A 144179-nucleotide genomic window follows, 5' to 3' on the forward strand; every position below is an offset into this window, starting at 1 on the left:
TCAGGTGGGCGACCTCTGGGTGAAGGACCAGGTGAAATCATTTGAGATGTTAAAGACGGAGTTTGAATTGGGTGACACAGAGTACTTTTGCTACGTCCAGGTTCACCATGCTTTAACGTCGGTCTTCCCTTTGGGTGAGGTGATTTCGGAGTCGTCCCACTTGAGGATAGGCTGTTGGATGGCCATGTCCCCGACAGCACCATCTCCCTTGTTTACAAGAAATTAATTAATAATAGGCCTGATCTCCTGCTACATCTCCGGGATTTGTGGACCCGTGACGGCCTGGAATTGGATGACGAGGACTGGCAATCTGCGATCTCCTCTCCCAAGGAGGTCGCGATTCCAGCTCGACTCCGACTGGTACAACTTAAGATCCTCCACAGAATTTACGTCACGGGCCCCCGTTTGGTCCAGATGGGCTTTTCTGAGGAGGGATTATGTAAGCGAGGATGTGGGCAGGTTGCTACCTTTCTTCATATTATTTGGGAATGTCGCGAGATTGCTGCTTTTTGGAGTCGGGTCCATGAGGTCATGAAGGAAGTGACTGGTGTTGCTCTCCTGCCGGAGGCCAGACGCTGCTTGTTGAACGTCTGGGAACCTACGGATTATAATGTAGCTCAGATTCAGTGGGCATCCCTGGGGGCCATGATTGCTAAGCAAGATACTGCTCAGTTGCGGGGGTCCCAGAGGCCTCCTACTGTGGACTTATGGAAGGAAAACATGGATTGGTGTATGTTCAGGGAAAAGACTGTGTACCTAGACAAGGGCCGTCCCCAGAAGTGGTGTAGAGTGTGGGGACCTTGGAATAGTTATTGTCGGAATATATGTATACCGCCTGCAGTTGATAACATTGATGCTCCACCTTCCCCCTGACCCATACATTTTGACCAGTATAATTTTTGGATTGTTTTTACATTTGACCCTTGTCCCCCCATCCCTTTTTCTTTATATCGAATGCTGTTCAGTGTATTTTTCCTCCCTTAATTGAACTGACACTTTTTATAACATGTTTCATGCCTTGCTTGTTTGCATATTTCAATAAAAAGAAACAAAAAAAGTGAGGAACAGAGGGGAAATGGTAGGCAGAGGACAAGGAAAGAGAGAATGAAATTGATAAAGATAGGCTAAGTGAGAGAGAGGAAAGGAATATGGGAAACCATAGATACACTCAGAATTACTCTACTGCACATGCTCAAAAGGAGTTAATTCCTGCTACTGTTCTGAGTTACTGTGTTGATGCAGCAGTGGCTGGGGATGAAGGTTGTTGGTGAGACTGGATGCTCTAAACTTCATCAAAAACACCAAGACTAAATAAGTTTCAACTACTTTGTCAAGACCTGCATGGATACGTTCATCCCCAGGCAAAACATGGAGTACCTCTAAGACCTGAACATTTTGGATTTCAGACTAAATGATGCCTAACTTGTGAGATTGTAAAATTTGCATAACCCAGGATAATAACTCTGCTATCCGAGCCAATTCAATCTATAACTTGAAGGATTGTTCTAAGCCCTGTTTAGATGTTCTCTGGAACATTGTGATTCCAATGTGGTACTCTGCCTGCAAGATCTGTACAGAGTGATGCATATCTCTGGTGTATCAGGCCGAAACCACAAGACGAGTGCAGCCTGGTGCACAACTATACTGCTAGGAAACCCATCCTGTAGGATCTGTTTAATGTAAGTACTGAATCCGCTGTCTGAAATCTGAGTATTTAGGACTGAGCCGCTTCTCTGCATTCTTGGGGAGTGCTGACATCCAAGCAACCTGAGGCATGGCTTCCATATCCGAAACCTGAGCTTGTAAGCTCTGCTTATCTTGAAGGATAGCTTTGCTGTCTAAAGCCTAGCCTAGTAAAATCTCTGTAACTCTAGTGATAGCAGTGAGACCTCAGCCAATAAATCTTTGTTAGTCTGAGGCACAGAGCTACAGTCTGAGGTCTCAGTCACAAGAGCCATGTAACATGAGGAATAGCTTTTCTGTTTGATGCCTAAGTCTTGATTAAGTTTTATGAAACTTTAGAGGTCTTCAACTTAATAAAGCTTGAGTAAGTATGGCTTGTGTGGTGGAGGAATAGCCCTGTTCTCTAAAGTTAAGAACGTGACATACGTGTTGTTTCGGACTTAAACTCTTTGAAAAATGTTCAGACTATTCTACATCTTCATGTATTCATCCAGTTCAACAAAAATGTTCTCTAAAAAGCTGTTGTAACAAACTTTTCTCTTCATCATAATCACTAGTGTATTTGAGTATGAAGGTGTGTGTTAGTGAGATTAACCCTGCACACTCTACTCACCTGTCCTTGACTCACAATTTGACTATAAGGTTAGTAGAATTAGGTTCTTCCCTCTGTCTCACTTTCCCTTAGTCTCTCCGCTGTATCTATACACTACCCCTTTTGCCCTCACCCCCTTTCCATTCCTCAACCCGTTTTCCTTTTCTTCTATGCTCCTAAAAAAGTTTTTTCTGGTATCTTTTGTGACTATTTTCCCCTCGTCTCGACGTCCTGTCTTCCTCCTACCCCTTTCCCCTATCCCCTTACCCTTCCTGCTCCATTCTCTTTGTTCCCCTATGTTCTGTTCTTTAAATGCTTTCGTTGATACTTATGTAACTTTTAACTGATGTAATTTGCAACATTATTGTCCCTCATGTGAAGCGCTCTGATTCCATCGGGTCTAGCCAGCGCTATATAATAACTCATTAATTAAATTTGTTCACATTTAGTACTCTTTCTCCCTTTGTCTACCTCTCTAGCTCCTAGCTCCTATTCTCTCTCCCCTGAATCTCTCACCTTGCCTGCTAGTCTGCCTAGCCCCCTGTCCTTTGTGCCATTTGACTAAGCACTCCTTCTCCCCTTGTTGGGGAAAAGATCCAATATTTATACTCTGGAGTCTCAGTGTACCCGCTGAGAGAGTCCACTGCGCCAAGGGATTCACTCGCAGCTGAGGTATGGTATGGCACCCCACCCCTTGCCAAAGCACTCCCTCCCCCGTTTTTGGGGAAGGATCAAGTATGTAGGCATTGGAGTCCCAGAGACCCCTCTGAGAGAGTCCACTGCAGAAAGGGAGCCTCCCGGAACAGAGATAGGGAAGTGATACCACTTCCCCTGGGATCACAGCTTACTGGACTTTGGACGTTGCTTTGACTCGTCTACCGGTTTGTGTCCCCATCGCCCATCCCCTCCTCTTCCATTGTGTTGTTCTTCACCCTCCCCTCCTCTTTCCCGCCTTTATTACCTATCTACTTCCCCAGCTCCTTCCACGTCCCCTGAATATTTCCCCTTGCTTGCTTTTCCCCTTTCGTATTTGTGCTTATTGTTTATCTTGTCTTTACAAGTAACTATGTTGCCATGCTCTAATAACTGTGTAACCTTTGTAACGATGTAACCTGTCTAGCCAGCGCTATGTATAACCTTTAAAATAAAAAAAATAAAAAAATGTTGCTTATAAAAAGAGTGAATATTTGCATGTGTGTCTCACAGGATCAATGCTGCATCTTCTGCGTTCTCCAATATACCTGGGGGTAGATTTACAAGCCCCTTGCGCCACTTTTGCATCACTTTTAATATGGGAAAAGTGACGCAAAAGTGGCTCAAGGGGCTTGTAAATAAGCCCCCTGGGATTTAAGAGCTAGTACCCCATCTGATGCAGGAGGCCAGCTCTTTCATCACTGGACCTGCACTGTGTAATACAGACTACTTTATTATATTGCTAACATGTCGCTCCGAGTACCCAAAAGCATATTCCGTACAATAGATGGGATGACGGAGGATTTAATTTGGAGCTATTGTGGTCACATGGTAGCACAATCCAAACTGCGGATCCTGACAGATTGTGGTGTCTTTGAGGCCCAGATTGTGAGCACTATTATCTAGCTGTGCAACTCCAATGGCCCTCCCGGTTGATTGCTGGGAAATTATAACGAGAGCTGGGTCCCTTAGCTCATCAAGGTACCATAGACATAGTCTACCCGTCTTTCCTTCCTAATACCACTCTGGCCAAATGCTTGAACAGCATAGCACATAATATCTATTGTAGGGCATTAACTTATTCTCCCACAATCATAGTCTATGCCTCTAGAATCCCACTATGCAGCCTCTGCTGCTTCCAATAGTGTTACTTCTTGCACAATAGATGTTTGGTATGACTCAGGCTTACACTTTGTGACATACTTATTTCAGGATTGAAACCTTGTCCCCTTTCACCTACTGGTGGAACAATACAGTCTCCCAGCTGGCCAGTTCCTGACACATAGACAACCTGTTTCACCCCACAACGAGCTCTGGATAGGTAAGGGCAAAAAACAGTGAGGCCACTCACAGACTTCTGAGAAATAACGCAAAAAGAACCATGATCAAACCTCTCACAAAAATGCTCTTTACCATAGGAGCGAGTAGATATCTAATTTCTTGGCTAGTCAAAGATATTCCAGTTGTTTTGCCACCCCTGTAATTACTTCGAGCAAAATAGGAAGCAGGTATAGAATGGCCACTTACTGAATCCAATATTCTCACACTTGTCACTGGCCGCCGAGATCTTGTGAAGCTAGACTACAGTAAACTGGAAATTAATCCTGGCCTAAAGCTGGGAAAGTGAACAATAGATTCCTGGGCCTGGCTTTTGTACTGGCTGGGTGCAAACTTCCTATGCATTGGAAAGCCACTCTCCTCCTGGTGTTTCCTATTGGCTTAACACAGTGACAAATAGAATCTGTCTCCTTGAAGAGAAAGACAGCCAGAGGATTAAGCAAATGACCTATAGCCATCCATGTGAGAAGTTGGCCTGATATATGATGTCTCCAATTCTGGGGGCACCTTGTATCAGTCCAAACAACCCTTATGGTGTCTGGTTGTAAGTCAACCTTATAGACAAGCTATCCTAATGGTAGCATGGACTAAGCAGCCTTAAAGGCTTAACTTAAGAGGTCGTGTTAAGCAAGCTGTTTTACCATTCACAATCCTGCAATATCAAATGAAAGGACACCACGCAAGTTATATATTAAAAATATATGTATTTATTACTAAAATAATCCTCTGAACTCTTTATGAGTGCAGAGGCACAAGCGTTTAAACAAAAGCACAGTCAAACATATGAAAGTTGCACAAGTATGGATGAGGCCCAGGGGCCACGCAAACCATATATTAAAAAAGTGGTATAAGAGATACCAATTGAACAGTGGTTAAGCCTAAGGCCTAGGGAATCGCTGGGAGCAGTCGGGACTAGCAATGCTGAAGTCGGGAAAAGCCCGCGGGATTCGGGTGCAGCGCTTAAAGCACACACATGCACCAATGCAATGTCAATGGTGCGTAAAAGTTATAGAGTTACTGTAAAAGGAGACTTCCACTCAACCTAGAAGGATGAAACTTTAGACACATACACTAGAGGTGTGTACCAGTGTAGGAACACCGGCGTTACTGAGTTACCTCACCCACAAGAAGCGGGTGCACAGGTGTGAAGTAGTGTCGGGTTTTGTCATGCAGGTTGCTGGTGCTTGGAGCTGAAGATGCTGCAGGCGCCGAGACGAGAAGTGTCCGGTGTGATCCAAGGGTGGATCGAAGATAAAGATGATCTGAAAGCAGAGGGGACAGAGTCTGGGTCACTCAGCAGTGACCAGGGTGGTACCAGGAAGGAACCAGGCAATGTCGGGCGCTTTCAGGTCGCTGTCGAGTAGCTTCTCTCCGCTGCCACTGGGACTCTGGGGCACCGAGGATGTCCAGGAGTGGATCACGAGCTGTCCCACGCAGGCTCTCGCTGTCAGCAGTGTTGGCTTCCGGATCGGAGCAAACAACCCTTGGCAAGCGCAACCCACGCAGGCATGGCTGGACTGGAAACCAAAACCGGCCCTGGCAAAGTGCTGGCCGGCCCCTCCCCCCGGGGGAAGAGGGGGCCGGCCGCGCTCTTTACCGGGGCCGGTTTTCGGTCGATTTTGTTACAGGGCCGTTTTTGTAGCTATGCTGCACAAACGGCCCTGTAACAAAAACGGCCCCCAGGGGCCCCAAACCAGCCTCCACCCGTGTGGCCCACCGGGGGATTGCCCGGTGCCCGCAACGGCCAGTCCGGGCCTGCACGCAGGATTCGAAGAAGGCTTAACATTTGGACCAAGCCAACGGGCAAGTGACCGGGCCAACGCGTTGAGCCAAAAGATGCAGAAGGGCCCCACGCAGCACTCAGTGAGTGTAGAGGGGTGAGCTTCGGTGCAAGAGAGGCTTAGGGCTGGGACTTCTCAAACCCCAATGCAGAGCTTCAAGGGTCACTCGTGGGCTGCAAGGTCAGCGTCTCGGGGTCTTTCCAAGATGGCGGGCCCCACGCTTCAGGTCGCCTCCACGGGTCTCAGCTCTGCAGGGACTGTGGATCGGGCTGTTAGAAGGCAGGCACGCTGGGTCTTGTTGAACTCTGTCGCTCGAGTTCCGGCAGGAACTGCAACAAAGCAAATGTCGAGGTGCTGGATGGTGCCTGTTTGCACAGGGTGGTCACTCCTTGACCACAAGGGAGATTTTTCAGTCTTCTACGTCGAGTAGGATGTCGAAGGGTCCAGAGTTTCGTTTCCTAAGTTTCAGTCAGGATAATCTGAGTGTGTTGGCACTGCTCCCATTCTTATACCAATCTAGGGGGCTGGATTACCTGCTAGGTCCCTCCTATGGGTGGGACCCAGGAAGGGGGTTGTTACACCCCTTTCCCTTTGTCCAGGGTCGCGCTGGGGCTGGTGTGCCCCCGAACCGGTTTGACCGGATTATGCAAGGGGAAGCCTTGTGCTCCCCAGGCACTGTCTGGTTTCTTTCAAACCTCCCTGCTACAATCCACTTTCTTCTGTCTAGGGTGGTGTGACACCTACCCGTGACAGGAAACCCTTTGTCCAGGCCTGCTCGGCTGAGTTTTGGTCAGCAGCAGGAGGTCCGACTCGTGTCTGTGGCAGACTTCCATTTTGTGATGCTGAGGCTCTTTTAAAAATCAACCGCGTTTCAGTAAAGTAACATGTCTTCTCCCTCTAGAGGGGTGGAATGCTATCCCCGTCGACAGGACTGTCGAGGGGATAGTATTCCAAATCGTATGACACCTTACACGACATGTTTTGATAAAGCCAAACCAAAGTTAACATATAACCGCAATGGATTATAATGCACTTAATAGTATATGGTATGGCATTATCCCGGAACAGCTTAGGGAGTGGTTCCCGACAGCTGCAGACAGGCTCAGCTCATGCTCGAGCACCATCTCACGTTAAACCACGCACTCTGCCTCCAGGATTGATAAGGCCTGCTATAGGAGTTTGAGTTTAAAACATTTATAGAGCGCGTGTTCACCTGGCGGTTTCATGGCGCTGTAGTGTACAGAACCCAGAGAACAAAGAGATCAGGGGAGAAACAGAACAAAACAATTACTGTGGAAAGGCTTGTGCAAAGAGAAAAGTTTTTAACGCCTTTCGTAAATGTAAATATTGAGTGGAAGATCTGAGATGGGCAGGGAGAGAGTTCCAGAAAGCGGGGGCAAGTGTAGAAAATTTTGTGCCCCCCCACTTTTTACGCCTAAAGCGGGGAACTGCCAACAGATAATGGGAGGAAGAGCGCAGCTCCCTGACAGGGTCATAGACTTTGATTTCCGAAGAAATGAAAGCAGGGGCTGCGCCAACCCGTGCCTGAAAAGTAATGCAGCCCATCTTGAACTGAGCTCGTTCTCGGATAGGGAGCCAATGCAAGGACTTAAGGAGAGGGGTGACATGGTGGGACTTGGCCAGATTGTAAAGCAGGCGAGCGGCCTGGTTTTGAACCAGCTGTAATTGCCGCAAACTGTAAGCGGGCATGCCCCAATATAGTGCATTGCCATAATCGAGGCGAGAAATTACCATCGCCAGGACTATGAGTTTTAAAACAGAAAATGAAAAAAAACGGGAAACTTTATGGATAGTGCGGAGTGAAAGAAAGGAGGAGGACACCACTTGACTGACCTGGGAGTGCAAAGTGAGTTGGTCGTTCAACTTAATCCCAAGGGTTTTCACAGAAGAGGATGGAGAAGGGGAGGGATCCAGGGAGGGGGGCCAAAAAAAGGAGGTCCAGGGACTGGAGCAACCACCTGTCAAAACCAGCTCAGTTTTGTCTGGGTTTAACTTCAGGTGGTTGTAATTCATCCAGTCCCGGATAAAAATCATAACAGACTGGAACTTAAGCATGGAGTCAGGGGATGGGGACAAATTAAAAATAAGCTGAATGTCGTCCGCATAATTGTAGACGGAGACCTCCATTTGATGAAGGGCAAAAATAAGAGGGGCAATATACAAGTTAAATAAAAGGGGGGAAAGGGAGGAGCCCTGAGGAACCCCGCATTGTACCTTCCGGAAGTCCGCCGAAAAGTCACCCAGGCGCACTGCCTGGGTGCGGTCCCTCAGGAAGGAGGACAGCTTGACCAGGGCCGAACCTCCAACCCCCGCCGCCCTGACACGGGAGAGTAAGATGGAATAATCAACCGTGTCAAAGGCGGCGGAGAGGTCAAGGAGGACCAGGGCCTGGGGATGGTTAGAGAGGTCAAGGAGGACCAGGGCCTGGGGATGGTTAGTGTCCATACCCTCCCTGAGGTTGTCGAGGACCGATAACACCACGGACTCCGTAGAGTGTGCGGGGCGAAAGCCAGCCTGACGGGAGGCTAAAACGCTGTTCTCCTCCACAAAAGTACTGAGCGCTCTCATCACATGGCGCTCCAGTACCTTCCCCAGAAAAGGCAACAAAGAAATGGGGCGGTAGTTGACAAGAGCGGAGGGGTCAGCGCCAGGCTTTTTAAGGATGGGGACAATGATGGCCGATTTAAGTGGTTGAATAACAATGCCTTGAGACAGTGAGCTGTTAAGAAAATTGAGAGGGGGCTGGCCACAAACCGAGTAAATGTGCTTGAGGATGTGGGCTGGGCAGGTGTCTAAAGGGGAACCTGATTTGACCATAGGGAGGAAGGAGAGAAAAGACTCTTCCGTCAAGAGGGGGAAAGAATCCAGGTGTGCCCCGACTGACGGACACTGGGGGTCAACAAAGGAAAGAGGGTGGGATATTGGCTTTAATGTTGGAAATTTTGTCCAGAAAATAAGTATTGAGGGAGTCACATAGGTCCTGGGAAGGGGAGGGTTTTAGGGTGACTGTCGGAAAAGGCGAGATTGTGTACAATAGAAAAAATTTCTCTAGGCTGATTTTCGGCTGCCAGGATTTTTGAGGAGTGAGTGACTTATAGGTTTATATGTGTCCAGATATAGGTTTAGATATAGGTATACTATACCTAAGCAAGGGGTGATTACACCAACTTGCCCCAGTTGAGTGATCAGCCAGTTGTGTCAATTTAAGAACCAGCCAGGGGTGGCAAAAGCTATGCTGCAGCCCCTGGTAGGCCTTGGTGGCACCTCTGCCCTGAGCACCTATAGTGCATGGTACAAGGGCTGACAAGCAGTCCAGTTCCAATTGGGTTATGTACCTATAGTACATGTATGTGAATTTAGAGAGAGAACAGCAGGCGTGGGTCTGATTAGCAGGCCCTCAGCCACATTAAGTCGAAAACCAGTGAAGCAAAAAGCAAAAATTGAGGTGACCATAGGATAGCATACTCTACTCTCCTACAATCCACGTGGGATGAATTACTGTTTGCCTACCAGGAATTCTCTATGGATGATACAAGCTCACTGTAAGAGGTACCCCACATTGTTAAATTGTATTTGACTCCCAGGGAGCATCCCCATTGTTTCATGTACTATATGGTTCAACATCTCCCGTAAGATGGCAAGAAGGTATGTAAACGTTAGTATTGCCCTTCCATTATCCCCGACCACTTGGCAGAATTGGTCACTAGTTCAGCTGCTTACAAGGTAATTTAGCATTATTAATGCATCATTGTTTTTCAATGTTGGAAATAGCATAGCTCCGGCTTTTAGACCAGACACATGTACACAGATCAATTACGTTTGATTTACTTTTTAGTTTTTAGACACTACTTTCCTACCTTCAAGTGCTTTGTAATAATTCAATGTATTCTGTATATACCTGATACAAAAGGGACTCTTGTATGTACTTTGTGTACTAACTATAATGTGTCTTTGCTGTTTGAGATGAAAAATCAAGAAGAAATGGTTAAAAAAAGAAATGGGAACAGTGGTATAGCAAGGCTGCCTTAACCTTTATGCAAGCGGTTAGAAATGGGATTTTTGGCAGGCTAGGGCATGTGTCACCACTCTAGTCAGGATAAGGGAGTTACACTCCTAAAATAACTGCTGCTCACCTCCTTGGTAGCTTTGCACGCGCAGTCAGACTTATCTTAGAGGCAGTGTGTAAAGCATTTGCTCATAACCAACAGTAATACAGCGTAAGCACTACAAAAGGACACCACACCAGTTTAGAAAAATATCCAATATTTTTATATACTTAAGACAAGACCAAAAATAAATAAATGATAAAAATCCACAATTATCAAAATACGCTATAAAAACAGTTCCTTGATGTCGATAGCTCCGTCTGGGGCTATCACGGTGTCGTGAGCAAACAAATCCAAACAGTTGTGGCTGACCGCGGCGTCGTGGGCCAGCTATGGTGTCTGCAAGACCCACAAACAGTACCGTTAGAAATGCAGGGCGTTGGCAACCTCTCGTTGAGCTTCCGAAAATGTGGCGACCGCAGGCGTCCATTCCGGAGGTCGGTACAGGAGTCGTCGGGCCCTCAACGTTACATGCGTTGCAGGTTGATCTCCTCTCTGTTTGAGTCAGAAGCGCTGGCGTCGGCAGGCGTCATGTGCTGCGGTGCGAAGTGCAGCGGTGCTGTGCCCTCAGGTCACAGTGCAAGCAGCGACTCAGTGGCGGCGTCAGATGGTGTCGGTGAGACCAGGGTTGCGGTGCGAGATGAAGGCGGTGCTCGTCACAGTGCTGGTAGGTCACGGTGCAAGCAGCGGCGGCATCATTGCTAAAGCGCTGTCGTTGGCTGACGAACTGGAGTCGATGGCGTCGTTAGGCCAAGGCTGTGGTGCGGGATGAGGACGGTGCGTCGTGTAACTTTACGAGTGGTACCCTTGCACCACAGTGCAAGCAGCAGCGTTGATTTTGTTGTGGAGCAGCATCGTCTGGGATACCAAGGCATTGTTGTGAAGTGAGGCGGTGCGGAGTGGGTTGCCCACAAGTCACGGTGCAAGCAACGGCTCGGTGGCGGCGTCAGCAGGCATAGTCGGTGAGACCAGGGTTGCGGTGTACTGTTGCGGCGGTGTACTCTGCAGTGCCAAGGAGTCGTTGTGAAGGGAGGCGGTGCGGAGTGTGGTGCACACAGGTCATGGTGCGAGCAGCGGCTAGGTGGCAGTGTCAGCAGGTGTCGTCAGTGAGACCAAGGTCACGGTGCGGCGGTGCCCTCTGCGGTGCCTTCAAGAAATGTAGTCGGCAGTGGCGTCGTAGATGTTGTCGAGTTGCTTTTCTTCTGTTGCAGCACAAAACACACAATCCCCAGTGCTGAGGGCAGAATAGCTTGAAGTCTTTGCTGTTCCTGAGACTTTCTGAACAAGGTGCAAGCTCTACCTCAAGCCTTTGGAGAAACTCACAAAAGTAGACGGCAGAAAATTCAGTCCAGTCCTTTCACTGCCCAAGACAGAAGCCACCACTGCAGGCCAACACAGCAAAGCACACAACAAAGTGGTAGGTCCTCCTCACAGCTTCTCCAGCTCTTCTTCTTGGCAGTCTTCTTGGTTCAAAAGAGTTCTAAAGTTCAGGGGTCTTGGCCCTAGTATTTTTATCCAAATATCCTTTGATCCTCTAGGCAGAGGGTGTCTTTGCACAGCCAGAATTAGCTCTGCCTTCTCTGGGGTGACTTCCTGGCAAGGGCTGGAGACAGCATTGTTAGAGGCAGACCAGGCCCTTTGAGGTGCAAGGAAATCTCCTCCCTCTTCCCCCCATCGCAGCCCAGGTCTATTCAGCCCTTTTCTGACCTACCTAGACTATCGGGAGCCACCCTTGATTCCTAGCCATTGGTCGTCCAAAACCCAGACAGGCAATCCATATTCCAGCAGAGGCACACGGGATGAATGAGCAAGAAAATACCTACTTCCTAAAAGTGGGATTTTCAAACACAGAATGTAAAAATCACCTTTACTAAAAGAGGCATCGTTTGATTCTGAGTTCAAGCATACTAAATTGTATTTTCTTTACTACTTCTCCGTGTCAGTTTTGTCTCTATGATGTTATAAACAAACCTCCCATTCTGTCCTATGGGGAACAGGTAGCCTTGCAATAGTGAAAAACGAAATTGGCTGTAATTCACTATCAGAACATGTGACACACACCAGAGTATGTCCTACCTTTCACATACACTGCTCCCTGCCCACAGGAGTACCTTGGGCCTACCTTAGGGGTGCTTGACATGTAGGAAAAGGGAAGGTTGGGGACTGGCAATTGTATGCACTGGCCAAGTCGACATGGCAGTTACCAACTGCGAGCAGACTCTGCAATGGCGGGACTGAGTTACCTTTTTAAGGCTACTCACGTGGGTGGCACAATCAGTGCTGCATGCCCAATAGTAGCATTTGATTTACAGGTCCTGGCACACTCAGTGCACTTTACTAGGGACTAACAAGTAAATCAAATATCCAATCATGGAAACACCAATCCATAACACAATTTACACAGAGAGCATATGCACTTTAGCAGTGATCAGCAGTGGTAAAGTGACCAGAATCCTAAAACCAACAACAGCAGGTCAGGAAAACATAAGAGGAAGAAGCAAAAGGTTTGGGGATAAAACTGCAAAAAGGGCCATTTCCAACACAAGCAAGGTAAATGGACCCCATGCCTTGGATTAGCAATTAAAAAAAAACAGCTATAGTTAGGATGCAATGGGTCCCTCTGAGTTCTGGGCCCGCTGCCACTGCGCCTGCTGCGCTATTGTCTTTTGTGTCAGAGATGATCTCGCGTGGCAGTTCTGGCTGGACTGTTCCTATTCTAGTAGGACCAGGACTGGTCTGCATATGGTTGGATCTAATATGAGGTGGCATAGTGGCCAAGAAACAGATGCACTGGGATACAGATCTGAGCAATTAGTAGTGGCTGATGTTAGTTTAGACATTTAATCCATCATATTGTTTTTAATTCTTTTCAATACCCTTCAAAGCACCACAGCCACGGGAATGATGGCGAAGAATGCCAAGCCTTGGAAGTGAGTTGCCTGGCTCTGAAGGACGCTGTGGGCACAGCAAATACCCAACTGGCAGAGCGGATTAAGGGTGCTTTGGATCAAAATGCACCGGTGGCTGATCATGCCATCAGAAGATTGAAATCTTCGGCAGAATGTTTTAGTGAAGAGCTATCTAAATTGTTAAAAAGCTGTAAATGTCTAGAACGCATTTGGGGTAAAAACTTTGATCCCATCGCCAAGGCCAACTACCATGTGACCTTGAAGAATTATCACAGGCATATTGGGATTACGTGTCGCGATTTCTATGCAGGCAAAGTAGAGATGGCACAGAATTCTTTTCGCAAACTTTTCTCGATAGTAAAATCACTTCTCTCTCTTGATCATGTCTCAGCGTTGATTCAACCGCCAGATAACTACTGTAATATTTTGGCTCTACATTTCTTGACAAGGTTGCCTCTTTTTAGTCCCCCTTCCCTGAGGCTGTCAGAAATTCTCCTTGACTTACGGTATGGTTTAAATCTGCCATAGAAAGTGTGGGGCTCCCTAGTTACAAATTGATGACTGAAAAATTGTGTCTTTTACTTGCAACTGTTAAATCAGGGTCCCCCTCCAATCCTGTTTCTCCCGCCATCCTAGAGCGAGGCCTGATGGTAATAGCACCCTTGTTATTTGATCCCCTTAACAGCTCTTTCAAGTCAGGACAGGTTCCTCAGTCTTGGGAACATGCCAGCATGGTGCCTCTTTTATAAAAGCTGCTACTTGCTACCTGATCCCGCAAAGCCAGAGAATGTCAGACCTACTTCACTGTACCTTTTCATCTCTAAGGTGGTGGAAAAATATATAAATCATCAACTCTCAACTTTCATTGAGGCAAGAGATCTTCTTAAGACTCAATCAGGCTTTCGTCCCCCATACGGCACAGAGTCAGCGTTATTGCTAGTCTCTGAATCCATTCACCAAGCTGCTGATAGAGGAGACACCACAGATTTGCTGTTAGTGGACCTCAACACAGCCTTTGAACAGCTGTGGAACTGTGGAATTAGTGACAAGGCTCTGCTTTGGCTCACCTTCTTGCAGAACCGCACCTTTCAGGTGGTACAAAAACCTTTTTCATCCAAGGCGTTTCCACTGCAGCAAGGGTTGCCTCAGTGCTCTTCATTTAGCCCTACCATTTTCAATCTATATATGAGCCCCCTGGCTGACACCATCGAGCGCAACCGCTTCAACATCATGTCGTAGGCTGACGATATGCAGTTGATAATCACTCTATCTCAGGATACATCCAATACAACAGCCCTGCTTAGATCCTGCTTGTTGGAGGTGGCTGAGTAGATGGACCTCAGTTGCCTCAAGCTAAATGGTGGTAAAACTGAGGTTCTGGTCCTTGGCAAGCAGCCTCCGATTTGGTCCACAGCCTGGTGGCCGTAATCACTTGGGCCTTTAACTGTACCCAATTCAAAAATTAAAAATGCCGGTATTTGCTTTGACTCAAAGCTGTTGTGGTCTCTTGCTATCTTATGCATTCTCCATACAGTCTTGATGTTCCCTGCCGCTAAGCCAGTGAGTGATGTCATGGTATGGTTGAAATGCTGAGAGTGTTTGTGCATGGATGAGTGGGCAGGTGGAGTGAGAAGGGCTGAGCAGCAGGATTCTGATCCTGGTGGGGCTTTATCCGTAACCTACATCTAAGCTAATAAATCTACTTATTTTATCACCTACAAGCATCCATCCTTGATTGTAACACCGTCCTTCTGGAAACATCTAAAGACATGGCACTTTAGATCAACGTAACTGTTCCTCTTTGGGGGTTCCTCTGTTCTGGACTCTGGGAGAGAAACCTTAGTGCTGGCACACTTCAGCTGAAGTAACTATGCGCTCTACGACTTACCTATTGAGGGGCCAGAGGAGAGTGAAATAGGAACAAAGATAAAGCAAGAGCCTAGGTGGAGGAATGGTGCTGGAGGTTTACTCTGAGGAGGTTATAAAGGCACATTTCTACTCAAGCCTGCATGAGGCTGGCCACATCCCTTTCCCCACCGTCCATCATTCATGAACGACAGATATTAAACAGACGTGATTTACTGCTGAAGTGAAGTCTGTCCAATCTGCAACATCATCAGGTTGTTTTCAGATAGGGGGAAATAATTGCTGTGAAGCTGCCATGGGTAACTGAGTTTCAAAAAATATGCCTAGACTCATTCACTGACACATCTGGCCTCTTTGTTTTTTGCCCCTGACCTGTCTAGACCTCATTGCGGGGTGGAGAAGGTCATGGTGCGTAGCTCTGGACCTACACTGAGCTCAACATGCTCTTCTTCAAACCAATTATTTACCTCAAAACCTTCGAAATGCCATTCCCTGGGAGTAGAAGTCTTCTGCACCCTACATTTATAAACCAATGAGATGCAACAGGTCAGGATGTGCAATTGTGGAGGGATGTGAGTAGGAGTTTACATTTTCCACGGCTGGGTTAATACACTCCTTTGTCTCCCTCTAAACTGGACCATGACAGAACTGGAATATTTCAAAAGTGCCCCTTCAGAGAATCTTTGTTGAGCGTATTGGTCTTCAGCAAAGTTAAGTGAACATTTCCCTCAAAGTTTGATCCATTTTTTTAAGATATTAACGGGTGAGGGAATCCCCTGACCTTCCCTTGAGGAAGGCAATCTTGTTTGCTGAAATCCAGCTCTAGCCATGGTCAATGTAGGCAGCGCCAGATGTGGCAGTGGGCAAAGCCAGTTGAGGAAGTGGGCAGATGTGGCCTTCTAAAATAACATATGGCCACATGCACTTATTTTTGTTTTATTATTTATTATTCTTTTTTTTTTTTACAAATTAAGTACTGGATTAGTTTGTTGGTAGGTGTGTGCATTTTATGTAGAATGTGGATTTCTCGCTGAGGGTTATGCGTGGTTATTCAGACCTGACTGACTGCAGGCACGGCCGGTGCAGGTAAAAGCGATGTGGCGTTGGGGGGGCGTATGGAGTCGACCTACGACGGTATAGGTAAAATAAAATAAATAAATAAAACCTCTTAGCTTGCGCTCGCCCCACTGTTCTTACCTGTCCTGGCCGTGCCTGACTGTGTCAGTTACTGACAGCCACCTGGCCTGTGTGGTGATCCCGTGTTGTCGCGGTGTAGTTTGGAATAAACAACTCCTTGATGTCTTTAGTAGGTGTCCGCTTGTACCTATTACCCTGGAAATTTGCAGTCACTTGTACATCCTATGCTCCTTACTTAGGACACGTGGAAAGACCGAAGACCTAGAATCTTGTAAGGGATTGAGCCACTATAGGTTTTACATATATTTGGTTCGAGAATAGAAGGGACACAGTCACATTTCAACCATTAATCACATAGTCTCCTGTGCAACTGCCAAGAACATTTCATTTGTGTAACCATCTCCTCAGTTTGAAAGTAAGATAATTCCTCTTTGAGCTACAGACCCCTTCAGCCTTGTAGACATGGGACACAGGGGGTAAAACATGGAAGGAAGATGGAACAAAAGCACATTTCATTTAAAAATAAGCTCTCACCAAAGTGTGTCTCCTTTATGGTTTACTCTGTTTGTCCCTCCAGCTAATAATCCAGGCTCCCCACCTCAAGTGACAAACGGCCTCATTTACACCTCCCTCCTATTATGAGTTGCATGGACGTAAAATATGAGGACATATATTATCACATTATCGAATAACCATAAAGCTTTGGTGCATGAGTCTGTAAGTTAATAAGTCGAGGCCTCGGTGTGATTGTGATGCAGCAGGTGCTCTGCAGAACATGTGACTCCAGGGCCCACAATGCAGCGGGACGCCTGAAAGAGAGGCATGGCTGTCCGGGTATTAAGGTCCGTGTGAGGGAGTGCATTGTGTTCTTCATACTTTTCTGTTACAACTATTCCTGCATCAGCCTCACTTTCTTTCCTTTGCAGAGGGAGTCTGTGCGTTAGGGGAGGATGTGTGCTGTGTATGTGGTGAGCACCGGGTGTTGTGCTTCTTGGGAGCACTGGTTAATGTGACTGACGGAGCACTGAGTGTTATGCATGAGGTCAGCATTGGCTTTTGCTTCTCACTAGAGCAGTGAGTGATGTTCAGTTCAAGGGTCAAGTCAAGTCAAGTCAGAGAATTTATATAGCGCACTACATACCCAGAGGGTCTCAAGGCGCTTAGGAAGGGGAGGAGGATTACTTGTCAAATATCCACGTTTTAAGTTGCTTTCTGAATGCTAGGTGGTTCTGGGTAAGGCGAAGGTAATTGGGAAGTGAGTTCCATGTTTTAGCAGCCAGGTATGAGAAGGATCTGCCTCCCATGGTGGTCTTGTTGATGCGAGGTACAGTGGCGAGGGCTTGGCTGGAAGAACGTAGTTGGCGGGAGGGGGTGTAGAAGGACAGTCGTGAGTTGAGGCATTCTGGTCCAATGTCGTAGAGTGATTTGTGTGCGTGGGTTAGCAGTCGGAAAGTGATTCTCTTATTGACGGGTAGCCAGTGGAGGTCTTTCAGGTGACCAGAGATGTGTTCGTTGCGTGGGATGTCTAATATGATTCTGGCTGAGGCGTTTTGGATTCGTTGGAGTTTCTTCTGGAGTTTAGCTGTCGTACCTGCGTAGAGGGTGTTTCCGTAGTCCAGTCGGCTCCTGACCAGAGCATGGGTGACTGTTTTCCTGGTTTCGGTGGGGATCCAGCGAAATGTTTTTTTGAGCATGCGAAGAATGTTGAAGCAGGATGAGGATACGGCGCTGACTTGTCTGTTCATTGAGAGTGAAGAATCCAGGATAACGCCTAGGTTCCGTGCGTGGTCTGTCGGGATGGGTCCTTTTCCAAGGGCTTCCGGCCACCAAGGGTCGTCCCATGCAGAGGGGGATGTACCTAGGATGAGGACTTCTGTTTTATCTGAGTTCAGTTTCAGACGGCTGTGTTTCATCCATTCAGCAACTTCTTTCATTCCTTCGTGTAGGTTAGTTTTGGCGGTGCTGGGGTCCTTGGTGAGAGAAAGGATTAGTTGAGTGTCGTCCGCGTAAGAGATGATGTTGAGGTTGTGTTGGCGGGCGATGGCCGCGAGGGGGCTCATGTATACGTTGAAGAGGGTGGGGCTGAGTGAGGATCCTTGTGGTACGCCACAGATGACTTCGGTGGCCTCGGACTTGAATGGTGGAAGGCGGACTCTTTGGGTTCTTCCGGTGAGGAACGAGGTGATCCATTCAAGTGCTTTTCCTTGTATTCCGATGTTGCTGAGGCGTTGTAAAAGGGTGCTGTGGCAGACTGTGTCGAATGCTGCAGAGAGGTCGAGGAGGATGAGGGCGACTGTGTCTCCATTGTCCAGTAGAGTTCGAATGTCGTCTGTTGCTGCGATGAGGGCGGTCTCAGTGCTGTGTTTTGCTCGGAAGCCAGATTGTGAGGAGTCGAGGGATTTGTTGGCTTCGAGGAAAGCGGCGAGCTGGTTGTTGACAGCTTTCTCGGTTACTTTGGCCGGGAATGGAAGGAGCGAAATGGGGCGGTAATTTTTGAGTTCGGTGGGGTCCGCTGTGGGTTTTTTCAGAAGGGCGGTGAGTTCAGCGTGTTTCCAGTTTTCCGGGAAGGTGGCGGAGTTGAAGGAGCAGTTGATGACGTCTCGGAGGTACGGTGCTATGACGGAGTCTGCTTTGTTGAAGATGTGGTGGGGACATGGGTCTGTGGGGGATCCTGAATGGATGGAGTTCATCAGGCGGATGGTGTCCTCAGTGGAGATTGGGTTCCAGTCATTGAGGGTGTTCGCGGGGGGAGAGTGTTCAGCATATGGTTGGGTGGGTTGGACTCCGGGTAGGTTGTCGAAGCTGTTGTGGATGTCTGCAATCTTGTTGTGGAAGAATGAGGCTAGGGAGTCGCAGAGGGCTTGAGAGGGGGTGATGTCGTTGGAGTTGGCCGGGGGATTGAAAAATTCCTTGACGATGTTGAAAAGTTCCTTGCTGTTGTGGGCGTTGTTGTCAAGTCGATCCTTGAATGCTGTTTTCTTGGCCTTTCGGATTAGTTGGTGGTGAGTGCGGGTGGCGTTTTTGAAGGCGTCCTTGGTGCTGGTGGTTGGGTCTTTTTTCCAAGCTTTTTCAAGGGTGTGGCAGAGTTTCTTGGACTTCTTAAGATCATCGTTGAACCATGAGGCCTTCTTGTTGCCAGGTTTGCTTTGACGTTTTTTCAGTGGTGCTAAGGTGTCGGCGGTGTTGGATAGCCATAGGGTGAAGTTGGCGGCGGCTTGGTCTGGGTTAGAAGAGTGGGCTGGGGTGTTTAGAAGGAGCGATGAGGAGATCTGGTCGATGGTGATTTTGTTCCAGTTTCGTTGCAGAGTTGGTTGGGGGTTGTTGATGGGTTTCGGCTTGTTGTAGGTGAAGTGAACGCAGCTGTGGTCAGTCCAGAGGAGATCCGTAGTGTGGCTGAAGGAGACATGATTGCTGGAGGTGAAGATGGGGTCGAGTGTGTGACCTGCGATGTGGGTGGGGGAAGTGACCAGTTGTTTAAGTCCGAGGTTGGCGAGGTTGTCCAAGAGGGTGGTGGTGTTGCGGTCGTTGATCTTTTCAAGGTGAAAGTTGAGGTCTCCCAGAAGGATGTATTCTTTGGAGGGGAGCGCGTGTGGAGTGATGAAGTCCGTGATGTCTTCACTGAATTTTGCGCGGGGTCCTGGTGGTCTGTAGAGGAGGGTGCCTCTGAGTGTGGTCTTGGGGTCGATGTGGATCTGGAAGTGAAGGTGTTCGGAGTTGGCGAGGTTGGCGTCAGAGCTGGTTGAGATGCGGATAGATTTCTTATGGACGATAGCGATTCCTCCTCCTGTGTGGTCGGTACGGTCTTTGCGAGTGATCTTATAGTCTTCAGGGATGGCAATGGTGATGTCTGGGGCGGAGGAAGCGTTCATCCATGTTTCCGTTAGGAAGGCGATGTCTGGAGAGATGGTGTCAAGTAGATTCCATAGGTCAATGGGGTGTCTATGGACCGAGCGGGTGTTGAGAAGGATGCATTGTAGGTGGTTGGGGTCGGGAATCTGAGGTGTGGTCGTAGCGGAGATGTAGTCGGTGCCGCTGAATTTGCAGGAGTAGCATGAGAAAGGTCCATGGGTGTGTCCAGGAGCGGCTTGGACGCATTTGGGGGCGCGACCGGGGTTAAGGGCTAGGAGGGTGGCGGCATCGTAGGTAATGCGAGAGGGATGGGCAGCGCAAGGGCAGGGGGTCTGGCGCTGGGCGCGGTCCAGGCGCGACCGGGCGTAGACGGGCTTACCTTTGGCGCACCTTCGGCGCGGGTTGGGCGCGAACGCTGCGCGTGAACGCTGCGCGTGAACGCTGCGCGCGGGAACTACTGTCATATATGGACAGTGAGGGGGGGAGGGGCGAGGGCGGCTCAGCTGGGAGGCGGGGCGCGCTGCGCACGACAACAACAAACAAAATGGAGGAGGGGGGAGCACAACAGAGCGCTTGGGGAGAACGCGCTAATGCAGCATAAAATATAATCACAATCAGATTAAAGCGCCTACCGAGCAAAGCGGCAGCCAGGCACAGCTGAAGGCTGAAATCACGAAGCAAATTCGGCCAGAGCGCTAATGCAGCATAAAATATAATCACAATCAGGTTAAAGCGCATACACAGCAAAGCGGCAGCCAGGCACAGCTGAAGGCTGAAATCACGAAGCAAATTCGGCAAGAGCGCTGCTAACGATACCAGTGAGGCGCTAGGGGCACTGGGAGCGACCACTCCGGCCAAAGCGTAGAGCGAGTCACAGCTCTTCCAGGTCGGGAAGCGCCGTTTGTAGTCTGTGGGAGGGCGGCTCAGCTGGGAGGCGGGGCGGGCTGCGCACGACAACAACAAACAAAATGGAGGAGGGGGGAGCACAACAGAGCGCTTGGGGAGAACGCGCTAATGCAGCATAAAATATAATCACAATCAGATTAAAGCGCCTACCGAGCAAAGCGGCAGCCAGGCACAGCTGAAGGCTGAAATCACGAAGCAAATTCGGCCAGAGCGCTAATGCAGCATAAAATATAATCACAATCAGGTTAAAGCGCATACACAGCAAAGCGGCAGCCAGGCACAGCTGAAGGCTGAAATCACGAAGCAAATTCGGCAAGAGCGCTGCTAACGATACCAGTGAGGCACTAGGGGCACTGGGAGCGACCACTCCGGCCAAAGCGTAGAGCGACCACTCCGGCCAAAGCGTAGAGCGAGTACAGTGCTGCAAGCATTAGTTGGAGTGCCAGGTCATGAGCACCAGGGGGCGCAGGATGGAGTACAGGATGACGTACAAATGGGGCAGATAATAATGTAAACAATGTAAACCAAGGACAATTCGATGTGCATTCGGTGAGCACAGGGTGACTAATGTCAGAGAGGTCTCGAGCAGTCTCATGTCACACATGAGCAGGGCATCCCACACTGCTGTTTCTATCTTTAAATTCTGGGGCGTTTACTATTATTCTTTTTTCAATGACGCCCTACAGGCACCAGAACACAATGGTCACATTTCAAGGTCAGATAAATTACTAAATCCCAATACTTTGGTAGACAGCAGAGGTCATTCTCAGCATTTATTTCCAGGGCATTTGAGTGGCTTGTTTAAAGGGGCTGCTATGTGTGAGTGGCTGCCATGTTGAATGCAGCCTAGTGCTTGCTACCACAAGGGTGCACAGATTACACACAGGGGCACACATGCAGAGAAACAAAACCCACATATAGCATCGAAAACACATCTGCATAGCCTCAAGAAGCCTCGTGGCATTTGTGACATCTTCAGTAAGTCTTAGGTCCTCGATCAACTGGCTTTGGCAAGCAGCGCGTTTTCCCACTGTACTGTTAAAAGCAAAACTCAATTATAGCATTTGCAGTATTTTGTACTAAAACCCATACCTCGCTGTACATGCACCACGACATGGGCCACTTGACAGCAAGGCATATGGATGGTTGCATGAATAATGAATAATAATTTTAAAAATACCATCACTCTTAATGATGTAGAACATTTGACCTGTTTTTAGCTTGATGCTTTAAAATATTTTTCGGTATCTACATTTTGAGCAAATGATGTGTCTTAAGCAACAGTTTCACTCCCTTTAATTTAGCACCTTTTCTCAAACTCTTTCGATGGCAGTGCTTACATGTCAACTTGGGAGCGAAGTTTCCAATACAATATATCAGTAGTTCTTAACCATTTTACTGCTGTGAACACCACCTTCAATCATTACTGGAATAAGGGGACCCACACTGAGTCATTATCGTAATCCAGGGATCAGGGCCGGCTTTGGCATGGACGAGCTGGGCCCCGGGCGACAATTTGCAGAAGGGTGCATTAAAGTCCCCCATACTTGACTTCCATTGTTCAGACTAAACCGCTTTAATCTTTAGGTCTCGCCTACGCAGCACGCAAGCGTTGCTTAGGAGGGGACCTTTAGCAATCGCTCAGGACTTTGCTTGAAACTTGTGTATGTTTTGCATTGGTTTCAATTGCCACACGTGCACGTATCATTGAAAACAATGGGGTAGACCCAAGAGATCAATAGGACCTGGGTAACTGTATATATATAAAGAAAGTGGTCCTAGATACAAATTTTAAACACAACTAATGATGTGAATATTGTTTCTTCACAGTCAACACATAGTCAGACTAAATCTGAACATACAAACACATGGAGATGTATTGTTAGCTTAATTCAGCTCAAGAATACAGGAGACCCAACACAACAGTGTATACAACAATTTCTACTGCAGTTTATTTACAAGTTCATAAAATTTCAGCAAAGAGAAAAAGGAAAGGAAAAAGAGTTGGTGCTCAAGTGAAGGAAGGTGTAAGTATAGATTTCGAAGTAATTTAGTGCAACAGAGAAATTATTTGTACATTGCACATGTAAAGCCTACCCATTCACAATCTATATACAATATTATACAAGGGGACAGGAAGGGGCAGGTGTAGGCTTTAAGGAAGTAACGGGGGGATCGTCGACGTTTCGACCCTGGCGCAATAAGGGAAAGTCACGACCTCTGCTGCGGGTCTTCTTCAGGGATCAGGGCCGGCTTTTGGCATGGACGAGCTGGGCCCAGGGCGCCAATTTTCAGAAGGGTACACAGAACTGTCTGCATTAAAGTCCCCCATACTTGACTTCCATTGTTCAGACTAAACGGCTTTTAATCTTTAGGTCTCGCCTACGCAGCGCGCAAGCGTTGCTTAGAAGGGGACCTTTAGCAATCGCTCAGGACTTTGCTTGAAACTCGTGTATGTTTTGCATTGGTTTCAATTGCCACACGTGCACGTATGGCATTTCCCTTGCGGGAGCAAGCAGCGGTGCCATCTGTTAGCAATTATCGCGCTCGCTCCCACAAGGTAAACGCTGCACTTGCCCGCCGCAGTCACGGACACGCCTTCCAGATTGCCAATCTGCCTGCCCCAGTCCCTGCTCTTTGCAGCAGTCCCCCACCCCTCCCACTTGTTCAAATTTGTTCTGTCTTGTTTCTGGGGTGAGGGGGAGGGAGAACTGACACTCAACGCCTGATTTAACACCCGCAGCGCTGAAGAGCATCGCGGGAAGCTCGCCACACACGCAGCCCAAGCGGGCGTGGAGCTAGAGGAGATGTATGAAGGGAGACGTGATGGAGGGAGTTGTAGCTATATCTTCGCGCTGCATTTTTGAGAGTCAACAAAACCACGAGTGCCTTGTAGCTTTCAAGTCCCTGATCCAGCCACACCCGCTCCAACCTCCTCTTATCAATCGCTGTATTTCCCCACAACCCCGTTGACCCACATCCTCCCCATCCTGCTCAATGTCCCTGCACCTGTCAACCTCCTCCGTTGCACCTTTTTTCTCTCTCACTGACTGTGACCCTCCCTTCATGCGTATTTTTCGGAGTCTGTCTCCCTCCGTTCCCATCTTCCTCACCACCCTAACAAATGCATCCCCTCTCTCTTCGCATCGCTAATTCTCTCCTGTGTTTTGATTCATTCTATTCTCCCTTTTAATTCTCGTCTCCTTCAGATCCAATTACAGTTTCTCTCCTTTCACCCGCTTGGTGTCCTCCCTCCACGGATTAAATGTTATCTATTGCCCAGTAACCCGGCATCTGCCTCACGCCATCACTTTCCATCACATGCCCTCTTCCACTCGGCTAGTTACATGCCCACCTTTCCCTCCCTATCCCCGTACTCTTTCCATGTCTTTAATCCTTGTTCTCTCCCGCCCTTCTCCTGTGTCCGCTTCCCTCCACCCTTTTCACCCATTACAGGCCCATTTACAGCCTTTCTCCTGGTTGTCTGACGTCCTTATTGCCTTCTTTAATTATTTATTTTACACGTCATCTAAAAAACATACGCACTTATCTTTCTCCCCGTTACCCTGTTGGGTGTCCTTACAGCCTCCCTACTCTCCACTCCTTTTTTACTCTTTTTATTTTTTCGTTGCTCGCTCTGGTTCTTCTTCTTTCATTCTTTCTTCGTACTCTCTCTCTTTCGCCACACTCCTCCCATGCTTCATATCCCACTTTTCACCTATTCCTCCTGTCTTCTACTTTACTAGAAGTTGGCCAAACCCATTCGCCAAGGTAATCATGCTATAAAATAGTAGTCATGCCTTCACTAACAACGTTGCTTACTAAACAAGCATTGGCATAGCCAATAGGTCTTGCTTTTGGGACCTTATAAGTATTTAGTTATGCTGCACAATATCCTTTTTGCAACAACATCCACTGTTGCGTGGCTAAAATCTTATAAGGTCCCAAAGGCGCGACCTATTGGCTATGCCAATGCTTGTTTTTACTTGCTGCAGGTTCCGTTTTACATTCTATCCTTCCCATATCCCTCTCATGCCCCTGCCGACACACACCAACACCAACATTCGCACCACCAACAACTTGGCACTAGCGGGATGGAGCTATGCTGTTAGTGAATCTGAATATTTGGAAGGAGTGCTGAGAAGTTTGTACTAAGAGGTCAGTTACTGCTTTGATATATGAATGACCTATAAACACAAAATGGATCCCTTGCTGCCTAATTTTATTCACAAGCTGCAGGGAGGGCGCCAAATTTATTTCAGCACAGGCTGTTATCCGAGCAAGGGCTGTGTCTGTCAGGGACACCCACTAAGTCACTATTGGGGTCCAGGGAACCATTCCCTAACCAATTTCGATGATTTGCACCACAGCATACAAAGAGAAGCATCCACCACAGAAATACACATAGGGTGAAATACTTTATGTACTTCAAAAACAAATATGACATTTTAATGGGAAGTTTGGATATTTTCTAAATTCAACTGAGGCTGCTTATTGTTCTTAATATATTCTGTTTGATGCACTTACACTGTTCCCACAAATCAATCTGAGGATAATAACTTAATTTTTAGTCTGCGATTTCAAATTCCTTCACATTTAGATAACATTTTGCTTCTTTTTTATGCACTCTTTATTAATCTGTTAATATTATTTAATTTTCTAAGCAGTTGTGCACCCCCAAGAGCCCCAGGACCACAAGTTAAGATACACTGCAATAAATCATTATAATGGGATGTGGAAAGTTAAGCTACTCACTTTATCCTATCTTGGCCTGGCCATGCACTGCCAGATTCATATGTTCCAATGATTTCTGTAAAGACTGAATCACAGGATGGTGCAATAATTAAAACATTACAGGATTCATTCCCGAAAACTACCTCTGGTAGCTCCACCAAAGACAAAACCATCAATTCCACCACTCGCTTCACAACCACTTGTACCTCAATTAGGGTTTTGAATGCTGCAAGCAACAATTCAAATCCAAATCTAAAATGGCTTACAGTAGGAAAAGTGAGTTGTGAAACAGGAGTTATTCCAGTCCCACAACTATTAAAAAAATATGTACATTGTGGCATTACATACATGTAAGAAAATAAAATTGACAAGGAATGTAACCCTTCTTAATGCATGGGAGAGTGTGAGAGCAGACGCAGAAATAAATGTCATGTAATATTGTTTTGAATGGCAGTTGCCCAATTGCTGAATCAATGACCCCTGAAGATATGATTTCTGTGCTTGTGCCCATTAAGAAATCCATTGTTTCTTTCCTTCTCCCAGGATTACATTGTTGCGGCTTACGTCCCTGTTAATCTTCCCTCTGTAATATTTGCCAATATTCTATTATATCACCAGAAATTATATCAAGTGACCTTAGGCCAAATAATAGAATCAACTAGAAATCATTTCTCATGACACAGGACCAAGATTAGTGAAAGTGACTGAGTGGATTTTGATCCAGATGATAAAATGAGAAATAAATGAAATTACATAGATGAGTGACTTTTGAGCATCGTGGCCATATATAACCACACAAAAACAATTATAATTTTTTATTAACTTTTAGTATGATGTGTTAACAACAAACAAGCATCGTCATCGCATAGCATGAAACAGTGCACAATAGTCGTCAGTGGCACTTGCATCGAATGCTAACGCTAATGTCTCCGTAGTTACAATTTAGGCAAACATATACTCCATCAGAGCTGCAAATAATATCATAGTGGACCAAAATGTGCCCCGTGCTCTCCCCTATCCCACATTTCAGGTCCCAGCCATGGCATCAGACTCGGCACAGTACGACAGCTCATGTGGCTCGTGTGGTGTAGATCACAAAGGGATCCAATCAGTGGCGGTTGGTGGCAAATCACATTGGATGGGTGCATAACATATATACACATAACAAATGCACAAAATAATAAACACAATAATATACACATTAATATAAATATACATATAAAAAAACACCTACCTTACACTGTTACTCGATGTTCTACAGTACGTTATTGTTGTTTTGCTGCACATCCTCAAAGCACGAAGCCCACAGCCAACTCTCTCATCCAATCAAGATGCTGTTCTCATGCTGTTAAGCAGTCAATAATTGGCAGCAGTGAAGCACTGACCCTTCCCTTGTACTCCATTTGCTAGCAGAAAGCATCAAAAATACCCATCCCTTTTGAACCCAGTTGCAATGAGATACATAAATATAAGCCATCTGAGGAAAGGTGATCCTTTTCACACACATGGGGCCTCATTAGGATTGCGGTTTTTCCGCATCCTCCGGGCCGGCGGAAGTGTCCATTGGCCCGAAGGATGCGGAAAAACCGCTGCGGAGCCTTCAAAGACCCTCCACCAGATTATGATGCCTGGCGGGTCAGGAAGACCGTCCGCGGTTTTTCCGCCGTGGTCGCCTTACGACCGCGGCGGAAAAGCTCTAATATGGAGGCGGTGTCTAACAGACACCGCCAGCCATATTAGGATGGGGGTAAAGAGATGCCTTTTCTGCGGCGGCTTCTCCGCCGTGGAAATGCATACGGAGATTTCTTTGGGGGCCCGTTGCGGGCCCCCAGGGTGACGGGGGGGGGTCGGGGGTACCTATGATACCCCCCTGCATTTGCATGCACAAAGAGGCAGGCACCACGCAGTGCCTGTTGCTTTGTGCATGCAAATGCGAAGCATGCATTTTTAACATTGCGGTGGGTGCTGCTTCAAGCAGCACCTGCCGCAATGTTAAACATACAGGATGTGACCGCCAAGGTGGCGGTCACATCCTAATCTGCACGGAGGGACCGCTGCTGCCCCTGAGGACGGTCCCTCCTACTCTGGGGTGGCGGACGGACGAAGGTCCGTCCGCCATCCTAATGAGGCCCTTGGTTCAGAGCCCTTCCGACCCGAATTGGAATCGGCCCCTAAATGCCTTCGACTGATGCATAAATGAAACTTTAAAATCTTAGGCTTTATCAATATTTCATATTGCTTGTGTATAGTATTTTTAAAATGCATTTAACTTGACATTCATTTCTATGCCTGTTCCTTCTCATGACATCTATACAACAGAATTTCATTGCAACTTTTTTTAAAGAAACTTTATTGCCTTTATTGTCAGTCAAAATTCTAAAAACCATAATACAAGTACTTGTAGATCTTATCACATTCCCTGCATTCCAGTTGACAGTTAAGTCCTTCTCAGGTCTAATAGTCAGTGTACAGCTTCATTACTCGATGTGCGTAGTGCTATTCTTGCTTTCTCCACCCTCCTCCCCCACTCCCACCTTTCGATTAAATCACTAATACCCTTCCACCCCTCCCGCCCCGCACTGCTGTCTCCCAATTACATCCCTTGCGCTCAGAAGGTAGAATTCCATTGCAAATTGCTCATGTGACATTCTTGTACTTTCCAATGAGAACTCAGACGAAGTTGAAACATATTGTACTCAAAATATTGATACTTTCTTATGGGCTAAATTGTTGCAACTGACAGCACAGAAAGTGTAAGTAATTAATAGCCTTTTGTGGATTAACCTGTGTGTTTTGCATTGGATGCTCGTTCCCATGATCTACTTGGGAAATTATTTTCATGTTTCTTTTAATAACTTGTGTGCAGAACACTACCTCATTAAAATCGTGCGATGATGATACAACAATGGTGTGACAATAATGGTGTGACACATGGAGTAATACATCCGGACTGATGAACTAAATTACCAGAATTCCTCCTTGGATGGGGCCCAGTCCTTTTTGCTCTTGGGTCTATGCCGAGCCCTTTATGCTGTTCTTTTCCTTACTCTTGCCTTTCCTGGAGCAGATTCTGTTTTGCTTCTTGTCTTGGGGACGTAGGAGGGACCTGACTCCCTGAGAAGACCTTGCAGATCTTTTCCCCTGCTTTGGTAATAGCAGGAACCTCTTGCTTAATGAACTTTTATTGGACTCCTTGACTGAACCATCATGTGGCAATACCAGGCTGAGTTTTCCTTTAAAAACCACCATGCTCACAAACATTTATTTCCCTTTGGATCTCAGTCCTATGGACTTTATGCACTCTTAGACTCTGTTTTAATGTGTGGTTTTACACAACACCACCACATTTGTAACTTACCGAATTGAGACTCTTTACTGTATATCTAAATGTTGATCAACAATTGCATTTAATTATACAGCGTATTATAAATATAAAAAATGAACTCCTATAATGTTTGAGTCTCTTATTAATGTTCTTTCCACAGGGACTGTGCATGGGATTTTTAGATTACTAATGCATAATAGAGATTACCATAGATTTTCCTCTGAGCACCAATTCCTTGTGTTATTGTTTTGCATAGCAATCGTGGAGTAATTAGTCAATGTTTAAACTTCTTTTGGAGGTTGGGACAGATTTAAAGTATTTTCAGAGTCACCTGGGAAGGCATCATATTTTTTCTGACCCAACCTATACCGCACTCGGTTAACCACAGCCTCTCGGATTTTGTGATTTGGGGAATCGTTACAGAATCACGAAACTGCAGTTTTGTAAAAAGTACACACTTTTAACAAAAGACTGAGATTTCCTAGACGACTGCTGCCCACCTTCTTTATTGGTCATTGTACTGCCGGTCTCTGCTGGGTGTGTGTAAAGTAAGGAGGAAAGTGGTTGCATTCCTGTCCTGCCTGCTGCATGTAAGGCTGTGTGTGGTGCTACAAAGATCAAAGACAGGTCTAAGCAATAGGGTTTCTGCCACCCTCCCACCTCCAAAAAGAGTAAGGGTTTGTATTAGAAGGATATCCTGAAGTACAAAATACTATTCTTAGACTAACTTTAAAACAGAGCAGCACACTACTTTGCTACTGCCTCGTGGAGGCATATTTTTAAGGCTGGGCGGTGAACTCTGCTCCGTTTGTGGAGTTTTCCACACTCCGCATTACTCAGAGTTCCGAAAAACTCAGCTCCACGCAGGGGCGTAGCTAGAGCTTCTGGCGCCCGGGGCTTTCCCTCAGATTGCCGCCCATGGCAGCTAGCTGGTGGGGGTGCTGGGTAAAAAAGACGGCGAGCACTTGAGAGGTCTGAAAGGTGCATCATGAAGTCCCACTGCCCTAGCTGTTGTCCAATACAGTACAGGCTGTGCTGCGCGCGTGCTGCACACTAAGTATATTCGTCAATTTCTACCAAGTTTTGCCTTAAAAAAGATGGAAACCATAAACCGAATGATAAGAAAGCAAAATGTAGTAGTTGAGAATTACTTTATCGTCGTTTGTTTTAGGACATTGACCAGGTTGTTTCTCAGCGTCCTTCCGGGTCTCAGTTTGCCCTTGGCGTCCAGGCAGTCGAGCCACTGCCTCTGTCCCAGCGCATATCTCAGTCACTGAGCGGACAGATGTCGGGCCACACTTAATGACGGACTGCCAGCAGCTGGACCCGCCCGGTCTTCCTTAGAGTTACTGGTTGCCCCTTTGGCTTCATCCAGACTGGAAAATATATCTCTAAGCAACAGCAATCAAAGCAGCTCAGCATGCTGTAGAGCTTCTCACAGGTTTGTAAGAGTTCTACCTGTCCGGACGCAACTCTGCAAGTGGGGGGTGCAGCTAGCTGCTGGCCTCCTCACTCAGCAATTTCAGCAAAGTGTTCAAAACTTCCAATAGCATCCTTATTTTAGTAGAGGGCACATTGGGGGGTCTCAATAGATCAAGGTGTTGTGAGCGGTCACCTCAGCCGACCACCATCCTGCTCCCCATGTGGTTGCTGCCTGAGTGTGGCGTCCACTCCCCTCAGTAACTAACCCAATTTCCCAAACTGGAGAATATAGCTCTCATTGTTCCTAAATGGGGTCTCTCTAGGTCGATATAGAGCTTTCGGCCCCAGACTGGAGACCCGTATAAGGTCGCCGGGCGAATATGGTTCAGAGTATGTCTCGGAAGTAGGCATCTTTTGAACTCTTTAGTTGTTAAGAAAGCTTTTGATGTCGGTGTGATTCATTTTACTTTCACGTGAACCATTTATAAAAATAAAATAGGGTTTGGGGGGGAAAAAAAGAAATTGCTTCTAATAATCATCCGCAGCCCAAAAAAATAAAAAATACACAACTGATCAATCAAAACTCATAGCCATATGATAGGAGTCTAGAGCAAAATATGCTACGGTGCCATGCAGATGGTAGATTGCACTATACAAATGCTGGTAACATAACATTTAGTAAAATAGCATAACAAAGCACAGTATAGAATCACATACCGTAGTGTTCACTGAAAAACATTGCAGATTAATTCCTCTACAAAAACATGTTGAAAGCTTTCATTTAATTATAATCACTTCTAATTATTACTCATTAATGTGCAGATGGAGAAATAGCTAAAATCACTGGCAATATCTCACTTATCCTTGTGAAACAAAATTGCTACATTGGGGATATACCTTCAAATTTATCAACAATCTCTACATGATAGTCCAAGCATTGCTACTGCATTGATGCTTTTCTTATATTTTTTCTCCTAGAATTCTTTTGGCTGCTGTGATTGATCTTTCAGTCCTGCTGCCTTAAGAAGCCGAATATTCAAGCTTATCAAATCAGAATGGAAAAGTAACATGGGGTGAAGTTGTGGCGAAACAGCAAGAGCGGTTGACTTGGAAGCTAGGCAATCGGGTTTGCATCGCAGCAGGAACAGCTCAACATCCGGCGATTCTAGGCAAATCATTTAACAAAATGAATGTAAAGTCTGTAACGCAACTGGTGCTCGTGTAACTCTTTGATACCTTTGGGTTAAGTTTGTGTTCGGGCAAGTCATCCATTTTCTTTTATCATCAATTGACAAATATGTTTTGTTCAATTACTTCATGAGCACAATCAATTAATATGTGTATTACATGTTAAATTATTCTGACACAATATACGTCCAGGGGCGCAGGCAGGGCGGCTTGCAATGAAAATGGGCCCCTACATTCTGCCAAGTTAATGAAATACAGCAATACTCAGTTTCGGTTGGGTCCATCAGGCTTTTGGATCTTGGTGTAAGCGCACCTGCTGCACACTTGATAGCTACACCCCTCTATACATACCCATGAAACGTCTTTCTGTTGGGAGGTATGAAGTTAAGCATAAGGAAAGTCAGGGGGCTTCTGTTTTTAATTTAAGATGCATACCTATTCCTGACTTTTTAACCAGAACGCTTTCAAGAGAGATCCCACTTTGAATTACGACATCTACATGGTTAGCAAAACAGAAGGAGGTTCGGCAACTCACAGAGGCTGCTCTCCGATAACCTATTAACTATTGCTTATTTATTTATTTAGTTATGTGTTTTTATATAGCGCTGACTTTACCCGAAGGCGTCAGAGCGCTTCAAAATAGGAACAGTACTGATACACGAGGAGAAAATTACAAGTGAACAAATTACAAAAGCAAACGTTAAGTTACATGAGGCAAAAGTGACAATCGTGAGCAAACAAATACAAGAGGTAGCAAACGGTACATTACAGGAGGAAAAAGTGACATGTGTGCAGGTTACAAGAGAAAACAAAGTACAGTTAGAGGTATACTACTGCAATATATGGCAGACACTCAAGAACAAACATTACGTAGGAAATGGTGGCACGTGTGCAAGTCAATAAAATGTGATTGCAGCGCGGGTGCAGGGAGCCACTCACAGCATTACAGCACACCACACGTTCACACATCATGCCCTCATTGACCCCGGGCCTACTGTGGCAGTTTGTATCTTTAAAGCGCATTAGGAATTGTAGTACATACCCTCGGTGTATTCCCCGGAGCTCATGCCAATCTACATCATCCATCAGTTCTGCTGTCCACATCACAGAGGAGGGCATAGTAATTGCTGCCACAGCTGCAGGCTCTGGGGTCACGAGCTGCAGGAAATCATCCCTCGCAGGGAGAAACCACTCTGACGTCGGTGGTGGCGCCTTCTGTGAGCAGAAGCACTTGCTCAAGAGCTGGGCCATTTCGAGGAGTGGGGAAGCGGCCTTGTGGCGCACGTGATGCGTCACTATGGAGTTTTCGGCGCGGGGGCTGGCCAAATATTTGTCCCAGGGCCGTCATTGGTAGCGGTTTCACGCTACAAGATTGATGGCCCTGGGACAACCCACAAACTACTCCGTACTTCACCGTGCTGGTGTGGGGCATGGGCGGTGTGCTGCGTACATCATTAACCTTCTGGACGGCGGCCTTGTGACACTGTTGGCCCGTGGTGGCGGCCGCCCTTTATGATATATTTGATTGATACTAGTGTCAGTGTGAGTGTCCCCAAATACTTTATAATGGCGGCCGCCGCAACGGGCCACCAGTGTTGCAAGGCCGCCGCCCCCAAACTTGTGCTGCCTGGGGCGGACCGCTCCCCCCCTACCCCCCTAGCTACGCAGAGTGTTTTCCCTTGCTCGCATTCATAAATGTCAAGTTGGCAAGCGCGAGCACGGAAATATACCTCCCCGCGAGATTTTTCCTCGTTCACGATCGTTAACATCAAGTTGGCGAGTGTGAGCATGGAAAATCAACCTCCTGGTGAGATTTCTCTACACGGGCGGTCAGATTTCTCATGGTGAGTGACTGCGTATGCTCACGATCGCTCGCGCTGAGAAGCTGTCCTTTTGCATTGAGAAAGCTGCCGCTGGAGTAAAAATCTACTCAAGCGGCAGAAAGGAAGCAGCGCCTGCTTGCATTGCGCATGGTGCCAATGACGATGATTGCACAGTGTGGACAAGCGCTGGCACTGAAAATCATTACGAATGGCATTTATCTAAAGAAACTCCGCCGCTTGCAGAGCTCCACATAGCGCAGCAGAGTTTTTTTGCACATTTTAGGATCCCCGCAAACTTTGCCAAGGCTAAATATTTTTGTTACAAAGCCCTGCTACAAATGTCAGTAGATAGGGCTTTGTGTTAATAACTAAAGGCGGTAGCATAGGAAGGCACATGCACCAGGAATGGAACTTTCCCACCTTGATAAAAAGTAGAACTTGCTTTACTTGTAGGCAACTTTCCAGTGCAAAGCAGGTTTTGTACTGGAAAGTAAATCCCAAATTAACACTTTGTGCCAATTTGCGTCACTCATGGTGACTGCACCTGTGCAAAATGTAGATAAATATGGCCCTTAGAGTTGCTTTTCTACACTGCCAATAGTCTGACCCTCGCCAAAGGAGGAACAAGCATTTACAATGCAATGGTTTTGCCTTTGTTAAAGTTTGAGCTTTTGGTATTGCTTTTGACAAATGGTCTTTTCTAACTTCTTTGAATTATGTGTAAAACGTGACTGGGAATAGGAATCGCTTGTACCGAAGCACCTCCGTGGCCCTCTGCAGTATGAACATATTCGGCATTGGATATATTGTATTATATAGTCTGCCGTCATCCCTGAAGATGCTAGGGACATTATAAGTGCCCGCAGTTTATTTTTGGTTCCTGTCTGCATTAGATGTGGCGAGTATCACCGTCCTGGAACTACACTCCTTTTTTCGGGGGGGGGGGGGGGTGTTGGAATGTCCCCCCCCTCCTCCCCCGGCCTCATCCAACGCCCTCCTTCTCCTTTCCCTGGGGGTAGGAGCGTTCCCGAGACCTCATTTTGTTTGCTTTAGATACTTACAATATACAGAGTATTTGGAGGGTCCGAGGGGAAATGGTTTATAGACAGAATAGGTACCTAGTCCCCCAACTTATATAGCGAAAAAACACAGGAGGTACTTTCAGTCTGGGTAAGGGAATGGACCCAAGTGGTGTCCAAAAATGCATGCAGACCACACAGTTGATCTTGAGAGAAGACAATATTATGTCATGTCAAAGAGAAGATGAAATGGAGAAGATACAGAGTCTTTGAGACTAGAAAACAGTACCCATCAGCCCACTCAAAAGCGGAGTATCGTCATCTGGGTAGTGGGAGAGAAGGTGTCCTATAGGCTCATCCTCAGCCGAAGTCTAAGGTTGCCTGATCATGGACCCTTTAGGTCGAAACATCCAACCCACAGAAGACAGGATGTGAGCAGACAGGGCAGAAAGAAAAAGTTGCAGTGCAGAAAATAAAGGAAAAGTGCTCCAAGTGTTTAAAAATGCCTAGTTTGATGACATAAGGTAACTTTATTGGGTTTGACTATCAAATTGGCATCATTAAAAGCAGTATGCCGATAGCATGGAAAAAATGTTTTGCTATCTGTCATGAGTGTTACTTGATCGACATGTTTCAGCCTTTAACGGCTTTCTTCAGGACCATGATAAGCTACCGCAACACATACTTATCGTGAATAACGACCAATGTCCCATGGATTCAAAGGAAAAAGGTGTATCTTCTCCCTAAATGCAGGGAGAGAAAACCTCACCTCGCCTGGCGACTGCTCAGGTAAGAAGGAGGCCACGCACTCTCCGTCGTTGCCTCGGGTCTGTAGACTGAGCCGAGGGAACGACGGAGAGTGCGTGGCCTCCTGACAGATAGCAAAACATTTTTTCCATGCTATCAGCATACTGCTTTTAATGATGCCAATTTGATGGTCAAACCCAATGGGTAACAAAATCAGCCCCTCTTCGGGCATAATGTTAGTTATGTCCAAGCCCACAGAAAGATTCTTACTTATTGTAAAATTATAGCAGTCACAAGCACCCCGGATAGACCGCAATACTTGCCCAATCCCTGCATTTGACTGCACAAAATACCACATTTGTCGTCATCCTCAGACCAAGACATATTGGCTAAGCATTCCCCTTCCAACTAAAAAGAAATGAGTGCCTCAGTGAAAAATAAGTAACGAGTCTTCAATACTTGAAATGTAGCTGCATTTGGGATCAAACCCACCTCTCTGCAGAAATCCCAATAGGATAAACGCCGTAGGTAGAAAAGAAGGTTTACTTTTGCAAAAACATTCTCTCAAGAAGTGCAGCAATATTACAAATGTGTGCATCACACTTTTCAGGGCAGCTCGGTGTCAAACAAGAGTGATTACCAAGCTTAAAGGGTTGGCAATCATAAAACATGAACAAATAAAACATGAACAGAGTCACACTCACTGCTCCTCATATTTACACTCACTCTACCTCAGAATCACACTCTTCAGAGTCACACTCACTGTCCCTCAGATTTACTCTCATTGCCCCAAAAATTCACATTCACTGCCCATCAGATTCACACTCACCACCCCTCAGATTCACACTCACTGCTCCCAAGAGTGACACTCACTTCACCTCAGGTTCACACATTAGACAAATGCATGCAAGCAATGCAACCTTGGAGGGTTCACTCATTGCACATTACACTCTCTCCACCTGACCGATGTCTGTACTCACTGCATCTCAGATTCTCAGAATGGTAGCCACACAACCTGCATTTTGTACTGCGAAGCCAAAAACTCTAACACCGGCTAGATCTAGGGTGTGAGGTACCACACGTCTGGAGTAAACACTAGAACTGACGGGAGTCCCAACCACCACACGCATAGAGGAAGCAACAAGAGAGGGAGTCCCAGCCACCTCACCGATTGAGGAAACCCAAGGGGAGCACCGGCAACCACAAGAAACCAAAGGAAGGAGGGTAGCTCGAGCCATTACATAGAGGAAACCACAGGAGATGTGGGGGGAGGAGGAACAGTCCCAGCCATCACTCACATTGATAAAACCACAGGAGAGAGGGGAGTCCAAGACCCCACAAGCATGGAGGAAACCACAGGAGAGGGAAGCTCCAGCCACCATGGGCATGGAGGAAACAGAGAAGAGAGAGAGGGTCCGAACCACCAGGGAATGGAGGAAACCCCATGAGGGACAGGCCGAGCTACCACACGCATGGGGGAAACGATAACAGACTAGGCTGGGAGGGAGGGGGGGGGGGAAGAGTACCAGACGGATAGCGCATCAGACACTGGGGGCTCCGGCAGCAGATGGAGCGGCTTCGGGGCACATCAGCCGAGGGAGGGGCAAAGGGTAGCCAGGCACAGGGAGGGTCAAGGACACGGCGACCCTCCCTCACTGTGCACACCAGGCCTCCAGACAGGAGCCGACGGCCGCCGTACACAAGGAATGCCCCTCCGCAAACGTTCACGGTCAAATTTTAAACACTACGTACCTACCAGGCAGCAATTCGCTCCGGAGCACCCATCCAGTTCACAGTCCTACTGGCCCGGTGCGCAGCAGCACCACCCCACCGGGCACCATCTGCATTTACCAACAGCCCAGCCGCCGCCATTGTGTGCAGCCATCTGGGGCAGGGGCAGATTAACCTAACAACCGGCACAGGGGAGGGGTCCTTCCCTCACTGTCAAATAAGCCCATTGTTGTCTGGGGCGAGTACTTTCGACACACCCCTCGAAGGAGGGCCTACTTACAACTTTACATCACAAGATCACTTCTGATTAGCTGGTGCCGAGGCACCGCTGGCAAAGGACTGAATAACAGAGGCTTCGATGCAGGAAAACAAGACGTGATGCACCCAACACCGCCCTACAAAGACATGCAAAAAGATTTACAGCAATCTACCCCCAAAGCCGAGCCCATGCGATCCCGTGGCCTCTTTGCAGGCACTGCCACGTGGCTTGCTCATTCTTTGAGCAAACATCCGGAGGTTCGCCCAACGGGGCAAAACAGGTCTGTGATTGATGATCGCCTGTGTAAGGGGTGAACCCTTCCTTACCAAATAATGCTTCCTTCATGGAAATCCTCAAAAAGAAAAAAATCCACTCCTATGGATTGCAGCAAGAAGAAACTAGGGTCGACTGTGATGTCGGAGCGCTCCTTCTGTAAAGGTGATCGCTGTTGGTCCTTCTTCGAGGCTGTAGCCAATGGATGCGCGGCTCCAGCGATGACGTGGGCGGCTCGAGAACCACTCCTAGCGCGGCGGCACTGAGGGGGCTCGACCGCCTCAGCCAATGGGAGGGCAGCTCCTTCGTTATTGCTCTCCTGTGCCCCGGCGAGGTCCTAAAGTTATTCACGTCCCCGGGCAGCGGCGTCAATCAGGGGGGCCGCCGTAGTAGGAGGCGGCAGAGCGCTCGGGGTGCCATTAGTGCCTTACCAGATTCGGGGGCGTTCCCGAGGGCTTTTGGCTGACGTAGCGTGACGTCGCCAAAAGCCAAAGAATGTCGGGAACGCCCCCGTGTCTGGTCCGGCATTGACGGACAGGCCCCTCATCCAATGGCTAGGCTCCATTTACGGAGCCAGCCAATGAATGATGAGGGCCGACCCAAAGCCACACTACAGTTCTCATTAGGTTTTTGCTGCGCAAAAAAGATGCGCAGAGCGCATCTTTTTGGCGAGGCAAAACCTAAAAAGGAAGGGCTTCATTATTAAAGGAATGTTTTGAACGCTGGAGCAAAGCTATGTAAAACGTCAACAATAAGCAGCTGTAAACTCTATTAGAGTCTTTGAGTTCATGGGTATATGTATTCCTCCTCACATTAACAGTGCATATGGTAATAGATAGTGTTGGGACAGAGAGGTCCACTGCATGGTAATGGACATGTACCTCTGCCCTGGTTGGCCAACTGTATTGTTGTGTGGATCCCTAATGCTGATTCTTGTTGTCATAGGCAAACACGGATCATGTTGTGCGCCACGACATAGGCCTGTCTCACGGATTGCAGTCTTATTGGACTCTCAGGGGCGCCCAAAGTGCTATCTTCATAGTGGTGGAAAGTTACTGCCATCACCAAGAGTTAAGGACAGAAGCGCGGTGGTGGCAGCATACTGTGTAGTGATCAGATGGAGTGAACAGGTTCTTTTTTAACCTGTCACTGGGGTATCACTGACAGAATATGGGAAACCGAAATATTGTGTGGACATAATATTGTGTCAAAAATATCGAGGAACAAAATATCGAGAAGGTGAGTACAAATAGGTAAGTAGCGAGTTACATATATGTGGAGTTATATATGGTAAACCTTTGCTCATGATATTTGTGCCCTTGACATTCTTGACATGATATTTTGGTCCACGATATTTCAGTTTCTGATATTCTGTCTAAATGCCGCACTGGAGTGAAGTCTACAGGCTCACTAATTTTTAGGTCTTGCGTGCGAACGCAGCGCATGCGCTACTTCGCTTGCGAGCTCTATTGCTGCCGCTTTCTGTCCCGAAGGGAAACAGGAGGTGGCACGCGCGGAGAGGAGCTGTGCACTCCGTACGCGTGCACATCTCCTGTCCGCGCGTGCCAACTCCTGTCTCCCTTCAGTTAAGGTACCGGCGGCACAGCGCACGTATGGGGCACTTTCACTTTCCCTCCCTCCCCTTTAAGCAGCCGGACATTCCACTGTGTACTGTGCCTCCTTAAAACATATTACCTTTTTTCAAGTTGCTTTGTAGCACAATGTTCTATACTTATTTTACTGCAAACGGGGAATATTGCTTCTCGACTATTGGATTAGAAATGAGCCCTGATTTCTGAAGGTATTTTGGTTTTGTCTGGTAAGGTGGCAGCTCTATGCAAGACTAGGCAGATAGAGAAGCAAAATGTATTGAGGAGACATTTGCATATTCATGATGAATTATTGACCGGGGATGAAAGTTTCTCATTTGAAGCTTGTCTAGGTTTGAAAACTCAGAGCTAGCTGGAAATTATGGAATTTAAAGACTTGGGTGATGGTTTGAGAGGCCGTTATAACATGATGTGTTCCGTTTGTCCCCACTGTAAGTGTTAAGATTTGTAACCTACATTTAATTTATACGAGGAAAATCGCCCCCGCCCACGCTCCCCCTACAGATCCATTGTGACACTTGGAATGTCCTGGAGTTTTCTGTGCTTCTGTTCTGCTAAGCGGGTGAATCCCAGTCTAATAATTTCCGTGCAGGACTCTGTCAATGTTTAATGCCTAAATATATTGCTTTCATTGTTGATTAAAACTGCTCAACTTTAATGGGACGTTTAAATCATCGCGAACGTTATTTGGTGCCTTGTATACTTAAATGTGACATTTTAATGTAGCAAATATCTCTGCTGTCAGTGCCAAGACGGCAGACAATCTTGCCAAAGAACAAGCCCCTCTTGTGCGCACCCATTGACATGGGCTTCCCCGGTAGAGTCAGGGCACCTGCCTCAAGGAAGTTAATGTTAGGTTGTAATCAGTCCCTCTAATCATTGTTTAAAGTGTGCCTCATTTTATTTGATGAGCTCCTTAGGGCCAGGGGCGTAACACAGGCCCACGCAGCCCCCGCGTTGCGGGGGGGCCTCGCCTTGCTCAAGGGCCCCCCTCACTTGGGAGCAAACAAGCCTGGCTCTTAGTTCATTTTAAATGGTGCGGCAGGTGCCCACGGCCAGGGGCATAACCCAGGGCCCGGGCCTCCGAGCCACGTTGCAAGGGTGGGGGGGGGGCGTGCTCCAGGGGCCCCCTCACGAGGCGGGAGGGAGCCAGCATGAACTAAATAGAATTGGTGCGCACCGCACGCCGGCATCTTAATAATTTTAAATGGTGCACAATTTTGTCCCCCGGACCCTGAGAAGGCCTCTCTGAGGCTCTTTAGTAATTGCGTGCCATGCGCGCTGATGTCTCTGCTTCTGCGCGGGTGAGGCATAGGGTGGGGCTGATGTCTGTGACCAAACCATTGTCATGCGCAGAATCACAAGTTAAAAGTGAGCGCGAGGAGTGAGGTGATGCATCCCACCCAGGACCCAGCCCAGCCAGTGTCAGAAAGAGACCGTCACTGTGCGGGCCCCCAGCCATAATTTAATTATTACCTGTCCCTGCTGCTTGGCTAGCCAGCCTTGCCCTGTCTTCGGCTGCCCGCTCGGCGCGCGAGCCTGCCTGCCTCTTAAGCTGCAGGCCGACCAGGCCTCGGGTGAGTCTGTCTGGAGAGTCTGTTTCAGTCAGGCTGGTGGTGGGGTGCGATCGATGATGAGATCATTGGAAAATGCAGCAGTTTTAAAAGAAATATACAGGTAGAGGCTTATTAGAGAAACTTAATTGCAGTTGAAAGACACAAGAAATGACAACTAATCATAAATGTTTCTAATTTCCTAACCTACGCATATGTAATTTAAAAAATGCCGTCCTGTGCACAGTTACCTCTATTTAACATCATTTGTAAAGTGCTTGCACATCCCAGCCAGTTTATGTGAGATTTCACGTGCTGCCCAAATGAGATACCTGCACATTTAGAACTCTGAAAACGAGAAAAAACACTTTACTTTTCATTAATATCATTCTCACGCTCTTGTTAACCACGACACACCTAAAACTCACTGGAATGTTTTTCAAATTCACTTAACCCGAGTAACTGCGAAATGTTTCCACGCAGCTGGCAGGACGTTTTTTTTTTTAATGGTCAGGTCTGTAGCTGGAGTGAGTAAATTCATAGCATTTAATATTGTTATAAAGATAATGTGTGTTGATGGGGTATGCACCCCAAGTCTGTACATCACAGAATATGCCTGGTCAGGAGTGACTGGAAACTGAGGAGGCGGGCGACCGGCCCGGTCAGACTCAGCCGCCTCCGCGGCAATTACAGCATCAGGGGCAGGCTCCAGACTCATCCTGCAGGTCCTGCCGGGCAGTATTAAAAGCAGGTGCTGACGGGTCCCTAATACCCCCTTTCAAATTAAAGAAGTGCCAGTTACCCAGTCCCGGTCCATTTAAAGCACTGCCTGGTGCCTCCGCTGATCAATATTCATTGCAGGCCTGACTTCAGGATTCGGGTTGTGGGAGGGTCAGGAAGATTAATGGGATTGCCACACTATACATTTTTTCCTCATATTGTTTTGAAGCAATGAACAAAGGCCCCAATGTGTAAGGGCAGGTTGCAAAGCAGTAGTGTTTTGAAACAACAACAGCTTTGCAACTCGCCACAGTTTTATTCTGTGACTGATACACAAATAAACTTCAGCTTAAAAGCACCACCTGTGAGGAATCACAAAAATCCGGACTCATTAATATTCACAAACAGGATTCTTTTTAAAACGCATTGTGATTGTTTGTGAATTTAGGGAGGAATACGTGCCAGACAGCATACGCACCATCCCTGCATTCTCATTCACTGAATGCCTACTTTAAATGTTATCCCAGTCTCTTAAAAGGTCAAGGACTTGTGTAAAAAATGCACATTAAATGGATTGGGGGTGGGGGGGCAGGTTAGACTCTGGCAAGACCAATGCCCCACTGCTCCCCATCCAAGTTCCCACCCAGACCATCTGTGATTCAGAGAGTAAAGCTTCCGCATTGCAAATCAATACCACTTGCTTTGAGAAAATGGTAACCTGAAAGTAGTTTGTGTCCTAAACTGGGGTGGTAAAGCATTGGCACACTACACTACAAATCGGAACGAGGAAGGGATGCTTCTCTCATGCCATTTTGGAAAACATGTAATTAACTGTGAAATATTTTATTTTTTTAATGTTCTAATCTCTGGTGTTTGAACCTTTGCAGTGCAGAAAGCCTCTCTAATGTAGTTCTAACCACAGCACGCTCTGTTAATGTTGGATTATAAACTGCTAGCTGTAGTACTTACCTTTTTAATATAAGGCCAACTGCCTGTGGACAGCTAGAGTAAGGGACTCTGGATAGATTGCAGGGAACATATGTAAAGAGTGCATTTGCACTATGCATGTGTGTGTGGGTTAGGGTTAGCATAGAGTGTGTCTGAAATGCTTTACTGTATGGGGACACAAAACCACTCTGCTTCTCCTATTTGTGGATGGAAGAATAGAGACAGCCTGCCAGATAGGGATGTAGACTGATCCTACCGGTGGATGATAGTGAATATTTCATCAAACACCTGGTCCCCAGCCCTGGCACTGGCTGTGTCACCATAAACTTTGACATCAAATGAGCAGTTCCAAGGGAAAATAACTTCAGTCATTCATTCTTATGTAGTGAGTAGCTCCCACGGGTGTGAAACAATCTGGACTGTGTTCCTCAGCCACCAGCTCCCAGGCATATGAACAATTAAAGAGGCATTTTATTTTCCATAACATATGTGTATATGACAGTTACATTCCAATTACAAAAGATGTGATGCAATATACACATATAAAAGACTAATCTCTTATTACATCTCTAGGCGCAATATTTAAACACAATTGTATGACGAACAAACACATCAATGAATTTGTGACAGACCATTTCCACAACACAATCCTCTTTCCACAGTTTTTCATCATGGTCAATTTCTTATGTTGACATTTCAACATTTCGACAAGTGGCACAGGTCTACCTGACCTTCATCAGGACAACAAGTACATTTTCATACACAGTGACAGGAACGAACATGAACAAATATCACTACATTCTACTACTGTAGTCAGTTGTATTGCATTGCCATTACATTTATAAAGCACATCATACCCCTGGCAAGCCTCCAAGTGCTTTCTGGTGGACAGGTAACAAACTACTCCCTTCAATGTTGTTGGTAGAATGTGAGTTTATAGTGATCATTTTGAAAATAATACTGGTGTTGTGCTCGAGGACTAGTGGGTGGCTCCAGTCAGTGCTTAATTTGTAAAAGAATAAGTCCAGGGGCCCAGAGTTTTGCTCAGAGACCAATGGCCAGTGCTACTGAATGCCGGAATGTGGAATACCAAGGTTGCATTGTCTTTAATCCACCACTGGACACTCTCTGCCCATTTATATCACTCTTGCACGTTCCTTCTCTCTCTCTTTGTCTTGTTTTTTTCTGTCTATCTCTTCATCCTTCCGATTTTCACTTTCTTGCTCTGATCCAAAACATGATTAGGAAGATTAAGTGCCTCTCCCCAAAAATGAGTGCTAGTGGGCCCCACCTGCAACCACCGGCTCAAATTAAGCATTATCTCCTGTTGGGCCTCAGTAAAAACATAGCTGTGTCTATGCTCAAGCATAGAGTGGCGTAAGGAGAAGTGAGAGACAGACCTGCTTATGATAATACATGCCATCATTATTGCTTCGTGGGTAGAGTGTGGGTTTATAGTGGGGCCAATGTTGTTAGAGTGTTGGTGTTCTGAGTGGAGGGAAGAGGGGTGAGAGATACAACTACATTTGCTCTTACTTACCATATTATGTGGGTGACTCATTCTTTCCCAGTGGGGCAGTCCGTGTCTGTCACTGAATTTTGCATTAGGGTGGCAACTGTTAGGGAACAGTCAGGTGTTTGGTAGTGAGTTCCAGAACACAGAATGTTCCACCAGTTTTACCCGCTTGAAGGGAAGGACGTGAGAAGGGCTGACAGTCATGTGTAAGGTGATTTTTCACAAGCATTACAAAGGTTTTACTTGGATGAAAGAGGATTCAGTGCTGTAGATTGTCCTAGGTGTAAGGCGGAGTGCCTTGATGGAGGAGCCTGTGGCTGGTTGAATGGCTGGAGTGATGTGGTCAAGCAGATGTAATTGTAGTAGTTTACTGGTTGCTGCATTCTATATCTCTGTTGTTTTTATAATAGGTGAAGTGGTGCTCTGGGATAAGGACCAAAATGGCATCAAGAAGCTGATGGCCTGGATTTTCTGTGGAAAACCTAGATGAGGGAATATGTGTGGGACACCACCATAATATTAGATAATGAATATACCATTGATCTGTCCTCTATGGAGGGATTGACCAATCTCCACACTTTAACCCAAAATAAATGAGAGACCTAACTCTCTATTTATTGGATCCTAAGGGGGCCATTTATAGTGGTCTATTTGTACCACTGAAGCCAATAATAAAAATAAAAACATGTCATAAGAAACATGGTGAGTTCAACAAATTAGTATTACTGGGCACAGATTTCACATTTATGCATGCCTTCTGTCAATATATCAAGATATGAGAAAATCGCGGATTCATTTTCAAACACGAGATCCTCCACCCCGGTGAAATCTTATTGAAACAGACTCAACTGTTTTTAGTTTCGTTTTTTTTATGCGTAGTTAATAAAAACCCTTACATGTACATAAAAGCATATTAAATTATTACAATGATAATACAATATTACCACTAAAACATCATGTTTAACAAAAATAGTAAGTCAGTGCATATTTTCACTTTTGACTTTGAATAGTTGAAACTCACACAATAAAAATTTAATACAAACAGTTTTTGAAACACTCTTTATTCAGCTCTAGAGTATATGAAAAAGGTTTTTCCAGACTCATAGTAAATTACTCAAAGCGTATACAAGTAGGTTAGGCTGGACGGTAAAATTCAATTTTTTTTCATATTTATAGAATTGCTATTCTCGTTGTTACGGCTGACGTTAGATGTTTAATGCTTGACTTATGTTAATCCATCACAAATGCACGAGGATGGCTTTGCAATGACTACCAAGTCATACACTTCCTCCACGTCAATATATTATACAACATACATGCAACATACATGCAACATACATCAACAACAGTCGCAAATGGCAATCCGAATGCTTGGCAGCTACGCCCCCAGCAGCCCCCGTTTTCTAGTCTCCAGGGGCACCATCAGGTATGTAGCGCACACAGACAGCACTACACTCTCTATCCAGCATTGGTTGCACCAGTCTTTCAAAGTTTCAAGTTATTGTCCATTAATGTAAATTCTGTATCAGATCCTTCATAATTGTTCTTTGTTCTTCAGCCATAGTGTTCCTGAGGGAATAGGATTGCTTCCTGGCATTGTTCTGCATGCTGACTCAGTTAAATAATCTGCTTTTGACAGTATTGTTACAAATGGTATAGCTTGTATGTTAAGAGTGTTTCCCACTTTCTCATTAGAACTTAGAGAAAGACAATATAGAGGCACTTCATTTAAATGATGGGGGTTTCAATTAAAAATATACTAGATTTCTGGGTGGTAGGTGGTGGGCCGGGCCGCTGTGGGGGGGCCCCTTCCAAGTGCTTTGCAGGGGGGCCCCCCTCAAGTTTCGTTACGCCACTGCTTAGGGCAGGCAGACTGAAAGAAAGCAGCCCTTCGCAGCAGGAAGCTTTTGTTGAAAAATTGCATGAACAAGGGAAGCGCCGCAGGGTTTCTTGCAGTACATGCAGGCAAAAGCAGCAAGAGGACCCAATCTGCAAATAAATACGAGCTGTGTTACCGAGCTTCTTTAAACAAGCATTTGCAATGCAATAGGTTTCGTATTTACGCGAGTTTGACCTATTGGCATTGTAAATGACAATGGCTTTTATTTAGGTTTCAAAAACCAAAACATAAATAAAAGGCAATGTCATTTACAATAAAAATAGCTCAAACTCACAAATGCGAGACCTATTGCATTGCAAATGCTTGTTTTAAGGCCTGCTTCTGTGGGCTTACTCACCATTGGCTTCCCTCAGGTAGATGTGCAGTGCAGAATGATGACTCTGCATTGGTTGTATGTGTGCCCAGGAAGGGTACAGTACAGAGTTGGAGCACTGCTGTGCAGTGTGTGTATTGTGAGTGCATATACTGAGTGTATGTATCTGCGAAAAGAACATTACATTAGAGAGGCTGTGCTATGCAGTGTGTGCATGCTGAACGCATTAACTGGGTGCAGGTGTACTTGCAAAGAGTACAATACATGGAGGGTGTAGTGTTATGGAGCAGGTACAAAGTAAATTGTGTGCTGGTTGGATGTGTGTCTGCTAGTGCCACAATATAGAAAGGCTATAGCACTGAGCAAAGTGTGTGCTGAATGTGCGTGTCTGGGGTAGCACAATACATGGAGGTAGCAGTGTTAGACTGTGTGTGTGCTATGGACATACATTGAGTGCAAGGGTGCCTGTAATAGTACATAACATGGAGGACCATGGGGTCCATTTTGGGAAGACATGAGGAGATGCAGAAATGTATGTATTTCCACATTCCTGTCAGCTGGGTGGGATCCCCTGGAGAACGGAGAGAGAGACTCCCCCTGGGCACTAGAAAGGTCCTGGACACATCTCATGAAGGAGATGGGGCAGATACGGTCATCATAAAGAGTAGGCCTGAGAGCCCGGGATAAACCTTTTGATGCACATTTCACATGGCTGACATCCACGTGTGAACTCTACTCACCTCAATGGCCTGTGTGTGGGACTATCAGCTTCAAAGTCGCTACTGCTGTGACCGACCGTATCAAAAGAGAAAGAGAGGAGAAGTGTACACTTCAAAAAAAGGAGAACCACAACATAACACTTCAAAGACGCAGACCCAAAATCACATTTGGTGGCTGGAAATGGACTATAAGAAGAGAGATTGAGAATCCAAACATGTGTCCGCCCTGAGCATTCCGTCTATGCAGCCACCAGTGAATGAAGTATAATCCCATCCACATTTAAAGGAGAGGGCTGACCGGGATTTGCCAGTGAAACACTAGAGCCCTGACCTCAAAGGGATTGTGTCATAATACTTCTTTGAATGTGTTGTTAGAAATAAAATACTTCTTTTTAAAATGAAAATAAGTATTTTACTGGACATTAATATATTTACATTGCTGTGTGCTCTTCAAGTAGGAGTCTTGTTCACTAGCCTGTATCTACACTACACCCTGACGGAGCCTTTTAGTGCTTATCAAGAGTTGCCACTGAGAATCAAGTGCAGAAAAGGAACTTGGCCCAGTTGCTGAGGATCCATAGTAGGCCGGGGCCCAGTACATCAGGAGTAAAAGGCCTCAACCACCACAGCTGGAATCAGTAATCCCTGTGTGCCCCGTGCCCCCTGAAAGGAGTTCCGATAGACAGCTTCACAAATAAGTCACGAGAACACTTTTGAGAAGACAAATGCATCCTTGTGGAGTGGCATGTGACATGGTGCAAAACTTTGTTTAAAACGATTGCAAAAATAAAATCAGAAAAAATATTTCTGCTATCTTAAATACAAAAGGAGTGAAAAGCAATGTCACAGAGGGCAGAATTAAAGTATCACAACCTTGCAATTGAGTACAAAGGAGTGCTACAAGCAGACACCCTTCTGTGCCATCTGCAAATTAGTGCAAACAGAGTATTTCCACTGTAACATTTTGTTATCTGAACCAAATACATGTGCCACACCTTTTCAGACAAATAAATCTCTCCTCTCTAGGATATTCTGGAGTGGATTCTAAACGAATGAGTCTTAATAAAAGAAAGTACTTCACAATTGCTGCATCATTTCAATTGTTGTGCTTCGAAATTTCCTAGTCCATGCTGCAATATCCTGAGGGGTCATTGTGAATGTGGGAGTACTCAAGGGTTGCCAATAATTTGGCAGTATTAAATATGCTGCACAGTAAGCTTTGCCTACTCGCCCTCCTTGCCCTCAGAGGGCTATGCGGCCAAAAAGGGTAAGTTAGTTATCAAATTAAGAGTGCATTAGTACTGTGGCCCTGTACACCAGTGACAGAATAACAGTACCCGCAAAGAATGCTACTCACTGAGGACCGCCAAAACAGCATCACAAGGATTTGCTGGCTAGGATAGCTACACCCCAAAATGTCCACTGGATATTTCAATGTGACATAAGAAAATAATGCAATGGAGCTTTGGGGAGGTGGGGCACCCGAGCGCAGGGAGGTTTGCACCCCGGGGTATTTGATCCAGTGGTGAAGCACAGGCCCAATTGGGCTCTTTTGGCCTTCAAATCCTTGGGCTTGTTTTCATTAGTATTTAGCCAGCCATTTTAGGTCCCGTGTCACCATTTTAGCAAGGTGACACTGCAGCCAGGACTAATTGGGAGATAAAAAAAAATCCCCCTCCTTCCCTTCCTGTTATTGTTTTTTGGGGGGTTACGTTGGTTTTGTTTGTGGTCACTTCATTTGAGCACAGGTACACAGGAGGGATATGTTTCTATAGTTACTGCTAGGAGCATGTGCAAGGCGGTTGGCAGCTAATTTTTGCATGGTTACAGGATAAGATTAGAGTTGTGAACAAGTTACACTGGTAGGAAAGAAACAAATGAAGGTTACAGGAGTTAAAGATCAACAGTTAAATACAGAGGAGGAGTTAAACAGTTGCAAGGAAAGAATGTAAAAGGGGTGGGATTGAACGGGGTGGGGAGCATGTGTAAGTAGGTGAATGCATGTTTAGTGAGGTTTAGTTTTGTAAGGCAAAGGCCTAGGTTTAATTTTGTGATGTGCACCTGTCTTCAATAAAGCAGCGTTTTTCACACATAAAGAGTGTGTTTGTGATCTGTGTTGCGCCCCTTTGGCTGAAAAGCACTCTGTGGTGTAATGCACAATCCAGGACTGAAAGAAACTAAAATTGTGTAGTCCAGCTGGTCATACAGCGTGAAACACATGCTGTGTGTTGGACTAAAGCATTCAGGAGAAACTAATTATACCAGCAGCTTAGTCTTGGCACATTTGATTCCGCAAACTGGTTATACTGGGTCTACTGCTCACAGTAGTAGTTATAGAGGGACATTCAAGAGTGAGACACACCCTGCCCAACCTACTCCTGATTTACTGGAATGATGCTTCAAGCTCCTACATGCAACACACACCCTTACATAAAGCATCAACCTGTGGGATTCCCGGTGTAATTCAAGATGACTGTCGTGGCTTATAATGCGCTGCACCGCCTGAGCCTCGACAAATTGAAGACTTATTGCCGGTGTGAGTCTCAGACATGTGAATGGTTAAGTGACACAAAGGAATATGACGATCAAGTTAGCCCCTCTGAAAACAGGGTCTAGTACGGAAGAATGTTATTGCACTGCTACACTGTGCTTAATATATTGAAGGCCTAATCCTACATCTTCTTCAGTTTAAATCTCCAATCATCCCTCTGAATATTACAACATTTGTCCTTATTTCAGATCTGTCATGTTAACCTCATATGTGCTCATGACGAGCTGAGCTTGTCATTACGGCCACGGAGCTCACACGCCAGGATAATTCCCCTGCTGTGCTGAGCGTTCTGAGGAAACGGGTGTGGCCGTGACCAGCTCAGCTCGTCATGAGCACAGCGCCACCATACTGCGTGACAAGCTGAGTTCGTCACGAGCACCGGGGCGCTGTGCGCACCCCTACTCCCCCCAGCACAGTGGGGGAATTACCCCTGCAGCGAAGGGGTTAAACTTAATTGCTGACAATGCAGTATTCATTGGAAAGGAAAAAAAAACATTACAAAATAAGCAACGCTCAAAAGGTGAAGACAAACCAGTCTCAAACAATCTAATTTATTAAATCTTTTTTATTATTAATCTCAGAGGAGGAAATGACACACTGCTGCTGTTTCCAAAACTCACAATCCCAAAATAAGCTGCCCTTTGCAGAAATACAGGACTCCTCCGGCATCCCCACAAGCAGGAATACTTTCGTATGAGAAAAGACATTTTAAGAATAACACACATGTATTTACACTACAGAGCAGGGAAACGAAGACAGGAGTTTCAGTGCACGTTTCTGCAGGGTACAGTCTCAGTAATTTATAGGCAATGTTGCTCTTTTTAATCCTCAAGCCTCCTATTCTTCCCATCCCTGCATCAAAGATCCCTCCCATGAATAACCCACGTCCACAAAGTTTTTTTTAACAGGAACAAAATGGCGGTAGCCTTAAAAGCCACTGTGGAATAATTAGTTAGGGATCAATTTCTTGATTATTTTGTCTTCTGTGGAAAAAAAACATACATTAAATAAGACAACACAAATATTCCAGTTTCAGTGCATGTCTAAAAGCCATTTGAAAAAGAACACTGTAAAAACAAACTGTCCCTCCATTGCATTACATTCAGATTATTCACCCCTTTCCTTACTTTTGGTAAGAGTACATATACATAGAGAGAGAGGGAGAATTTCAGTTTCTATTTTTGAACATCTAGCGGCCACCGAGAATGCATTTTGGGTTGGTTTACCTCAAATGTGCTTTTGTGAACACATCTATTCTTTAAATGTGGAATACAACCGTTTCTACGTATTTGAGTGGTTTCATTCCCTCATTCTAACTCCAGGATTTTGTATTTCTATCCACCACGGTGAAGCTTGGGCACTCTGGCTATCCGTGGTTAGGTTCTCCGTGAGAGGCCTTACCGTTGCATATACTAGGAGGTTGAATGTTTATAAGAGACAGCACTAGCATGACAAGAGGCTAACCTAGCCGTATTTTACTTTAGGTCTCATACACAGTGGCGGCTTCTCTGTTATGGTGGAAGAGCGTCGCCTCCCTGCTGGAGCCAGCAGATGAAAACATAAAATTAAAATAATAATAAAGCAATTAATAAAACTGCTTTATTATCCCTTTATTTTACATGACGAAGCTGGAGCCGAGTCTTGAGAGCGGGACCATCATCTCACAGTAGCAGGAAGAGTGGTGGAACTTGGCCGGCTGTCTTGGGACGACCAAACCGACATGCGCACTGAGATATTTTAGATATCTCCAGGCTGTTGCATGGAGAACAGTAGGCACGGCTCCCAGTTCCTGATAGAGCGTAAAACCAGCCTGCTCTGCCCAATCCCAGGGCTTCGCTCATGCTGGGTAATACCAACATGAGAGCAGCGTCAGGATTGGTGCTGGGGAGTCTGGGAGTCTGTGCATCGGGAGCCAAAAAGCATCTAGGTGGCGGCCTTCTGGGGAGTTTTCTTTTCTTTTTTAATTATTATTGCCGCACCACTTTTCGGTGCTAGCAGCTGCCATTGCTTATACAAGAGTCTGGCTGTGGGTGGGCTGCATAAAGAGAACCTGTCTCATGGACCCAAGGGCACAAGGCTCTGGTAAATATGTTTTTTAAACCGCAAGTTTTGCATCACTATTTTGTATGTACGTATGTATATGGTAGTTCTATTTACAAACCTAACCAAAAGGTACTGAAGCATGGAAAAGGTCATGGAGAGGTCACAAAACATCTCGGTGTCCCTTGCTCTTCCTTTAAACATGTCTGATATCGCACTGTGATCCCACTGCACAAAGTGCAATACACAAATACACATAAATTGCAACTGTTGATTAAAATAAATTTTTCGTTCAATAAAATGCCATACAGCTTCACCTGAACACAAGTAACCAAAACCCCAGGTCCCTAAAATAGCATAAACAAACCACAAAGAACTTACAATTATTCAGTCCTACCAGTTTTGTAAATACCACTGGTAATAGGGCATAGAGGACTACCTTCGACAGGAGGGATGCGCGGATTGCAGGGTGCTTCGCCGAAGCGAAGATACTGGGTCCTGTATGATAAGAAACCTATTCTTTCAGCCCATGCTAGATCAGAGGGAATTTCACCTAGGTAGAGCCAGCAGTACATCTTGAGATATTTGGGGAGACCATCAAAGAGTTGGGGGAGGTGCCGGATGCTGACCAATATCTGTGTAGCAGCCTAGGAAGGTTAGGACAAGATGCACTCTGCAACTGTTTATCATTACAAGTGTCTGCAATGCACGTAACCAGGATCGAGGTGACCTAGATATCCATCAGATAAAGTACCAAGAGCGCCAACACGCTACTTACATTATTGTGAGTTCTTCTAGACAAAATGAGAAACTGCTTAGCTTTGTGAAGGCCACATCAGGCACCAATTTCTCTTGGCATGGACATTATTTGGCATCCATATTAAAATGACGCCCATTATAACCCGCCACCCCAAGATTTCACTATTCCTACAAATGGAGTGCTCCAGTCTAAAGTCTACCCCAGATACATGACTTTGTGTGCGTTTATAGCTGTAGTCTGCAACATTACCAATCAGGCAGAACACATATAAAATGGATTTTCACAAGGCAAGCTGAGAAAGGGTCCTAGAGGGGACGCCTTTCTCCCACAATGCCATGAGGCGCATAGATAGGCAAACCCGCTTTTTGCACTATTGCATTCCTGTAGGGAACAATCCCGTCAGCAGTTACTTTGCACACTAATATCAAATAAACTCAGCACATGCAACAATGTGCAGCGTCACCTATGTGGTTTAAGGATGAGACTATAACCCTCTTAGCTGGTTGGTCGCTGTGGACACTTTACAGAATGTGGAAATTAATGAATACCAGTTTAGAAATCTATGCAAAATTGTGTTAACAAAATTAAAAGGATGACCACTTGAAGAATTAATAGTGCCGGACACAAGTGAAGTCTTCACTTTCAAAATTATCTGCAATATTTTTATGGGTCTATCACTCCTCGTAGCCTCCAGCCAGGCCAGTAAACCTTTGGACGAACCTATTGCATGCAAATGACGTCACAGAATACGACCCGCCCGTTACGCCAAACAGGCTGTCAATCAGCAAGCCGAAAGAACCAAAGAGTCCAGTGGCAATCTCTGCTGCCACGGTTGGGATTGCACAGATTGTGTAGTAAGGGAAGCTTCCAAGGTCAAGAATAAAGCGTAGCGGTATCCTGGCTATCATGCCTACCACACACAGCACATGGTCAAGGGTTCGGACACAGCCCATGAGGACGTTCCCAAGTACACGTAGGATATCATAAGGAATGTTGACCAGCACCTCGCCGATGGCCAGCAGGTAGTAGGTGACCCCATTCCAAAGGCAGCAGAGGCCCCCTGCTAGGATGCTAAAGATCTGCTTCACAATAAACCACACAATACAGAATATGGTTCTAAAAATTCCATATACAACACGGGCGATGAATCGGATGAACCGGAAGAAAGGCCCTATGGCTTCCTCTGCCTCTTCGGACCTCCTTTGACTGATTGTCTCCAATACTTGACTTTGTTGGGCATTTTCAGCGCCTTCTCCACAGTTGTTTACAAAAAGTTGGACGTCTCCAGGGAGCTGCTTCTTGAGCTCTTCCACTGTTAGGCTTTCAGGATGTGTGTCTGTGTTTTTCTGAATAAATCCCATGGACCAAGCCTCATCGGCGTTACAACAGGCAGCCAACCAAAGGAATTCAGGTATGGCTACATTGCTGGTCATTGTTTGGTCAGAAGGTACGGCTCCCGCAATAAAGTATAGATTTTCCCTGCTTTCACACTGAGGTACTAACGCTTCCTTGACAATACGCTCCACCTCCGTAGACCAACCCTTTCGGACGTGTGGAGTGACGGGTACCACATTGGTCAGTGTGTGTGTAGCTCGCTGGAAGTCCCCTTCATTGAGGAAATCCGGATTCAAAGAGATAGGCTGATAATCTGATGATGCGTAATCTTCATATACGCTCTGATGAGACCCCAGCTCAGCAATGCTTTCTTTGGCCTCTGCTTCATCCATCATTTCCTCAGCACCACTCTCCGGGTCGTCCAACTGTAAAGAAATGGAAAGAAATTAGTAAGCGTAACTTTTTTTCATATGGCCACCTATGGTCTAGAGTATCTGATGACACATGTTTTGCGAACACTAGCTATCCCCTCCACTACTTCATTTAGGGACATCTCCAATAGGTGGTCTCTGTAGCCCAGCCTTCCTTCCAGGTAGACCACCGCTTATTCTTTGATCAAGTATTTTATTTTTTAAAGCAGAACACAGACAACTGAATTGATTAACACAAGCACATTCTTCCCAATTCAGCATTTTTATCTGGGGGTGGGTCTGTTATTACCAGAATATCAAGAGTTAAATATTGGGACACCAAAATATCATAGCCAAAATATCAACTAACAAGATAACACAAAGGTAAGTATATATAGGTAAGTGTAGCTGTATTATACTAAACTCTGTGTGTACTCTGTCAGTATATATGTCTTCAAAGTACGTAGATGTGGAGTTCAGAATAGTAAATCTCTACTTACCTATGTATGCTTACCTTTCTAGTGATTTGGTAGTCTGTATTCTGGCTATGATATTTTTGTATTCGGTATTCTGACATACTACCTATTTTATTTCCTGTTGCTAAATTCCCACAACTACCTAGTGGGGGGGTGGGGGCTACAGGGGCAAATGAGGACCTCAGTAGCATCCTAGCCTCCCTCTGTGTAGCCTGGGCGGAGGTCAAGAATTACTCTTTGGAATTGTTTGGGGTGTAAGGGTACAAAAACAGAAACATCAATACAGGTGAAACAGTAAAGAATGTCCAAAACAAGTCCATACAAAGAACACATTTCAGCTATTAACTACTCATGAATTAGAAGAAAATCGAAAAGGAGAAAATGGAGAAAAAATATTTGTGGAGGAATAATAACAAATCAACCAATTTTGCTGCTAATGGGTTCAATGGAAAGTAAACATCTAAAAATAATACCTATAGGTATTTCTAGGATTAAAATCCTGTAACCATATGCCAGGCAGTTTGAAAGACTAAAAAAAGTATCACCAAAAATAAGGGCATATTTATGAGGAAGTGGCGGAACGCAGCGTTAGCCTCCTTGGCTTAACGCTGCGCTCTGACACTTCTGAAAAACAGGGCTGCAGGGTATTACAAGGATACGAGCAGCGCTGCATTTCCCCATGCGGTGCCTGCATTGCAGGGGAAGATTGTTTATGTGCAGGAAGGGACACCTTCCTGCAAATAAACAATCAATAGCCTTTTGCTGACTATGTGTGCTACACAACGCATTTCTCCTCGTTGCGCCAGGGTAATTCCAGGTTTTCCTTGGTCTTAATTTTGGCGCTGCCCCATTTTTACGCCACCCTTGTAGATATGGGGCAGTGTCAAAATCAATGGGTGTTGCGGTGGAACGCCCACGACAAAACCCATTGCCTGCCCCTTTCACGCTAAGTATAGCGTGAATGAGTGCCTTATTTATAAGGCAGTGTTAAGCCACATTGAGTGGCTTATCACTGCCTTGTAAATATGGCGAAGCCCCTTTCGCCACTACAACGTCAGTAAAAGTGACTTTGTGGTGGCGATAGGGGCTTTTCAATCTATATATATATATATATATATATATATATATATATATATAAAAACGAATGTATGTCTGTCTGTTTGTCGTTTAAGCATTACTACACCATTCATCCGATCGGCATGAAACTTTGGGAAGTTGTTGAGTACACTCCAGAGAAAATTTTTGGCAATAAATAAATAAATACATTTTAAAAAATGCGTTAAAAGTTGTTGAGTACACTCCTGCAAAGGTTTCTGGCCCTCACAATCTTTCCAAAACTGAACGTTTACAGTTTCCGGTGCGACTCGCTTTTGCAATGACCATCAACAAAGCACAAGGACAATCGCTGCAAGTGTGTGGACTAGATTTGGAGAATCCGTGCTTCTCACTTGGCTAACTGTATGTGGCCAGCTCACGTGTCAGAAAACCTTCTGATTTATTTGTGTACGCACCAGACGGAAAAACAAAAAATACCGTGTATCCACAAGCACTCTAATAAATACACAGAATTAAAACAACCCTTTAAAATGTTTTCCATATTAAAATGAATGTTTCAATGAAAAAATGACACAATGTAAATTGAATGTTATCATAACAAGTTTCCTTTTTTCTGAGATCGCAGCAAAGCGCGACGGGTAAGCTAGTAAGCCATATAGTCTTTTACAAAACGTGTGGCCTAGGTAGCGTTACATCACCAGGATTATTCACTGGAGGGCCTCTGGACGTTTGGGCACATAGCTCTCCCACAGCAGACAAGCAGGATAAAGCAATAGATAGAGTCTCCCACTGGTACCAGTGGAGTGATAGGAAGCTTATTTCATTCACGAGACCAACAGCGACTGTAGCATACTTGAGAACATGGCTCCCGCTAACACGCCAGTTGCCTCTAGTAGGGCTCCATACACGGGAAGCTGGATAACTAGGAGTCATCTCATGCATTCAATTGGAACATTTCTTAGTTTTACCTAAAGTGACCTATGTTTACGATTTATATCAAGTTGTTTGTTTCCAGCCACGTTATTGGTTTATAATTCAATTATTGAAAGAGGTCATATGATTATACACTGGTCGGTCGACATCATGTGTACACTTTGATTTGACAAGAGCCAATATGGCAGCCAAGAAAATAAGAGATCCCATTTAAATGTATCACACTGCTGTGCAGGAGTAGAAAGCTCATGTGCACCACTTACATTAAACAGGGCTGCGTTAATTAAAACATAATAAGAGCCAGTGAAAACCTTAAGGGACCCGGTGAGTGTTAGACCTCACTCTTGGTACCAGCAGGATGTCATAAAGAAAACAGATTAACAGGTATGTATTGGAAATAGGCTTGATAGGGGTGGTGGTAGATCATTGATAGGGGTGGTGGTAGGTCATTGGTGGAGTGGTGGTAGGTCACTGGTGGAGTGGTGGTAGGTCATTGGTGGAGTGGTGGTAGGTCATTGGTGGGGCTGTGGTAGGTCACTGATGGGGCTGTGGTAGGTCACTGATGGGGCTGTGGTCGGTCACTGATGGGGCTGTGGCCGGTCACTGATGGGGCTGTGGTCGGTCACTGATGGGGCTGTGGTCGGTCACTGATGGGGCTGTGGTCGGTCACTGATGGGGCTGTGGTAGGTCACTGATGGGGCTGTGGTAGGTCACTGATGGCTGTGGTAGGTCACTGATGGGGCTGTGGTAGGTCACTGATGGGGCTGTGGTAGGTCACTGATGGGGCTGTGGTAGGTCACTGATGGGGCTGTGGTAGGTCACTGATGGGGCTGTGGTAGGTCACTGATGGGGCTGTGGTAGGTCACTGATGGGGCTGTGGTAGGTCACTGATGGGGCTGTGGTAGGTCACTGATGGGGCTGTGGTAGGTCACTGATGGGGCTGTGGTAGGTCACTGATGGGGCTGTGGTAGGTCACTGATGGGGCTGTGGTAGGTCACTGATGGGGCTGTGGTAGGTCACTGATGGGGCCGTGGTAGGTCACTGATGGGGCTGTGGTAGGTCACTGATGGGGCTGTGGTAGGTCACTGATGGGGCTGTGGTAGGTCACTGATGGGGCTGGGGTAGGTCACTGATGGGGCTGTGGTAGGTCACTGATGGGGCTGTGGTAGGTCACTGATGGGGCTGTGGTAGGTCACTGATGGGGCTGTGGTAGGTCACTGATGGGGCGGTGGTAGGTCATTGATGGAGCGGTGGTAGGTCATTGATGGGGGTGGTGGTAGGTCATTGATGGGGTGGCGGTAGGTCATTGATGGGGGTGGCGGTAGGTCATTGATGGGGGTGGCGGTAGGTCATTGATGGGGGTGGCGGTAGGTCATTGATGGGGGTGGCAGTAGGTCATTGATAGGGGTGGCGGTAGGTCATTGATAGGGGTGGCGGTAGGTCATTGATAGGGGCGGTGGTAGGTCATTGATAGGGGTGGCGGTAGGTCATTGATACGGGGGTGATAGGTCATTGATACGGGGGTGATGGGTCATTGATACAGGGGGTGATAGGTCATTGATACAGGGGGTGATAGGTCATTGAAACGGGTGGTGGTAGGTCATTGTGGAGTGGTGTGGCTCACGGGTTAGAGGCTGCAGACCCGGAAGCAGAGGTCGGCCTGGGACCAGGATTCGATTCCCGACGCAGCAGGGTCTTAGGCCACGGTCAGCGGACTCGATAATTCTCGCCTCGGTGCCTACTCCAACCATGGGTCCCACTCAGCAACTCTGGGCAATAGCTTGCTTAATCTCTACTAACGGCCCCATCAGCGGCGGGGATGCTTGTCTTCACCTTGGAGATGCCCAGGAGGGACCATCTCACAGGGAAAGCCAGGATGGGTTCTCCAGCGGTATACAGCGCCGGGACGCCCCTTTGCTGGGGCAGCTGTGCGCTTTACAAGTATACGACATTTAACATTTAACATTGATAGGGCAGTGGTAGGTCATTGATAGGGGTGGTGATAGGTCATTGATAGGGGTGGTGATAGGTCATTGATAGGGGTGGTGATAGGTCATTGATAGGGGTGGTGATAGGTCATTGATAGGGGCGGTGATAGGTCCTTGATGGGGGCGGTGGTAGGTCATTGATGGGGGCGGTGGTAGGTCATTGATGGGGGCGGTGGTAGGTCATGGATGGGGGCGGTGGTAGGTCATGGATGGGGGCGGTGGTAGGTCATGGATGGGGGCGGTGGTAGGTCATGGATGGGGCGGTGGTAGGTCATGGATGGGGGCGGTGGTAGGTCATGGATGGGGGCGGTGGTAGGTCATGGATGGGGGCGGTGGTAGGTCATGGATGGGGGCGGTGGTAGGTCATGGATGGGGTGGTGGTAGGTCATGGATGGGGTGGTGGTAGATCATTGATGGGGTGGTGGTAGATCATTGATGGAGCGGTGGTAGATCATTGATGGAGCGGTGGTAGGTCATTGATGGAGCGGTGGTAGGTCACTGATGGAGCGGTGGTAGGTCACTGATGGAGCGGTGGTAGGTCACTGATGGAGCGGTGGTAGGTCATTGATGGAGCGGTGGTAGGTCATTGATGGAGCGGTGGTAGGTCATTCAAAGGGGTGGTGGTAGATCATTGATGGGGTGGTGGTAGATCATTGATAGGGGTGGGGTAGGTCATTGATAGGGGCGGTGGTAGGTCATTGATAGGGGCGGTGGTAGGTCATTGATAGGGGCGGTGGTAGGTCATTGATAGGGGCGGTGGTAGGTCATTGATAGGGGCGGTGGTAGGTCATTGATAGGGGCGGTGGTAGGTCATTGATAGGGGCGGTGGTAGGTCATTGATAGGGTTGGTGGTAATTCATTGATAGGGTTGGTGGTAGGTCATTGATAGGGGCGGTGGTTATTGATAGGGATGGTGGTAGATCATTGATGGAGCGGTGGTAGGTCATTGTTAGGGGCGGTGGTAGGTCATTGAAAGGGGCGGTGGTAGGTCATTGAAAGGGGTGGTGGTAGGTCATTGAAAGGGGTGGTGGTAGGTCATTGAAAGGGGTGGTGGTAGGTCATTGAAAGGGGTGGTGGTAGATCATTGATAGGGGTGGTGGTAGATCATTGATAGGGGTGGTGGTAGATCATTGATGGGGTGGTGTTAGGTCATTGATAGGGGCAGTGGTAGGTCATTGATAGGGGCAGTGGTAGATTATTGATAGGAGTGGTGGTAGGTCATTGATAGGGGTGGTGGTAGGTCATTGATAGGGGTGGTGGTAGGTCATTGATAGGAGTGGTGGTAGGTCATTGATAGGCGTTGTGGTAGGTCATTGATGGGGCTATGGTAGGTCATTGATGGGACTATGGTAGGTCATTGAAAGGGTGGTGGTAGGTCATTGATAGGGGTGGTGGTAGATCATTTATAGGGGTGTTGGTAGGTCATTGATAGGGGTGTTGGTAGGTCATTGATAGGGGTGGTGATAGGTCATTGATAGAGGCGGTGGTAGGGGTGGTGGTAGGCCATTGATAGGGGTGGTGGTAGGCCATTGATAGGGGTGGTGGTAGGCCATTGATAGGGGTAGTGGTAGGTCATTGATAGGAGCGGTGGTAGGTCATTGATAGGAGCGGTGGTAGGTCATTGATAGGAGCGGTGGTAGGGAGTTACATGTCATGTTTAGTCAACCCTAATTGACGTCCATGGGACAGCACAACCTACCACATTTTAGTGCTGAGTTAAATTACTTATAAAGTAACGAACAAAGCAGACTAAAGACAGAAATGCTTGTCCTCTAGTGAGTAAACACCACATGCTTCTGTCATTGACTAACCCCAACGTTACTTCTATCCAGATCCAGATCCAGTGTATTGTAGGTGTGTCCGTATTTGTATTTAGAATCATAAGCATGTGAAAATTTCAGTGCTTTTGTATACAGACATTTCTGTAGGATCTGGAGCCACATAGTGCCATACACCTGAATAAGCACTATTAAAGAATAACAGTGAGGCTATTTTCACTGCAAAGGACAGGCCAGAGCAGGAGCAAGATGGCAACATGACCCAGAATATTTCAGCCGCAATTGGCCAAAGTATTTTCATTCATCATGCACAATGAGGTAAGCACAGGGTCAAAGGGTCACATTTATTTTCTTTTGCAGACATCTTTATATAGCGAACGTCAGCAATAAGGGCAGTGGAAAACCTTGCAGGGAAACAAGAAATAGTACATGATAGCAATGCATATATAGGAACAATATTCATGATGAACATAAGCAGTGAGGAGGAGAGGAAATTACACAGAAGTCAGGGCTCCAGAAGGCAAGAAGAGAATGTCTTCCAAATCCTATATGAGCACAGGAGAATGGCTCAGTGTTCATGCACATCCAACCACTTGCTCATTCTTACATTCACCTCATAATCAGTCCATACAACCATTCAAACAAACTCGCCTTTCAATGTGAAAGCAATTTGACTTATAGGACTGCCTGCCCTTTTGACATTATTTATTTAAGAGGTTTTAATGGCGCTGGCAAGATCCGAGGGTATCAGAGTGCTTCGCATACATACATGTTAACGTCAGCATAACGATTGTAATCAGAATATTTACAACCACAACAACTCTAACACTGCCTCACTCCTAGAGCACGTTGCCAAAAAAGGACAGAAACAACTATTTACCGCCTCCACACACACACACACAGCAGAACACACACTCTACCACATCTTCACGGGAGAAAACAGCATCTCCTACAGCCACACCATGGAGCTCTTCTCGACAATTCACCACTGCACCCACTTCTACTTCTAAAACAAACCACCGTACACAAGCACGCCCACTGCAGAAGCTTGAACAAAGTCACCGAAGACCAGCTCACCTCAGCCCTCGTCAGCACCAAACAATCGACTACATCAGACGCAAACACTGCAGCACGCAAACCTCCACCGCTGGATCACATACTGCTCCGACACACTCGCTCCCTTCGAGAAAGGTGATTTTCTCTCTCACCAACGAACCCAACATCACCAAACACAACTTTCAAGAAGGGATGAAAGCCGTCGCCACCTAGATGAAGAACAGCTGCCTTAAACTCAATTCAGAAAAGACAGGAGTCCTCATCCTCAGATCCACCCCCTCTGCATGGAGCAACTTCTGGTGGCCCTCGGCCCACAGAAACACCCCACCCCGACAGACCAAGCACAAAACCTCGGAATCATACTAGACTAGTCGCTCACAATGAACGGCCAGATTAACACCATATCTTCGACCTGCTTCAACACCCTCTGCATGCCTAGAAACACTGTCAGATAGATCCCAACTAAATCCAGAAAAACTGTCACACATGGACTCATCCGTAGCAGACTGGACTATGGCAACGCTCTCTATGATGGAATCAACAAGAAACTCCTTCAAAAACTCCCGACCGTCCAGAACTCAACAGCCAGACTGATCCTTGGCATCCGCTGTCGCAGTCACATCACCCAACTCATCAGTGATCTCCACTGACTTCCAGTCATCAAAAGAAGAATAACCTTCAAACTCCTCACCCACGCATACAAGGCCCTTCACAATAATGGACCCGCATACCTGAACAGCCGCCTCTCCTTCCACGCACCCAAAAGACACCTCCGATCAGCCCAGTTCTCTCTGGCCACCACCCCGTGTATCTACAAGTCCAGAATGGAAGGAAAATTCTTCTCCTAACTCGCAGCCAAACCTTGGAACACCCTCCCCCTCCAGCTCCGGCAATCTCCCACATTGCCCAATTTTCAGGAAGAACAGCAAGACTTGGCTCTTCGGATGACCCCAGCACTCAACTGAGCTGCCCCACTACCCCTCCCAGTGCCTTGAGACCCTCACAGGTGAGTAGTTGCGCTTTACCAACTCCGACTGATTGATTGGATAATACGTCAAATCGGGTCACATCAGTGCTTGGGCTGGCGGGATGGGAAATAGCACAGAGTGGGTATAGGGAGAGCTGAGGGTCTAGATAGATGCTGTCTCGGGCGATCGATGTTCAGCTATGGTGGCAGATGAGGAGGAGATTCTTTAGTGGTCTCTTGAAGCTCAGGAAGGAGCCAATGCTTGTTTAGGTGCAGTGAATTTTGACTTGACTTTAGACAAGATGGAAAATAGCATTGGGTAAGGGTAATACTCATAGTTTTGAGAGGTAACAGAGCAGCCATTATCACACGTTTGTTGATGTGATTGCCATGAGATTTAGGAGGGACGTGGCCTGGAAAGTGAGATTACATGCGGCTATCTATAGTGATGACAGTGTGCCAACGGTCACCTGAGAGGCCTGTTATTCTGAGTTTTCAAGTGAAGACAGCCTTTTGAGAGTTATCCTTTCGATCTCACTGTGGACCTGATTACAAGTCTGGCAGTCAATGGACCGCTAGACTTGCGGGACACGGCAGTGGCGGTCTTCCGACAGCCCTATTTTATGTAGGGTGGTCGGACCGCCATTGCACCACCGCAACCGCTAGGGATCAGAGATCTCTGGTGGTGGCACAGCGGTCTTGAGGCCTCATTATTATTGGTGAGACCGTCGCGGTCCCGCAAGCATATCAAAAGTTTTCTCTCTGCCACGGTTTTCATGGTGGTTCCTCCTCCATGAAAACAGTGGCTAAGATGAAACAAAGGGCCACCTGTTACCTCCGGGCCATGGGGTGCATGCAGAGGAGCACATGCTGTGCACTCCTTTGTGCATGCACTCCAGTGCCTGCATGGCATGGACTGCCGTACCTGTACTGTCTTTGATGTTCCCATTGCACTGCCTATTGCATAGGCACCGCTGCAGGAACACCAAAGAACCGCCCGCCAGTGACTTAAAAAGTCATAATATGGCAGGCGGTGCACACACAGGTTTACCACAAAACTCGTAATCAAGCCCCAAGTGTTCTGTACAGTTTAATATCCCCAACGTCAGCAAATGGATACCAAGGATCACACAGGTCACCCACATACCAGCACAGGACCCAACACCCACCAACCACCTGGAAGGCAGCAGACCCTCCAATATATTCTTAGGGACATAAGCCACAAAACCACATCTGCCCCCGCCGCATTATAAAAGACATGTCTCTCAGTTCTGCCATCCAGGTCTTTCCTCTAGGCTTCCATTTTGGCACGCCCTTACCACTAAAGGATTGCTTACCCTAAAATGCACATCTCACCAGCTACAGACATGGGACCGATGCCTACCCTGCTCTAGCCCGTGCCTCTTTAGTATCAACCAAGGCAACTATCAAGAACCTAGGCATCACCCTTTACTCTCCCAGTATATGCTAGCGCTACGCACTGCTCACAAACCGTTCAACCAGCAATCATTTGTAGGAACATCCACACACTGCACAAAGCCATGTGCCACAGCCCGGTGTCCTCAACAGATGATGTGGTATTTCACAAAGTGACATAGGGAGGTTGAGATTTTTCTGTTCAAGCCATTCAGCATCTCTGCCTCTGACCACAGTGGAATAGGATAATATCCCAACCAACTAATCTGACACACCACAAAAATCTGCTTCTTTCCCAAACAATATTCTGACCTCACGTAGAAACATATTGATTGAAGGAATATTCAAGCTCCTTATTAGCTCCAAGAGGCCTAACCTGTATAATTAAGTAGCCCACTTAACAGGCTGTAGCTCCCAGTGACAAGTAAGGCCTTTGCAGACCACTCCCAACCATACAAAAAGGCCTGCGCTTCCCACATATACTCCTTTTTCCTGGGCACAGTCAAGAAGTGCGCCGCCCCATACACACTAAAAATGCCCCCTGTAACCCGGAGAGCCAACTAATTTTTATTTTTTCCTCCCCTACTAACCAAAGGCATTCTACCTCTGAAATCCTCCTGCCTATCAGCTTTACCCTGCCAACATTGTCAGATGAGGAATATTACTTGACACAACCCTCGACTGAATTGTGTCATCCTGTCCTGCTGACCCTCAGAAGTAGACACTCTCTACCAGCCCCATAAGGGGATTCTTGCTCTACTATCTGCATAGAAGGTCATACGCTCCTACTCACATCTCCACCTCTCCCATGCTGATACTTACAGGTCCTACACAGCCTGCAGTCTTTTCATGCAGTACAAGCAAACAAGGGAGGATAATAAAGGGTCGTGCAGCCATTTGACACCACACACTCTCCTGGGACTGTTGTGTAAGCCCTGTAGTCTAATCCGCCTGACCCGTGGCCTTTAAAGTATGAATGCATTCTGATTCTTTTAGTAGCTGGTTCTTTCAAGCTGGTATGAATCAATCTTTAAAGTGATCCTACTGTGTGTATTTCAAATATTGTTTCAAAAATTGTCCATCATCGCAGTCCAAAGGGCGAGTGATGTCACTTCCTGTGACGCAGTCAATGCTGAAGTGGCTTGTAACTTCACTTCTGCTACTCCTAAGATTTTGGTGACCTGACACCAGTGTTTGATTTGTAAAAGAAAGAGTACCTGTGTGTGAAGACAAAACACACCAAGCCTGTGTAGTGTTAAATCCACCTCATGCCCCTTCTACATCGCTGCCAAGACCTGGAACGACCTTCCCTCCAGCTCCTCCCAGCCCCCTCCCTGGGAGACTCAATGCCTGGCTCTTCGACGGAGACACAGCGCCCAGATACCCCTAGGGTGGCAGCGTTGTGCTTTACAAATCCTGTTTGATTGATTGTTTGATGCCACTTTAATCCACTTCCCCAGCCTGCCTGCTCTTTTATCCCATGCTTGCAGCCTCCTGCATGGGCGTCCGCAGAAATGTTTCCAGGGGGGGGCAAAATGTTAACGTCATCACCATCCTCTGACATGATGTGTGCAAGGTGGGGCACATGAAACACTGGGGCACAGAACTAGGATAGACTCAATTAAATGCCAGGAATCCAGGACATGTGACTGACCCTGCCATGGGCCAACACACACCACCTGTAGGGAAAACGCTAAACTTTCTAACAAGGTGCTTTATCTCTGTCTGCTAGGTGTGCAGACTTCCGGGCCCTCGATCCAACACCAATCAAGGCTGTCTTCAGCACGATTCGATTTTTATCAGAATACTTTAAAACAGCCTATGATTAAAGCACCAGATTAAATATACTGTATGCACAGTGTGTGTTAGGGATTATTTGTAGCACACATATTTACCAATATTGGCTTCTTGGTGCTAGAATTCATAATAACTTTTATCCAAAATTAAAGCACAACATCAAAGTTAGTAATAAATAATGCAGCAATCAAACACGCTAGTGATTTGACAGTGGGTGCTCCCTTTACTAGAATTGCTAAATTGCTAAATTTTACACACATTCAATTAATTTATACAAAATAAAATGTATAGGTCCAAATGTTAGCTATATTTTTTAAAAGAAACTTAGAGTCCCTCTACGTGTAGTCAATGTCAAAGTGACATCTTGCGCACGTTTAGGGATACAATAATGGCCAGCTCCCTTATGCGGAAGCCCGGCACCGTAAATGTGTGGCACATGCGGCGCCCGCAGCTGCGCCTCCTCACAGGTTCAGGGATGCTGAGTCTTACACAGTGGTCGAATGGGGGGAAAAAAGTAGACGAACAGTGGGCCGAGAATCAGAGGGGGGGAACTACCCAGGGATTGGATCTGTGGGTGGAGCCAGAGGTGTGGCTAGAATGCGCAGACATCCCAATTTTTAGTATTTGTTTGGCATTTCACTGCCCAGTTTAATCAACCAATAGATACACATGATTATTTAAGGTTATAATGAGTTATTGACATTAAAATATATTCACAATGTGGGATATGCTTCTAATCACAGAATGTACCAAATATGATAAAATGTGGAAACACAAGCACTTTGTCTCCGAGCCATGGAGTTTCTGTCATCAGCACTTCACCCTTTTTCAACAACAGCAGTTCAAACATGAATGGCAAAATATCCTTGTTTGCAAATGTTTTCTCTAAAATTATGGCTCTGCCATATTTGCCTCATAATGAAAGCTCTGCTGCATGATCTGACCATTTACACTAATAAATTGTTTGTAGCTCAAACATATCAAAAGTTAATATAAAATGTTACTTGTGTTGCTGCGGAGTGGATGGCCTATTGTAAAGGTTGACTGGTCACCTTTCGCACTGCTGCATTTGTATGTTACACTGGTACTAATAAGGCAAAATCTTTTCAGAGACTGTTAGCATTACACTGCAGCCTTTTTTTAATGCATAATTTAGTCAACACTACGGCATAATGTTGTCATCCTTTGCTGCATAATTAATTCCAGTGGCCCCACAGCAGGCAGCACATGCTAAAAGTGCTTTTAATTGAAGCAGGGAGACTGTGAAGTTTGAGAACTTAGTTTGGTGTGTGAAAATCCTGCATTGCCAATCCCTGGTGAATTGCAGATACTGCTGCTGAAACAAGGTCAATGGAGGTACCTTTGGGTGAGGCAGACTGGCCTCAAGGGCAGGGCCAGCCATATCACTGGTGGTGTCCTGTGCATTAATGTTTGATAGTGCCTCCCAATGACCACCTCTGCCCATGGATTCCCTCACTACCACCCTTTAACTGTGCCCCCTAAGTCTCCATAACCACTCTCTCTCAGATGCATTTAATTTGATTTACAGCACCACTCATACCATTGTAGGGTGTCAGAGCACTTTACATCACACACATTACACAGAGACAATCAATATGTGTGTAAATCACTGTATAGAAAATGTTACATAAGACTAAGGACTACAAGGTTTAAGAGTCACATGACAACCATACTAGTAGCCTGTATAGTGTTATAGTGATTGGTCTGGAGAAACACAATACCCTGAATTTAAAACATAATACCATGGTTGAGTGTTCTCCTTAATACTCAGAATTGATTTCTGTCCAAAAAACACTTTTTGGGACATTAGGATAATCAAAGACTGGGCGGTGGGGGGGGGGACATAACGCTCAAATGTATACCTTGCAGTTTGTATGCAGCTCTTAGAGGACAGTTAATAGCTCACTGTTCTAAGTTAGGATTTTAACTTATAAACTGCAAGTAACAAAAGGATCTCTGACAAAAGCAGTAGCCCACTGACCTATTTACATTATGTGCACTTTGTGATCTGCATGGCGCATGTTCTTTGCAGTGGGTACATTAACCATCTGAGCTACCTTTCCATGAGTCAAAACTTCCACTAGACAAAATTCTGATCTCTCTCTAGGATGAACATTAATCACCAGAGTCATCATGACATTTTTATTGTTGCCGAAAATTGCTGGAAGCCAGGAAGGAGGCAGCAAGCGTTTTTAAAACCATAATATACTTACAAACATGATGCCTTCAATTAAAGCCAGCCCCCGGTGTGGTCACACTGGTTGCACCGCCCTAGAGCTGGCCCTTCTCAAGGGTCCTGTGACCTCAGTGACTGTTGTTCTAGGGTGTGCTGCTTCATAGCCCTGCCCACAAGACTGGAGGTGAACTTCAGTATGGATAGTGGTGGACAAGCCTTGAAGGTTAACCTACACTTGTCATGCTAGGGTCCACCTGCTGGTACGAAGACACCAGGACTTCTTTATGTGTTGCGAAGCCTTCTAAGGTCTAGCATGTGATTGCGCTCTCACAGGAGAGTGGTCTGGTGGGCTGGTTATTAAGGCTGAACCTGGTTACCAGTTCCAAATTCAGCAGCTCTGACCATAGTGCCACATCCTCTTCCCCACTGAACACCGTACTGCCCCACTGAGAAAAACTCCCACAGTTTTCAACTACAACCCAATAGTTGTCAGCTATAAACACCTGGATGCACAATTTAAATTACACACTAGACAAGATCAATATGCGGACTACAAAAAAAAAAAGAAACAACATCCTGGAAGAAGCAAACACTTATAGGGAATGCAAAATGTAGCAAACCATGGGAAATGTAAGCAGGAACAACATGGTTACCTTAATGCTTTTATACTCACTATTCAGAAAATCAGTGAGTGCTTTTGCCTGAAAAGTTAAGGACACGACTACAGAGCCCTGAATGGACCCATTTCAATGGCCATTGCTTATATCCTTACAAAACGTAAGCAGTATGGTAAAAAAAACACCTCCCTGGACACAGAGCCGCAGCACACATTTTGTTTTCCAATCCACACATTTTGGTACCTCCAGGATTGGTGCACTAGTTCCAAGTCCAGGGAAAACAAAGACAAGAAAACAAAAATAGCGCTTCACTGGCAAACTCTGTAAAAGTGGCGCTAATGTGTTTCGGTGTGAATAAAATCAGTTTGGCCAGTTTGCTACCACTCTGTCTTACTTTATTTAGTTATTTATCTATTTTTCATATTTTTAGCCTTTTATTCCCAATGCTGCATTTTGGATTTAAAATGACAGAAAAATACTACATTTCCAGCAAAGCGTCTTTCTTTTTTGGATCCATTTCACAGGAAAGCAAATCAAAGAAAGGAGAGGAAAGAGAGTGAGAACCCGGTCTTGAAGTCACGGTTTTCATGGGCGTCCGCAGAGGGGGCAAGGAGGGTCGCTCCAGGGGGGGGGCAAGCGCCCCTCCTTTCCCCCCCACTCCGGACGCCCATGGCCTCCTGCTTTCTCTCTTTGTGACGGTTGTGCTGTCTTGCTCTTCTTCCGTCTTTCCAATCTTTGTGTTCTTCCCTCTCTTGCGCTTGGTCAATATCTGATGCGGAAAAATAAGTGACTGTCCCTAAATAGAAGCGCTTCTGGCCCCCACCTGCATCCACCGCCTCAAATTAAGTATTGACACCACTACGCTCCAATATTGTTTGTTGACAGTCTGCGGCTCAGTCAAGATCAGATGATACAGTGAAATGGACAAGGTGGTGAATATTTTCCATCAGTTTAAAACCCCCATATAAGATCCTTCCATCACCTTGAAGATCAGAATCATGCAGGTTACATTTGTTCCCTCAGGAGCATGTAGAGCAGGCTTCTGTAAGAAGCACAATTCTTAGTGCAGACCTCATTGGTTTGTCATTGTTTATCAGTACATTTCATGATGATGTATTTTTATCTACATTCTCAATTCCGCTCTCTCTCTCGCTAGAGGTTGTCTAGAAGAAACACTTGCAGCTGAACATACTTCCCAAATGATCACTCTAAGATTGATTACTTCACAAATGGTCCCTAGAATCAATACAAAAGCATTTCGAGCCCACTGATGTCATGAGCTATTTTTCCCAAACATGACCTCAGACGTTTCCCGGGCATATTGTTTTGTTGACAGATTGAAGAGGTTTTCAGTATACACATAGGCAGAGTACCCTCTGTCCTTACTATCTGGCCAATGGAAGCATGTTTTTAGGAGATATGCGTGTTTTATCTTTTAATAGTGGAACATGCGATAATTATTAAACGAATTCCCATCAAATGAAAGGAACTCTGAACGTATTTTCACAATTTTTAAAAGAGCATACAAATAGAGAAATAAATATATGAGAATGGGTGTAGCATGTTATAGTATATATAAAATGTGCATCTTTAAAATTAATAGAAATATAATTACAGAATATATTGCATGTCAAGACAACAAAGTATAATCCAATTTGCACATGTTTATCTAATAAGTGGTGAATTATATGTTCTTTTTTTTAAAAAAGGCTAATATATTTAACCTGAAAAGATGTTCCGAATTTCTGAAAGCACTCTTTTGAAAACATGGAATGAAAACTGCATTAATGTCCAATAGCGGCTGTTAATTCATGCCTGTAATGAAAACTGCATTAATGTCCAATAGCGGCTGTTAATTCATGCCTGTTATTGCGACTGACAGCCTGAAGAGAAGGCTATTTAGAACTACCTTTTCATTGGTGTGCCTTTGGACTCTCAACAGCAGTCATATTATTTTAATGTTAATCATTCCTTGCCATACAATTATTAACTAGAGAATGAAACATGGGTTGGAGAGAGGCCTAAAATAGTTTCTGTATTAAAACAATGTAGCCCTCGCTTTTTTTATTGCAGTATCAAAAAAACAAAAACCTTAAGGGTCCTTGGAATGAAACACTTGTTTGCAGCGACCTCACAGACACTTTATTTTGTAGCCCGTCGCCATTCCTATTGGCCGGCGCCCATAACAAACGCAGACCTCCCCACCCGCGGGTAATTACCTCCTTTGCTGAAAGGGTTCCGTCATGAAGAACCGGTTTAGGTTGGGCCATCTGCCTTCTCCTCTCTCTAAATTTTCTTACAGACATGTCACCTGAGACCGGACTTACTGGGAGAGCATCCATCCAAGCCGCCATGTATCAATAACAAAGGTTCGTTACTTCATTAGCAAACCTTTCCTGGCTTGCGGGGTCAGCGAAAGAGCATTACACGCCCTTGATCCCCCCACCACTCGAGGATACATTTATGACTTTATTGATTTGTCCACATTATTCGATTGAGAGTGTCTTAAGACTAATTGGGTCTCCCTTTTAGGAGAATCAGTATAGAAATGATCCATACACGAGGGCAATTCCAAGAGGTTAGCAGGACTGCTTTAAATAATGTATAGGTTACTTTAACTGTTTAGTTAGCAATTTCTATTCGTCCTATGTTTCGTTCCCACTATTCAGGTTTTCTACTCTGTGATACCAATCCGTTTTTACAACTATATATTTGAGTATTTCTTGTTCCTTCTCTCCCCAGGCCTAGTCTTTTGTGGATGAATGTAGACGATAAGAAACCCCCTTGTTCTGTGAATGCCTTTGTTACACATCTCTCCAGTAGGCCGGGCGCCAGCGCCTTGTTTCCTTTGTATAATTTTATGAAACCCCTATGCATCGGTACTCCTACAAAATGTCAGTAGTTTGGACATAAATACAAATAAGCATTTGCAATGCAATAGGTCTCGCATTAGGAAAGTGTGAGCTATTGGTATTGTACATGACATTTTTTTTAAATATGTGTTGGCTTGGAAAATATATAAATTAATAGCATTGTTATTCACAAAGCCAATAGCTTACACTTTCCAAATGTGAGTCCTATTGGCTATGGCAATACTTATTGGTAGCAAGCAAGGACAGTGCTGTTGTGGTGCTGAGTGATGATGTGGTTGGGCTGAGTGATGTGGTGGTGTCCCCGAGTGATGTGGTGGTGTCCCCGAGTGATGAGGTGGTGTCCCCGAGTGATGTGGTGGTGTCCCCGAGTGATGTGGTGGTGTCCCCGAGTGATGTGGTGGTGTCCCCGAGTGATGTGGTGGTGTCCCCGAGTGATGTGATGGTGTCCCTGAGTGATGTGGTGGTGCCTCTGAGTGGTGCCCCTGAGCGATGTGGTGGTGTTCCCGAGTGATGCGGTGGTGTCCCCGAGTGATGTGGTGGTGTCCCCGTGTGATGTGGTGGTGTCCCCCGAGTGATGTGGTGGTGTTCCCGAGTGATGTGGTGGTGTCCCCGAGTGATGTGGTGGTGTCCCCCGAGTGATGTGGTGGTGTCCCCCGAGTGATGTGGTGGTGTCCCCCGAGTGATGTGGTGGTGGTGTCCCCTAGTGATGTGGTGGTGGTGTCCCCGAGTGATGTGGTGGTGTCCCCGAGTGATGTGGTGGTGGTGTCCCCGAGGGATGTGGTGGTGTCCCCGAGGGATGTGGTGGTGTCCCCGAGGGATGTGGTGGTGTCCCCGAGGGATGCGGTGGTGTCCCCAAGGGATGTGGTGGTGCCCCTGAGTGATGTGGTGGTGTCCCTGAGTGATGTGGTGGTGTTCCTGAGTGATAAGTGGTGCCCCTGAGTGATGTCCATGAGTGATGTGTAACTAAGTGTAAGGCACTGGAGCGGAAATGGCGCAAACAATATGATCCTCTAAAAAAAGAAACATACCGTAAGGCCAGAAATCTTTATCACTCGGCCTGCACAAGAGCCAAAGCCTGTTATGTAACAGAGACTATTAACACTGCTGTGGTAAATATTTGATTTACCGTCTTAATTTCTATGCAGGTAAGTACTTAATCAATAATAACTCAATCGGAAAGAAAGAGGCAGAGTCCGTGGTGTTAGAGTTCTTAGGGGTTTTATTCCTTAAAAAGGAATGGTCAAGACCTGGATATCATGTTCCTGCAACCACAGGGGTTCAGGAAGGGATAGAGCAATATTTTATTGACAATACATAGCTTATATACTTAAGTTGCATTATGGAAACCAATACAGTAGGCGTAACAGCTGAGAGAAACAAGATAACAGCATCCACGTGGTAGTGAGACGTAATTAGAAGGCGTGAACTGGGCGTGAACATGGAGGTGTGTACTAGAAACGTCACAGATAGGTGTCACAAATGGGTGGCAACAAAGCAGAATTTTGTAATGTCAGCAGAAATCTGAGGCATGGATGCGCGCGCAGCTGCATGACGTATGATTGACGTGAAACAGACGGGTGCAGGGGATTTGACATTTACACTGGCGGAAAGAGACAGAAGTCTGGCATGTCAGATCAACTCGTACTCCTATCATATCTGATATCTGATGTTTGGGAACCATACTATCTAGAGGGAAAGGTCTCTGGGGCAGAAGCTATTCCATACTAACTGTGAGTGCGTGTATAAGCGCCTAAATGTCTGCATGAGATGCGAGGGGCATGGGCCTTCCATGGTAACAGAGGCTATGATTTACTTGCACGGAGACAGTGAGGCCGGGCCCTTTGCTCTGCAGCTGGGAGAATGTTTACTTAAACTAGTAGGCAGGAATGCATTTTCGAGGAGCGGAACAGATAATTCGAAGGTTGAATACAGTCTTGGCAGGCAACAGGCTGACCTACGCGCCCGTAGCCGTGCAGGGAGTAAGGCAGAGTTCAGAGATGCAGGTGGGGGCTGCAGCTTCGGAGCGTTTCAAGAGGCTTGAGGCCTGGACTTGCATCTGGGCCTTGCGGAGCCTTAGAAACGGGTGCAATTTGACCATACATGCACCATATAAAGACGTTGGCATGGCATACTTACGAACTGAATTATCGATCCATTCATGGCGGATCTGAAAGAGGACATGTTAACGTTGGACGCAAATGTATTTGCGTCTTCATAGCTGGCACAGGAGGGAAGTTACATGCACTTTAAGCTGGTACATGGAGACGGTGGGGTACACGTAAGGGAACATTACTTGACCATAAAATTTATATTTCCTCATTCCCTCCTTGTTCCCTACGGACCCTTCATGATATATCGATTCTCATAAACCGATCAGTCTGTTCTTGTAACATCATTTGCTCTTCTTTCTTCTTTTCGCGTTTTAAGTGAAAACTGGAATGTTCAATACATGAAGTGACGCACAGGCCACAAATCGCTGGCCCACACTGTAGGCACAGGCAGCAACTGAATACTATGACAAGGGCAATGCCCAGGAAGGATAGGAGCTTCCATCCCCAAGCTGTTAACGTTGTCCAGAACCAACCGGACCAAGTCCAGGTGCCTGGATTCTGATGTATCAAACTTGCAATTTTGTGAAGACGTGTAATAGCTTGGTATACCGTTGGCGCGTTTTCTGGAATGAAAACACAGCAACTTGACCCGATGACCTTACAAGCTCCGCCTCTGTCTGCCAAGATGACGTCAATAACAAGACGATTCTGAAGGACAACAACCCGCATGGCGGACTGCTCCTCTGTTAAGTTACCTAGGGCGGAGGCCATTTCATTCACTACTGCTTCGAGTGTTCTAGTTAATCTGCGTATTAGTTTACTGTTCTGGACAGGACCTATGAAGAAAAAGAATCCTCTATTGAAATCTGTGTATTGCTCCAATGCCGTTTCAGTGTAGTCGACAATCGGGAGACCTCTTCGAAGTCTACTCTTTACTAGGTTTATATTTCTGTGATAATCAGGAGGGGCTAGGAAAACAGGTGGCAGAAGGAATGCGATGTAACAGGTACCATCCCAGTCTGGAGGTAAACGTATGTATGCGGTATGACCACAAACAAAGTAAGAATGACGAGCGGCTCTGAAGGAAGATTTGCCTTGATCACTGAATTCGACCACAGTAGTGCATTTACTATGACCTAAGTGTACTGAACCCTTCTTTCTGACACATAAATCACCCGTGACTGGTAATACTGACATAGCAGGGAGGACTGGTGTAGCTTCAGACTCAACAGTAAGAATCATAAGGTTAATTGTATAATTACCTAATCCATATACTTCATTTTCTAGATCAGTTCCTATTCTTATGGGAAGTCCCTTCTTGTCAGGATAACAGGCGTTAAGCAGAACTAAGTTCAGGTTTCCCCAAACCCAATTTCCTTTGAAAACAGCAATATCAGAATCTAAGGAATTAATTATTCTAAACCATGCTCCACAGGAGCCATTGTGAGTAAACGGATACGGAAAGAGGGGCAGAACTCCCTTGTATTTCTGATAGGGAGGGAGTCGGCCACATATCCAACAGTTTGTAGCATTATTAGTCTGATGGGAGTGATGTAACATACTAATGAATGTATTGTTGCGCAGCGCAAGTCTGTAAGATAGTTCATGGGGGGGGTAACTCACTAAAAGAATGTTCAGCAGTGACATTGTAAGCAGATTGTTCACGCTTGAAGATAGGGTAGTACATGGGGAGCAATATACTAGTAACAATAATCAGAAGGCTTAGAAAAAACATAATCAATAATGTCACTATACAGTGACTGTGGAGTGATTTACAATATGTACGTTTCTTGAGTTGTCTCTCTCTCTCTCTATCTCGATCTAGGCGATACATGTCAGAAACTATTTAACCGATTCACCTAGGGGAGGACTTAAACAATTAAACTGTCTGACTTGCTAGATCGGAGCTTTAGTCTGTACTCCTCTTGGGGAGTTTTCTCTTGTTTCGGAACTTTAAAGTCACTAGGTTCGATACAGTCTTTGGAAGAAGTGGACGAGTCTTTCTCTGGCAATAGTTAGTTACATTTCTTAATATGACTCGTGTGGATCCACCCCTTTCGGCCTTCAATTTTGATAGCGGTCCTCGTGGTGAGAAGGACGGTCTTCGGTTCCTTCCAGCGGGGCTCCAGCGGACTTTTCCTGTCGAAGTTCCTAATCAGGACCAGATCACCTGGACGGACATCATGCGGCTTTACATCAGTGTTGTCGGGGAAGGCTGCGGCAACCTGTGAACGACATGATTGGAGTGCAGACATCAAGGAGGCAAGGTAATCTGTCAGCATATTACAATCAACATCGGTAATTTTCTTCGGTATGGGCGTCCCCCACATATTCGGTGGTCGTCCAAAGACCACTTCATACGGGGATAGTCCTGATCGCGAGTGGGCGACCATTCTCATGTAAAACAATGCAACTGGCAGGGCGACTATCCAGTCGACCCCTTTCTCTTTACATATCTTTGCAAGGCGGGTTTTCAGTGTCTGGTTATGCCTCTCTACAAGGCCTGCGGCTTCGGGATGTCGGACGCAATGGAATCTCCACTGATATCCTAGCAGAAGGGAAACCTGCTTCATTAGCTCGGATGAGAATGGCTGTCCGTTATCTGAGTACACGACACGGGGCAAGCCGTACCGTGGGAAGAATTCACGAACCAGCTGCCTGGCAGTGGTCGGAGCAGTGTAATCTGAGACTGGATATGCTTCGGTCCAACGGGAAAGTGCACAAACAACTACGAGGACGTACTTAAATCCTCGACAACGGTCCATCTGGATATAATCCATCTGGAGGACTTCAAACGGGTGATCAGGAGGATGAAATCCACCTTGCTCTACAGGGACGCTTTTACCTGGATTGAACTGACAACAGATCATGCAAGTACGCACTTTCTGTTTTGCTGCTGCTCGTAAGTGTTTGTTGTACCAGAGATTCTGTAAACTGTCTAACATAGCTTTCTCTCCTAGATGTGCTGGACTATGTGCTGTATTTATTATGACTTGAACCATAGAGTCGGGGAGAAACCATGTAGATTTTCCCTTTGTCATCCAACCTTGATCTGTCTGGATCCCTCCTAGTTCGGTCCATTTCTTTATTTCGTCTGTAGTAGCATGTGTCTGAATGTCGATTACATCTAGTGTGGGATCCCTAACTGTCATACACTGTGTCGGTACTATTGTCTTTGTCATATCAGTTGTCTGAGTATGAGTCAATGCTGTATGTTTTGCTGTTTGGTCTGCCAGGTCGTTACCCTGGGAAACGGAATCGGTAACTTTAGTATGTGCTTTACATTTCATGATGGATATGCCTGAAGGCAAATGTATTGCTTCTAACAGTGCTTGAATGAGGGGACCATGTTGGATCTTGGCACCATGAGAGGTCAGGAAACCTCGTTCTTGCCATAACACTCCGAAGTCGTGTACGACTCCGAAAGCATAACGTGAATCTGTGTATATGTTAACATTTCTGTTCTTGGCTAGTATACAGGCTCGGGTCAGAGCGATGAGCTCTGCTGCTTGAGCGGACAGTGTATCAATACGATATGTTTCCTTTACTTCAGTTTCAGTGGTCACTGCATAGGCGGCCACTAACTCTCCTGTATTTGTTCTCATACATGAACCATCCACATAAAGTGTCAGGTCTGGACTTGTCAATGGAACATCGGTTAAGTCTCGTCGGGGCTTTGTTACTGCATTAATGATCTCTATACAATCATGCGGGGCTGAATTAGTAATAATCGAAGGTAACAATGTTGCGGGATTCAGGATGTTACAGCGTCTGATTTCTATGTGTGGCTGGAATAGCGTTAATTCATAACCTGTCAGTCGTGCTATAGTCAAGTGTTGAGTCTGGGTTCGATTTAAAAGAACCTCTACAGAATGTGGAACTTGTACTGTTAATTGGTGTCCTAAAACAATTGAGTCGCTCTGTCTGATTGCTAGTGCTGTTGCTGCTACTGACTTCAAGCACGCAGGGAGTGCCTGGGCTACTGAATCCAATGTACTTGAAAAATAAGCGCAAGGCTTATGTGAACCTGCTTGATCTTGAGTGAGGACAGACAACGCTGTACCATCACGTTCTGTAACAAAAAGTGTAAAAGGTTTGCTGTAACATGGTGTTGCTAAAACTGGTGCTTGACATAAAGCTTTCTTTAATTCCTCAAAGGCTTGTGTATGTTCCTGAGTCCAAGGAAGGGCAGTCGAAGTCGCTGCCTCCTGTGTTGTCAACTGAATGAGTGGTTTAGCTAGAAATGCATACTGAGGAATCCATTGTCTGCAGTACGAGGTGAGGCCTATAAAGGCCCGCACTTCCTTTTGTGTCTGGGGCTGTGGCATATTTACAATTAACTGAATGCGATCAGGAGTGAGCTGTCTCCCCACTTTGGACAGCAAGTGACCCAAGTAAACAACTTGCTGAACACAGAATTGTAGCTTCGAAGGGGATACCTTGTGCCCCTTGTCGGCCAGAAAATGTAAAACTGTCAGTGATGCTTGTTCACATTCGGGTTCACTTCGTGCGGTGATCAGCAGATCATCGACATATTGCAGTAAAGCGGTGTTAACTGGCATATGAATACAATCGAGTTGTCTTTTCAGTGCTTGACTATAGATGCTGGGGCTTTCTGTGAATCCTTGAGGTGCGCGTGAAAATTTGAAACTTCGTCCATTTAAACTAAATCCGAAGAGGTATTGGCTCTCTGGGTCAATAGGCACGCTGAAGAAGGCGTTCTTGAGGTCAATTACAGTAAAGAACGTTGCTTCAGAATCGATAGCAGTCAATAGGGATGAGATGTCGGGAACCACAGGGAACTGTGGAACGATGCATTTATTCAGTTCTCGTAAATCAATCACCAGCCGATATACTGGCGGTGCATTGGGGTCAGTACGTTTAAGAATCGGAATGATAGGGGAATTACAAATATTAGAGTCGGTCTCTACGACCACTCCTTGGGCAATAAGCTCTTCAATGATTTCCAGTAAAGCCACTACAGCATCGGGTGGTAACTTGTATTGTCTGATGCGCGGCAAAACAACTCCTGGTCTGAGTGTAACACGGTATGGTGTAATGTGCATGCAGCCTACCTCGGTTGGGCCTTGTGCCCACAGGTGTTTCGGTACATTTTTCAATCTGACATCAAATTCTCGTAATACATAGTGACCTTTAAAGTCACGCAAGAAAAGTCTAACTCCTTCTGGAGAACAACATATCACTGCTCCTAGAGCCTTCAATGTCTTGATACCTAACAAGTTTTCTGGACATGATTTCGTAAGTAACAAGTCTGTAACACGTGATAATGGACCCACAGCCAAGGGAACTGGTTCTGATACCTCATTTACAATAGGCTGTCCTGAAAAACCAAGGGAAACATTCTGTGAGCCTGAGAGGGGTGCCCCTGGGACTTCGTCATGGCTGATTGTTGTGCGGCTTGCCCCTGTGTCAATTAAAAATTTTCTGTCTTTTCCCAATACTTGACTGTGTACATAAGGACCCTCTTGATCTACAGGAATCTCAATAAGAGGCAAGCCAACTTCCCTCTCTAGGCTGTTTCAAGTGTATCGCTGATAATCGGGATAATCAGATTGGGCATACTGGCACATCTGCCGTGAAACTTGCTGCGTTGCGGCTATGGGCTGTGGCTGTGATTGTGGTACCGCTGCCGTCTGTGCTGTATGTGGAGCATGCATAGGTTGGGAATTCGGTGAAGTCTGTTGCTGAACCTGGTCTTGTCTAGGCGGATGCGGTCTTTCCTTAGTTTTACCTGTTGCTATATTGTGTTGCAGGACTGGACATTCATGTACGTAGTGACCTGGCTTCTTGCAATAGTTGCATGTCCCTTTAACGGGAGCTGCTGAATTTCCTGTCTGTGTCGTACCCTTTCTCTGGCCGTCGGCTGGAACCGACTGGGCCACTAACATTTTCATTTTCGTGTCTTTCATACGTTTCTGTTCGTGATCCTGTTCTTCTCTAATTCTGTTCTGATGGTACTGTAACATTTGTAACATTTGCGATGGCGTATTTGCTTGCCATGTACTTTCAACTTTATATACACGATTCTTGACTGCGGTCAAGGAATTCTCAACTAACTTTGATACAAAAAGATGCGGGTATGACTCGCTACCTGGTTTTAGGCCACTATTAATAATAAAACATTTCTCAAATCTTGAATAGAAATCGCTGGTATCTTCATCGTGTTTCTGCTTACAGGCTGAGATTGCGTCCCAGTCTTCCTTTTTAGTTGTTAATAATCTTGGTAAGACCTGTACTATTAGACCTGGTAATGCTTTTGCTTTCTCCCCAAGGCCTAGCCCTGGGGTACGACCTTTTTCCTCGTCTTCTATTTCAGTCCATATAATCTTTTTATCTCCTACCTCCCATTCTTTTTCCTTAAGTTTCTCGTAGATGCCGGTAGGCAGCAGTACCTTTAACAATTTCATAATATCTGTATATGTGTAATCTCCCATGAGTAACATGTCTTTAAGTTCTCTGTGAAAACCTGTAGGGTCTTTATCATGACAAGGTACTAGTTTCTTCATTTCTAACAATTCTAACTTCGTTAAAGGTGTGTAAACATACACACGTTTCAGGGTATTATCGGTGCCCATAACTGGATGTACTTCTCGTAAGGGGTTCTGACTTTCAATGCCATGCAGACGCTCCATATGATACATTTTCCTTTCTGGGGGCGGAGCAGGAACATATTGTGAACCTAAAAAAGTGTTATATCTGTGTTGTTGTTCTAGAATTATTTGAATTAAACTGGTACTTAGGCCTCTCCATCTGTCCATGAGTAGTGCTTCTAATGTATCGTGTAAGGGACCTGGATCAGAATGTTGGTTTCTGTATAACGTGAGGAGGTGCTGAATCATGTATACACCTGCTAATTTCTGTTCGTCTGGAGATAGGTTCAGAAATGTCTGTGCTACTGTGTCATCATTATATATATTAGGATTGTCAGCCCATAATACTGCTGACCGGGCTAGTTCTTGTTCATCCATAGAATTGAGTACATGGTACCCCATTCGTTCTCGAAGCCTTCTATCAGTCTCTTGGAACTGATGTTCCGGAGAATTCGGTTTTGTTATGCCAGAGAGAAAAACTCTCTTGCTTTCCGGACGAATGCCTTTCCTAAGGTAAGTTCCCTTACCTACATATGCTATTGTGTCTGTAGTCTTTTCTTGTTCTTCAGGTTCTTCCTCCTCGGAGGAAGCTTTTTCTTTCTCTTTTTCGTGTATTTCTATCACTGCTTTCCTTATTCTCTTGTACATACTGGCTATACAACCCCCTTTATCATTGTTTCCTTCGGATATATTTTGACCCCACTTGTTTAGTGCTTCCATTTCATCCTGGTCTACCCCAGGCCTGTCTCGGTCTCTTATTAAGCAATTTATGAAAAAACGCAATATATGTGCTTGAGTGTCAACCTTCTGGTGTGCCAGGGCCTCCTTAATACTTTCGGGATTTTCCCCAGTCTGGACAAAATGGTATATTCTATCTAAGTGCTCTTTCATTCCTGGTAATAATATTAGGTAATCTGTAGCTTGTCGCAATCGTAGTGATGCTATCAACATCCTATCGTCTTTGCCGGGTACTGGATCGTATCTGCAAACTGGAAGCGGTTCTTTGAGTATGTCGAGACGGGGTGATTGGAACGTAAAAGGGTTCTGCATATCCCTAAGCTGTAATCTGTGTGTTGGTGGCGGGGTCCGGTAACCCCCAGTCGCACCTCCTGAGGCGGAAGTTTGGACATTATCTCTCTGTGGAGTCTGTATGTGTACTTGAACTTGTCTTTTAGTAGGATCAGGTAGAAGCGGCTTCGGTATATCAATTTTAGGTGCAGGAAGTGGTGGAGGTGGGGGAACGGCGGACTGTTGAACGGGGAAACCTGATTGCGGTAATGGCGGGGTAGGGTCTGGAGGCGGGTTGCCACCTCCGTCACCGTCAGTAGGCGGGGCGCGGGCACGTGGATTGGTGTAAGCGGGTGCTACATCCTCTAGATAGGAATTCAGGAATATGTCTTTAGTAGTCCTGTGATTTACTTTAGTCGGAACGAATGGTGGCGGCAGATTTTTCGGTATTTCTGAAGAGGCTTCAGGCGAACCCTCGGCCACAAGATACATACCATTTACGAGATTGTTTCGTGCGCGGTCTACTTGTTCTGCTTTTACTCGGATTCCTTCATTAACTAATTCATTCTCTCGGGCTCTATCTGATGCTTTAAGTCTGTCTTCTCTACGGAGTGCCTTTTCAGCACGTTTATGTGATTCCTTACGCCAAAATTCTATGGCGTCTTTCTGCGATTGTCTGGCTTTCTCTTTCCATAGTGCTTCTTCTACCTTCATGATGCACTCGGCATCCCATGTTCCTGTGACTGGCCATCTGTGTCTCTCGTCTAAGTGCTTAGTATAATCGGCCCATAAATCTAGATACAATATGGCGTCTATGCCATGTTTATGATACATGAAATTTCCAGGCTTGTCTCTAGGGGGAATAGGAATTTCTTCCTCTAGTATCCCTTTCCTAGTTCCTATCTGCTTTAACTTATCGAAGAACGGCATTTTGTTACTTAGTACTGAATACTCGATACGGAACACAGCTAGTTACACAAAAACACAATAATGTACATTAAACAATCACTCATACCACAACATTAATCACATAAAAACATTTGGAACATATATCTCTACCCTAGATAACTGATGTACTGCTAAACAGCACAGATACACTGTCTAAAACAGTGCAGACTTTGAATAACTGATGTACTGCTAAACAGCACAGATACACTGTCTAAAACAGTGCAGACCGCATTTGTGTACCCAAACACGTCTTTACCGGATACATAATAATGTACCCGTCTGGATACGACCCAGCAATGGTACTCACCGGGAAGCACGGAACGGAAGGCCTCGGAAAACTCGACTAGACTGGACCGGACTGGACTCGACACGTGGATACTTCGGAAAACTGGTGGGCCTCTTGACACCTCGGACCTTGCTTCTTTCGGCTAGGCTCTGGTCGGGATCCTCCGCACTCCTCACCGCCTCGTCTGGGTGCTGATCGCAGTCTTCGTCACCTCCGTGGGCCAGAGGGAGATACAGGAAATCCTGCCAGTACGCGTAGTTTCCGTCTAACTGATGGCAGGGGACAGAGCTTGCAACGCACCAACCGGCGCGTGGGGTGGGGGAGGGGTCCCTGTTCGGGCGCCAAAATAATGTGGTAAATATTTGATTTACCGTCTTAATTTCTATGCAGGTAAGTACTTAATCAATAATAACTCAATCGGAAAGAAAGAGGCAGAGTCCGTGGTGTTAGAGTTCTTAGGGGTTTTATTCCTTAAAAAGGAATGGTCAAGACCTGGATATCATGTTCCTGCAACCACAGGGGTTCAGGAAGGGATAGAGCAATATTTTATTGACAATACATAGCTTATATACTTAAGTTGCATTATGGAAACCAATACAGTAGGCGTAACAGCTGAGAGAAACAAGATAACAGCATCCACGTGGTAGTGAGACGTAATTAGAAGGCGTGAACTGGGCGTGAACATGGAGGTGTGTACTAGAAACGTCACAGATAGGTGTCACAAATGGGTGGCAACAAAGCAGAATTTTGTAATGTCAGCAGAAATCTGAGGCATGGTTGCGCGCGCAGCTGCATGACGTATGATTGACGTGAAACAGACGGGTGCAGGGGATTTGACATTTACACTGGCGGAAAGAGACAGAAGTCTGGCATGTCAGATCAACTCGTACTCCTATCATATCTGATATCTGATGTTTGGGAACCATACTATCTAGAGGGAAAGGTCTCTGGGGCAGAAGCTATTCCATACTAACTGTGAGTGCGTGTATAAGCGCCTAAATGTCTGCATGAGATGCGAGGGGCATGGGCCTTCCATGGTAACAGAGGCTATGAATTACTTGCACGGAGACAGTGAGGCCGGGCCCTTTGCTCTGCAGCTGGGAGAATGTTTACTTAAACTAGTAGGCAGGAATGCATTTTCGAGGAGCGGAACAGATAATTCGAAGGTTGAATACAGTCTTGGCAGGCAACAGGCTGACCTACGCGCCCGTAGCCGCGCAGGGAGTAAGGCAGAGTTCAGAGATGCAGGTGGGGGCTGCAGCTTCGGAGCGTTTCAAGAGGCTTGAGGCCTGGACTTGCATCTGGGCCTTGCGGAGCCTTAGAAACGGGTGCAATTTGACCATACATGCACCATATAAAGACGTTGGCATGGCATACTTAGGAACTGAATTATCGATCCATTCATGGCGGATCTGAAAGAGGACATGTTAACGTTGGACGCAAATGTATTTGCGTCTTCATAGCTGGCACAGGAGGGAAGTTACATGCACTTTAAGCTGGTACATGGAGACGGTGGGGTACACGTAAGGGAACATTACTTGACCATAAAATTTATATTTCCTCAGTGTGATGTGGTGGTGTCCCCCGAGTGATGTGGTGGTGTTCCCGAGTGATGTGGTGGTGTCCCCGAGTGATGTGGTGGTGTCCCCGAGTGATGTGGTGGTGTCCCCGAGTGATGTGGTGGTGTCCCCCGAGTGATGTGGTGGTGTCCCCCGAGTGATGTGGTGGTGTCCCCCGAGTGATGTGGTGGTGGTGTCCCCTAGTGATGTGGTGGTGGTGTCCCCGAGTGATGTGGTGGTGTCCCCGAGTGATGTGGTGGTGGTGTCCCCGAGGGATGTGGTGGTGTCCCCGAGGGATGTGGTGGTGTCCCCGAGGGATGTGGTGGTGTCCCCGAGGGATGTGGTGGTGTCCCCAAGGGATGTGGTGGTGTCCCCAAGGGATGTGGTGGTGTCCCTGAGTGATGTGGTGGTGTTCCTGAGTGATAAGTGGTGCCCCTGAGTGATGTCCATGAGTGATGTGTAACTAAGTGTAAGGCACTGGAGCGGAAATGGCGCAAACAATATGATCCTCTAAAAAAAGAAACATACCGTAAGGCCAGAAATCTTTATCACTCGGCCTGCACAAGAGCCAAAGCCTGTTATGTAACAGAGACTATTAACACTGCTGCCAATAAAGCACGGACTCTTTTCAATACAGTCAAAGAACTAGCTGGAGCAAATTCTATGGCGGCCGCACGCCCCCTTACCACTCAAAAATGTCAAGATCTTGCCACCTATTTTGTGGAAAAGATTGAGACTATTATTGCCAATATCAATCCCCCGGTGAGGGATGGCAGAGAAGTTCCGTCTCCAGTAAGTTCAATAGGTTCCCGGCTTGACTCTTGGCCATCCATTTCCTTGGACACTCTGAAATCCTTGGCTATTTCCATTAAGTCAGGCTCTCCCTGTGACCCTCTTCCTATTAGCATTCTGAGCCAACTTGATGACTCTGCTCTGGGGATCATTTCTGAGACATTAAATGCCTCTATTAATCTGGCAACAGTCCCATCGTCCTGGAAGCACGCCATGGTCAGCCCTCTGTTGAAGAAGCCGTCTGCGGATCCTGAGGTGCTGGCCAACTATCGCCCTATCTCCCTGTTGCCTGCTTTCTCAAAAATCTTGGAGAAGCACATTCACGGTGTACTTTCAACATACACGGAGAATAACAACTTACTCCATTTCTCCCAGTCAGGTTTCAGGTCAGGCTATTCCACCGAGTCTGCCCTCCTGGGAGTCACCAAGAAGATCAGGGGGCTCTTGGACGATGGGCAAACGGTTGCGCTTGTCCTGCTTGATCTAAGCGCGGCCTTCGACACCATCTCACACAACAGACTGCTTACCAGGCTGAGTGAGGATGGTGTCGGAGGGACAGCGCTGGACTGGATCGGGTCCTATTTGAGCAACCGGACGTTTCAGATCTCGTCCTCCCAGGCTCAGTCAGACACCTTTGTCTCATCCCATGGCGTGCCTCAGGGCTCAATTTTGAGTCCGCTATTTTTTAACCTGTATCTCCGCCCTCTCGCCGATCTAGCAGAGCGAGTAGGTCTAGAACTCATGACCTATGCGGATGATTCGCAGATTATTTTTTCTCTTACCAACTCAGAGCCTTCATCCCCCTCTGCGCTGAAACTAGGTCTTCATGAAATCTTCAGCTGGATGTCAACGAACCAGCTGAAGCTCAACGGGGAGAAGACGGAGATCCTTCTCCTAGGTAAAAACAGAGATCTGTGGCAGGATATCCATTGGCCGCCATCCTTGGGCGCTTTTCCTATCCCGGCTACCCAGGTCAGAAATTTAGGGGTGTGCATCGATGAGTCACTATCGATGAAACAGCAGGTCAATAAAGTGGCTGGCACTTGCTTCACTATCCTCAAGTGGCTGCGGAAGATTATTTGGATGCTGCCTGTGGATACCCAGAAGACCGTAGTCAATGCACTTATTACATCTAGGCTTGACTACGGTAACATCTTATACCTGGGTTCCAACTTAGCCGTGATCAGGCGGCTTCAGCTTGTCCAGAACTCCGCAGCCAGGCTGCTGTGCAAAATCCCCAGGACAGCAAGGATTTCGAAGCACCTCAAGGACCTGCACTGGCTCAGGGTTGAGAACCGGGTCCGGTTCAAAGCTTTGACCTATATGTTTAAGATCAAGGCAGGAACCGCACCAAAATATCTGCAAAAACTAGTTAGGCCCTATGCTCCTGCACGCAACCTCCGTTCTTCAAATGGAGCAAACTTTGTGGTTCCTAGATTTAAACTGGCCCGAGTGGGAGGGAAATCCTTTTCCCATCTGGGACCAGTCCTTTGGAATTCCCTTCCCTCAGCTCTACGAAAGGAGGAAAACGTTGCCAGTTTTAAGAAAAGCGTTAAAACCTGGCTTTTCAATAAATAATTGTGGTCTTTGATCGTGCTGCTTTCTGTGTTATCGGTCTCTTAGTCCTGGCGCCGGGAAACCCTTTGTGGGTATCTGCGCGCATTATAAATGCAAAAAATAAATAAATAATAAATAAATAAATAAATAAATAAATAAATAAATGTGGTGGGTCCCCTGAGTGATGTGGTGGTGTTCCAGAGTGATGTGGTGGTGTTCCAGAGTGATGTGGTGGTGTTCCAGAGTGATGCGGTGGTGTTCCAGAGTGATGCGGTGGTGTTCCAGAGTGATGCGGTGGTGTTCCAGAGTGATGCGGTGGTGTTCCAGAGTGATGCGGTGGTGTTCCAGAGTGATGCGGTGGTGTTCCAGAGTGATGCGGTGGTGTTCCAGAGTGATGCGGTGGTGTTCCAGAGTGATGCGGTGGTGTTCCAGAGTGATGCGGTGGTGTTCCAGAGTGATGCGGTGGTGTTCCAGAGTGATGCGGTGGTGTTCCCGAGTGATGCGGTGGTGTTCCCGAGTGATGCGGTGGTGTTCCCGAGTGATGCGGTGGTGTTCCCGAGTGATGCGGTGGTGTTCCCGAGTGATGCGGTGGTGTTCCCGAGTGATGCAGTGGTGTTCCCGAGTGATGCAGTGGTGTTCCCGAGTGATGCAGTGGTGTTCCCGAGTGATGCAGTGGTGTTCCCGAGTGATGCAGTGGTGTTCCCGAGTGATGCGGTGGTGTTCCCGAGTGATGTGGTGGTGTTCCCGAGTGATGTGGTGGTGTTCCCGAGCGATGCGGTGGTGTCCCCGAGCGATGCGGTGGTGTCCCCGAGTGATGCGGTGGTGCTCCCGAGTGATGCGGTGGTGCTCCCGAGTGATGCGGTGGTGTCTCCGAGTGATGCGGTGGTGTCCCCGAGTGATGTGGTGGTGTTCCCGAGTGATGTGGTGGTGTTCCCGAGTGATGTGGTGGTGTTCCCGAGTGATGTGGTGGTGTTCCCGAGTGATGTGGTGGTGTTCCCGAGTGATGTCACTGAGAGATGTGGGGGTGCCCCTGAGTGATGTGGTGGTGTCCCCGAGTGATGTGGTGGTGTCCCCGAGTGATGTGGTGGTGTCCCTGAGTGATGTGGTGGTGTCCCCGAGTGATGTGGTAGTGTCCCCGAGTGATGTGGTAGTGTCCCCGAGTGATGTGGTAGTGTCCCGGAGTGATGTGGTAGTGTCCCAGAGTGATGTGGTAGTGTCCCAGAGTGATGTGGTAGTGCCCCTGAGTGGTGCCCCTGAGTGATGTGGTGGTGTCCCTGAGTGATGTGGTGGTGTTCCTGAGTGATGTGGTGGTGCCCCTGAGTGGTGTCCCTGAGTGATGTGGTGGTGTCCCCGAGTGATGTGGTGGTGTCCCCGAGTCATGTGGTGGTGTCCCCGAGTCATGTGGTGGTGTCCCCGAGTCATGTGGTGGTGTCCCCGAGTGATGTGGTGGTGCCCCTGAGTGGTGCCCCTGAGTGATGTGGTGGTGTCCCTGAGTGATGTGGGGGTGTCCCCGAGTGATGTGGTAGTGTCCCCGAGTGATGTGGTAGTGTCCCCGAGTGATGTGGTAGTGTCCCAGAGTGATGTGATAGTGCCCCTGAGTGGTGCCCCTGAGTGATGTGGTGGTGTCCCTGAGTGATGTGGTGGTGTTCCTGAGTGATGTGGCGGTGCCCCTGAGTGGTGTCCCTGAGTGATGTGGTGGTGTCCCCGAGTGATGTGGTGGTGTCCCCGAGTCATGTGGTGGTGTCCCCGAGTCATGTGGTGGTGCCCCTGAGTGGTGCCCCTGAGTGATGTGGTGGTGTCCCTGAGTGATATGGTGGTGTCCCTGAGTGATATGGTGGTGTCCCCGAGTGATGTGGTGGTGCCCCTGAGTGGTGCCCCTGAGTGATGTGGTGGTTTCCCCGAGTGATGTGGTGGTGTCCCCGAGTGATGTGGTGGTGCCCCCGAGTGATGTGGTGGTGCCCCTGAGTGATGTGGTGGTGCCCCTGAGTGATGTGGTGGTGCCCCTGAGTGATGTGGTGGTGCCCCTGAGTGATGTGGTGGTGCCCCTGAGTGATGTGGTGGTGTATGTGAGTGATGTGGTGGTGTCTGTGAGTGATGTGGTGGTGTTCCTGAGTGATGTGGGGATGTCCCTGAGTGATGTGGTGGTGTTCCTGAGAGATGTGGGGATGTCCCCGAGTGATGTGGTGGTGTCCCCGAGTCATGTGGTGGTGTCCCCGAGTCATGTGGTGGTGTCCCTGAGTCATGTGGTGGTGTCCCTGAGTCATGTGGTGGTGCCCGTGAGTGGTGCCCCTGAGTCATGTGGTGGTGCCCGTGAGTGGTGCCCCTGAGTCATGTGGTGGTGCCCCTGAGTGATGTGGTGGTGTCCCCGAGTGAAGTGGTGGTGTCCCCGAGTGATGTGGTGGTGTCCCCGAGTGATGTGGTGGTGTCCCCGAGTCATGTGGTGGTGTCCCAGAGTCATGTGGTGGTGTCCCTGAGTCATGTGGTGGTGCCCGTGAGTGGTGCCCCTGAGTCATGTGGTGGTGCCCGTGAGTGGTGCCCCTGAGTCATGTGGTGGTGCCCCTGAGTGATGTGGTGGTGTCCCCGAGTCATGTGGTGGTGTCCCGGAGTCATGTGGTGGTGCCCGTGAGTGGTGCCCCTGAGTCATGTGGTGGTGCCCGTGAGTGGTGCCCCTGAGTCATGTGGTGGTGTCCCCGAGTGATGTGGTGGTGTCCCCGAGTGATGTGGTGGTGTCCCCGAGTGATGTGGTGGTGTCCCCGAGTGATGTGGTGGTGTCCCCGAGTGATGTGGTGGTGTCCCTGAGTGATATGGTGCAGCAGCACAGAGAATGAAGCTAAGAACACGCAGGGTTGAGTGCTACAAAGCGCGTTCAGTTTCAAAGCTCAGAATGATGGAGACGGGAAAAAGCAAGGGGAAACAGGAAAACACAGGGAGAGTGTATAATAATAGAGGCAGCGAGGGCTGGGGCTTGGACAGCAATCAAGTACGTGGTTGAGAAGGCACGGAATGGGAGAACACGGAAAACACACAGGGCCAAGGAAGGAAGATGCAAGCAGACAAGCAAAACAATCTCTGGGCATTGCTGTGGCGGGGGAGCGGGAGCACATTCCTTTGAAGTCTGATGCGGGGGACGGGGGAGCGGCAGCCTTTGAAGTCTGATTGGGGGGAGCGGCAGCCTTTGAAGTCGGATGCGAGGCACAGACAAATGGTGGTGTGTGACGTGGCTGGTTTGTGCACACACATAGATCACATGAACTGTGTCTAATCCGCCGTTTTGGTAGACTGCTCTTTTCCCTTTGCTATAATCTCGCCGAGGCAATGCGCAAGCGCATTGGCTCCGGCGAGACCTAAAAATAAATTAAGGGGAAAGCACATGAAATCCATTAGGCCTCCGCGGTGTGTCTGGAACACATTATGGGAATCATCAAAGATTCCTTTCCACTGGATGCCAACTTCTGAAAAATGTTTTTACTCAGAAAGGTTCTGCTTGAACTACTCTTATTGATGGACTGTGGTTGCACTGGTTGAGTTTTGGTCCCAGCAGAACATGATCTTTTGTTTTTTGGGGGGTGGCTTCCTCTTTAGGACTAATGCATTCTTGGAGTTTAGCTGAGGAGGGTCTGGGAATCAAAAGTAGCCCAGGCACACATGTCAAAGCAAACGAAGCAAAAGAAAGGTAGATAGAAGGTTATACGCTTGCGCTCAATTGTCAAAAGTATTTATGAAACTTTATAAGGCTGCTACTAGGGATAGAGATGATGTCTATCAAACCGTCACCATTGAATGTAGAGATCCACATCCACTAAGGTATACACGTTGTATCCCGAGCAAATTAGAACAATCGTATTATGCAAATGTATTAGTCCAAATGAAACATTATAATCCAAATTGGTGTCAATCTTCTTCTTTAATGTTCAAAACAGCATCCTTTTGAGTTCTAGCCAACACGTGTTTCGTCTAATTAGCAGTATATGCATACAGACTTCATCAGGGCTAGAATGTATAACACAGACAGTAATTACTAACTGACTTTGCAAATGCAGAACATATCTTAAAAAGTAAAGAAGAAAAACAAGGTTTACTTCAACCCAGTGACATCAATAGCAAAACAGTAGACAGGAGCACCTCATAGAGAAAATGCCTCTTGCATGAGAGGCACCAAAGTAAATCCAATCGTGAAAACCAATAATAAATAAGAAAAGAGTGCACCCTGCTGTCTGTGCGCCCCTCCAACTGTAGGGGGCCTAGGTCAGGTTGTCCCTGCCAAAAGTTAATAGATTTGTATGATCTAATCTGTAAGTGTTGCATACTGGCACACTTTGTTTAGTACTTGTGCTTCAAAATATCTCGCCATCTCCTAAGGCAGGACTTTAAGTGGGCCGGGTTTCACAGAAGTTACGGCATGACGTCATGCCAGGTGAGCGTTGTAAGGTGAAGTAAATCCTTTAGAGTCATTTTCTCTGGACTTCCCTTCGCTTTTTGAAACTCAGGAGCAGCAATATTGTGGTGGTGTCTGCAGGGCTTCAAATGTAAGCTTTTTCAATATTATTTACAAGCCATAGTTGATTCAAATTTATCCTATGCAACTAACAACCATTGACAAGGCCACTAGTCCAGACTTGTAGGTATGATACTTGTACTATATATCTTGATGTAATGACAGGAAAAACTACACTGAGTGAAGTACAGGTTCTCATACTGTAAAGTCAATACAGACTTCCGTATTTCTGAGCTTGATAAAACGATTCCCATTTTCGATTGGGTGATGGTAACTGTACATATAAAAGTTCCTCACAAAGCACTATAGAAAAATATGTTAATATTGCTTGAATTGACCACTAGTTCCTCAGCCAGGTCAGTTGCTGGTGTTAGCTAAATACTGGGTTGAAAAAACATTGGTTTCCATTTACTGTGCTCTTTGGGCAGCATGTGGAATGTCTGCAATTGTGGTAGCATCTGAACAGAGTTGAAGTGTGAGTTTTAAATTAGAATAATATCTGTCAAAGGGTAGATAAAGATGTAGCAACGTCATAAGTTCATACTTGGGTAAATTGGCTAAATATGACTGTAAATTTGCATTGCAAATATAAGCTGGGCTTAAAGCCCTATGACGTGCACGCTAATGTATTTTTAATGAGTGCACTGTGATTGCATAGCTATAGCTTCATTTCATTTAAGCTTTTAGTCCTGACTTACCTTTTGGAATCTATTCTGCTGAGGGCTTGCATGCACGAGTCTGCATGGACAAACATGGCTGCTCTTGCAATTTGTCCCTAGCAAACAGCATGCACGTGTCCGTAGTCCATAGGGACTGTGCAGAGCCCAACGCCATTTTGTATTTTGGTGTCTTAGCAACGAAAAGGCGGTTTCCTGTACGGCGTGGAAGGTGTCCTAGTAACAAAAATGGTTATTTATTCTTAACCTGCACATTTCTTAAAAATGCCGCTTACACTGAGTTTGTATTTATTTTGTTGAAAGGCCCGCCGTGTAACTTGGTGCGCATTTTTGTGCGTTTTTGTTGTTAAAAAGGCTGCTTTCAGTACACAGTTTGATTACTTTGAAAGTACGCAGCTTGCCGGGGTTTGATGACTTTGAAAGTACTCACTCTCTACTTCTCTGTACTACTCATTCTCTACTTCTCACTCTATTCTCTACTACTCACTCTCTACTGCTCTCTACTACTCACTCTCTGCTACTCACTCTCTACTCTCTACCACTCACTCTGCTACACTCTACTCACTCTCGACTATCTACTCACTTTACTACTCTTCTCTCTGCTTCTCTTCTCTCTGCATCTCTTCTCTCTGCTTCTCTCATCTCTGCTTCTCTCATCTCTGCTTCTCTCATCTCTGCTTCTCTCATCTCTGCTTCTCTCATCTCTGCTTCTCTCATCTCTGCTTCTCTCATCTCTGCTTCTCTCATCTCTGCTTCTCTCATCTCTGCTTCTCCTCGCTCTCGCTCTCTACTCCTCGCTCTCGCTCTCTACTCCTCGCTCTCGCTCTCTACTCCTCGCTCTCGCTCTCTACTCCTCGCTCTCGCTCTCTACTCCTCGCTCTCTACTCCTCGCTCTCGCTCTCTACTCCTCGCTCTCTACTCCTCGCTCTCTACTCCTCGCTCTCGCTCTCTACTCCACTCTACTTTCTGCTACTCTCTACTCTCTACTCTACCACACCTCCGAGACGTCATCAACTGCTCCCTCAACTCCGCCACCTTCCCGGAAAGCTGGAAACATGCCGAACTCAGCGCCCTTCTGAAAAAACCCACAGCTGACCCCACCAAACTCAAAAACTACCGCCCCATCTCGCTCCTACCATTCCCGGCCAAAGTCATCGAGAAAGCTGTCAACAACCAGCTCGCCGCCTTCCTCAAAACCAACAAATCCCTTGACTCCTCACATTCAGGCTTCCGAGCAAAACACAACACTGAGACCGCACTCATCGCAGCAACAGACGACATTCGAACTCTACTGGACAATGGAGACACAGTCGCCCTCATCCTCCTTGACCTCTCCGCAGCCTTCGACACAGTCTGTCATAGCACCCTCCTACAATGCCTCAGAAACATCGGAATCCAAGAAAAGCACTGGAATGGATCACCCCGTTCCTTACCGGAAGATCTCAGAGAGTCCGCCTTCCACCATTCAAGTCAGAGGCCACTGAAGTCATTTGCGGCGTGCCACAAGGATCTTCACTCAGCCCCACCCTCTTCAACGTATACATGAGCCCCCTCGCGACCATCGCACGCCAACACAACCTCAACATCCTCTCCTACGCTGATGACACTCAACTGATCCTCTCACTCACTGGACGGCTTCTATATTATTGTTTCTTGATTGTTATTAGTGTGCCTTCTCTTGTGCAACTCACTCACTTCCGAATTTTATACTGTTTTTTAACAGTTTGTGTATCCTACCTACTGTTTTCTGTAAAGCGCTCTGATATCTGCAAAGATCTAGTTCGCGCTATATAAAACTTTAAAAATAAATAAATAAAATAAATAAACGAAAAAGAGAAAAATAAAAGAGAAACCGTGAGCAGAAAGACCAGATAACGCACAACATTAAAGAAGAAGATTGACACCAATTTGGATTATAATGTTTAATTTGTACTAATAAATTTGCATACTACGATTATTCTAATTTCCTCGGGATACAACGTGAATATCACATGTCAAAGCAGCCCAGCACCCTTCCTCTCCCCGCTCTGCATCCATCCATCAATCTATCCATCAACCTAGCCATCCTCTCCCACGCTCTCCTTCTCTGATAGCCTTCTCTCTACTTTCCCCTTTTATCTCTTTCTCTTGAAGGGCTCCTGGGCCTGCTCCAATTAAGGTCTGGGAGAAGGGGGAAAGTGACAGAGGTCCCAGGAGTGGCCCTGGGCTTTCACAACCAGCCTCCAATGATGCCAGCCCACCAGGGTAATGACTGATAGGCTTAGAGGGCAGTCCGGTCCTGGGGTCTGGGACCAGGGCCGGACTAGGAACGCAAACCAGCCCTGACTTGAGTCAGGCCGGACGCAGGAGGCGGTCACGTGAAAAACATTGCATCTGCTTTTGTTACAGGGGGCCGATATTGCACCGCCTGACGGTAGGAATAAAATCCCCCAAGGGTCCAAAACCAGCCCCCACCCTAGCAGCCCACTGGGGTGCCTGCTACAGGCAGTCCGGCCCTGTTTAGGACTGGGTTGCCTAATCAGCATGGCCATACAGCTGAGACTGGTTTGGCATTGTGATATGAACTGGAAGGCCGAATAGGTGTTCTAACTGCTGAAGCTCCCCCACATGTGAGTCCGGAAGTAGCTATATTTGTATGTACATTCTGAACACTGAAGCAAAGACATAGATAAACGACCGAATGATTAACAAATTATAATCCCAAGGCTGAAATATTAGTGGAAAGTGCATTTTCACTTGCCTTGACATTGCTTCAGCAAGTAGAGAGGTAGAATAGAAACATGTTGATGCACATGTGTTTAGCTCATTTGCATACCTAGCAGAAGTGATAGCCATGTCCACACGGTCTCTTCAACATATGAAACACTTTTTAAAAAAGTGTGTATGTTTGGCTCCATTTAAATCACTCACCCATAGATTTTTAGGAGATTTAGGGCTTGATTTAGATCTTGGCAGACAGTTTACTTCGTCACTACGGGGACAGATATCGCGTCCACCGAAATATAAATCCCATAGGATATAAGGGGATTTATATTTTGGCCGATGGGATTTACGTCACAGGTGTGACAGAGTGACCAGGCAAGTAATAATATGGCCGTATTTTCATGCCATTGAAAACTATTGCTTCTGTGTGTAATGGGAACTTACATAGAACTGAAAATTATTTTTACAGAAGCAGTGAGATTTCTATATACCCAGAAGAATACTCCAAACCCTACAGCAGTGAGATGTCCCTTGTGAGTACCACATTTTCTTTCCTTGCAATAGCCTTTTTTTTTAACTCTTTTTGGAGTTAACTTTGCGTTTAACCAATAACTACCCCCCAGCAAGTTTGAGTGATGACAGAGAAAAATGGGTGGTTTGTGTAGAAAAGCAAGCAGTGCTTTCACAAGGTTAATGAAACATTGCTCTACTAACCTGGAATTGAAAAAACAGAAGATTGTTGCTCAATGCTACCCACACACCATGAACCCTTTCCTTGAACTTTCAGTATTTTTTTTATAGTTTTGGTGCGGTAGCTCAAAGTTCCCTTTCCACCCCCATTCCCAGCAATGTGCTTCAAGCACAAAACGAAATACCTTTACGCTGACTTGGGAAGGCAGGGCTGGTTCTGTGCCAGAAGCAACATAAGCGAATACAGAACTGGAAAACACACAAACCGAGAATACATGTACTTCAGGAAGTATCTACTTTATTTTTTAATATTTATTTACATTTAGTTTGGTGCTGTTCCTCAGTAAATATATATATAAATATCATTTTATACTCTTCAACCTGTGTTTTTTAAAGTTTAATATATTACCTCATTATTTTCCCACTTATCGAATTCTTAGTAGTAGGGGGCCTGTTCATTGCCTGCCACAGAAGGACAGAAAAGCCTAGTGCCCTTCACTGACCTCTCTTTGCCTATATTGATGGAACAGATCTCCCTTAGGAGAGTGTGTGGCAAGGCTATAATGATAATTTGATACAAACTGATCCTTTCCAGCAAAGGCGACCAGACACATCTAGAGCAGTTTCAGAGGTGCACCCTTTGCATGAGTTTGGGATGGGCGCTCCCAATATTAGAATGGAGCAAGGCGCTATGCCATGGGTCTGGTGCGGATACCAGGCAGTACACAGGCACTGTGGCCCTTAGGGGCCACATTTATGAACGTCCACATCAACAAAGGTGTGAGCAAGGAAGGTCTGTGAAAATTCAAGTGTCTTCTTCATGGGGGTGTTTCCCTTTAATGACCCTTTGATGTAGTTGTAGTGTGTGTGTGAATGTTTGTATGCAGTGGTATTTGTACAAAAATATGGAGAGGGGCACTTAAGGCGAATGCGAGGGGGTTGAAGGTGTGCCAAATAATCCCATTGTACGTTAATAGTGGGGTGGAGAGCCCTTGCCACCCTGTGGAGGGGGCTGATTGGGAACCATCCACCAGTTCTTTTCTTAAGGTGCGGTGCCTCCTCACCATTAGAAATAAGAAAATCTAAATTTTGTTCTCAGTTAAGGACACATTCAGCAGTCCCCTGCCTATCATCATGGAAACATCACTGCTGACATTTAACAATCTGGGACTTTCAAGCCCCCCTTAAAGTGACGGGTGTTCTCCCAAAAAAAACACAATAGTCACCCATTTCACTTATTACTCTTGCCTTTAAATTTCCAAACATTCCAAATAAACACATCTACAAACATCTTCCAAGTGCAGATATGTTTTGATAGGTCTCGTGTATCTCCTTGAGGATTGTAAAATGGTTAAGCATACTTTCCAAAATAAGCTTCTCACCAGGAGAGACCATGAGAAGAAACTGGAAGCGCAACACCGTAATGTCAAATGGAAATATATTAAATACAATAAAATCATCTTTCGAGTTCACAGCTGCATGCCACTGCATTTACCATTCCAGACTACCACTTTTAAAGATACATTCTATGCAAAGGCTCAGATTATGCTTCTCTTTAACACATTAGTAACAACAGTGTATTAAACAACAACTCCCATGATACTCAGAGGAAAAAGCACAAAGCAACGTAGCCAATCAGTTGCAACAATTCAATACACTGGAATTGCCTATAGGGGCTAGCGCATCTTCATCCCGCTACCCCCTAAGGTTAATACTCACCTGGGCAGCTCCCATGCATTGCCATTGTGGCCAGTGAACCCCATTTGTAATAAAGGGATGCGTTTTTCTGTATTGAGATATTCTAACCCAGTGAATGCTGGACCTCATCAAGTCAATCCGTTCCGCTAGGTGATCAGGAGGAAACATTTTAGGAGGTCTCCTCATTTTGCTACGTAGACCATCCCTTTCGGAGGCTATAGATAACACTCTGCAACTCTCAGTTCAAAAGGCTCTAGAAAGAGCCTTATAGCCGTTTAACAAACTAATGAAGAATGATATGCACTCAAAGGAAAGGACTGATCTCCAGAGTGTCCCACAGCTACAAGGCAAAGTGAAAGCCCGTGTACTGCCCTGGATGAAGTAAAATATGCATTCTTAGAAGACCTTAAATGTAGCACCTTCCACTCCTGGGGCAAGGGTGATTCATACATAGATTAGGACTCATCTGATCTATCAGACTCCTAGAAATTTTGCCACCCGCATAGAGAAGGAGAGCGTGATGCCGAAAGGTACATGTTGGAAAAGTACAGTTTCAACCTGCTCAATCATTGGCCAAAACTCGATCTGGGACACAATATAACCTAGGTCGGCTGACTGTTTCTGGGCACCAGCCATGGCCGTGTATGTCCAATCTTGCCCATGAAAGACTTTTGAAGAAGAGGTTTGCATCAAGCTCAAAGTGGGATGTCTAAGAGCCTCGCTACTGGACAAGTGGTGCTGGCACCTGATGTTGGCCGATATATGTTGACTTTCATAAAAAACGTTCACCACATACCCGAAAAAAGGCATCAACAGGTTGTGGAAATCTGTCAAGATAAATCACTCAACTTGTCAGGCTCAATAACAAAAACTCCTGAGATGGCCTACCAGGTGAAAAATTAAGGCAATCCCAAAAAAATCCCTGATACAATGGCTGGCTTGGCGTGGTGAGCTCTCTGTCTTCTAGGAAATGCTAACTGCACCATATCAACCAAGAGGCGCAGATCAACTCTACTCCAAGTTGACCCTAAATTATAGGAACTGGCCACGTCTGAGGCGAGCCCAGTGCTGGAAGGGCTGCTCTTCGCAGATCCTTCCATAAAAGATCAAGGCACATTTTCAACACTTTTCGTGTTAGAGAATACGCACCTATCTTTGATGAAGGGGTTTAATTCTGCTCTTTTTTAAATACATGGCTTGGCAGTTCGGGCTGGACTGTTCCCATGAGGCACAGGGTCAGACTGATTTGCATATAGCCATGTCTGAACTGGGGTGGCAGAGTGGGCTAAAGAACGGTGATGGATTAAACCCAGATCTTTTGACTGGGTGTGAGTGTTTGATTGATTCAGATGCTCCGTCCATCACCACCCCCTTTTGTACCGCTTTTTTAAAGGGGTCAGACAAGGCCGACAATCACTTGTTGAGTGGAAGAGTGGGGGTGGGTGCCAGGACCATCCTCATGGAACACTTTCTTCCTGTCCGCGGCTTGAGGAGGATGTGCTCGATAGGGCAGAGGCATTGCCAGGAACACATTGAACTATAGCCCAACCTCAGGATTACAGGTAACAACCATCTCTTTTTACCTAGGTAAAACTGGGGGGCAGACTAAAATTGTGTCTTCATAACTGTCGCATTCTGACTCAGGGTGCTTGGGTACTAGTAACAGTGCAAGGATTTCATTTGGAGTTTTGCAGAACTCCTGTGCAAGAATATCGGCCGTGACCCCTGTTTCAAGACATATTGTGGCTTACCAAGAACATAGAGGGGCCTGTAGTACACCCATTGCTTACCATTAGTTGGCTTTCTTATCACTCTCATGTGCCTGGTTCTTATTCATATGTAACAGAAGCAATTGATGGACGGAATGCTGGACAATGCGAACATTCACCCCCCAGTCACAATGATCTGGGTTTAATCCATCCTTCTTTTGCTCACCACACCACCCCAGTTTGGACCCAGACATATGCAAATCAGTCTTGACCCTGTTCCTTGTGGGAACAGTACAACCTTAATTGTCGAGCCAGGTCCTCTCTGGACCGGAAACAAGCATCCTGGGACCGGTTTCAGGGCATCACCCTTCATCAGCCAGGCTAGCTTGAATCCAGAGGTGTAGTGAGTCCGGGACCCACGTCTGGGCATACCCTTCAGACTTAGGGCGACAAATGCAGAAGAAACCATTGATGGACGGAATGCTGGACAATGGAAACCAGTCCTAGGATGCTTGTTTACAGTCCAGGGAGGTCCTGGCTTGGCAGTTCGGGCTGGACTGTTCCTATGAGGCACAGGGTCAAGACTGATTTGCATATGGCTGGGTTCAAACTGGAATGGCATGGTGAACAAAAAAACGATGGCTTTAGGCCCAGATCTCTGTACTGGGATGAATTTATGACATTGTTCTGCGTTCTGTCCATCAACTGTTCTTTTTGTATTTGTTACTCCGAGTGGGACGGGTATGCCCAGGCGGGGGTCCCGTGCTCTCCATGCCACTGGAATCAAGCTATCCTGGCTGATGAGGGGTGACACCCGAAAACCAGTCCTAGGATGCATGTTTCCAGTCCAGGGAGGACCTGGCTTGGCAGTTCGGGCTGGACTGTTTCCATGAGGCACAGGGTCAAGACTGATTTACATATGGTTGGGTTCAAACTGTAATGGCATGGTGAGCAAAATAATCTGTGGATTTAGGCCCTGATCTCTGTACTGGGGTGAATGTATGACATTGTTCTGCATTCTTCCATCAACTGTTCTTTTGCATGGTGAAGGGAGGCATCTCTTAATATCATTGGAGCGGGTCCATTCCAGTCAGACAGATATTCAGTCAATCAGATACTTTTTGAGCTTCAGTCCCTTTCTGCTAGAGCTGACCACAGTGGTGTGGATGGACACTCGGAAAATCTTTGTTCAGGTGTAAGCAGAGGACATACCTTAGGCCACGGTATCTGCAAGCTGATGCTTCTTTTATGGTCACAGACTAACCTGCCAAACAGTTCTTAACTAGCGAGGTAAGCACACAAACCCCCTGCTAACATCCTGGATACGCAAGAATCCACAGTCCAGGCAAACAATACATTTTAGCCATAGAGTACAAGGAAGCTGCATTTTCAGTTATTCGCTCATTAGGGGTAACTAACCTCTGTCAAAACATTCTATTCACATTTACCCCTAAAATACTAATCCCAAGAAATTGCTTGATTGTGGTTTGATGTACAAATGAACATCTGAGGACCACATGCCCTCATGGAAACATATTAGGCGTTGGCAGTCACTCACACAGCAAAACGTTTCAACCATAACTCCATCACTAAGCATCAGGACCACAAAGGAGGTATACAGCATGTTTGGGCATGGCATGGTCGGGAACACCAGCTAGAATGACCAAGTCACCACCTAAGAAGCATAATAAAAAACATACTTGAAGACTTCTACAGCCTTCGTCGCTTGCTCCATTTTCCCCACAAAACCAATATGAAGAATATAACATTACACAGAATGGAGGGATATCAAACAGGCCTACTAGAACACCAACATGAGTTTACTTTTTAGAACTAATAATGGTGTGCCTAAGGTTAGCCCCTACCTATAGCTCAGGAGAATTATATGCGCTCAAGTAAACATTCCTTCACACCAATTGTGCTTGTGTGCCTCGGGAAGTTGAGGACAGAATATCATCAGGAGTCCCACCAGAGTGGTCCAGAGGCTGGGGGCCTAATTCTTGAATCTTCAGTGCCTGAGGCCTTCTTGAATTTTTACTTTGATAGACCCATTATGGTGTGGTAACAAGTATATGTAATAAAAGTCTCACCGTTAATTGAAAAGATGATATTTTATTGTAGAATGGGATTCATTACCTAGTCATATCGTATGGATTTTACTCAGTGCTTAATTAGTAAAAAAACAATAAGTGCCAGGGCTCTCGTCAAGAGGCCACTGCATCTTGCACTACACATTGCCCCTGCCATGCTTCCAATGATAGTAACAGTACAACTACTAACCATCACACTCCTACAGGTGTGACAATTCGCACTATTTCAATCCCCCAAAGCTATAAAGATGTGGTAATAGTCATTGTTAACGTATATTGAATTAATAATCTGTTGTCGTGTTCATCTCTAAATTAGCCCGGCATCGTCACCTTGTGGCAGACTATCACTAGCGACTGTGTTGACAATTAAGTGCTGGTGCCGAGCACCGGAAACCACCGGTTCAAATTAAGCAATGGGTTTACTGTAGATTGTCAGCCGTCTATATGTAATCCTTTTTTCAAGTGTAACTTCTTAGGCTATTTTATCTCATCTCAGTCAGACAATCCACAAATCATCATATTTGGCTACTTTGACCTGCACTTAGAATACAGCCCACAAGTATACTAGGAGCAATTAAGCTTATTTTAGTGGATTATATGAATGGGACCCTACAATCCCTGTATAAAAGCCCTTCACTAATTTCCTTATTACATGGGACTTCTGACGTCCCTAGTCGCCTATAATTAGATATTTATGGCAACATGTTTATGTTTTCCACGCTGTAGGTGATTATACGAAAGGTAGAATCGCTCTTCACACTTCTACACATTTTGAACTACAGCATTTTTTTTTTATCTGACTTGTGTTAAACTAAGCCTAATATTTTTTGCAACAAATATCTAACTGCTTTTTAGTGTTTTCATTTTGCACTAGAGATTCTAATTGTATTCTTCATGTTTACAAACATCCAATCTCTTAATGTGAAGGGTACCACAGCAAGGATTTAAGTGGTTTGTGTGAAGAGTTATGGTGTTACCATGTATTATAAGGAATAAATTACTCCTGATGTACATTATAAGGATGGTGCAGGTAACCTAGTAATTCCATGACCTTATAATGGAACTAGATCTTCTGCTCGCTCTTGTTTTTGTTCAGAGAACTCATCAGTGACTTGCAATATCATTCGAATGTACAGCAGGGGGTACTTTATCTCATATATAAAAAGTACCATGACAACTAATTGCAAATTCTGTCCACTGTGTGGTCAGATCCTTATGCTCTCACTCTTTAGATTGCACCGTCAAGTTGGTAACAACCCACTAAGTCAAAGGTAGACCTTTGCAACAAGAGAGCTGGTAGAAGGACAGGTAAGAGGTACATTGCTACCATTGCTACGTGCAATCCAAACTCCAAACCCAGATAGAAGCATTGATCACCTCTATGCAGCGATCTGGTGAGAGTGAGCCAGAATTAAACAAGTGTAAAAGCAGGCACACTCCACGCAATGAGTGCAACTACTCGTTAGGAGCAAGACGGTGTGAGATGCCTCTGCCAATCACACATGTCACCCAAACATTCCCACATAGGTCACCTGCACACCCCGCCCTTCCATCCAAACACATCAGTACCTTACAGGTTCAAGCGTCCTTTTTCTATCTCGTTTTCACTCTACTACAGCCCAAAGTGGAGCATCAAATAACACAATAAGAGCATAACTGGTGTTGTCACAAATAGCACTACTACGCCTTTCACATAGGCGACTATGAGCCAACGCCCCTCCAGCCAAGTATGCCCAACAGGGTAACTTGCAGCCCACAACAAAGTGCTTCGCCCCTTCAGCAGGGGCATAAAGCGCTATGTACAATACTGTGCTGCCGAGGGCTCTGACGTCTCTAGTGGCCTACAATAAATGTCCACGTGTGGCTAATGACGTCATTATCTCATTAAGATTAAGGGACTTTAATGAGAGTACTGTCCCATGCGCCACAGTGTTTTACATTGCTGTGCTGCCTTTAGCGTGTTTTGTTTCTTCTTGCACTGGGTATCCATGTTGTTGGGTGTGTTGCCAACGGCGGACTGAGGCATGCTGGGTATCTTCTCCTCCAGCAGGATCTTTCATCAGGCCAGGGCTTGTTATCAGTGAGTCAGTGTTTGACCTGACTCTGACCTCTGCCTGTTCCCTGGCAGCCAGGAGTGGGCTCAGGAATGTGGGCACCGCTCACCAGCCTGGCCTGGCAGGCTAGCACCGAGTGCATCTGAGAGAGTGACATCCCAGGCGGTCAGTGTCCTTGGCGAAGGACCACAGGCCCCACCTCCGAGGCCCACTGGAGTCTACTAACCAGGACCCAGCACTGCAGGGGTGAGAGCCTCCTAAGTGAGAGAGCCCACACACAACACAACTGAGTCTCACTGATAAACTCTGAGTACACTGAAAAGCACCCTGAGTGTATGGGGAGGGGGTGCACTGAAAAGGGGCTGCTGGGAGGAGGGGATGGATTCGTTCAAGCAGAGTTCCTACACTGTGGACACAGGGGTACCTTAAACATGTGTGCCTGTGCAATAATTGATGAGTACACCTCCATATGTACACGTGCAGTAACCCTTCTGCAATGTATAGGCCTAACGTGTGTCTGGGATGATAAATAGCAAAGCACAATCAGCTTCTCAGAGTGACGTCTTGGATGGAGGGGCGGGCAGACTCCAGTTCTTGCCTTGTGAGCCTGGGTTTAAGGGCTGCTCCTGGAGTGGGGTTATATGGCTCAAAAATGGAGAGGAAATGGCTGCGCTGGGTTACAGCCGTGGCTTCACTTGCTGAACGTGAGGAGGGGCAACCCCCAAGCTGAGAATTGTGCCTGGTGTCATGCATGTGTCTTCTGTGTGTGTGCCTGAGGTGTGTGCTGCCCTGTTCACGTGTGCTCTGTCTTTGAACCATGTACAGGAGTTCTGTTAGCATGAGAAGGAGCATCATGGCAGCCAGGGGAGTTTGTGATCAGGTGTTAGCCACAAATCCCCCCTCTCTCCTCGCGCGCTCCAGGTGGAGTATGTGGCTTCTTTTTACATGTAACTGGATATACCGTCTATATACAGCTTAACATGCAGCGGTCTGAGTGCAGCCCATCTCTGCTTGAACAAAAGAAATGAGCAGAGGGGTCAGTACCTCTAGCCTTTAAATTAAGCCCTGGCAAAGTACCTATCTATAGGCAAGCGCATCATTTAATGCGTCTAGAGAGAATGCGTGCGTCTGACCCTGAAAAATTGGAAGTTCTCTGCAAACCCTACTATTTTGTATACAATGCACTTCGAAGATTGTGCTGTTTGGAGGAACAGTTTTAGGTCTCACCTGCCAATAAGGAAGGTTTTCTTGTTCTCTTCCTCGTGTGTGGTTTCTTTTCCCATAGTACACAACCCTATGCTCTGTGCAGTTACCCCCTCCCTCCAGGGTCGCACTGGCATATAGGGCAACCAGGCAGTGTCCGATGGGCTGGTCTGACAGGTCAGTGTGTGGGCTGTGTTTTGGCTTTTTGTGGTCTGATGGGCCGTTTTTACTGCAAGCTCAAATCCATGCAATCTCCCGCACTTTGCAAGCACTTTGCAAAACACTTACTCAGCTTGTCTTTGCAAATTAAAAACTGCTCCAATCTGCAAATATAGGCTACTTTTTTAGGTATCAAATCTACAAATCTTGGGCACATATTTTGGAGCGTGGGCCTATTTTCTGTCTCCCTCTACTTACTCTTACTCTCTCCCTTGTGAGCTGATTTACCGTTCAATGCTCACCCCCCCCCCCACCTGATCCATGTTGCTTCTATTTCCCCATACCCACCTTTTTCTTTATTTGTAATTCACCCCCTACCCATGGCCTTAAGAGCTCCTAATGCTCACCATTCCCACTCCTGGTTGCTTTTCCCACCTATTACCCCCACCCGCTCCTACGTCCCTCCTGGTCCTTAAAATGGGGTGTATCTTCGGTGGGGGGTGGAGGGGGGGGTGTAACAGTATTTTCCGATAACTCGTTGGCCACAGGTGTTTTCACTCAGGTATGGTGAGGTGTCCGTCGGATTTCACACACAGCCAAAACACATACACACTCTCCCTGTCTGTTTTGAAAGTCCTAAAAAATATTGCTTATTTTGCAGAATATTGTTTTCTGTCTTAGTATTCCAACCAACGAGCATTCGTCTTCCTTTCTACTGCCACTTAGGCCCCTCTCATACACCCTGATTGTCCTATAATGTATTTAAACATTATATGCTAGCCAGAGTGTCGGAAAATCTGAAGCCCGCACACCCCAATCTTACTGGCCCAAAAACGCCCCTGTCCTTAAAAGGCTTTTTTTCTTTACGTGTTTTGGAGGGCCTGGCAGCTCCGATTTGCTGCCGGGCCAGTTTGCTTATGTGCAAGTCGTTTTGTTTATTTTTATTTACTGCTTTAAGTGCAGTCCACCATCTTGGATCAGTCATTAAAAAAAATAATAAGGCCACACGTCATTCAATAGGTGTATGCATGTGCAGTGAAGCATGTGGGTGCCTACCGAATGACGGGCTGCAGCAGCATGACATCATGACGTCACGCGTTCTTAAGCGTGGCACATCATCGCGTCTTTTTTCGCTGATTGCGTACAGTATCGGCGAAAGATAATGGCAAAGCCAATAGCCCACAAGGGTGAAACCTGCTGCCTTTGCAAAGGCTTGTTAAAGACTTCCACCTCAAAGCAACAACCTCCCCTGGAGGGCTATTAAGCCAATTCCCAGGTCAGGGCTGTTCCCAGGTCAGGGCTGCTCTCAGCCAGGGTGGGAGGGGAGGTCGGCCCAGACAATGGGGCTTATCACAGGGAACAGAGCGCACACCAAAGAAAGGCCACCCCTTTCTCGAGCTCTTGTCTGCATCACTGTGCGGTCTATGCATACAATAAAGCTTTATTGAGAAGCCCAAACACAGGCGCATTGCCACAGCTCGCCGCACGCTGTATTTGTGTCACGTCCTCCGACGCTCCAGACGCGCCCCGTCCCAGCGCAGCCGAACAATGCCGGCTCTGTGCGGGTGCTGCAGCCTCGGAGCCTCGGTGCGGGCCCGGCGGGCCTGTCAGCTGCTCCTCGCTGCAGTGCCTTTGCAGCCAGCCCCACCCAGTGCAGGCTGCGGGGCTGAGTGATTACTCTGCTTTCTACAGACGCGAGTGGGAGGCAGGCTCGGGTTTAAAATTCCTGACATGACAAAAACATGCTTTTTCGACACTGTCACGTCACGCGAGCCAAGAAATGGCTGGCAGGGATGGGAGGGAGGTGGGGGCAGCCCGACGGGTCCTCCTCCCTTCACTGCACAGGGAAGAAACACAGCTGCTAAAATGGGGGCTTCGACTCGGGCATGCGTCTTTGCTCTGATCAGGGTTATCCCAAAAAATCAGCAGGTCCTTGCCTGGGAAAAAGAAGCAGCATGTGTATTTTGACCCATGCGTGTGTGATGGAACAAAACATCTGTAAAGAATGCAGCTATACGGACTTGAATGACTGACAGGTGCTCACTTACTTGGCAAAATGGCTTAACATGGTAACCCACGAAGCAGCACGTCACATTTCCAATTTGAGGGCGCTTAGAAGCCGGTTAACACGGAATGTAAGCACTGTTTAAGGAAGTGGATGTTAGAATGCCTTGGGCTGTGTGGAAGGGTAAATGGCCAATGATGTCACAGTCACAAATATGGGTTAGAGACCTGTAGGCCTTTGAGACCCATGGGAGATGGAACAGAGACAGCTGTGAGAGGGTGCCGGCTCCGTGTGTAGCAGTTTGCCTGTTATGCTAACTTCCTTTTGTAGACATATCGAGCCGCCACTGAAAATGCACTCTAAGGGATGCTTCAGGGCGCGTGGACCAAGCTCCCCTGCCAGTAACATGGCACAGCTAATGGGAAGAAATGCAGCACCTTCTATAGAAGTGGCTCAAGGGTCACTTCGTCGCAAAGTTTCATCGATGAACACCCGCCTTTCAAGTGCACACACCTAGTGTTGGGGTCTCAGGAGTGTAAGATCTCCACTGTACCCCATTTGTGACAGTCTTTTGCTACAGGAGGCAGTGAGGCCCACTGCCCTCGCTTGTATGGTGTCCCCCCGCCCCCCTCGTCGCCACTGTAGTCGGTGCAGTGAGTGGAATGAACCAGGTCGGGGTGTTCATCTGCAGCGCAGGTGCCTCTGGTAGATGCCTCGTGCGAACAGCTTCTGGGAAGTGCTAAATTCCCCCAGTTGTCACGCCCTGTGCGGGTTTGTGTGTTACAGCACAGTAGGGCGGAGCAGACGCAGACACTCGGGTCGAAGGCAGGCAGTGAAGGAAAAGACTTCGCAGCTGTATTGTGTGGCACTGGTAATTACATTTATATAGCGCTTGTTAACTTACATACGTGCCAGAAGAAATGTGCTCATCACACATAGCCTACGGGGCGAATGCACGTGCTACAGACGTTACTGGGCAATGCGGGTAACTGTTTGTAATCCAGATAATGTCGACGCCACCTTTCGCCCCTCTCAGGTCAAAAGGAGTAATATTTAGCAATTTAAATAACATCAACATAGGGCTACGAGAGGAAGAAACGCTGCAATGAAAGGTATAACTTTCCCAGTGCCCTTCAAGGCGCTATATCCATAAACGCCCTATCGCCGGGGGGCTGTTGCCAGGCAGGACGCAGTCTTACCTGGGGTTCGACGAGCCAGCCTTCATCCTTCCCGGGGGCCGCCTCGGTGTACCTGAAGGCGGAGTACAGGGGGGTCTTGTGCTCGATGCTGTACAGGGTGGCGAAGCGCGGCTCCCCGTTGTATTTCTGGCAGATCCTGACGGCGGAGGGGTCGGCGAAGCCCCCCGGCGGGCTCTGCTCCTTGAAGAAGACGCTGCACTCGGCGAAGCCGTCCTCGTCGGCCCGGAGCACCCTGGCCTGCAGAGGGTGCGGGAAGAAGGCGAGGGCGCAGAGCGCCAGCACGGCTGCCGCCTCCATCCTCCGCTCCGTGGTGAGGGCTGAGCCTGCTGCTGCTGTGCGCTCCGCGAGCTACCTGCGCGGGAGAAGAGGCGCTGCTGCACGGCCGGGCGGGGAGGAATGTGGGAGCAGCCCACGGGCGGAGTGAAACGTGACACCACAGACCTGCCCTGCTGCTGCTGCTGCTGGAGACGAGGCTCTCTGCATGACGGGAGAGCGAGCGGGGAGCTGCTGCAGGCACTGCCTACCCCTCCCACCCGGTGCGATACTATAGGCACAGACCAATTCATTCATCCTCTAGCATCATTTTGAGAGAGTGCCAGTGACGTAATGCAAAATGATGCACCATCGCAGGGCGCGACGAGGTGCCCCTAATTTTTTTTTTGAGTTTTATATAGTGCGAACTAGACCCGAGAAATCGGGTATGAGAGCGCTTTACATGAGCACCAGTTTCATTACAAAATTACACATTCATTTTTGTTAGGCATGGGGAGATTAAGTTATTTGCCCAGAATCACAGGATGTTGAGCGTCGTTCCTAAGCCTCGAACCCGGTTCTCCAGCTTTAAGGTCGACCGCTCTAGCCGAAAGGTTACATCCTCTATCTTACAACTATTTATTGGCCTTGGGGTTTAAATGTGAACCTCCTGAAAGTTTTGTCCCTCCCACCTGCCATGAAAGGGCATAACGTACTGCAAGGGCATAACATACGCCCCCTGGAAAGGATCGTATTAAGTACAACTGCAAGTAATAAACAAGCACAGGCAATCCAATCGGTCTGGGCTGTTTTAGCTGTATGCCAGGGCACAAGTCCAATACAATGAGTGGGGAGACTAATTACCACAGGTAATACACAAAGGCGTCACATGATGTGATGTCACAGGAAGTGATGTCACAATATTATCATATTCCTGACTTAAAAGGGAATGGGCCTTTTGTACAGTCAAAGCTGAGATAAAGCATTATAATTGTAAACTGTATTTATAGAGCCCTTACTACCCCTGACGAGGCATTGACGCATTTTGCGGCAAGTAGGACGCTACTCCGGAACACACAAGTTTAAATGTATATATGTGGTATATTAGTGATATGTGCTCCCTTTTCTCTTATGTTTGTCAAGTTTGAGCTCCTGTGATCTCGTGCATCTATTCTAGTATTCTGTATAGGGATAGATTAATTGAATATTTGAGACATTAAGGGGCAGATATAAAATTTGAAGGAAAAAAGTGCTCCATCGCAACAGTGATCAAGTAACCTTTCTGCCAAACTCTTGGTTCGGCCCCCCTGTTTAGAGGTGGGTAGACCACCAGGTCCACATCGATGGAGTACAGTTTACTATGCTGGCGTAAAACCTTTCTCTTACTGCCCGAGGGAGTAGCTTGATGTCACAGGTAAGCCATCCCACTGCTCATCCTATTTAGAGATGACAGTCAAAAGGCTTTTGTTTTTACTGTCCGTCGCGGTGAGGGGCAGTTAAAACAAGCATTGGCATAGCCAATAGGTCTTGCCTTTGGGACCTTATAAGTGTTTAGCCATGCAAGTTTCAATAGTTGTTGTTGCACCAAGGATATTGTGCTGCATAACTAAATACCTATAAGGTCCCAAAAGCGAGACCTATTGGCTATGCCAATGCTTGTTGAACATCTAATATGCTTAGACAAATTGAGCAGGCCTACTATGTCACAGTTGGCCAAACTATGCGTCGCATTGATATGAAACGTAGTCCGCTTAGAACATCACGCCCGTCGCCGTTCTGTCAAAATTCTCTTGGTGAGTATCCCACAACAGTTCTCAGGAAGGGAGAGCGCCTGCTGTGTTCCAGTATTTTTAAACACTCTTCAAAAAGGCAGACGATATAACTATGCAGATAGCTAAGCATTCTGCAACATTGCTCAGAAAAAAAAGAGAGACTGCTCTAATGCAGCGTGGGGACCTTCTACGAAACTCCAGAAAAGCAACAAGACTGCTGTGCTGGGCATTTACTACAGTGCTCGTGCTTTCCACGTCACAGCTCACAAAGCATTCTGCCACGCCACAGCTCGCCAAGCATTCTGCCATGTCACAACTCGCCAAGCATTCTGCCACGTCACAACTCGCCAAGCATTCTGCCACGTCACTGCTCACCAAGCATTCTGCCACGTCACTGCTAACCAAGCATTCTGCCACATCACAGCGCACCAAACATTCGGCCATGTCGCAACTCGCCAAGCATTCTACCACGTCACCGCTCGCCAAGCATTCTGCCACGTCACAACTCACCAAGCATTCTGCCACGTCACAACTCACCAAGCATTCTGCCACGTCACAGCTCGCTAAGCATTCTGCGATGTCACAGCTCGCTAAGCCTGGTCTGAGGACCACTCCTGAGCTTATAGGGCTGAAGCATTCATTGGAGAGCCACAACAGATTACAGAGCATAGAAGCCTACTTTTGAACTTCTACTGACGCAGGTATGGAAATCTACGTCATACACCCAGGAAGTCAAAGCTGAGAGCACTAGTTAACCCGGAATCCTGCAGGTTTTTAATCCCACTTAAAGCCTTGGTTCTAACTTTTTACCCTGGAGACTTCTGAACCAGGTCACCTAGGTTTGACCCTCCTCTTGACCACACTGTGTGATTCAGAGTAAATAATAGTTTTTACTTTGCTTTGGTTCCACAATGTACCAAAAATGGAGCGTCTTGAAGCCACTGAGTTGCAGTGGGCGCTTGGCATGATCACACATTCATTCAATAAGCAGCTGGAGGGATTGTGAATTCAATCACTGCTTGTCGAAGGTGTTCACGGAAGGCGTGCAGTTATTGGTGCGTTCTCCATAGCGGGCACAAGCCTTCTGTCAGAGGCTTTCAGGTTCTCTTCGAATTAATTGCCATGCCCAGATACAGAGATTGAGGGAATGTAAAGGTCAAGCATCAGGTAATGAAAGGGTGGCAGAGGTGGGTGGACGGAGTGCGGCGCGTACTTGTGGTAAGCACTGTGCTGTGCGGGATTGGCAGTTTGGGGGTTTTCTAAGGACAGTGTACACTCATACTTACCTCCTCGAACCTCGAGGTGCTGCCCCTGATGCTACCTCGGAGGAGGCCTGGTGAGATGGAACTGTGAGAGCAAGTGCTTCGAATCTACCTGACACTAAAGAGATCTGCTTTTAGAATGCACAAGGCGGTGCAATGCTTTAGTCTGGAGACCTCTCTATTTCAAGGAGCCTTGGTGGTTGCTAGAGCTCATGCCCTCGGGCTGTTGCTCCACTGAATGTGACGCTGCCATTAGCATGCAAAGCTCTGATTGGCAATGATTCAAGGGCAAGGGAGATTCTCGTGAGTCTGGAGACGAGCAGGGGAGGCTAAATCACAACCTACCTGCATATACTATCTATTTATGTCAAGGTGGATGTTTGTCCAGCGCCTAATTCACCCTAAAGGAAGCGTCAAAGCACAGAGAAGGAATAGTATTAGAAGCACAAGAGACTATAGGGTGTTGGATGTGGCTGCCCTGAGATGAGACTGGAGACCCTACCACTGAGGCTGTTGATAGCATAGTATGATGTCTTACCGAAGGCCACTTCAAAGAACCTAGGCGACAGAATGGACAACATGAGAGTCAAGACAGAGGCGGGTGGCAAAATGGAGGGTCTACAAAGTATGCAGCAGGCTCGACTAAATTATGCAGCAAGAGAAGGCAAATTATTCGGAAGAATGTAGAGAATTCTGTGGTAGTATTACTTGATTATCTTGAAATGCTTACACATATTAACATTTTCAGAGCGAAGGTTTCACCCATTAGTACACACCCAAATACAACAATAAGCAACAGACTGGTGACCACTCACCGGTCAACATTTACAAGCAGCCTTCCACTACGCTGCAACATATCACCCCGTTTCATAATAATGTTTGATCCGTTTGAGCTATAAACAAACTCTTTCTTGCAAAAATATGCAGATTATGGTCGGGCTGATGGATTATGTGGTAAATGCTTCAAATCATTAGTTATGTGGAAAAGGCCTACCTACAAAATCACAAGTCCAATGGCCTTGCTCTTAAGTCTTAACCCAGGGTCTCAGTTCCGTCTTCGATCTACTCGCCTGAGCATCATCCTATCATTCTCTGCTTCATAACTTGCATAGTCCTGGATAAAAGTCTTGCTCATGATTTTCAGTGTAAGATCAGAAATACTAACGGGACGATAGACAGCATGTAAAGCGGCGGCGTGTGTACTTCAGGCTCTCATCAGTGGGGGAAAAGTTGTGACTGACCACCTGGGCCCCATGTGAGGTCGACCCTCCCAGAAGTTCAAACTACACAGTGAGACTCATGCAGGCTGTGGTTTGAATAACCGCCAAGTACTTTTTTTGGGGGGGGGGGGAGGGCAACCTGAACATTATGGAGTGTCAATGCACATTACCTTGATCTTTTCTTTGCTCGGAAGCAGTCACTCTCCAATGTGCATGTGAGGTGCAGCGGCGTGTGTAGCAGCCACCGCAAAGTGTGCGGAAAGTGTGTCTCCCGGCGCGCGCCTCATCCCAGTGACGTTCAGTCTGGAGCCTGATGGAAGTCAGACCGCACTGATGCAGCTTGTCGTGCCCCCGCTGCTGCTGAGCCAAAGGGCCCCTCTAACCCCAACATAGGCCATGTAGGACGAGGTGGCACGTCCGGGGCCAGGAGAGGGACACCCAGGATGCCTTTTCCCGCCCACCGTTGGTGGGAGTCGGTGAGTACACGGGCCGGGCGGGAGACAGAGGGGCGTCTGGTTCAAACGCAGGGCTGCTCTGAGCTTGCTGGCACGCCTCAGTGCTGCACTTTTACCACTGTAGGCACTGGGGCGTCTGCTTCGTACTCGAGGGGCTCAGGGCTTCCGTCTGGCAGTGCCCGAGCTACAGAAAGTGAAAGGAGACGCTCTAACAAGTGAACAGCAGAGCAGACTTTCTCTGAGTAAAACTGTGAGGACGGCTGCGCGCTGCTACAGTGCTAACCTGTCTGCATGTTCGGTGCCTCCGCGGGTCCTGAAAGCGCACCCGCGGCAAAGAGGAGGCATTGAGAATCTGTGCCGAACCAAGTGGCTCGCAGCCTTGCTGACCAGGGCGTCGCTGGCGGTGTTGACAGAAACCGTAACAGCGACGTGCACTACAATTTCTAGTTGTGACGCTTCTCGATGGCGGCGGACTGTCCATGGCAAGCTGCATTTTCGTTTCTATGACAACTAAAGCATCGCAAGATGACGGACTGTCCACAGTCCCACGGACATGCGCATGCGGTTTGCTTTGGACAAATGGCAAAAGCTGCCATATGTGTCCATGCAAACGCGTGCATGAAGCCCTCAGCAGAATTGATTCCAAAAGGTATTTGCAATGGCGAGAGCAGCGCATGCGCTGCTTTCGCCAGGCGAGACCTAAAAAGAATAATGAAGCCCACACCGTGGTAGAAAATTCCCACAATTTGGGGGTTATTTTTCAATTATATTGGGAACACATCATGGTGGATTTAGGGAAGACATGAAGTCAAAGGCACTTATTTGTGGTACATTAAAATGTGTGGGATGGTGCATAAACTTTTTTTAACATTTGTAAATTTTATCAGCGCTCCAAAGTGGCTTCCAGATTGATTGTGTCCTCTACAAAAACATAATCACACTTGAAAAAGACCAAAACATTTTACATTTCCGCTTTTATTTCACATGTATTCTACTTGATCTTAGCGCGGCGTTTGACACGGTCAGTCATAACACCTTACTGAACCGCATATCAAACGTCGGCATCGTGGACAAGGCCTGGCTCTGGCTAAAATCTTTCCTAAGCAACAGGTCGTTCCAGGTGTTTGACGGACAAGCAGTCTCCTCCAGCATACCCCTGAAGTGTGGAGTCCCCCAGGGCTCCTCTCTAAGCCCTGCGCTTTTTAATATCTATATGAGGCCACTGGCTGAGGTAGTTCGTCCGTATGGAGTTAAGATCATATCCTATGCGGACGACACACAGCTGGTGGTCTCCTTAGCGCAGGAAGCCCAGCATCCTCCGTCAGGGGGTCTAACCAAATGTCTGGAGGAGGTGAAGTCCTGGATGACCCTGTCATCACTAAAGCTGAATGGGGATCAAACGGAGCTTATGCTCCTGGGCCCGGCTGACCCGACCCTCTTCAAGTCATTATGGCCCACCTGTCTAGGCCCCCCCCCGGTTCCGAAAGATAACATCAAAAGCCTGGGGGTATGGCTGGACAGGAATCTGTCTCTTAACACTCAGGCCAAAAAGCTTTCCGCCACCTGCTTTGGACTTCTCCGGAAATTGAAGAAGGTTCTTCCCTTGCTCCCAATGGAGGCAAAACAAACAGCCATACAGGGCATAATACAGTCACGCCTGGACTCGAACAGAGTACACATTGAATAAACTACAGCTGGTACAGAACTGTGCGGCCCGTACCTTACTGCAAATTCCCCGCAGAACCCCAGTTAGGGAGGCACTGACCAGCCTTCATTGGCTACCAGTACGAAAAAGAGTCACTTTCAAAGCAATGTGTATTGCCCACCAGGCCTTCTGGGACTCGGGCCCCAAAATCATGCGTAGCCTAGTTAGCCAATATCATCCAGGCAGAGACCTACGCTCTAGTCAGGCTTTCATGGCAACAGTCCCTAGAATTAAAAGGACTAGAGCAGGCGGAAGAATGTTCACCTTCAACGCCTCAAAAATCTGGAACTCCCTTCCCCTTCACCTGAGATCTAATCCTAACCTCGCCTCCTTCCGCAAACAACTAAAAAAACATCTGTTCAAATCCCCGTAAACAATTCAGCCCCTTCCCCTCCTCCCAGTTCTGTCATCCTCATTACACCTCCATCTGGTTCCTCTAGCGCTTGGACGCCCCAGGGCAGCAATCGCGCTGTATAAATCCATTTTCATTCATTCATTCATTCTTATCAATATGTTGTTGACCTTAGTGATGACACAAAGTGGCAACCTTTCATAAACAGTTTGACAGACACATAAATATACCCTATTACATTTAATGTAAGAGTTGATAGTTTGTAAATGTTAGCAACACCTTGGGAGGGTCACATTACAAATTAATGAGATGACATATAATGTTTAAAAATGCAAAACAGACGCACTTCTGGAGAACAAAGTGACACCACAAATACCTCCCAGCCTTCCTCTGACCCGGGTTACAGGAAATGGGAAGCTCCTTTAAAACCAGTTGATTGTGATCAAGGTGGCTGTGCCCACCGAAACGCGTCATCCGATGCCCACATCTGCCTAAATAAACATCGCCTGTTTAGATTTCTTGTTGCTGGTGCCTGCTTTCATGTCAAGGAGTGGCAGGACTGTCACTGATATATATTACCTACTGGTGGTCACCAGTAAGTAGTTATAGTTAGGACCTTGTTTCTATTAAAAATGCATTTTTTCTTTGGCAATGTCTTTGGCGCCGTATGATGAATCTTCGCAAAATTTTCAAAACTGATGGTTCACTCAGGTCAGCTCCTGTCTTGAAAGTTTCGCTGTGATTCGGTGAGCGGGGGCAGAGAAAAAAGGGGGCTCCCAAAATGTGTTTTCTCCATGTTAATTTCCGTGGGAAATATTAGACAAAGCTACAGCCCAAACTGCTGAACGGAATTACACCAAATTTGGCAAAAAGGTAGCTCTTGGTTCAGAAAGTAATCTTTTCTAAAATGGTGTAACTTCGTTCAGTAGTTCCTGAGAAAAGAAAAAAGAAAAAATATAAAAATCTGGTGACCGCAGTGGATCCGCGAACCCTTCTGAGCACGAGCTGACTTCTGATTGACAGGCCAACACTCCAAACCAAAAAGTGTTTGCAGCCATCTTGTGACTCAGTAGAAACTAGTCCCAAGAAAAAGGTGAAAAAAAAGAAAAGGGGGCAGGGTAGAAACACTCTGACCCCCTAGGCCAGGTCAGTGGCTCCCACAGGGACCCCGAAGGCCCCAAAAAGCATTAAATAAAAAATAAAATTGGCGGGATCTGCGAAACACGCTTCATTTTTTTAAAGCCCCCATGTGGGCCAGGTCCCAGGAACAATGTTTTATTATCGTGCAGAGGTTCGTGGGGACCCCCACAGCCTCAGGGACCGCCACCTTCCCGGGGCTTTATCAATAATGTGCGGGCTGCACAAGCCTCCCGCAGCTCTGGGGACCGCCACCTCCCCGGGGCTTTGATGGAAAATGTGTGGGGGGGCTCCTGCCTCCCCCACGCTGCCCGGGGACCGCCACCTCCCTGGGGAATTACTTTATTATGTGCGGGAGGGCCTCACAGGCCCCCCAAGCCCTGGGACTGCCACATTCCTGGGGCTTCAATTTAACCAAAGGAAGTTTGAGGGGGCTTCTACCCCTCCCCGCACTGCTCCGGAGAACACCCCCTCCCCGGGGCTCACTTTCATTAGGGGCGGCGGTCCGTTACTCACCCCCGGGGACCACCACCTTCCTGGGGCTTCAAACTTGATGGGAGGGGGGCCGCACGGCCCACCTCCTGGATCCATCCATAGCCCTGGGGAACGCCACCCAGAGGGCCGGCTCTTGCAATGTCCGAGGGTGCCTACCATGGGATATTGCAGCTTGCAGTGACAGGTGCTCCCACCCTGTAATTGTAAACTCTGCTTCACTTCATGGAAGCAAGATTAGAAAACATGCTCCTGTTTCCATGAAGTGAAGCAGGATTGCTTTTGGACAAGGGGAGCTGAATGTCAGCAGCTCCCCTTGTCCAAAAGCAATGCCGGCTTCCGCAGGAGGCGGGGAGCAGGCTGGGACCGCGGGGGCATTGGGACCCCCGTGGTCCACATCAAAGAGGCCAGGCCCCAGGGATGGGGTCCACGGGGCCAAAAGTGGCACAGTGAAGGAGGACATGAGGCCCCCTTCTGTATAAATAATAAAAAATAAGCATGGCCTTGTCCCGGGGCATGGGTTCCCCGGGGCCGAAATCGGCCTCGGGAGGGGGACCCACAGCCCCCTTCCCATTTTTTTTAGAAAATTCAAGCCCTTGTGGATGGGGTCCCCAGGGCCCCATAAAATACTAAAAGTAGGGGGCCACACAGCCCCCCTTCTAAAAATACCTAAAAATACCAAAAGAAAAGCCGGCGTCTCGCCGGAGGCCCGCCTCCTCCCTGTACCACTCTGCAAACGTGTCTACTGCCATGTTCCGGGTTGGGGGATTAAGTTCCCTTAAATGCTAAGGGTCCTTTGGGGCCAACTAGCCCACCAGGTACCTCCAGTAAGCTTCACACAGTGGGTTTGCTGAGAGGTGGTCCGAGGTAACGCCCCTTTATACACCACTCTGCAAACTCACCTCTTGGTGCACTGCTGGTGGGACGATGAGGTTCTCTTGTGTCCTGATTACCTCAGGACTAAAGCGGACTTCATCCCCTGAGCAGCAGTGCGCCAGGAGGCGCGTTAGCACAGTGGTGTAAAAAGGGGGCGTGACCTTTACCACTCTCTGTAATTCAGCTGTGTGGGACTTACTGGAGGTACTTGGTGTGCTAGTTGGCCCCCAGGGACCCTCAGGATTCATGGGGACGTAATCCCCCAAACCAGAATGCGCCAGGAGGCGCGTTTGCAAAGTGGTGGAGAAAAGGGGCATGGCTTGTGGCCACCTGTCAGCTATCCCACTATTTGGGGCATACGGGAAGTATCAGGTAGGCTAGTTGGCCCCTAAGGACCCCCAGCAGCGAAGAGGACTTTAATCCCTATCCAAGAGCGTGCCAGGAAGTGCATTTGCAGAGTGGTAGGGAAAGAGGGCATGGTCTGATATGAGAACTTAGTAATCCTGCTGTGTGGGACTTACTGGAGTAGTAGGAGGGGTATTTGGCACCCAAGGTTGACCTTGGGGGCTAACTACCCCTCCTGTTAACTCCAGTAAATTCCAAACAGTGGGATTGCTAAGAAGTCTTCGGAGGCCACGCTCACTTTTCTCCACCACTCTGCAAATGCGCCTCCTGGCACAGTATTGGTTGGGGAATGAGGTCCACTTTATGCCTGAGGCACTTTGGCGGCCAAGTAGCCCTCCTGGTAAGTCCTATGCAGCGGAATTCCTGAGCGCTGGTCGGGGGCCCAGGCCCCGTTTAACACCACTCTGCAAACGTGACTACTATTATATAGCTAGAAATCCGCATTTAAAAAAACCTTAGAAATTCACTGAAAAAAACATAGGTTTCAGAGATGTTATAGTTAGAAATTAGCACTTAAAAAAACGTAGAAATTCACTGAAAAAGAAACATAGCTTTCAGGGACGTTATAGTTAGAAATTAGCATTTAAAAAAAACCTTAGAAATTCACTGAAAAAACCATAGGTTTCAGGGATGTTATAGTTAGGAATTAGAATTAAAAAAACCTTTGAAATTCTCTGAAAAAAACACGTTTCAGGGACATTATAGTTAGTTGGACATTTCACTCATACAAAACCAGAGAAATTTGGCCATCATAACTAGTTGAGCTAACTGTAACTCACGCCCTGACATGGTCAGAGACATCACTGATGACATCTCAAATGACATTACTGATGACATCATGCAGAGGCTTGGTGATTTTTAAAAGTTTAAGAATGTTATATATAGATATGCAAAGGTGTATTGAAGAATGAGTCAGTGTAAGAGTGTCTGAATGGATGATTTAGTGGGTGCGTGACTGACTGTATAACTGAGTGGTTACATGTGTCTTAGTGAATGCATGGGTGAGTGACTAATCTGTGTGAACGTCTGTATCAGTCTGTCAGTTGGTATGTAAGTGGCTGCATGGGTTGGTGAGTAACTACACAAGTGTCTATATGGGTTAATGATTAGTAGTCTGAGTTCCTCTATGGGTGCCTGAGTATCTGTGTGCAAGTGTGGGGGGGTTTAACTCCCTGCACGGATGTGTGACTGGATGATTCGGTGGGTGTATGGGTTCATAAGTGCATCTGCGAGAGGCTATATGGGCGAGTGAGTGTGCATATGGCTGCATTGAGTAAATGGATGTCTCAGTGGTATATGTGTGAGTAACTACATATGTGAAAGGCAGTATATGTGAGTGTTGGAGTATATAACTGACTATATGTGAGACTGAGTGATTGTGAGAGTGGCTGTATGGTTGAGTGTGTGCTTGTGTCAGTGATTGTATAAGCGAGTAAGTATGTGTCAGTATCTGTATGAATAAGTGAGGTAGTGGTGTGTGTATAACTGTATTGTGAGTAAATGGCAGTGTGATTGAGTCTTTGGGTGACTGACTAGGTGTATGAGTATCTCTGTGGATAAGTGGCAGTATGTGAGTATCCGTATGGGTGTATGAGAGCATATATCAGAGGCTGTATTGATGAGTGACTACGTGTATGAGTGACTGTATCGGTGAGTGAGTGGATGTGTGTAGACCTATGAATCAGTCAGTGGGTATGTGCCAACTGGTATTGTGTGTAAATGGTTTTGAGAATGGTAGCCTGTATTTAGACTGGTGTATGAAAGGTTATATTAGGGTGTGAGGAATTGCATCAGATATTAAGTGGATAATGTCATCAGTGATGTCATTTGAGATGTCATCAGTAATATCATCAGTGATGTCACTGACCATGTCATGAGTGATGTCATATGTGATTTCATCAGCAGTGCATTGTGGGGGCGCAAATTATAGTTAGTTCAACTAACTATAACTGCCAAATTTCTCTGGTTTTTATACCGTTTATGCACTCACTTAGTCACATACACCCTTACAACCGACATTGGCTTTCTCAGTCATAAACACAGACATGCAAGCAGTATCTCTGTAACACTAGCTCAGACTGGCATATACACACTTCATCACACTCATACAATCACATTCAGTCACACACATGCACAACATCATTCATACTTACACTCACATATTCAAACACACATAGGCACTCTTGGTCTGTTCTCACTCACTCATACGCACACATGCTCAGCTATTAACTTTTTACTCCCACACTAACATGCATGTACTGACATACCCACAATATCCCACTTACACTCAGTCACACAGACGTACAATTGCACCCACACACACATACTCAGACACACCTACTGACATATATAGACTAACACTTATTCCATACATTCACACGCCATCCTTCCAGTCATACTGACACAGTCAAAGTTGCATACATTATCACACACACTATATTATGTGCATCTACTAAAGACAATCACATATTCTATCAAACACACATGCAGAGATGGACATCACAAGATAAACATATAAGAAATCAGTTGTTCTATTTTTTAACCAAGATATGCGTAATGGTTTTTTTTTGGGTTCAACAGCTGGGAAAAAAAAGTGAGGGTTTCACAGCTAGGATGAAGAAAAAACAATATATAAATTATGAACATTTGTGAGGAGAGTGTTCACATCTTGCTCCCCAATGCTAATAATTTTTATTGCATATAGTGCAACAAGTTGCAGTTTTCTACAGTTGTGGTAGGAGGGAATTGCTGTGTCAGATGTTCAAGAACTGGGTCACCTGGTGCTAAAGCTGCTACAGCAATAGAAATGGAGGCAAGTGGAGCATCTCTCTGCAGCTCACCTCTTTCAAGCTGACATGGATGGATGGGACATATATGTTTCATCATGCTTGAAGTGCCATTACTGTATTTCTTGCTGGTACCTCAGGAGAGCTATTTCAAATTACATTGCACATACTTTGCAATGACCTTCTTTTCCCCAGATGGTATGGAAGAGAACTCCCACACCAGTCACTGTTTCTTTCGAGACGGCTGTTCACATTCCTGATCTTCCTCTTTCTGCTCAAGCTCCTGCTCATGTTGCTTTTCTGAAGCCATAATATTAGTTTTTTGGAAAGCAAAATAAAACTCTTTAATAAAGAAAAACACACAGCCAGTAGCAGTGAACTGCAATAATGCTAGTGACACATCCAAAGAACAGAGCTAGGGTGCGAACTTCCTTTTGAGGAAGGTGGAGACTTCTTTAAACGAATGGGTTGTGCTCTTTGGGAGTGTGTCCGGTATCGCTGTGGGTTCGTGGTGGCTCTGTGAATCCCGAAAAAGTTTTAAAAGAACAGAAAAAAAGAAATGCAATACATGACAATGTACTTAAATGTCTACAGTAAACCTCTCCCTTAGTTTTTACTAATATGGTGATCTACCCAGCTATCACAGCTTAAAAAAGAAAACACGGGATCTGCAGATTCATCGTGGTGAACACATGGACCAGGCATGGTGAACACATGGACCAGGCATTTTGCAGCCCAAATTTTGCCACCCAAAAGATACACCACAACTTGTATTTTTTTTAACATATTTTGGCAAATGTATTTTTTTTTCTTTTTATAAAACTATACAAAATGTACATGACAAAATTTGCAATTACATACAATTCTAAAAAATACACTCTACATTTTTTAATTCCCATAGAATTGAAAGAGAAATGTACAGAAACTAACTGAAAGAATGAGATTAAAGTAACATTATAGTTAGGAGTTATAAAGAAAAAAAGATATTTTTATTTTTTACAGCCACAAAATTCACATACAGTACCAAAGATTAAAGTAACGTAATAGTTAGGAGAAAAACATGTCGGGGGCGCAAGTTATAGTTAGCACTGATAACTAACTGTGTAATTTCTGTGTCTTTTTAAGTTCAAAATATAAAGTTGTCTCAGAAAATCTCATCTAACTATAATGTTGCTTTAACCTTTGTTTTTTGTGTGAATTTCTTAGGTTTTTCTTTTAACATAAACTCATTTTTTTAATTTTCTAACTATAACGTTACTTTAACTTTTGTTTTTTTCTGTATATATATATATATTTATATATATATATTTCACAAATATTTTCTGTGTCTGTGTGTGTATATATATTTACACGGCTCGTTCTCTTTTCGTCTGGGGAGAGAGTGGAAATAATGGTTGCGGGCTTGGTTCTGCCCGGAGGATCGCACAGCCGGAAAGTGCGCCGCCAAATTGCCCGAAAGCGAACCAACCTGGAAACCTGTGAAAACGAATCGGGCAAGCAGGCGCTACCAAGAACCTCCCTGGTATGCCTTCCCTGCAACCTCGAAAGGAGGCATGCGATGGAACAACAGTGACTTGTGAAAGGTAAAATATTGCAATAATCACGGCATAACCCACCGGAGGGCTCGAACAAACACCACAAATCTCAGAATGCTTAGGAAGCACTAAAAATAAACGCCCACTGGAGGGCTGTAAAAAGTTTAAAGGGACATTACTTTGTTGGTGATAACGAGATGCCGAGGCAGACATCCTCTGAAGAAAGTCGAAGAACGACTGAAACGCGTCAGGACTGCCATAAAAATCAATACATTTTGAAATTCTACTGTTGGAGTGCGGCTCGTTCTATTTTCGTCTGGGGAGAGAGTGGAAATAATGTTTGCGGGCATGGTTCTGCCCGGAGGATCGCACAGCCAGAAAGTGCGCTGCCAAATTGCCCGAAAGCGAACCAACCTGGAAACCCGTGAAAACAAATAGGGCAAGCAGGCTCTACCAAGAACCTCCCTGGTATGGCTTCCCTGCAACCTCGAAAGGAGGCATGCGATGGAACAACAGTGAGTTGTGAAAGGTAAAATATTGCAATAATCACGGCATAACCCACCAGAGGGCTCGAACAAACACCACAAATCCCAGAATGCTTAGGAAGCACTAAAAATAAACGCCCACTGGGGGGCTGTAAAAAGTTTAAAAGGACATTACTTTGTTGGTGATAACGAGATGCTGAGGCAGACATCCTCTGAAGAAAGTCGAAGAAAGCCTAAAATGCGTTAGGACTGCCATAAAAATCAATACATTTTGAAATTCTACTGTTGGAGTGCGGCTCGTTCTCTTTTCGTCTGGGGAGAGAGTAGGAATAATATATATATATATTTTTTTTTTTCAAGCTTCAAGGTTACCCACGTAGCGGGAGTGCACTCGGGGGCCAACCAATGCCCAGTGAATGCCACCAGTTCAAGAGATGCAGCCTGACGCGTTTCGAGTAAAATATCTTTCTCAAAGCCTGTTGATCTGCATAACGCAGCATCTTGTGCCACACCTTAAGTTCATTATTGCTGCCTTCTAATAGGCTGTTGCTCAACTGAGCGTTCTCTGTCAGTTCCCACAGAATTGTGGTCCTTGTAGTGTGGCACTCTTTTACCCAGATGGGTGCCGAAAATGCAGGGTCACTGATGCTCACCCTGAATGGGCCCCGTGAGCCGGTGCATCTTGATTCCAGCGCTGCTTTCCTCGAGTAGCTGGGAGGATTCCCAGCCGCCGTCCCGCTTCTAATCTAGCGGTGGTGCACTCCCTGCGGCAGGGTCTGCCACGTACACATTCAAGCTCCATGGTTACCCACGTGGCGGGAGTGCACTCGGGGACCAGCCAATGCCCAGTAGATGCCATCAGTTCAAAAGATGCATCCTGACACGTTTCGAGTAAAATCTCTTTCTCATAGGCTGTTGATCTGCATAACCCGGCATCTTGTGATACACACCTTAAGTTCATTACTGCTGCCTTCTGATAGGCTGTTTCTCACCAGAGCGTTCTCTGTCAGTTCCTGCAGAATTGTGGCCTTGTAGTGTGGCACTCTTTTACCCAGCTGGAATCAAGATGCACCGGCTCACGGGGCCCATCCAAGGCGAGCATCAGTGACCCTGCACCAATCTGGGTAAAAGAGTTCATAATGGTGTAATTTGGAACAGTGCAAAATGTCATGATCGTAACTGATCCTTGGTGGCAGATGTTTCAGAAAGAGCTTCATTTGGGCAGGAGTACATGATTTCAAAAGTGTAATTGTGCAATTAGATAATTTAAAAGCCTTCATCAAGTTCTGGCTTAGAGTACATTTTGTAGATTCGGTTTCGAATGTCTCTTTTTTAGTAAGAATCTTAAAGTGCCTTGGTCTGCGTGTAGAAGATTGTACGCCCATCTTAGTAAATTTGTGATCGCTCTGGCAAAATAACTGACTAGGGAGATTTCTAAATGCAGAGCTTGTGCAGGGACAGTATTTTGCACCTTAGCCAGTTTACGGAGCATTTTCCCTTCTTTTGTTTGAATTTGATGCCACTGGGCAATTGGAATATATTCCAGAGCATAGATAAAATTGGGGGAATCTTAGAGCTGTAAACCTGTAGTAAGGAATGGAAGTGACGTTGCCCAAAAGAAGAGTATAATCGTTGGAGCACACACACATGAATATCTGATTTTCGATTTAAAAGATTTAAAAGCTGCAGGTGGTTAGAGTTTCCTAGTGATTGATTAAAGATCCGCCCCAAGTAGATATATTCTTTTTCCACTTCTAGCGTTTCTCCTCCTAGTGTCCAGTTGTAAGTTGTGTAAAGTTTTCTCTCTCTAAAAGGGGCTATTTTTGTTTTAGTTATGTTTGGAATCAGGAAATTTTCCTTTGTATATCTTGTTAGTAGATCCAGGTTCCTTTGTAATCCAAAAGGGGTAAGATAAAAAATTACAACGTCGTCGGCGTAAATCATGGAGTGTTTGTTAAATGATGCTATCTTAGGAGGGTAATTTATAACCTGTAGAAAACTGTCTGAAAGATCACTGAGGTATAATGAAAAAAGGAGGGGAGGCAGAAGGCAGCCTCGCCTGAGACAGTTTGATGTTGCAATTTAGCTGGTTAGTCCCTTTTCTTGTCCCAGTTGTACCTGGCACCACGTTTCAGAGTGTAATGAAATAATAAGATAAAGAAGAGTTTCCAGGATTCCCAGGTTTCTGAGTTTCTTCCAGAGTGTTGGTCGGTCCACTCTATCAAATGCGGTTGAAAAATCAACAAAGACCGCATAAACGACCTGCGATTTCAGGACTACATATTTGTCGATTATAGTCTGTAGAACCGCTATATTGTCCGTTACTGAATGTTTCTGCCTAAACCCTGCCTGATTTAGAGGGATCACTCCGGAAGAAAAAGCCCAATCTTTGAGATGGTCCAGGATGCTTGCTGCAAAGATCTTCCCTATTGCGTCCAAGAGAGCAATCTGTCAGTAGTTGCCTGGATACAGCCAGCATCCTTTCTCATAGATAGGGATAACTATACTCCCCTTCCATGATTTTTGAATTTTTCCGGTATCGTAGCAATTTGAAAATAATGGGACTAGGAATTTGCTCCATTCCACGGGATTACTTTGTAGTGCCTTCATCGGAATTTGATCTGGGCCCTTATTCCGCAGTTGATCTTGCTTTCTTTATATGGTACTCTATTTGACGGGCCACAGGAGAAGAAATATTATGTTTGTTTTCCGTCTACATACGTAGTGGATAATTCAGATTTTCTTGATTCCCGGTTGATTTGTATAGATTACGTAGAAATTTTCCCCATTCCTTCGGGGAACTGGAGATGCTTGCAAGAATTTCTTCATTCCTGTTTGTTTGGTTATTAAGCTCCAATACATACAAGTGTTATTTTGTTTTGCTGCATTTTGGATTTTAACCCAGTTTTTGTCCTGCTGCGAATTCCGCAATCTTTCTTTTTCCCTCCTCTGGTGGTTTTTTAGATGTTTGATTTCCAATTCTCTTGACTTAGAAGGGTTTTGAAATTGCATACAAATTAATGTTTTTAATGCGGTGGCTCTTATGTCTGAGATCTTTCTTGTTTGAGTTGTGGCTCTGTTACTCTGAAGTTTTAAATTTGCCTGTAGAGCTTGCATTATTTTATTGAGGACTATTTCGAAATTTACTATTGGGTCAAAGAAATGCGTATATTGTAGTACTTTTGCCTTGTCGATTGCATAGTTGAGTTTATTAAAAGCGGTGGGTGCCCATAGTATTCTCCTTTGGGTGTGATTCACGTGAACTGAACTTTGTACATGTTTAATAAGTCCCAGAGATGTGCGTTGCAATGTTATTTCGGTTTTGAATCTTAATATGGCGTGATCACTTCCTTGATAAAATGTTATACTTAATTTTATGACCCTGTCAAGCAAAACTAGACTGCAGATTATATAGTTCTAATATAGAAGTGGTGATGGTATCATTTCTTGTCAATGATGCCGGAATGTCTCCTTCTATACGTCCATTTAGGATGTAGCCATTTATTATGAGGAGGGAAGATAGTAGGATTTTTCCTTGTTTGTCTGCTTTAATACCAGATGGGAATAATGGAGTAGGGATTGATAGAGCTTCTGCTTGTTCTTTGTATTCCCATTTGTCTATAAGATCGCTGGATATTTTACCATTAAAGTATCCTATAAGGAAAGCGGGAGGGAAATCTATCTCTTCCACCACCCTTTCTATTTCTTCGAATATTTTTACCAAAAGAGCGTCATTCAAGGGACCTGGTGGAATGTAAGCGTTAAAAATTATTAGATCGGTTGGAGGGTCCTTGGCATCAAGCCAGCATTTGACCTTTAAGGATTGGATGTTTCTTTGGTCCATGGGATTTACTTCCTGATCCCAGAAGAAGTCCTCGTGGACCAAGTTTGCTAAACCTCCTTTGGCATGACCCCGAGCCACATGTTCTGCTGCTATTTAATAGACAAAGTAATCTTTTTGATCAAATGGCTTTGTTGCCCAAGTTTCTTGGAGAACGACCAATGCAGGGGAATCTTCCAGAATTGACGCCATTTTCTCTTTATTTTTTCCTGCTATATTCCACAATGCTATGGATAACCTGCGTTTAAAAGAGGAGTTTGATTTCCCTTCCCTGCTTGTGGCTATTTAGGGTCTCCGGTATCCAGGACCAGTGGTGATCCATTAAGGGTCTCTCCTGCTGGACTTTGTTTTTATTCCTGATAACTCTCTCTCCGTTCTCTAATGAAACGGTCAAGTTTTCATTAGGAATAGTTGTGGAACTTTTGGTGCTGCTGGTGTTCTTGTCAGGAAGCTGTATTTTTATAGTGTTCATTTCCTCTGGTTTGCCCTTTAGTTGGGTTCCCTATTGTTTACTATACAAATGTCGTATCCATTTTTGTGAAGGATCTCACTTTTGTTTACGAATATTTGTGGGATAACACACGACCTGAATTCCACAATAGTCACCGTGCTTTTAGGCTTTGACGGGAACACTATTCATTTTATTTCAGAACTTGTTATCGACTGTAACTGTGGGATCTTACGAATTAGATTCACTATTCTTCCTCGGTTTAATGGATCACTTCCTGAGGGAAATAAATCAGAGAATTCCAGAAAGCATGATTGACTCTGCTGTGCTATGGGACTTGTTATCTCCAAGGACTGTTCTTTGTTTTTGGCACAGAGTGTCACTGGATGCTCTATGTCGTGACTAGGCATAGAGAATTTTGCAGAGAAAGGATTTAGTTGTTTTTGACTTACTTTCACCTTGAGATCTTGGTCACGGTGTCCGACCTCGTGAAGTCTGTTATATGAACTTGGAGAATGTACCTTTTCTAAGGATTTGCTTTGCTGAGTTGAAAGCGTCGAAAATTTTAACTTCTGTGCTTTCTTTTGCGTCATTCTTCTTCTGGATCTTTTTTTAGAATCTTGTCGCAGAACTTTTTCTGTCCTTTTTTCCTTTTTAGATAAGATTGAGGATCAGTTGTTAAGGATGTTAAGGATTCACTCTTTGTTGTCAGTTTTTTTTTTTTCTCTCTAAGTTCCGACAAGGGACCCCTTCCAGTCACCTACCTTTTGATACCTACCTTCCCCCCCCCCCTTCCTTTTTTTGCCACTCCTTCCCTGGGGAACTTTGTACTTTACTGTTTGCTTTAGTTTTTTGTTTGTCTCAGTTTTTGTAGATTGGAGTGGGTCCTTTGTTCCGCATCGGTAAAAAATTGGATAGAAAGGAATCGCTTTGGTACAGACGTTTTCCTTGTTTGGCTCTTTAAATACCTTCCTAAGGTAATAGATTGCTCCCTTTTCTGATTTTTTTGTCTTTTGTTTTATTGAAATCCATTTGGTTTGGGTTGCTTTTCCTTTCCTTTCTTTAGTTGGATCGAAGTTTCTTTTGAAGAGTTCTCTTTTAGAGCGGCCGCTATTCCTTTCTTCTCTCCATAGGGTTTCAGAGGTGAGACTTGCTGGGCCGCTTGCTGGTGTTTCTTTTTCTTATTAACAAGGTATTGGAGCATTCCAATTTGGGTATCTAACATCTGATCAGAATTTTCCATCATATTCCCTAAGAGCTGTAGCACCGACTCCAAGATCTTTTGAAGAGTCGTTAATGATTCAGACACTGGGTTTTGGCCATTAGATGAGTACAAATTATTTAGGAAAGGTAATTCCGAGGGAGGCGAATATTTCTCTTCTGAGGCAAAAAATCTCTGTGGAGTACTGTTTAACGGTCCCTGGGACTCTTCTATTGTTGTAGCTTTATCGGCCCTTTGGAAAAATGATTTGTTGATTTTTATGTCTGGTAAGGAAAAGTCTGTCTCAGCAATTTGACAAGACTTTTGATCATTGAGACAAAGAGAATGGTCAACGCATCCTTGACGGTCCTCATCTTTTACAGATGTTAGAGTTGAAGATGTTAAAGTAGTGGTGTCATTGGCCGGGTTTCCGTCGCAAGATTTGACGTTTTGTAGTGAAGAGTTGCTTTTCTCAAATTTGTCTGTTCCTTTGTCCTGGGCTTCGCTCTGGTCGATTTGTGCATTTTGGGAAAACTCTTGGTCTGATTTGGCAGGATTGACTGATTTTATAAATATTTTTGAGATATCCGCGTTCCCAGAGAGGAGTCCGATATGGGCGGCCTTGCCTGGACGATTTTGTGAGGTCTGCTGAGTGCCCATTCTTTTCATATGGATTGCCTGTGAACACAATTTTTTATATGCCATAAAGAGGGGGAGAACAAAAACTGATAGTAGAAGTTATTCGTAGGTCTCCTAGGGCAGGTTACACTTTCTGCCTACTGATGGTGATTGCACTCTGCCTGAGGGCCTGCTCGGGCTAATATTAATGTTAATCTTTCTTTTTCTTCCGGTCGTGGGGTCTTGCAGAAGTATCAAAGGGAGACAAAGTTGTAGGGGGCCAGCGTAGGTTAAGTGGCCGGTTGTATTTTCGTAGTCCCGAGCTACCTCTCTGATCACTGACTCTTGGGACTCTGGACTCCAGTCCCTTCAGCTCCCTTCTGTTTCTGCCGTAGTGCGCTCTATAGCCACATTATGTCGCCTGAAGAATGTAACGCAAGACTCTCACATTTTGGAGGTTATTCTAAATACAAAAGCTTTATTGACAATTTTATTGACAAACATTTAAATGAAATGGAATTTAATGGAATTATTGATATAATTGGTTTTAATGATGGGTGTTAACATGTGGGTACTGCTAGTATTAATGTAGTGGTCCCTTGATGCCCATAGCCTGTCCTGTAAAATGATGGGCGACCCCTTGACAAAGCCAATATCCCTGCCTTTTATAAAAGTACACCCCTCTATATTGTGATGTATATGATATAGGTAAAGGATATTGTGATAATCGAGTTTAGGACTCACTAGGTGTCAAATGTGATTTAAGGGTGTCACCAAATGTATTTCCATCAACCGGGTGTACATGTGTGTAATTTAGTGTGTGGTATTTAGTTGTGCTTGTAGTAATTGTACTTTTCCTTTCTGTTCTGCAGGAGGTGTTGGTTTTCTCTCTGCAATGTGAAGGGAAGATGCATGTTTAACATTGTGTTCACATGTATGTTGATGCATTGTACATGTTTAAAATCAGACTGCATAACAGTGTACAGTGTGACTGTTTGGGAGAAGCTGCCTATTTGATGCAAGACAGTGGAAATTTTGCCAACATTATTGATGTGTTTTTGTACTTGTACATTGTCAACTCACATTTCCCTGCTATGCCACATGTGATTGGCCAGTGTTACACACAAGCAGCACCAGTTTTGTTCTCTGTTCTGTTGTGGACGTGTTGCGGTTTGTAGCACACCGTTGTCAATGTTGATGTGCTCTGCATGTTACGTGTGTGTGCTGCATTTTGGAGGAGTCGCCCCTGCAGCTCTGATTTTGCTGCCCGTATCCCTTTCATACAGTGTGCCTTTGACGTCTGTGCTTATACATTGCTGAGATGTTGCATACTTGGGTACATTTGTCTCTTGGTGGGAGTTGGGGTTCTGGGGCCAGGTATGTCTGTAGATGTGCTCTACTTAATTGTGCGCCATTGTGCCCATCTCCCCACGTCCCCCAGTCCCTGGTCGTTACTCACCCTGGTGCTGTTGTTTCAGGTCATGTTGAGCAGTGTCCAGTCCCCAAATTCCTGCCACCATCTCCCCACTGATGACTGTGGACACCATTTCCTCCATATCCTCCAGCTCCTCCTGTGGCCCTGGACTCCCACCTCCAGTCTGCATTGCTGCCTTCCGGTTGTTGGCGAGTTTCTGCTTGGTTTTACACTTCACATCATTCCAGCGCCTCTTGACATCTTCCATTGTCCTCTTCAGCACTCCGACTGCATTCACCCTGTCCACGATGGACTGCCATATTCCATTTATTGTTGCCAATGACACAGTGGAGGTGACGAACAGTAGTTGATGGTGTTCTACCACCTCCATTATCGGGATCTTGTTTTCCAGCGGACTGAACCGCTTCTTCCTACTCTTCTTGTCCTTGCCCTTCTCTGACTCCAAGGTCCCAGGCTGGTCCTCCGGGGGGATTGTGGGGTTCTGGTTGTCCTCTGTACTTGCTCCGGCTACCTCCATTGTGCTTCGCTGTTGTTTGGCTTTGGTTTGTATGTTTTTTTTCTACTTTTATAGCGCATTTTCCCGCATGACGCGTTGGAATTGCAGGCCTGTCGCTGGATATCGCAATTGGCCGCATCACTACTATTTTTACGTTTGTGTTTCTCGATTTTTCAGCAACGTATACATTTTTACACGGTCATTTGATGCGTTATCGTGGGACTATCGCATGGTACCGCTGTGTTGAGAATACCACGTTAGCACAGCGTTCGTTTCCTCGATAGACCGCGATGTGAAGAGTTGCTTTAAGCTAATTTTGCGATAATTACATTCTTGAGAAAATCCCCCATAGAAAGATACCACTTCTTAGACATTGAAGCTGTGTTTGTAGAAATAATAAAATGAACAGTATTCCTTTATACCCTTGAGAATAGTTTGAATTGCCAAGTTAATGGGGTAGGCAAATGCATAGTCACATAAATGTCTCAAATCTATTTACTTGTACCAAACAAAGGTAATAGCCATGTTCCACTGAAAGCGAAATACCAGTAATAGATAAGGAACTCTTTTCCCCTCAAGCAGAGCAAAAATTCAGAGATCCAAGTAGCGGTTACCCACGCAACAGCGCGTCATCCAATTACCCCAAGTACAGACAAAACTCTTGTTATGTCAAATGTCTCCCAGTGCCTGGGTAGATAGTGGCTATCACCACGCGGGAACCAAAACAGAACTCCAGACGCCCACTCAGTGCAAGAGAACACAGCGCGGGATTCCAATAAATCTTCAATACGGCAAACACACAAGCGAATCGGAAATTGGTGCAAGGAACCTTACAGTACTGAGAAAGTATTGTGATGAAATTCTGTAGCCACTCCAACGAACATCACAGCTTTAATATTCTGCAATGCCTTGATGTCAGGGGCCGGTTAAATCCTTCCTTGCTGAAGTCTGACCCGCAAAGAGGTTTCGCCATTAGCGGGTTGGCACGCGCTCTCTACGGTTAGCGCACTAGTTTTTGCACACCATCCCGCCGTTACCTCATATAATGGGCCGGGATCAGATGCGCAGCGGGTGCACCTTAGGCAAGCCCGTCTGCGCCCGTCTGCATCTGACCGGGGCCAGGGGCCACGATCCCTGCTCCGATATGGAGTCCATCCATAAGGTATTCTAAGGAGCAGCTGTTGAGCCTTAAAAGCATTATACTCCCAGAGTGCGAGCTTTTAAATTCTGAATCTTTGTCCTTTAACTGTCCCTGTTGCAGTGTCGCAGTTAACATAGTCCTATATAAAGGTTATAGCTCGCCTGTTGCACCCTTAAGGTCTAATAAGGCCCAGGTTAAGGCGGGTATGAATCAGAGCAATAATCATGGAAATGATTATGTATTCTATAACATAAACTATTGATCTCTCCCCAAACATAAATCAGATATTTTTGACCTTATGGTCAATGAACACCCTGACACAATTTTTCTCACGGAAACCTGGTTACAGGAGTGTTCAGGAACTGACATAGCATTCGCTTTACCTCCCAACTATTTAATAGTCAGAAGAGATAGGACTTTAAAAGTGGGTGGCGGTATTGCAATTATTTACAAAGATTGCTACACTTGCAAATTTGAAGACTTACCTTTTCCTGTCTGCATTATTTAAATTGATCATTAGTCCTCAGGTTACTTTTTCTGGTATCCTGCTCTACTGCCCCCCCGGGACCTGCTGGGGTATGGGCGGACTCTTTTCCTGATTTAGTTGCTCCATATCTTCTAGACACCGCTAATTTCACCATTTTGGGGGATTTTAACATGCATTTTGACGATCCAGCATGCTCCATCAGTGCTACACTCATTTTAGATTTAGCTGGCATGAATACTTTGCTATGTAATTCGGATCCTACTCATGTAGCGGGTCATTTACTGGACCCCATTTTCTCTAACCTGCTGAACAATAGCTGTCTTCCAGCACTTCGTGTTCTCTGGTCGGATCACTTTCTGCTGAGTTTTCGAGTTAGTAAAGTTTCTCCGAGCCCTGCCTCCAATATGTTTAGTGACAAGGGAAATTTTAGAAACTGGGGTAAACTAAACATGGATACCTTTAATAAGATATTAACTGAAAATACCCCCATTTCCAGTCTAATTTTGGTAGCTAATGTGAATGTGGAACATAATTGGCTACTAAACTCCATTGATGTTTGTCTACCATTTTCGGATATAAAGATGAAGTACCACGGGACACCGGCCCCCTGGTTCTCGGAGAGTCTAAAAGAAGAAAAAAGCAAATGTAAATCATCTGAAAGACACTGGAGAAAGAACTACGTCCCTGATTCTAAATTAGCCTATAAATTGGCCAAGATAAACTATCATGCACTCTGCAACGCTGTACGAGCTGAGTATGTGACATCCACTATTACTAAAGCTCAAAACAATGCCAAAATACTATTCAAACTTGTAAAAGAATTATCGGGCACAAAGTGCGTGCCTAAGTCTCCTGATCTCACTGAATCACAATGTGATGACCTTGCCAAGTTTTTTCTCAACAAAGTAGAAAATATCTGTGCCACACTGAAGCAAGTCCAACCAGTTAATAGCCAACAGGACATGTCTACTCCTGATCAGCCGATTATAAGTATTACCCCTAAGGATACAATATCTTTGACAGTCACTAGCAATTTCATAGCTTGGGCACCTCTAGACAACAACTCTTTTAGGCAAATTTTTAATAGCTTGAAATCTGGTTCCCCTAAGGACCCTGTCCCTCTTTCTGTGCTACAGAAATTTGAAATGCCATCTCTGATGCTAATTATGGAGTTGCTTAATGCTTCCTCAATGGAAGCTAAGGTACCATCGAAACACGCTATGTTTCTTCCACTCTTAAAAAAAGTCAACGCGGATCCTAGACAACTATCCAATTTTCGGGCCATCTCTTTGCTCCCGGCCTTCTCAAAAATGTTGGAAAAACATGTCAACATTCAATTATCATCTTTTGTTGAATCACAGAATTTTCTTCATAGCTCTCAGTCTGGTTTCCGCCCAGGCTTTTTTACAGAAACCACCTTATTAGGTGTCACAGAAATGTTACAGAACCCGTGTGGATAATGGTGATACAGTGGCACTTATACTCCTTGATCTAAGTGCCGCATTTGACACGGTTTCTCATGCGCTGCTCTTCCTAGCTTTACAATCCTTGGGAGTGACTGGCGTAGCACTCAACTAGCTAAAAGACTTTCTGGTGGATTATACCTTCCAAGTTTTCTCTCGTACATCCAGTTCAAAAACGTACTCTTCACCCTATGATGTCCCTCAAGGCTCTATTCTGAGCCTGTTGCTTTTTAACATCTATGTTAGGCCTTTAGCACTTATTGCTGAAGAATCAGGGCTCTCCCTTTTCTCCTACGCTGATGACACCCAGATTGTCTTCTCTCTATCAGCTGACTGAGCATCCAACCCATCCTCTCTGCAACTGAGTTTGAGAAACATTGCAGAATGGATGCAAGCCAATCTGCTTAAACTTAACGGAGAGAAGAATGAGGTGCTATTACTAGGCAGGAAAAGGGAGTTATGGGTCCCCCGACATTGGCCATCTGAAATGGGTGTCCTACCCCTTCCTAGTCAGCAGGTTCGGAATTATGAGTCGTAATCGATGAACAACTTTCAATTAGGCAGCAAGCGGGGAAAGTGTCGTCCACTTGTTTTACCATCCTTAAATGGCTCAGAAAAATCCTATGGATGATGCCATTTCCACACAACATACTGTGGTCCATGCCCTTATTACATCTAGGTTGGATTATGGGAACGTTTTGTATCTTGGAGCAAATAAGGATGTAGTACGAAAATTGCAACTGGTCCAAAACACGGCGGCTAGGCTACTCTGCAAGATCCCCAAAATAGCTTCCGTTTCAGGCACTCTTCGCGACCTGCATTGGCTTAGGGTTGAGAACAGATTTAAGTTCAAAGCCTTGAGCTATATGTTCAGAATTAAAAGCGGCAAAGCACCTCAATATCTGAATGCTTTAGTTCATCTTTACCTTCCATCTCGTACTCTACGTTCAGCCACACAGGCCAACTTCACGGTGCTGAGGATCAGGCTTTCCCGGATGGGCGGCCGGTCGTTTTCTTCTCTTGGCCCACTAATCTGGAACTCCCTTCCGATGGCACTTCGACTGAAACCAATTACGTGAACTATCGTAAGCGTTTGAAAACCTGGCTGTTTAATATGTAGAGTTTTTCTTCTTGTTCTTCCTCTACCTTGACAGGCTGCACCGGAAAACCCGTGGGTAGCTGTGTGCCTAATAAGACTAAATTAACAATAACAATAACAAAGGTGAACAGTTAAATCATGGGAACTGTAGTCTTCATTCCCCTGCATTCAACCTTTCACTCGCACTCCATACTTTTCGCAGTTGAAGAAACAGCGAAACCACCCTGGTGAATTCGCACGGCGGCTCCTCTGTCATTTTCTCCTTTTCCAGCATGTTTGTTGTGCTGTTGTTAAGCGTCTCAACCGTGTGTGTAACTGGATGAGACCCCCTTGTAGCGATAATCCCTCCATTTGAGCTATTGTGAGAAATCATATTAGCTGGAGATCTTGTACAAGAAGAAACTTGTGCAGGTACAATTGCATTATGGGCAAGGCGTAGCTACCATTGCTTACTTATTCTCCAAGAAATTCTTAAAACGCAGCAGATGTTTTTGAGTTGTGTCGTAAGAGGGTCTCCAGCTGTTATATCCTTTCCAGGCTATGGGGCTAGCTGTGTGGCGAGATTTGGAGTGCATGGACTCGTAGGCTTAGACCCAAGAACTGCCTTCTTCCTGTTTCTCACCTGGCTTCTAGTTTTAGGGCTGTTATGCTGAGGTGTAGTAATTTCCTCTGGTAGTACGGCCAATGAAGCATTGGTGTTTGGAGGGTAGAGGTGCAAGAGAGGTCTGGCCCTGCTCAACAGCGGGAATAATGACTTGAGCATTGCAGCTTGAATGTACGTCCTCCATTCAGAGTGAAGCTGGACTTAAGAAAGGTGGTGAGGGGGACAGAGCGATATGCAGTGCTCGGTGCCCAGTATTTCTTTATTAATAGCCTCAACCGCTCTCTTTAAGGAGCCATCAAGGGTAACCCTTGTCTCCCCACAGGTACAACTGTTTTTTGTTTACACCAGCCTATGTCAGCAAAATATCCAAAGGAAACTGGAAGATGTTTAAAAGTAACTTGCATCCAAAGAAAGAGGAGTGGCCCTGAGCAACCTTTACTGAGCTACGATGGGGGCAGGACATGCCGCCCTTGTCCCAGGCTTTGCCTGTGTGAGTCCTGCGCAACGGGAGAACTCAGGGCACTTTATTGCTTGGGTGTGATGCCTTGACTCAACTCCTCCTCCTATGGGGCCTGAAATCTGGGACTTGACGTCCCCATTTGTGGCAACAGCAGCACCCAACAAAAACCATGCCCGGTGCAGTGGGAGAACTCAGGAAACTTTATTGCACTTGGGTGTGATGTAGCGAGTCAGTCCCTGCTCCTCGGGGCAAGGAATCCTGGGACTCTATGTCCCCACTTACGGCAACAGCAGTGTCCAACAAAGACTGCGACTGTGACTGTATCGGTGTGAGAGTGGGTGTATCAGTAGGTGCATGAGTGTAAACCAAGGTGTGTTAGTATATGTATTAGTGAGTGGCTGGGTGTGTCTGTGTACATATCAGTATGTGCCCGGTGTGTTAGCATATGTATCAGTTTTGCCTGAGTGTGTTGTTGGAGGCATTACTGTTTGGCTGGGTGTGTCAATGTCTACATTGCTGTATGTTTGGGGTTGTCAGTGTCTGTTTTGCTATGTCCCTGGATATGTCAGTGTATGCATCAGTTTATGCCTGGATGTGTTATTGGATGCATTAGGGTTTGCTGGCTGTGTCAGTCTGCATTGCTGCCTGCCTGGGTGTGTCAGTCAGTGTCTGCATCGTTAACTCTCTGGATGTATTAATGTTTGCCTGGCTGTGTCAATGTCTGCATTGCTGTATGCCTGGGTGTGTCAGTGTATGCATGAGTGTATGCCTGGGTATCTTGTTGGATGCGTTTGTGTTTGGATGGGTGTGTCAGTGTCTACATTGTTGTATGCCTGGGTGTGACAGCGTCTACATTTGTAAGTCTCTGGGTGTGTCAGTGTGTGCATCCGAGTGTACCTTGGTGTTTTATTGGATACATTACTGTTTGTCTGGGCATGTCAATGTGTGCATTGCTGTATGTCTGTGTGTGTTAATGTCTGCAATCACAAGTCCCTGGGTGTGACAGTGTGTGCTTGGGTGTGTTATTGAATGCATTCCCGTTTGGCTGGGTGTGTCAGTATCTGCATTGCTGTGTGCGTGTGTTTTTCAGTGTCTGCACTAGTGTGACCATGGGTGTGTCAGTGTATGCATCAGTGTGTGTCTGGGTGTGTTATTGGATGCATTATTGTTTGCCTGGCTGTATCAGTGTCTGCAGTGCTATATGCCTGGGTGTGTCAGCGTATATATATTCATGTCCCTAGGCATCAGTGTATGCCTGGGTGTGTTATTGGATACAAGTCAAGTCAAGTCAATCACCTTTATTTCGACAATAAAAATATCATAAAAGCATTACATAAAACAGGAATTAAAAACATGTTGGTTAAAATCCAATTGCTAATTGAATAAAAATAGTACACTTTCCAATAAATTAAATAAGAGGGTCCAATACATGACCGCAATTAAACAAAGAGTTTTAGCCTTTTACATCTGATTGACCAAGCCCAGCCAAGATATTTGGCCATGCCACAAACATACAGGGGTCTGGGATCATACCTCAAAATTCTAAGGGCAACTGTATGGTGTCTGGTGCCCAGCTCCCTGCATAAGGGCTTTAGCCACAGAGACCTTGGAGTTTTATAGGCCGGGCATTCGAATAAAAAATGGGCTACATACTCCATTCTAGAAGTGCAAAATATGCAGAATGGAGAGGTTTGGGCTGGAATGTTCCAGCGGGCAGACAATTCTCTCAGAGGGAGCAAACCTACCCTAAATTTGAAGTACAACGCTCGGTCCAAGGATTTAGAGATCAGGTCCATATGCGATTCGCAAAGGGGGACATCCTTAATCATAGGGAACTCAGTGGATGTCCTGCAAAGCTTCGAGTTTGAGTTAAGTTTGTTTGCTACCCACTGCCAATACAAAGTTTTAAGGACGGATTTAGGGGGAGCACTCCTAGATGCCCAAGCATCTCCAAGACCCATGCTGTCAAACTTTTATGAGCCACTTTTATGAGCCACCCAATTTTTGACCATCCGTGCATTGACAATATTTCCGATAGCCCCTCCGCGTAACTAGCAAGTTCAGGGTTTCTACATAAACGTGCCCACAGTAAAAGCGGGCGCAGTTGGGCCTGGTCTCTAATCGAGTGGCAAGCCATATCTAGCAGTAGGGGTAGCAAAGGCATGCTATGGGGAAGAGACATTAGGTCCTTTAAAAATTTATTTTCGGATTTTAAAAGATGGTCAATAGAACCTAATCCCCAAAGTTCAGCCCCGTAGAGCGCTGCACAAACTCACCTATCTCTATAAATGTCTAGGACTGGGGCTATGGGCCTGAATGAGGATGAGCGTTGCTCTTTGATCAATGCCCCCACAACCCTTTTGTGACCCAGCAGCAATTTCAGAAGATGGGGGCCCCACTGCATAGAGTCAGATAGACGAATTCCCAAGTAATCAAATTCCCTTACCCTTTCCAGGGGCACAAGGTTTAAAGAGGGAGGGCGACCAAGCTTCCTGGGGGGGTTCAACACTAGATACTTAGTTTTATCAGTATTGATTTTGAGGCCCCTGCTTTTACAAAAAGATTGGAAATTGTCCAAAAGGCTCTGTAAGCCCATTGGGGTCTTTGAGATGAGCAGGGTGTCGTGAGCGAAAAGGAGCGTAGGTATTTTCTTACCAGCCAAGGAGGGGGAGTCAGATGTTTTTTTTAAAAGATGCTCCACCACCCCGTTCACATATAAAGAGAACAGGGTGGGAGCAAGGACGCACCCCTGTCGGACGCCCCTTCCCACTGGGATTTTGGCTGTCTTCTGGCCCTGAGTTCCCCACCTCACCTGCGCATAGTTCCCATCGTGCAACTTCACCAATAGGGACAAAATGTATGCTGGAATCCCCAGATCGAGTAGTACCCCCCACAAGCGGTCCCGAGGCACTAGGTCAAAGGCAGTCCTCAGATTGATAAACGCGAGATAAAGACTGCCTTTGCCCAGTGCCACCACCTTCCAATAGATGAGCATCAGTCTAAAGACCTGCTCGATGGTCCCAGTACCAGCCCTAAAGCCTGCCTGAAATTCTGATAGAATTTTATTCTCGGCCTCCCACTGGAGCAATCTCCCCAAGACAACCTTTCCGGCAACCTTCTGTGTAGAGTCTATGAGGCTGATAGGGCGATAGTTCGCTGGATCGTCCCGAGAGCCCTTTTTATAGATCGGGACAACCTCAGCCCCCTTCCATGAATCTGGGATCGCCGCACTGTGCATAATGGCATTAAGTAAAGTTGATATAAACTTGCCCTAATCTTGTGAATGCAAACGGAGTAGGTCCCCCGGTAGTCTGTCAGAGCCTGCTGCTTTGTTTGGCACTAGAGATTTGATCACGTCTTCCACCTCCTTCGATATCAAAAGTAGCGCCTCACTTATCTCAAAGGGGCCCAAAGCAGGAGATGTAGTCGGCCCGACCCCTCGGCGGGGTGGGTGGAATAGAGGAGAGAGAAGTGATCAAACCATGCCTGCCCCATAATATTGCATGTAATAAGGGTACAATCGGGTCTATTCCTGGTTCTTACCAGGTTCCAGAAACCTCTGGCATACCTCCTTTCGCTGGCAACCTTTAGATCACAACAAAACTGGTCATCTCAAACCCTCCTGGCTTCCCTTATGCTGAGCCTGTAGTTTTTCCGGGCGGTCCGAATCAACACAGGGTCTTTTAGCTTGACTGCCTTCACTAAGGCTGTCTTTGACATCCGGCATTTTTTGGAAAACCACCCTGGATTCTGTTTCAGTTTCAGGCCCCCCCCTGGTATGGGAATCCCTACAAGGTTTTATAAGTAGGCTTCCCAAGGCTTCAATAGTATTACAAAAGAGGCAAAGAACCTCAGGTGGGGCCAAGATGGAGGTATCTAGCCTGGATACGGCCCCTTCTATCAAGGCCCTTAGATTTTGGACCAGCCCATCATCGAGGACAACCGTGCACCATTTGAGGTGCCTTCCCCCATTTGATGGACGAACATCTGACGTTATTCTAGGTTGTGGAAGGGGGACTACGGATAGACATGACCACATAGGCTTTAAGCTCAAGGATAGCAGATTGTGATTGCTATCTGCAGTTGGCAATACCTCCATATCTCGCATATAACTCCAGAGCTTTAAGTCGAGTAAGATGTAGTCTATCCGTGAGGAATGATCTACCCTGTTAAAAGTATGGGCACCCAAGGGGTCTGAGGGTGTTCTACCATTCACAGCTCTCAAGCCAAATTCTAGGGTCAAGATGTTGAGCTGGATGGACCGTTGGGACCATCTCTTAATATGTGAAATAGTAAGTGCTGGGATGCCCCATCTACTCTCCTCGTCAGTAGAGCCCAAGATGTCTTCATCCGCCAGGGGTTCAAAAGTACAATTGAAATCCCCTGTGACCAAGACATTTGCGTTTTTGCTACACTTGCTGAGCTCCTCTCCAAGGATGGAAATGATGGGGGATTCAGAGCCACCATTAGTGCCTCTGGCGTAGATATTAAATATCTCGAGTGTAAGCCCTCGGTGTGGACCCCTCACTGACAATCTTAGAATATCGGGAAATGTTGAAGCAAGATGTCTAATGTGGCAGCCCAAGGAGATATTGACCCAAATTAAAAGACCTCCTGAAGGGCGACCTCTACGGGTGTGTGAGACAGTGGCTGGAACAAAAAACGTAGTGTAGCCAACCTTATGACAGGGTTCCACACACCAGGTCTCTTGAAAGATACAAATCTCATAGGACTCTATCAGTGAATTCCAATCAGGAACATCTAATTTCCTGGAGATGCCAGCTATATTCCAGCTCAAGATCTTTAGATCATTTGATGTAATTACAACCTCGGAGGATAGAGCGGAACCGCAAGACTAGACCCAGCATCAATCTCAGCAGAGATAGTCACCTGCTCCCCCAACCCACTAGTATTCTCTCGAGCCAGGGGACCAGAGCAGGATTGGTTAAAAACTCGACCAACAGTGTCCTCAATTGCCCTCCTACACCCAGGCAAATCCCAACCCTTTGGAGGATATTCAGCCAGCTTAACAAGGGAAAGAGGATTGTGTCACCAACCATAACCCAACCTATGGGCCGCTCTGCCAATCCGGGGCATGAAACATTAAAAGGTGTCATAGTCGGCTTCGGGGTACAGCAAATTGCCCCTCCAGCCCATGGAATGTTGACTAACATTGAGTTGTGGAACCGGGAAAGTTTGAAAGTGGCTAAGTTCAAATGTGCCAATCCCTGTGTTCCCTACGGTAGGTACAAGATTACAAATATATCTGGCCACCCTAGGGTCCCTAAAGTATACCAGGATACAATCCCCTGGCAGATCTTTGGGTCTATTCCCAACCCAACCAACTCTTCTGACGTGGAGAACCTTCCCATCAAGTGTGTTAGGTAGGGGTCTATTTTCGGATAACCAGAACATCTTTTTATTTTTAAGCTTGTTATACGATTCCTGGATCCCAGGTTTACGGAGAGGTACCCCTGTAAGCACCACTACATACGGTTGGCATTCTGGGGGTAGGTTAATGGTGGGAAGGTCAATATAATTCCTAACTACAGTAGATTCTTTAGATAGAACAGAATGTTTGACCTTCTGGCCCTTGCTATTACCCATGGAGGTTTTGGTGAGCTTGCTCTGGGAGGTCAAACTTGTGGGGCCGCCATTGACTCCTTTGTCCACTCTGGAAATTTTGCCAGCTTGGGCATTTGCTTCAACAGGTTTGTCTTGAGTGGTTAGGTTTTCACACACGGGGGGGCCTGTTGCTGCCTCAGGTGAAGGTTGCCCCCTAGACACTGGAGATGTTAGATCCAGCTGTCTGGCTTTAGTCGTTTAAGGAGCCCCCTCCCTAATTTTTGTGTCTAGTTTGATAAGATATTTAAGAGAAAAAAGTTATCAAGAGTGGCTTGCTCAAACCTATCAAGCCTCTCGGCCAAAACCTTCACCCTCTCGAGAACCGGGAGAATGAGTGACTTCAACAATTTCTCAATTTGGGGTAGGGAGAGCAAGTTGTCAGGATTGGTTGGTGTGCTAGAGGGTGCCTGCTTCCCGCTATCTGAATTGCTCAGGTTGCTAGGCGCCTGGGCTCTGGGTAGGGGGACCCCAGGTGGGGCAGAGTGGGAAGTGACAGTTTTGTGAATTCCAGACTCCCCTCCCCCTGTGAGTTTAACACATGCTTTAGGGCATTTGCCCATAAACTTCTTGGAGGGATTTGAGTAGTCAGTGTATAACAATGGAGAGAGTCAGGGAAACTGCACAGGTTATGTGTGGTGGGAACTCCTGGTCCCCGCTTTAAAGGATATAACAACAATAGAGGAGTGCCCCCTGGAAAGAAAAGAAAAATACAAAGAAGGATTTCTTCTGTATCTAGAGCTTAAGGCTCGGGTTTGCACTAAGCGCCCCAACCCTATACCGAACAGTGTTTGTCCTTGTAGAAGACCCCTCACTCACTAACCTGGTTGGTGACATGCTTCATCATTGGGGTCCCACCCCATAGGCCGAATGCCCATAGGGTGTGCTACGACACCTGATTACAGTGGAGCGGGTTTTATTATATGTGCAGAAAAAATACTGTGATATGTGTATTAAAAAGGGCCAAGACTACTCACTCCAAGACTTTATTCTTGAGTGCTTGGACCCTATTAAAAACAATGTGGCACCTATGCCTAATAAGGAAGGCTTCGGTGTCTCGAGAAGTGTGAAAGAATTTAAAAATAGCGAAGTGTGCTATGTGTGTTAATTAAAAATAGGTCTACATGTTTCAACCATTTTAAAAATTCTTAGGTTTTCGTCAGGACCTTGTTTTATGAGCGGGGTGGTCCGCACACGCTAAGGCGCGTCCAGCCCTCGTTCAATATAAAGACCACAAATTGTGTTCTTGTGTAAAAAGGTGTTTGATCCCGAATCAGGAAAAAACCTGTGGAAGAAAAAACGTATAGGGTGGGGTTAACATACTGGGGAAGACATAACAAGGGTACACGGTAAACAAATAGTACGCTTGGTGGGTTCACCAAAAATAAGGTGACAGAAGAACACCTTATATATCAGGTCGTACCCGTGGTCTATCAGTAATGATAGACGGTGGTGCTCAAACGGTATTTATTCGAGCCTAGGTGTGTTTAAGAGGGAAAACAAACAACATTAGATAAATGTACCGTTTCCCCGGGAAGAGTGAGGAGGAGGCGTGGGAGAGCAATCGCTACTAAAACGCGGTGTCCAAGGATACTCAGGCACTGCTGGGAGTGATCGACAACTAAGGAAAAGTGCCGCAATTATGCGGGTTATTATCTAAATGAAAGTTTACAGAAGAGTGAGCATCTTGCTCAGCTTACACTTGAAGCGGTAACTATCGCTTCATGGGCATCCGGTAATCCAAGACGGCAAGTATCCGTCACCTGCAAAGTTTAAAAAGTAACGGGCGAAAATACAGTTACGTTCCGCCCCAATTAGGTACAACCAGTGTCGGACAGACGTATCTAACCGCATGATCTGTTATCCAGCAGTAGGTTCTAAAAGCACTTACTTGCGGCTTCTGCTCGTCTTGAGTACAAACCTACTTGGTTGCTACTCACGAATGCCCCGTGGAGTGTTCACTTGGATCAGCGGTATCAAGAAGTAGGCTCTGCGTTACTTCCTGGATGGGCGTGGTGCTGGTCCGGGAATTTTTGGGCGGGACAATCAGGGCACAGAGGCCGATCAGTGGCTTCCGCTGTGACGGTTGCTGTAGCAACCGCATTGGTGGGTGGACGAGGATCTTAAAGGGGCCACGTCCATACGGGAAAGGATCTTTAAAGAGACCTGGTCAGGTCAGTCCATTTCAACATAAGAAAAAGGAACAGAACCAGTGCAAGTGGACAAGGGGTCAGTCCAAAAGCTGGAGACAAGCAATGGGAATTCACGATTATATCTGGACTTCAAAGTATTTTAATTGCGCAAGCGTACTATTTGTTTACCGTGTACCCTTGTTATGTCTTCCCCAGTATGTTAACCCCACCCTATACGTTTTTTCTTCCACAGGTTTTTTCCTGATTCGGGATCAAACACCTTTTTACACAAGAACACAATTTGTGGTCTTTATATTGAACGAGGGCTGGACGCGCCTTAGCGTGTGCGGACCACCCCGCTCATAAAACAAGGTCCTGACGAAAACCTAAGAATTTTTAAAATGGTTGAAACATGTAGACCTATTTTTAATTAACTCACATAGCACACTTCGCTATTTTTAAATTCTTTCACACTTCTCGAGACACCGAAGCCTTCCTAATTAGGCATAGGTGCCACATTGTTTTTAATAGGGTCCAAGCACTCAAGAATAAAGTCTTGGAGTGAGTAGTCTTGGCCCTTTTTAATAGACATATCACAGTATTTTTTCTGCACATATAATAAAACCCGCTCCACTGTAATCAGGTGTCGTAGCACACCCTATGGGCATTCGGCCTATGGGGTGGGACCCCAATGATGAAGCATGTCACCAACCAGGTTGGTGAGTGAGGGGTCTTCTACAAGGACAAACAATGTCCGGTATAGGGTTGGGGCGCTTAGTGCAAACCCGAGCCTTAAGCTCTAGATGCAGAAGAAATCCTTCTTTGTATTTTTCTTTTCTTTCCGGGGGGCACTCCTCGATTGTTGTACTATTTGAGTAGTCAGCCCTTGAATGAAATGCTGCTCTTTTCCGCTTGGTGGGTTCAATTCTAGGTCTACTAATGGGCTCTGCCTCTAGCTGAACCGGGATTTCCTCAGGAGAAACGGGAGTGATTACAATTTCTGGGTCCCCTGTTAAAGAACAAGAGACGACCCCCATTGAAGGCTGTGTGGAAGGATATGTACTACAGTTAAGAGCATTAAGCCTATCAAGGCTGGCTCAAATAGCTCCTATTCTAGCCAAATCTAGAACAGGAGAGCCTTCGACAGGTAGGTCGCCAAGTAGCTGTACAGGAGATACTACCAAGGCAGTGGGGCCTAAAGAAGAACGCCTCAGATTAAATAGTTCGTGAGAGAGACGGCGTTCAGTATTGGCAATCTCTTTGTCAATAGCCGATACTGCTCTGGTAAGAAACTGGTCCATCGTGCCTATGACAGAACCACCCCCTGCCCCCTTCCCCTTGCCAGATCGGGTAGTCATTGGCATCCGCGATGGTACTAGGCTTAGCGCAGACACCGCCACCACAATAATTTACAAGAGTTATCGGGGGGAACAGTACTCTACACAAATATTAAGCAGTTATGAAACAGTATAGGTTAGGGGGGTGGCCCAGCTCAGCCCCTGCTGGCCCCGGACGGCCTAAGACGGTCCCGCCCTTGTCCCGGGCTTCTTCCGGGACGCTCCCGCGCAGCGGAAGGGAAGATCCTGTAAATAGGGCACACGGGGTCCTGTGGGCGGGGCCGGCAAGGAAGGCGGGACCAGGTGGTGCTAGTCGTGCAGGGACTCCTGGGAGATCGAGTCCCTGCCCACACCAATCGCAGCCCACACGCAGCCACAGTTCCTCACAGGATAGTCTGCCCCCACAAGTCGAGGTCCAAAACAGAGAGATGCTCCCACTGGTCAGAAGGGCGAGTTGCTGACGAAGTCTGCTGGTCACACAAGGTAACTGCTTTACTGGACCCGCTGTAGTCAAAAGAGTAGCCCACAGGTGAGAGGGGACAGGCTGACTATATCCACACGGGGTCCTGTGGGCGGGGCCGGCAAGGAAGGCGGGACCAGGTGGTGCTAGTCGTGCAGGGACTCCTGGGAGATCGA

General features: G+C 46.2%; 1 protein-coding gene across 1 annotated transcript; it reads right to left on the reverse strand.

Annotated features, from left to right (window-relative positions):
* Positions 1 to 49782: 49782 nt before the first annotated feature.
* ENDOD1 (endonuclease domain containing 1) lies at positions 49783 to 106906 on the reverse strand. The gene is made up of 2 exons (XM_086935299.1): positions 106426 to 106906; positions 49783 to 53792 (listed from the first exon to the last, which is right to left on the reverse strand). Exons 1-2 carry the CDS (start codon positions 106720 to 106722, stop codon positions 52707 to 52709), a joined length of 1383 nt encoding a protein of 460 aa, XP_086791425.1. The 5' UTR covers positions 106723 to 106906; the 3' UTR covers positions 49783 to 52706.
* Between the last annotated feature and the right edge of the window lie 37273 nt (positions 106907 to 144179).

Source organism: Lissotriton vulgaris, chromosome 8 (genome assembly GCF_964263255.1).
Source record: "Lissotriton vulgaris chromosome 8, aLisVul1.2, whole genome shotgun sequence".
Lineage (NCBI taxonomy): Eukaryota > Metazoa > Chordata > Amphibia > Caudata > Salamandridae > Lissotriton > Lissotriton vulgaris.

Coding starts and splice junctions, on each gene's coding strand:
- ENDOD1 (XM_086935299.1), bottom strand. CDS start 106,722: ATGGAGGCGGCAGCCGTGCTGGCGCTCTGCGCCCTCGCCTTCTTCCCG. Junction 53,793..106,425: donor GCTGGCTCGTCGAACCCCAG/GTAAGACTGCGT, acceptor ATTTCTTTACAG/TTGGACGACCCGGAGAGTGG.